Raw genomic sequence first — 116,040 nt, forward strand, 5'->3', positions numbered from 1 at the left:
TGTGAATGGATGAGACAGCAACACAGTTATCAGTCTAAGTGTATGTGAATGGGTGAGACAGCACAACAGTTTTCAATCTATGTGTATGTGGATGGATGAGACAGCAACCCAGTTATCAGTCTAAGTGTATGTGAATGGATGAGACTGCACAACAGTTATCAATCTAAGTGTATGTGGATGGATGAGACAGCAACCCAGTTATCAGTCTAAGTGTATGTGAATCGATGAGACTGCACAACAGTTATCAATCTAAGTGTATGTGGATGGATGAGACAGCACAACAGTTATTAATCTAAGTGTATGTGAATGGACGAGACAGCAACACAGTTATCAGTCTAAGTGTATGTGAATGGATGAGACTGCACAACAGTTACCAGTCTAAGTGTATGTGAATGGATGAGACAGCACAACAGTTATCAATCTGAGTGTATGTGAATGGATGAGACAGCACAACAGTTTTCAGTCTAAGTGTATGTGAATGGATGAGACTGCACAACAGTTATCAATCTAAGTGTATGTGAATGGGTGAGACAGCAACACAGTTATCAGTCTAAGTGTATGTGAATGTTTGAGATAGCACAACATTTATCAATCTAAGTGTATGTGGATGGATGAGACTGCACAACAGTTATCAGTCTAAGTGTATGTGAATGGATGAGACTGCACAACAGTTATCAATCTAAGTGTATGTGAATGGATGAGACAGCAACACAGTTATCAGTCTAAGTGTATGTGGATGGATGAGACAGCACAACATTTATCAATCTAAGTGTATGTGAATGGGTGAGACTGCACAACAGTTATCAGTCTAAGTGTATGTGAATGGATGAGACTGCACAACAGTTATCAATCTAAGTGTATGTGAATGGGTGAGACAGCAACACAGTTATCAGTCTAAGTGTATGTGAATGGGTGAGACAGCACAACATTTATCAATCTTAGTGTATGTGGATGGATGAGACTGCACAACAGTTATCAGTCTAAGTGTATGTGAATGCGTGAGACTGCACTACAGTTATCAATCTAAGTGTATGTGAATGGATGAGACAGCAACACAGTTATCAGTCTAAGTGTATATGAATGGGTGAGACTGCACAACAGTTATCAGTCTAAGTGTATGTGAATGGATGAGACAGCACAACAGTTATCAATCCAAGTGTATGTGAATGGATGAGACAGCAACACAGTTATCAGTCTAAGTGTATGTGAATGGGTGAGACAGCACAACAGTTTTCAATCTATGTGTATGTGGATGGATGAGACAGCAACACAGTTTTCAGTCTAAGTGTATGTGAATGGATGAGACTGCACAACAGTTATCAATCTAAGTGTATGTGGATGGATGAGACAGCAACCCAGTTATCAGTCTAAGTGTATGTGAATCGATGAGACTGCACAACAGTTATCAATCTAAGTGTATGTGGATGGATGAGACAGCACAACAGTTATTAATCTAAGTGTATGTGAATGGACGAGACAGCAACACAGTTATCAGTCTAAGTGTATGTGAATGGATGAGACTGCACAACAGTTTTCAGTCTAAGTGTATGTGAATGGACAAGAGAGCACAACAGTTATCAATCTAAGTGTATGTGAATGGATGAGACAGCACAACAATTTTCAGTCTAAGTGTATGTGAATGGATGAGACTGCACAACAGTTACCAGTCTAAGTGTATGTGAATGGATGAGACAGCACAACAGTTATCAATCTGAGTGTATGTGAATGGATGAGACAGCACAACAGTTTTCAGTCTAAGTGTATGTGAATGGATGAGACTGCACAACAGTTATCAGTCTAAGTGTATGTGAATGGATGAGACAGCACAACATTTATCAATCTAAGTGTATGTGAGTGGATGAGACTGCACAACAGTTATCAATCTATGTGTATGTGAATGGATGAGACAGCACAACAGTTATCAATCTAAGTGTATGTGAATGGATGAGACAGCACAACAGTTATCAATCTGAGTGTATGTAAATGGGTACAACAATTATCCTTCAAAGTGTACATATATGGATGCGACTGTCAAACACCTTTCAATCTAATTATGATAGATGATTCTAACAGCAGAGGATGCACGTATACTAGGAGGGTTGAGTAAAATAAAGTTTATATTGCATCAAAAGGTCCCAATTAAGAGCATGACATATTCTGTCAAATACGTGATTAGGTGAGTATGTTATGATGGTGAAACATTGTAGGGATAATTCTAAGGCTTTGAGTACGCAAAGGTTCGTCAAGAGACTGAGAGAAAAAATGAGTGAGAGAGGGAGGGATGAAGAGATAGAGAGAGAAATTATGATCTCACATAAGTTGCTTGACTTCTTGTTACTCCATAAGATGATTGAATGCTGTGTGGCATAGATCATATGTCAGACCAAATGGAGACTCCGCAGGGCAAGTCTACATTTAACTAGTGCTAATGGGTGATTGGCAGAGGAAGAGGCAAGAGTTAACTCCCCTTATATATACATAAGACTCCGATATATTCTCCAACTTCCTTTGCAGAATTCTAATAATCATGTGCAGTATCTAGATCTATGCATAAAAATCCAGTGTGTCAAAAACTCGCCAGAATGTTGTAAGAGGGATGGAAGTTTTTCCTTCATGACGTGCAATATTCCAAGAGCCAATATTCCAATATTCCTGTCAGAGCATCCGAGTAGAATCAAGCATGCTCTTTTCTCCAAAATTTCATAGAGTGGCACAAGTTGTTCGATGAACTTAAGGCATCCGTAAGGCCTCAAAATGTTGATGGTTGATGCAATGTCCCTAATTTGACTTGTTACATACATGGCGACGTTTTTTGGGTGAACTGAATTTCTTTTGCATGAAATAACTGGTTCCAACGGTGGGACAGGATACGCTCAAATCTGAATACAAGTATCATCACTATTTTCATGGTGACTTATAAACGCTTGTTCACTCTCTAATCTGAGGTGTACAGCACAAATGCTGTACATGGGTGTGAGAAAGGTTGTGCTCTGTTTTGTCATATTTAGTTTTTCTTGTATTTGTAATTGTGCTCCCTAGTACTATCCCTCTGTTTTGTTCTCAGTATTCACTACTCGGATGTATGACTATAATGTTTCACAATGCCAGTGCAGCGTGGAATATAAACTACTCTTCTTACTTTGAAAGTCTTTTACACTACTTTTATTTCAGTTTAGAAAACGTGCATTGATTGTTTACCATGTCTGTATTTCTTTTCCGCTTTATGGCTGACACCGCAAGCACCACGGTGTACAGATCTGGTCCTGTTCACCATGGACTGGAGCCATCCAGCAGGTCTGTTGACTGTATAGAAAGGGACACATCCCTATCTCTGCCTAGCAATCTGTTAAAAAGGCCAATCATATTTCTTTCACGGTTGCGGTTACGGTTACGGTTACGGTTACGGTTACGGCTGCGGTTCCAGTTACGGTTGTACTAGCACTTCTGGACCGTTCTCTTGACCTGTCAGTACTTTCAAGTGGAAAGAGTGTTGCTCCTAAGGAGACATCTCCGGACCGGAACCACAGTGGTCGTCAGACAAGTGAAGTTGTTTTCCCTCTACTATTCTGTGGATCGATTGTTTATCGAAAACATGTTTCGAGTTTGGCGGTTTGGCACATTTTGGGGATAACTTTGTGGCATGATGTGGCTGAATTTGGCTGAAACTGTCCTCTGTGATATATATAAATGTCTGTCAGCTCTGGAAGAAAACCCTAAACAACACTTTGAAACCCATTTCATCTGTGGATTTCGTCTGAGTAATCATCGATTGTGTTGGTCATTTGCCTAAAACTAGGTCATATAATCAGCACTTGGTACTATGTGCTCCCAAAACGTTATTCCTTCATTAGTGAAGTTCTTCGCTATGTTGGGTTTGCCTTGCGTGTTTCAGACAGATCAGGGCTGAAGTTTTGTCATGAGCTTCCTACAAGTCATTCTCTTCCCACAGAGGTTTCTTGTCATATCTTCCTACGAACCTCTGTTCTAATACGGCCATAATTCGCGGTTCTCATAAAATCCCCTAGCGGCAACAAATAGCAGCGGATTTATTTCCATCTTTTCTGCCCAATCAGAACATGTCTTATATCGACCTAGATTCAACTTGACAAATGCAAGCAATGTGGAGAAACAAATGTGACATGACTGAGTTCTGTCTAGAAGAAACATTTGAGTATCGCGCTTGGGGAGAGGTTCTAGTCTTCACGATGCATCCGGAAATTATCGAGATCTTGCGAACGATCACTTTTGAAACATTTTACAGAGGTGTGATTGAGACATCAATCTTAATGGAAGCATTATTGTAGATGCATCCTCACGAATTAGTTAAATGCCACTTCCTTTGATATCTGACATGATCTGCAATTTATCATGGTTTATCACGCTGTTCATGGTTGTCATTTATGATGTTACTCTGTAACTGTACTTTACGTGTGTTGGTCTTCGGGTGGCACAGGAAACTCCAACTATGTTAAAACTGTCTTTCTCTGAATATCTCAGCCATATCGTTCATGGTTGTCATGTATGATGTTACTTTGTAACTGTACTTTACGTGTGTTGGTCTTCGGGTGGCACAGGAAACTCCAACTATGTCTTTCTCTGAATATCTCAGCCATATCGTGACGAGAACAGTTTGACATAGTAAGTAATGGTATATTGTAAAAAACGTGTCAGCGAAGGACAGCAAAACCAACTAGTATATCAGAGTAATAAGAAATATAACTAGCATAAATCTTTAAAATAGAATTGCAAATTGGGGCAATACAATGTCAGAGAAAGCTGAGGATCGCCAGTAACTGATGGTAGATCCTCAGAAAGGTGAGAGCGTTACGTGGCGGTGTAAATAAATGTTAACAGGGCTTAACTTAATAATAGTGTCTCTGTTTGGATTCAGTAGAGTGGTGTACTGTGTCCTTTCCTTTGGCATGGAGAAATGGGTAATCTGGAAGATTCTAAAGCAGGTACAAAAGCTTTTACCTGGTATTATAACTATACAGAGAGAGTGCCGTGCATTTGACATACATCAAGAACAGCTATCTGAAGATTGTTAGTGTACCCGGATTGAAATGAACGTAGTATCCAGCGTTGACTGTGTAACTACAGTGATGTATACCACCCGGTGCATTTCTTTACAGAATCACTGCCAACCTGTCCAGTTCGTCAATATTCACCTGGATCAAATCGAGACATTTCTCTTAGGAGGAAGGAACACTGCACGTATCAGTAAGAGGAACAGATATGACGTTTCTCGTGATTTATTTCAAGCATCCGGAGATCTGGTCCGCAAGGTGCAATCTGAGACTTCTCAAGGTGCATGAGGTTTTCCCTGGAACAGACGTGCCGTGCCTGTTAAAAGGTTGTTTGCAGTTTTATAGCAAGGTGTGTCAGAAAAGAAACTAGCAGATGCTAGACGTCATGATACACCGATGATATATGCATGATGTGATATTTCAGTGCACTGAAGTTGTGCACTGCTGTGAAGCTCAGTCAACAATAAGGATATTATTTGTACACTTGTAGTACAGTGTGAGCTACATGTTACTGTTTTCCTATTTCAGCAGCCTGATTGTTCTGTTAAAACCACCACACATGTCGTACTCCTTCCAAACCCCAAACCCCATTCCATCATATGAAATGATGTAAAAATACTGTTTTAAGTATTAGATACCCACCGCCGTGTATATGACCAGTTCCGGGAAGGTAACTTTACCATCATCTGGAAACACATTATTGAAATTATTGAAGGTTATTCAAGGTAATTCCAGAATTTTAAGCAGATATTAATTTGCACTATGTGTCTGTAAATACACTACCGGACAAAAGAAAGTTATCACCGACTTTAGACATGTGGGGGATTTCTGACAATTATTTAACAAACCGAAATGATTTTCATACATTTTGTCTGAAATTCCTTTGTAGTGTTTGTCTTGCGTTGCAATTCATTAAGAAAGAGTCAATGAGTCAAAATATATTTAAAAAACACAAATCATTTAAAAGGTGGATAAAGAGTCACATAATGAGACAGGAGTAAGAGGCTAGCATCAACAGCGAGTGTCACCATCGCGCTATCACCATCCATGGACACCAACGGCCCAACATTGACGTCGTCAGTCGTTGGATGACGTCATCAGGTATCCTGTTCAAACGAAACTGCCTGTCGCTTCGCTGGAGGTGGAAGACGCTGTCTCAATTGTCGATCAAGACGATACTGTAAATGTTCAAAGGGGTTCATGTCTGGAGAACGCGCTGGCCAAGGCAATACGTTAACGTTGTACTTGTATCCTCGAACAATTCTGGCGTCCCGAGGCCTTGCCTTGCGTTGTCCTGCAGCAAAATGACTTTTTTTGTGTGCAAATGTCTGCTGTAGTAAAAGGGCTCAACACTACATCCTTGTATCGCTTGACATTCAGATTCTCTCTGATGATAACCGGTCTTGTTCTCAGGCTACAAATGACGCCCCTTATCCACGACGACTTCTTGAACGCAATCTGGCGCCAGTCGAAATACTCTACTTCGAAATCCTCTTACACTGCCATCGTCTCTGAAGAGACTGACCGACCCTCTTCTGTAATTGCAGTCCCGGTCACTACGCTGGCACAGAAGATCCGTTCCTATCCATTGCAGTCAACGTTGACGGTGTAGACGGGTCAAGGTCATTCCTTGGAAGGGGCAGTATGTTCGCGTGTAGCCACACCAAGTCGTCGTAGGCCTGCTCGTCTGCGAATGGCGTGTCCTGGTGCTGTAGCCATCACCAGTCTGTTCCTGAGGTGGTTCTGCCATCTTCGCCCGCTCGTGACTCTTGGGAGGTCTTAGGTTTGGCCCGTATGCTGATGGTGGCCCGACTGCAGTTGAAAGTTCTTCCCAGCTGACGTTGTGAAATCCTTAAGTTGGCCGTACCAATCGCTCAGTCTCTTTGCACTTGCGTAAGTCTTGGCATAATCCTGGTGGTTTTTCACTTACCGTAAGCTTACTCAATCTAACATCGTTATTTATGCCAATATAGTGCACGTGCATTTGGACCAATATCCCATAATTAAGTTTTTCACCTTTTGAAACATGCACAATCCGTATGAAATTTTCGCACAGCTGCGTGGCTATAGTAATCTTGACTGTTTTTAGGGAATGGTTTCTGTTTGGGCTCAAACCTGTACCAGTTGTTATATATTACATGTTAATACACGTTATACATTTTAAACGGTAAACTTTCTTTTGTATATTAAGTTCTATATCATATAAGTTGTTCACTGGTCCCTCAGGGCTTATGGGTTGATGTACGCCTGATGCCTGTTTATGTTCCCTTCCTCCTTCGAGCTCAGGAATAATAAACAAACATCGAAGGTATATCACTCCATGCAACCATCGTGATCAGTGAACAGCGTAGTCTTATATGCTATACTCAGGGGTGGCTATTAGAGTTAAAGCAATGCCGAAAAACGTCGCTCTGAAAAGTCAGATCAACATATCTTACCATTCAGATCAAATTTGCCGATGAGCTTCATAAATTCCTTTTGAGATACCATGCCGTTCTGATCTGTATTCATTTTGTCCTGCCACTTGACGAGGGGACTAGCAGCTATTTCCTCGGGTGAGAGCACATGGTCACCATCTGACAGACAGAAGCAATATGCACAAACATCACACGGAAGTTAAGGCACGTGCAAGTAGATGTGATCTCATATACAAAAGCATTTACCAAATGTGAATACAACTGGATCTGATTTCATTGACGGAAACACCTGATTAAGATGCGATTTCATAGACAGGACCAGTACGTGTACGTTTTGTCTGAATCACATGAAAGTAGGCGGAGTGTTATAGGCACATGCAATACGTTTGTCTAAGTGACATGAAAGTAGGCGGAGTGTTATAGGCACATGCAATACGTTTGTCTAAGTGACATGAAAGTAGGCGGAGTGTTATAGGCACATGCAATACGTAAACGTTTGTCTAAGTGACATGAAAGTAGGCGGAGTGTTATAGGCACATGCAATACGTTTGTCTGAGTGACATGAAAGTAAGCGGAGTGTTATAGGCACAATCGAGGTCCGAATGAACATCGACCTTTCATACCACTATACCACAGTAGGAAGATTATCAGACATACTACTGTCAGTTTCACTGAAAACCTGCAGTCCCTCTGGCTGTGCAACAAAGGCTCCATTATGATCTTTATCAAGGAAGGGTCCGAAAACTTTGGCGAGATTCTGGAAAGATTCTGCAGGCACATCACTGAAATGAGTCGTGTAATAACGTTCACCTGTAGAGACGTGGCACACAATGAAGGGCATGCGAACAACCAGGATCCTAAACTACAGAGAAACGCGGATACAAGAACATAAGAATAGCCAAACGTTTATGAAATACGTGCATAATGTAAGGCTTAACACTAAGTGATGGGACGTAGTGGTGTGTGGTCCTGAGCTCAGAGCTCAGGTCACTAGTCAGTTTAGTGAGTGAGTTTAGTTTAATACCGCACTCAGCAATATTCCAGTTATATGGCGGTCTCTAAGCAATCGAGTCTGGCCAGACAATCCGGTGATCAACTGCATGAGCATCGATCTACGCAATTGGGACATGACATGTGCCAAACACATCAACGAGCCTGACCCCTGATCGCGTTGTCGTGTCTTACAACAAGCATGGTTTACTTGGGTCAGTTGTAACCCAAATCTGCTAATTAGTTGAAGATAAGGGACGTTGGTCTCGTAGGCCGACCATGTTGACCGCTTGAACCCTGAGAGTGTCAAGGTCTTCAGTCCTGCCCCACTACGAAGCACAAGGTTTCACCCAAGGTAAGTGAGTTTGTTCACCCAGCAGAGATCCCGGTGGCATAAAACATATGACTGTTTACCTTCCAGCGCCTGTGGATATAGGCGTGAGTCAACCGAGTAAATAATGTGTTAGGATTGCGTGCATACATAAGTAAAGGAGCAATTAGAACCCTAGGATATGAAAAGTGCCCTTAAGCAGATTAAACAAATGGTTTAATTCTGTATTTCAAATACTTCATATGGTTTCCAGACGTATAGAGGATAGAGGGTTTGCCCTGATAGGCCCGTTACAAGAAAACATCAGTTTTTAATTATCAGTTGCATAAATTAATTAGCGATAATAAATGAATGATAATTGAATTAATCAACGCGTAGTGTCAAGTGATTTGCAAGCATTCCTGTTTGCGAAACAACGCCGCGTTCATCAATATTCCACTAATATCAGGGTTGAGGACACCAGGAAATGGGCGTCGCATTGTACCCGTATAAAACATCAAACCTGGGTCTTTACCGTGGCGCTGAACGCTTTAACCACTGGATCACTCTACTGCCACTTTACCCACTAGGCTACTCTACTGTCTCTTTAGCATATCATACCATACCAAACTGTCATAAATGTTTTTCAGCATTTTGGGATCTATGGATCTGCCATGTTAGCATATTTCTAAAATCATGATATAATCTTTGTCGTTTGAAGACATCGTTCAAACAATCCATCATAAGATTAAAGTATGCTGTATATAAATATATACATATATAAATGTATATAATGTGCGCCACTTACTAGAAAACGTTCCCGAATTTGATTTTCATTGTGCCCGTTGGAACCACCTTAGGAGGATTCACAGCTGGCTTAGCGACTTTGGACCTATTGTCTTCAAAGACTCCTCCCACTGAAGGAGGGGGTACGCCTGGAAAAGAAACATCGTTATACAGGTATAGGGGTCAATGATCCTTACGGCATTTAGCAGTGTGCACTGTGATGTACCACATTATTGTTCTAATACCACACTGGGGCGGCGGAGTGGCTCAGTGGTTTAAGTGTTTGCTCGTCACGCCGAAGGTCATTGTTTGATTCTCCACATGAGTACCATGTTGATCATAGACGAGTGAGTTATACGTTGGCTTTATCAATATCCTAGCAACGGCATGACCGGAGTACCAATTAGAGGAGTAGCAAACGTCTAACCGATATACCTCTATATCACCCAATCAGTACGGAGGTCAGGTTTGTAGCATTTTGGTTTTCGGCAACCTTCTTTCAAAAAACCAGTAACCAGAAAATGCTCGAAGCAACGAGTAAATACATGAAATTTCAGGTTTTGGAAAAAAAAATAAAGCAATACTTACAATTTCAGGTTTTAGAAAAATCTTCTGATCACCAAACAATAATCGAACTAGCGAAAATATTATTGAATTAATGACAAAATATTCGAAGTGAATACGCGGAATTTCAAGCTACTGACACAAACAAGAAATAACGAGCAAATACCCGAAGCAACAAGAATATATTCGAAGCAGCGAAAAAAATCGCCGCATTAGGCTTTGTAATTGTGTAACATGTGCCGCTCCTTTATTTCACTAATATTCTTGTGTTTGCGCTGCGATGTAGTAATGTTTCATAAGCATCATTCGCATCTGTTCCAAGGAGAGTGTTGGCGTTGAATCGTCACAAGACTTTGGGTACTCCCTGTATAACGGTATGAAAGTCAAAATAATGTGTTTAAATAAATGAAAGATTCTCTTACAATAGATAAGATGGCTGGAAGTCGTTACCTTGAGAAAGGGTCAGGGCAAAGGTTGCCAGTAGCGCAATCTTCTCAAACATATTGACTGTAGCAACACTACAACAAAAATATTAACATATTTACTCCCAGGATAACATGCATGACATTAGTATTAATACAGGTAAAACATAGTTCCAAGACCAAGAATATTGTTTCACAAAAACTATTACAAAATGTAAGAGTCCGAATTTATCACACATTTGTCTTAAAGAATGAAACATGTCAATATATGGGTAAGTACATACTTCTTATACTTGTGAGTCAAGGTTAGAATTGGGGTTTAGCAACGTATACTTGTCGCAAGAGGAGACTAACGTGATCGACTGGGCAGACTCGTTGACGTACTGATACATGACTGATGCATGTCTTTTATTACCAATTCCGTAAATCGAGGCTCATGATGCAGGCACCAGACCGCCTGGTCCAAACTCAATTTTCTACTCACCGTCGTCATTTATCTTACAATTGTTGACAAGCACAGCATCAAGCAAAGACACTAAGTTTTCGAAACATATTTTGTCCCTATTAGATGGGAAAATGTGTCACACAGAACAATCAGCCTGAACTGGTCACTATGATGCCTCATGCTTACCTGACCAGAGTCTGCGGCTGTTTGGAATGTTAGGTGCAACAACTGTCATTATATAGATTCGTCTTGATAACACAGGTGAAAGCGGATCGTTCTGATGACGCGATAGCGTGCATTGTTTCTATCAGATAATTGAGGCTGGAACTCCCAATCTGTTACCTTTTGTTCCCAATGTATCTTGTTGCAGCAACAAGGACAGACTTTGAAACAGATTCATTGGGGACGTATTGAAAACGAAATTACCCTTGCTGAAACTCATAGAAATTACTGCAGGTTTCTTTTTGTTCAGCAGTGATTTGGAATAAAAGCTTTGTCGTCTCAATCGGACATGTCTAAAGAAGAAGACTTAGAATGAAGGAGGAGGAAAACAAGAAAGAGAAGGATGAGGAAAAGGAAAATGGGGAGATGATTCTTTTTCTGAGAAGAATTTTCTCCGCCGTGTTTAAAGGGGCAATAGACAAACATACTGGCTTTAAAACCGAACTGACGACACCGAACAAATGTTGATTCAACAAGAGTGTTCAAACAACTCAGTTCCAGACAAAGTTCATCATAGGAGAACCTGAAGGACAGTTTTGAGACAGAAACTGGCAGTAGGTGTGATGAAAACGGGGACTGAAATATTCTTTTTTACGTTCAGAATCCCACGAAGATATGTTCCAACGTATCGATAGAGAAATAAGTGAAGAATGCACAAGATCAGCCAGGGACAGGTCCGTGAACATCTGAAAAAATCAGTGGAGGAGCACACTCAAGTCTTAAGAAGAAATATCCGAGTCAAAGAGTCAAAGCAAAATCAGAAGAACTTGCTTGTGCATCAAAAGTAAATCTCAGCGAGGAAAATCCATTCATAAAGGAAAGGGGGCGAAATACATCATATGCTGTTGCTGTGTAAAGGGACTCCGCAACAAACCAACAAAACGGCACGAAATGGAGACCTAATTCAAGTAGGAAATTTGAAGATGTGTCGCTCGCTAATAACAAAAGTAACTTTACACCCAAAGCTGGTAAGCATAAAGCCCTGGATAAAGGTATTGAGCAGTTTAATGAATTTACCTTTCACAGAACACTCTTCTAAAGAGAGATCTCACGTGTCAGCTAAAGAACGGGTAACCTTAAATTCACTGTCCAAAAATGACTCCATTGTGATTAAACAGGCCGATTAAAGGGGAAGCCACAGTTATTATGGACACCGACTATTGTCGACAGCTGTCACTAGACACTCCGACAAATAGTGAATAATACGAAACGTTTCCAGAAAACTCGGAAAACAGTAATTTCAAATCATACCTATTCCAGTAATCTTGCAGAAAAAGAAGATTACCTCATTAATTTCGAATCGAAGAAAAGTAACTTCTATGGACTCCCTAAAATTAATACCGGTCCGGTGATAAGCCCAGGATGAAAAAGTCTATCATCCCCCTCTGTTAAATAATCACCTACAAATGATTCAAATTACGACCTATTATTGCTGATCCACAATATCCAACACATAAGTTAAAGGTTACATGCAACGTAAAACCCAACTTTGCAGATTCTGATACCCTTCAGTATGCACTTACCGAAGCAACCCATCAAAAATGCCAATTCAGTCTATAAAGTTGAAAAACGCGATGAAAAAAAGCCCGCGAAACGAGTTGAAACGATTCACTAAATTTGATACTTGAACACATGACATGTTTTTATGTCTGTGGGTTGCAGACAAACTACATCCATTTTTCTCGGATGACTGGATCTGATGGAAACTGGTGCAAACTCTTGTCAGTTTCAAATCCTGCAAATCCCAAATCCTGCTACGAATGACAGTGTCCAGCCACGCAGTAGTTCACCATCTCTACTGAGATGATTTTGGATTGGATCGAACGCAAAATCTGAGAACATGTTTTTATAAAAACCAACATCTCTATATACATTCTTTATGGATAACAACTTCTTCTAGTGTATTATAATTTTGTTTGACAACGGTATATGAATTCATGCTGAAACGATGCAACAAGTACAATAAAAGAAATTGTTGTCCACAAAGAATCTTACTTTCTTATGACTCGCCATACTTCTAAAATGCCCATCAAACAGATCATCTTTCTGTACACAAAATGAGCCCTCAGCGCATCAGCGAATGAAACAGCCAACCGGAAGAAGTCGTTACACTTGAGTGCACACCCACCCGCTATGACTGGGTTCGGTCTCCCGAGGGCTTCGTTTCGGGGGAAGTAAGCCGAAGTACAAAATATTGCACTTTCGAATCGCGATTGTACGCTTATAATTTTGTTTATTAGTTTTTTAACAAGCAGCAATGTATATTATATGTCACGAATAAGTGATAATTGTGTTTTAATTATGTTTGATTTTTTGGTTGCACGTGACGTTTAAGCAATTTTGTAGGTACGCCACTACAACCTTTCACCCACCACGTCAAAAGCTATTTACCCGATACTACTGATGGTCTCAATAAGTCTCCCCTAATCAGTAGGACGTCAAAATTGTAAGTTTTGGTGTTGTTAATCTCTACTCCAATATCCCGCATGGTGTAGGAATTGAAGTTACCAGCTATTGACAAGAAAAACATCCGTCTGATCGCATACCTAAAGAGTTAAAGTTCATTCTGAGCATTAATACTTTTCATTTTGATGGTTCCCGTCATAAACAAGTTAAAGGTACTGCAATGGGCACAAAAATGGCACCAATGGCTGTAATCCTTGTTCTAGGATATTTAAAGGGAATATCATATTCGAAAATAAAACAAATATTTGGCGAACCATTTAATACAGAATTTAAAAATCAGTTGAAAAGATTTTAGACTGTTCTCTGGAAGCGAAGTGAAAGTGATGCTACAAAATTTACACCCAAGTTTGTCTTTTGGCAAGGAGATAAGCAGGAAACATCGTCCTTTTCTTGCATGTTTCAGTGTCAAACAACATTGTAAAAACAGATACACATAACCAATATCTAGACTACAATTCATGTCACCCATACCACAGAAAAATCAGTGTCCCTTACTCTTTAGTGCGAAGTACATGCACCACAGTTTCAGTTCCAGACTGCGTTCACAATCAGCAAGTTCGGGAACCCTCCTGTCACTGTATTCTACTTAGTGGGCATGTAGAAAGACCTGCTGGAAACAAAACACCAAACTTTGGTATGTTCCAACTTTGCAAAATACTGTCAGACAATGATGAAAAAATGAAAATAGAATAAAATTACTTCATCAAACTGTTCATACATAAACTTAATTGTATAAAGTAGAACCCGACTTTGTCCATCTAGATGCAGTGAAATTAATTATATGTCACTGTTTGTAGATTCATGAACTCAAACTGAACTTAGACACACACTCTATGTATTGCTCCGAGTCTTGTGTATTGTAACTTCATAGCTCAGAGACATCGTTACACACAATCTGTAGTCTCTCAAGTTATTCTCGTACTGAGCACATTAACAGTGTGAAACCGGTCAAAATTGAAGAAATCTTGTTTTCTCGCCAGTGTGTATGTATGTGTAACATATGACAAAGTTGGATTGTTTGCTTAAGGGTGCCCCATAAAATCACTCCAAGGGCGATACCTCTGACGGTAAAGTTACTGTTACGTACCCACGAGGTTTACACATACCACTTCAGGAGCCTGTTGCGTCTACATGCGACGACGACCGGTAGCCAGCCTATGTTTGAAAGCAGATTTGCGTTTATATATTTTCCTCAATTTGACGACATCGATAATAAACAGAATATTATATTCGTGCCAATATCACACAATGTTTACGACACTCGTGCCTAATATCGGTATAGGCGTGTGAGTGATATTGTGTCTTCCATGTGTAATAACACACTGCACGATGATCCATACACCATACATCTACTGGTAGCTTGTTACATTGCTTTGTGTCGATCATGTGAGTGTGAAGTTCACTTCCCTTCTGGTATACTGTTTGAATAATATTATGCTACAAAGGCGGTCTCCCATCACTCCTTTCCTCACTCATGGACTTGTGATATTTGTCAGAGACATAGCAACTGCAAAGCTTAATAAACTCATTACCTTCCAGAAGTCGAACATATCCAACGAACACTGAACGAAAAACTGACGATATTTTTTCCAGGACGAATTTGATTCGCCATCAAAATATGAATGATCGATTCCTAACCAGATACGCCCATGTTGTAAACAGAGACACTTTGTACTTGGTCCACACTGAGATGACAAGTGTCAGTTTACCCCCGTCATCAGCGTCCGTGCACCCAGCTGGCGCAGTCGCGATACCACTGTAACATCTGACTTCTGGTTTTAATCAAGACACATCAGACACTGCTTGTGTTGCATCGATCGGGAATCCAATCTCGACTGCATCAATAGTTTCTTGAAACATGATGCAAAATAGCATACTAATTTGGAAACTGAAGTATGGAAGATAAATATTTTCCTAATTCGCAGAACACAATACATTTGTCACCACGTACATTTAAACAATCCTTAACGTTTCACGAAAACTATAAGCTACCAAAGACTTTCTATATTTGTAATCAACCGTGGTTAAAGAAGAATTGTACGATCCCGACTGCGCCTTGAACTGTTGTTTATGAATTACTGTCAAATAGAACGAAATCATGTGTTCGCAAAATGTTGAGCGGATCCTGCAACACTTGTGGTTTTCAATATTACGATGCAAAAGATCTTAAGAGCAGTACTGGTCATACAATATCATGTATCATTGAGAAATGATTATTGGTGATGTTCCTCGATAGTTGTAATTTACAGTTACCTCCCTTTGTTAACTGACCGGCATGATCGTTTGATTCAGTGTAACGACCCTGGGTCATTCCGTCATTTTCACTGAATGTCGACAGAGTAACATTAAGTACCACAACCATTCTGTTTGTCATTCATATTTCACAGTGGTCGTCCGCAAAGGACGGTTCGTGCATGGCCTTTACCACTCATGCTGTTGATTACTGGATTGTCTGATCCAGACTCGATTTTCCTACAGACCCCCCCCCCCCCCTCCCCCTGCTATATAAATGCGGGATATTGCCAGATGCGGAGTAAAATTAAACTCAATCAATCGATCATTCCTATCTATATACACCAGCTCTCTGCCGCCTTTTATCTATGTTTCTAGATTCAAGATCTAAACCAGTGCTTACTTCTTATTCATTGTGACACAGGTGAACATGTGATTAGCCTTATTCTGTGCGCGTTGATAATGGAGGTGGTTGTTTTGCTTAAAGGTCACATGCAGCCAAAAAATCAAACATAATTAAAACACATTTATCACTTATTCATGACATATAATATACATTGCTGCTTGTAATAAAACAAATAAACAAAATTATAAGCGTACAATCGCGATTCAAAAGTGCAATATTTTGTACTTGGGTTTACTTCCCCAGAAACGAAGCCCTCGGGAGACCGAACCCAGTCATAGCGGGTGGATATGCACTCAAGTGTAACGACGGCCTCTGATTGGCTGTTTCATTTGCTGATATGCTGAGCTTTCATTGTGTGTACAGAAAGATGATCTGTTCGATGGGCATTTTAGAAGTATAGCCAGTCACAAGAAAGTAAGATAATTTATGGATAACAACTTCTTTTTGTGTACTTGATGCGTCGTTTTCAGTATGGATTCATATACTGTTGTCAAACAAAAGCATATACACGAAAAGAAGTTGTTATCCATGATGAATGTATATAGAGATGTTGGGTTTTGAAAATACATGTTCTCCGAATTTGCGCTTGATGCAATAAAAATCCATGTCAGTAGAGATGGTAAACTACTGCGTGGCTGGAATCTGCCATTCGTCCAAGTACAAAGCAGGACTTGAAACTGACAAGAGTTTGCACCTGTTTCCGTCAGATCCAGTCATCCGAAAAAAATGAATGTAGTTTGTTTGCAACCCACAGACATAAAAACATGTCATGTGTATCACACGTGCCTAGTTACATAATGTGGCAGACACGGGACTCGGGTGCACGAGTCATATATCAACTTATTTTCTTTATGTCGTATAGTCTGATAGGTGTTAAGTTCAAATTGCACGTGGTCAATGATTGAAACTGTGTATTGCTTGTTGTCTTTAGCAGACAGGCAGACAGACATATAGGTGTGAATAAATCAGACACTGAGCTTTCTCTGCGACAGAGACTGCTCAACAAGTTATTTTACGTAACGAGTAGATTATTTACTTGTTTGTGTACACAACCAAGATTAGACTACTGCTCACGACCTCAGACTCCGAGCATGCATACTGTTTCAAGCTCTGCGCACCTATTCACTGCGCATGCGTTATGGACGCAGAGCAGCACAGTTGTTGAAACCAGTTTGCCCCCCAGCGCTGGGGGGAATTTAGTGAAACGTTTGAACTCCGATTTCGCGGGCTTTTTTTCATCGCGTTTTTTTCAACTTCATAGGTTGAATTGGCATTTTTAATGATTTGTTTCGGTAAGTGCATACCGAAAGGTACCAGAATTTGCAAAGTTGTGTTTTACGTTGCATGTGACCTTTAACAAAAAAAAGTCGCGACTCAGTCGAGATGTCAGGTACTGTATATAGAGTTGGTTCAAACTAGCATTCTGATGTAAACGTAACTTGGTAGAATATTTATATTATTATGGCATACTTATCTGGCAAACGAGATAAGGCTGACAATTTGGCTGACGCTGATTACCATATACAATTTGCGTTCATTGATTATCATGATGCCAATTACTGGTCCACACCAGCATCGAACAGGAGAATTGCTGAGTGCGGCGGTATACAAACACACAACGATTCAAGGCGCGAAGGTTTTCTTTTGATTTGAAGACAAGTCATGCAGCGACCACGCATATTCCATGTGCCACAGGCCGATTTCATATACCTTCGATTTGACTTTACATTTGCACTATGTGCTAGTCGTAGCATATACAGATGATTATCAAATTTTACTTTGCACATCAGTATCTGGAGATACTTGTATAGAGTAGAAATTAATCTTTGATCTTCCATTCCGACACCACACAAGGATGTTCTCGAGTCGGAGACGCATGACACCCATAATCAGAATTTCTAGACTTTGGACATTGAGTTTTGGCGCAGTGCAACAGTGTATATACCTATATCATCTAAACCGGTTGAAGCTCTAACGTTTATGTACACTTAACTCCACTGGCAAGTTAGAAATTCATACCAAATGTAATTAGGTACATACGAATTCAACAACTGAAGGTTGCTCTGAGAGGAATTCGTTAAAGGATGACAAAGACGTCAACGCTAAAATATGAAATATAATGGGACCATGTTTTCGAGAACAGGGTACTTTTCTGCCGGCAATACAGGAAGATCAAGCCTTTCCACTTGAAAGGTTGCACCCAGATTGTATCACCTATTGCAGCACGGCTCCCTTGGGAGCTGCATTCGCCGCCTTACACGCGCATCCTGCACGTCATTGGATAGCGGGACCCTTGCGCGTCACGTAGAATTTTTCCGTTTCTTTTTTGGCAAATTTATAGCCCAGCAATTAAGGTTTCCGTGATTTTAGGCCTTCTGAATTTCTTCCACAGGAGTCTCGGTGGAAGACTTTTCTTCCACCCAGCCTCCGGTGGAAGTCGCTCGCGCCATTGTATTTTGGAAGCCTTTTACTTTGTGATATCTATGCATGTTATACATGGTTGGAAACCCGATCCAACGCTCTCTCCAAAAATGCAAACGTGATTCTAATGGTGCCCCTGGTAACCAGTCCAGATTGAATCTCCGACATGATGGTTTGTGTAATTTTGTTGAACTTCAATTCTTCTATATCACAGTAGTCATCATGCCACCATAGTCCGGTCATGATCTAATGGCAACCACTCTTACGATTCACCTTAGAAAATGCATTTCTATACTGCGTTTGAAAGCCAGTTAAAGCGTGTGTCAGACAGTGTATAAAACGCACACGTTGCGCATTTAGTGGTGGAGCTACATGGGTATTCATGTGCGAAATGCAACAAATACCGCAGGTGATATAGATTGGCGGAATTTACATAAATCTGTTCACCGGCTATACCGGCGTCGTTAATATTTACAACTACAAAGCATTTGCAAGGGGATTCATGTGGGATTCTGGAAATGTGCAACATGCTGGTGTGCAACATTAGACATTCGCTCTACACAGGAATCAATATACGTGACAGAGCTAAAGTTGCAACGAACTGGAATAAAGCCATAGAAGCAACGCCTGTGGTCTTAATATATAAACGTTTACGGTGGTGGAAAGCCCTTAAAAGTGCGGTTCTGCCAAGGTGTAATGTGCATTCGAGTCGCGTCTGAGAGTCAAGCAATGCGCGCCATTATGTAAATGCATTTGCGCCAATGGCGGGTAAAGTAGTCGGGGATCCGGCGCTCGTCTCCCGTCAGTGTTACGGCAGCTATAATTTCACGATCCACCATCCAAAATTTAATGTTTAACATGCATCTGAAAGCCCTTGAAAGTGCGGCTCTGCCAAATTATAACGGGCGTTCGAGCAACATGAGATAATCAGGCAATGCGCGTCATTACGTAACTGTTCTTGTGCGACTGGTAGGTAAAAACGGAGATCTGGCGCGTACCTTCCGCCAGCTATTATTTCATTATCCTTCATCCAAAATGAAAGATTTAAAATGCATCGGAAAGCCCTTGAAAGTGCGGTTGTGCCAAGGTGTGACGTATATTCGTGTCACCTCAGACAGTCAAGCCATGCGCGTCATTATGCAACTGCTGATGGCGGATAAAGTCGGGGGTCTGGCGCACGTCTCCCGTCAGTGTTACGGCACCTATAATTTCACGATCAATCATCCAACATTTAATGTTTCAAACGCACCTGAAAGCCCTTGAAAGTGCGTCTATGCCAGGTTATAATATGCATTCAAGGAACGTCTTTTAATCAAGGAATGCGCGGCATTATGTAACTGTACTTGTGCGTGTGGCTGGTAGAATTGGGGATCTGGCGCGCATCTTTCCTCAGCTGTTACTTCAGCATCAGAAACCAATGGTGTAAAAGGGGTCGGTAATACCTTGACAATGTGGATGTGCCAAGGTACACTGTGCATTCGAATAAACGTTCCCTTTTGTAACGACGCGCATCAAACAGACAAGATGGCGCCATGCTCTGACAACTGTAACTTATCACAAAGGCCGCCTCTGTCTGGCCACTTAGTTACTGAGTTGCGTTCGCAACTCCTTATCATCATTATTTTCATAACTTCTTTCAGATCTGTCCGCATGGACTGATTGTATATACTACGAGTACACGTTCTTCTCTACCTTCCTGTAAACTTAATTACTACGTGATTAGCTGCATATCACTCGTCTGTGTTCACATCTTCGTACCCTGGAGATGCTATTTATCAGCAATTGTAATTTCGTCACCTGCCTTGCTCTCTTATGGTTATAATCACTCAGCTTGGGTCACTTCCTTTTGACATGCCGCTACTTTGTGATTTTAAACCTCGTCGCCCCACTGACTTCAACTTTGCGTATAAAATTCCTTTGGCATGTGCAATTCACACCTTTTGGCATGCTCTTGCCCCTCCAAATGGACATCACGCATGGAATGGAGATGGACAATTTCCAGTTTCCTCCTCCCCCGTAGAAACATCCGGCTTGGCCACGTGAACTTCATCCAAACCATCCCATTGGTTGTCTGACCGCGACATGGTAATATAAGGGAATGCATGTCACTGCAATTTCATCATCACAGACCAAGTGTCTTAGTGGATCACTACCAGTCAGCGCTGGCAATCACCATTGGCAAGTGAACTTTACTTTTATTTCTTCTCGTTTGTTCTTAATTTCTGCATTTTTCAGTCATTTACGTTGCTCACTTTATCAAACTGATACTCAACATTACTAGGTTTATTCCCTAAATAGACATATCGTATAAGCAGTTTATTTCTTAATTTGTTCAAGACTGTGACATCCAGACCAATCATTCCCAGAAAGTAAGTGTCCCAGCACTATCATCAAGTATGCCTTCCACAAACATTTCGGTCGTTTGTCAAAAGTGTAAAACATATTACAAAGGCATCGCGCATTTAAAGCAATGTTATCCTGGTAGTTCTACTCCTGGTCTACACGCCATACACGCCCAAAATCGCCGCCGTAGCGAGTCCTATACTGCTACACAGCTGGTGTCAATGTCGGCTCTACTGGCATTTTGTGGCACATACAGTGTCAACAAAAATCAAATCCCTGATTACATCAGGGTACTTAAACACTTTGGCCACACAATTCAAGGAGAGGACGCATCTGCAGCCTCTCCTTCAACTAGTAATCCAATGCCGAGTACCAGTGGTGGTTTAACTGGGTCTACCAGAAGTGGTACTCGGTATAATTACAAACAAAACACAGTCAGGGCTAATCTTACAAACACTGGCTTATACGATAGGTTCCCTGAAAGTGAGCCGACACTTTCAGGGTTTTATCAATATTTAACCAATATTCTTAAAAAAGCAGGGCGTAATGCTGGTGACACGTGTCGCCGCGTTTCTAAGTTTTTCTATTATATCCAAAAACATGTTTTCCCAAATAATAATATGGCTTGTATCAACTTTGATATATTTGAGCATGTAGATGAAATTCATTATTTTAACACGGTCCTTTCACAAAATGGGGTATCTGCAGGTGGCATTAAAAATTACATGTCAGCTGTTAAATCCTTTCTCAGCTACTGCCAAACGTACGTTCAAATGTCCCCAAGGGTTTTCGATAATTTGCGTAGGTTTACAAGTGCTACGCATTGTTCATATACAGGTGTCTCTAGCCAGTATAAACGCGAAGAGGTCCGTAAATCTGTTACAGAATTCAGAGATGAAACCAAACAACCGCCGCCCATTTCCGTTGTTCAAAAGGGGTACACCGATCCTGCAACCAGACAAGAGGTGAGGGACATCCTGGACCGGGCCAAGGCAGATCAACTTCCATCTGAGGACGATCAGCGCCTGGTGATGCGGTACTTGTCTTGTGGGATAATTCAACTTGGACATGCCCAAAGACCTTCAGTGCCGTCGTGTATGAAGTTGGCAGATTTCAATAAGGCACGGTGTGTTGCCGGGAGGTACCAACTTTCTTTCATGGACCACAAGACGTCCATGAGCTTCCTGGTCACCCTAAGCTTGTCCAAAGAGGATTACGACATGTTCCGGGATTACCGTCAATATGTACGTGGTGACATGCCTGAAGATGCTCTACCGGACAAATCGCCTTTCTTCAGGAGAGTGGACGGCACTGAAGTGGGGAATATGTGTCTCGAGTTGGCCCGCTATCAGAGGACAAGAGGTTTCCTTAAACCCAACTTCGAAAACGAACGGAGGACATTTACGGCCACGGATGTTCGGAAAGCTTTGGAGACTGAAGTGGCAAGGCAGCATCCCGATGATGCTGCAAAACGTAAGATGGCCAGTGACTATCTTGCACATGGCCAAAAGACTGTCAGTAGGTACTACGCTAAGAAGACTCCCTTACAGGCTGCTAGTGAGTGTGCTTTTGTGCAAGATGTTATCCAACAAGCAGCGGGTACATCAAACGCTGAGGAATCTGCATCGGCGTCAGTTCCAACAGATTCCTCCAGCCAGCTCCAGCCCCAGACCCAACCCCTTGAAGGTAGGGGGAAGGGAAAAGGGAAAAGCAAAGGAAAAGGCAAGCTCATAAAGCCCAAAAGGTGAGAAACAAGTAGATGAAAGTGAAAGTAGACCGGAAAGTTGATAAAGCCAAACCCGTAGGATAGAAGTAGTAGGTTATAGCCTGTAATTCCATAACCTTATGTCAGTTTCGACCCATTAGGTTTATACAGCAGTAGTAAAGGGGTTCGCTGTTCGAACTTGCTGTTGTGGGAATGGTGCAGGAGAAGAAAAATGGCACTCTTAAATGAGCAACCTCCACGTGGTGAGTGCTGGTTAACACAAATAGCTCATAATGTATTTGGTTCAGTTATACAATTCTTTATGTATCTAATGTGTTATGTCTTTTTCAGATATATTTTTCTATATCCATTCTGCGCTACATAAGTCAAATTTCAAATGCAATGCAATGTTTCGTTCATGTGGTTTCGCAAAAGTCTATTTCATGATATATTTGGTTCAAACATACAATTCTTTATATATCTAACATACTATATCTTTTTCAGCTATATTTTCTTTCTACCAAAGATGCTAGGCATGTCCGTAGGTGATGCCGCTTCCCCGTTCCGTCGCAACGGCGCCGGTAGCGGAAGTAGACTTTCGTTCTATTTTCGTTATCCCTCATTGGATTTCTAATATCTATGATTCATTTGAAAGGTCTCTTCATGGGGTTTCTGGCGATGCATAACATGCACGTCTGCAATGCTGTGCACAGCTGCAACCGTCTGCATATAGTGCCGCTTTTCTATCCGGCTTGACTTCCGCCGCCGACTCATGTCGACCCCACCAATAACCCCTTATAATATCTCTCTCCTTTCGAAGATCCCTAACATCTATAGTGCATGTGAAAGCCCATGCAAATGGGCTTCAAGACGATGTACGACAAGCCCATGTGCACTGGCATGGCAAGCTACATACGTCTGCGTGTCATGCCGCGTGTCCCGTGCGTCGCCAACACCATCAGTGCGTTATTTCTTGGTTAATCATGTGTACATGTCTGATGCGACTTTCAGTATCTTATATTCATTAGAAAGAGCATTTCAATTCGCTTCTGGTGGTGTATGGCATGTGCATGTGCGACGTTGAGCAAAGATGCTAGGCATGTCCGTAGGTAATGCCGCTTGTCCGTTCCGTCGCAACGGCGCCGGTAGCGGAAGTAGACTTTCGTTCTATTTTCGTTATCCCTCATTGGATTTCTAATATCTATGATTCATTTGAAAGGTCTCTTCATGGGGTTTCTGGCGATGCATAACATGCACGTCTGCAATGCTGTGCACAGCTGCAACCGTCTGCATATAGTGCCGCTTTTCTATCCGGCTTGACTTCCGCCGCCGACTCATGTCGACCCCACCAATAACCCCTTATAATATCTCTCTCCTTTCGAAGATCCCTAACATCTATAGTGCATGTGAAAGCCCATGCAAATGGGCTTCAAGACGATGTACGACAAGCCCATGTGCACTGGCATGGCAAGCTACATACGTCTGCGTGTCATGCCGCGTGTCCCGTGCGTCGCCAACACCATCAGTGCGTTATTTCTTGGTTAATCATGTGTACATGTCTGATGCGACTTTCAGTATCTTATATTCATTAGAAAGAGCATTTCAATTCGCTTCTGGTGGTGTATGGCATGTGCATGTGCGACGTTGAGCAAAGATGCTAGGCATGTCCGTAGGTAATACCGCTTGTCCGTTCCGTCGCAGCGGCGCCGGTAGCGGAAGTAGACTTTCGTTCTAATTTCGTTATCCCTCATTGGATTTCTTATATCTATGATTCATTTGAAAGGTCTTTCCATGGGGTTTCTAGCGATGTGTAACATGTACGTCTGCAATGTTGTGTATATCTGTCCGTATGTAATGCCGCATGTTAGTTCCGTCCCAACGGCGCCGGTAGCGGAAGTAGGCTTTCGTCCTAATTTCGTTATCCCTCATTGGATTTCTTATATCTATGATTCATTTGAAAGGCCTTTCCATGGGGTTTCTAGCGATATATAACATGCACGTCTGCAATGTTGTGTATAGCTGTCCAGATTTGATGCCGCATGTTAGTTCCGTCCCAACGGCGCCGGTAGCGGAAGTAGGCTTTCGTCCTAATTTCGTTATCCCTCATTGGATTTCTTATATCTATGATTCATTTGAAAGGTCTTTCCATGGGGTTTCTAGCGATGTATAACATGCACGTCTGCAATGTTGTGTATAGCTGTCCGCATGTACTGCCGCATGCTATTTCCGTGTCAACGGATCGGTAATCGGAAGTTAATTTCGTTGATAATTTTTATATCGTTTTCTCGTTCCTAAATGTCCATAATGCGTATGAATGCCCTTTCAAATCTGCTTCTAACGACGTATCACATGTACATATACAATGGTTTTTGGAGAGGCTACACACGTCCGTATATACCGCCGCTTTTCGCGTCTACGGCCTTTCAATGGCGCATTTGCTCTCGTGTTGCCTTATTGCGTCTTTTTTGCTTCTAACTGCAGCACTCTAGTCTGTAGCATACATTTTTTGGTATCCTTAGAAAGCTCTTCTGGTGACGGCAACAATGGTGTAAGCAGATTTCATCTATTCTGAAAATTGTAAAGTATATTGCACAATTTGTTCGAAAAAATAGTCGTTTTTTACTGTACTTTTTAAAAAAATACTATGTAACTTCTTTTCTAAAAGTCAGATGTCAAATTGGATGGTATTGCCAGAAAGCCCATTTAATGGCGGAGGTACATGCAAAATTTCGTTGCTCTATCTTTTCAAATAAAGTAAATCTAAACTTTTTAAAATGTGTACTATCGTCAGGTGAAAGTTTAACTATCCAACGTATTTACGTACTTTTCTACACAAGGGGAACCCGAGCCAGCTTGGCCACTGCTCGGAAAATGCCTACGTTCCCCGGGCACGAACGTAGACGGGACGGGAACGGAACGGCGATGCGGAAATTGCGACGCTGCCCTCTACGTCTGCCCACGGAGGTTGGAAAGTATCAAGGTTGTGCATAGGGGGATAATTCCGACCTCCACCATGATCAAGCACTTGGTTGACGTGGTGGTTAGCGTGAGCAACGGCGCGCGACGTTGTTCATACTATTCATCATTCGTTCTGCCGAAGACGCTCGATCCATAAGCGGCCATGGTGTAGCAAAACGGAAAACTATCGAGTCTTGACAGGGGGCTCAATGGCGAGTTTGCGAGAAGCAGAACGATATGCTGGTGTTGCATAGCAGGCGAGGGGACGATCCCGAGAGGAGAGTCGATGATGGTGAAACGGTAGCTGGCGCAGCGAACCGGTTCGAGTCTTGATTCGCCCGCAAGCAAGTGCATACGCCGGTGATTTTACCTAGAAGCAGGCGATGTCTCAGCCACGAAGCAGGCAAAACACTGGTGTTGCACAGAGGTTGAGGGGGCGACCTCGAGACGAGAGGCGATGATGGTAAAACGGTAGCTGGCGCAGGCAAACCCGTTCGAGTCTTGATTTGCCCGTGAGCAAGTGTAGACTCTGCTGACTTTTGCCTAGAGATGGGTGATAGTGTCGGAAGCAGATCGAAAGGCTGGTGTTGCATAGCAGGCGAGGGGACGATCCCGAAAGGAGAGTCGATGATGGTGAAACGGTAGCTGGCGCAGGCAAACCCGTTCGAGTCTTGATTTGCCCGTGAGCAAGTGTAGACTCTGCTGACTTTTGCCTAGAGATGGGTGATAGTGTCGGAAGCAGATCGACATGCTGGTGTTGCATAGCAGGCGAGGGGACGATCCCGAGAGGAGAGTCGATGATGGTGAAACGGTAGCTGGCGCAGGCAAACCCGTTCGAGTCTTGATTTGCCCGTGAGCAAGTGCATACGCCGGTGATTTTACCTAGAAGCAGGCGATGTCTCAGCCACGAAGCAGGCAAAACACTGGTGTTGCACAGAGGTTGAGGGGGCGACCTCGAGACGAGAGGCGATGATGGTAAAACGGTAGCTGGCGCAGGCAAACCCGTTCGAGTCTTGATTTGCCCGTGAGCAAGTGTAGACTTTGCTGACTTTTGCCTAGAGATAGGTGATAGTGTCGGAAGCAGAGCGACAGGTTGGTGTTGCATAGCAGGCGAGGGGACGATCCCGAGAGGATAGGCGATGATGGTGACAGGGTAGCTGGCGCAGCGAACCGGTTCGAGTCTTGATTCGCCCGTGAGCAAGTGCATACGCCGGTGATTTTACCTAGAAGCAGGCGATGTCTCAGCCACGAAGCAGGCAAAACCCTGGTGTTGCACAGAGGTTGAGGGGGCGACCTCGAGACGAGAGGCGATGATGGTAAAACGGTAGCTGGCGCAGGCAAACCCGTTCGAGTCTTGATTTGCCCGTGAGCAAGTGTAGACTCTGCTGACTTTTGCCTAGAGATGGGTGATAGTGTCGGAAGCAGATCGACATGCTGGTGTTGCATAGCAGGCGAGGGGACGATCCCGAGAGGAGAGTCGATGATGGTGAAACGGTAGCTGGCGCAGGCAAACCCGTTCGAGTCTTGATTTGCCCGTGAGCAAGTGTAGACTCTGCTGACTTTTGCCTAGAGATGGGTGATAGTGTCGGAAGCAGATCGACATGCTGGTGTTGCATAGCAGGCGAGGGGACGATCCCGAGAGGAGAGTCGATGATGGTGAAACGGTAGCTGGCGCAGGCAAACCCGTTCGAGTCTTGATTTGCCCGTGAGCAAGTGTAGACTCTGCTGACTTTTGCCTAGAGATGGGTGATAGTGTCGGAAGCAGATCGACATGCTGGTGTTGCATAGCAGGCGAGGGGACGATCCCGAGAGGAGAGTCGATGATGGTGAAACGGTAGCTGGCGCAGGCAAACCCGTTCGAGTCTTGATTTGCCCGTGAGCAAGTGTAGACTCTGCTGACTTTTGCCTAGAGATGGGTGATAGTGTCGGAAGCAGATCGACATGCTGGTGTTGCATAGCAGGCGAGGGGACGATCCCGAAAGGAGAGTCGATGATGGTGAAACGGTAGCTGGCGCAGGCAAACCCGTTCGAGTCTTGATTTGCCCGTGAGCAAGTGTAGACTCTGCTGACTTTTGCCTAGAGATGGGTGATAGTGTCGGAAGCAGATCGACATGCTGGTGTTGCATAGCAGGCGAGGGGACAATCCCGAGAGGAGAGTCGATGATGGTGAAACGGTAGCTGGCGCAGGCAAACCCGTTCGAGTCTTGATTTGCCCGTGAGCAAGTGTAGACTCTGCTGACTTTTGCCTAGAGATGGGTGATAGTGTCGGAAGCAGATCGACAGGTTGGTGTTGCATAGCAGGCGAGGGGACGATCCCGAGAGGATAGGCGATGATGGTGACAGGGTAGCTGGCGCAGCGAACCGGTTCGAGTCTTGATTCGCCCGTGAGCAAGTGCATACGCCGGTGATTTTACCTAGAAGCAGGCGATGTCTCAGCCACGAAGCAGGCAAAACACTGGTGTTGCACAGAGGTTGAGGGGGCGACCTCGAGACGAGAGGCGATGATGGTAAAACGGTAACTGGCGCAGGCAGACCCGTTCGAGTCTTGACAGGAGACTCTAGGTCGATTTGGTGGTAATTGTTCATGATTTGCCGTGTCAAATCTTTGCGATTCCCTAAGGTGTGGCATATGGGAAATGAGCGGTTTATTGCTGTAGTGTCTACAGCTACGTGAGACATCTACTTGATGGGTAGATGCGACGGCATGACATGCCAGACGGACATTGACGTTTTGTTATGCATGTTGATGTAAAGCGTAGTGTGTGTTGTTCACGTGTAGCAGCTCAACTGCCAACAGTACTTGAAGAACCACGACCTCCTTCCTACGTCGACTCAAGTGTGCCTTCACAGCAATCAGACTTTGGAATGAAAGTTGTATCCTTCCAGGTTTCATGATTTGTATGATACATTTGTGTTAACATATTTGAGGTATCTGTCCATTATGTACGGCAATTGTATGGGTATTCAATAATTCGTGAGCTATGGTTATCATGGTGCATGCTAAATTAAAAGAACAACCTAACGCTGTTCCCTTCTAATCCAAACCATTAACTCCAATCAAAGTAACATAAAATTAAAACGGAAAGTCCACGTCCTTCTCTCTACACCAAATCACTAACCCATTCCGAATTAACCTAAATGACATAACCTTAAAGTTAAAATCATCAATACCGACAATGTTAAAACTAATCCGCTAACCCAAACCTAAATGACATAAATTTAAAGCTAAAACCATGAATACCGCGGTGCGTATAACTGAATAATAAACACTGACAATGACAAAACGTAAAACTGGAGATAAATGCCAAACTAAAAGGACAAAAGTAACACCGCCTAAACCACTTAACCCCAAACCAAAAACATTAAATTAACGTGAAAAAATTACCAAGAGAGAGAGAAGGTGACTACGAAACTCAAACATTACCAACTCAAAACAAAAACACCTAACACCACTAATAAAAAACTAAAAGCGCGAAATAAACAAAGTAGGTGGAAAAGGGTAGATGATGTAACCCTTGACCCAAGTGAAATGGTATACTTGCATCAAGGTCTACAAAGTCAGTCGTTCGGCCGAGGCATTGATAATATGTTACCGGGTGAAGGTGCCATATTTTCAATGCCTACAAACTGGCCCAGAAAAATTGTCTTTAATTCCAGCTGGTGTGATGCTTAGTACCGGGTTTCCATGTTTGCCGATAGTTTGATGTTGCATGGAAATGTAGCCTTGGTATTGTCTTTAGTTCCAGCTGGTGTGATCCGTACTCCCGATAGTTTGATGTTGCATGGAAGTTGTTTGATGTTGTATGGAAATGTAGCCTTGGCATTGTCTTTAATTCCAGCTGGTGTGATGCTTAGTACCGGGTTTCCATGTTTGCCGATAGTTTGATGTTGCATGGAAATGTAGCCTTGGTATTGTCTTTAGTTCCAGCTGGTGTGATCCGTACTCCCGATAGTTTGATGTTGTATGGAAGTTGTTTGATGCTGTATGGAAATGTAGCCTTGGTATTGTCTTTAATTCCAGCTGGAGAGAAAGCGAAGACACTGCCTTTGTGATTCTTAGCGTTACTACAGGTCACCCTCACACAAGACAAACACAATCACATCACATCACTACATTGTCTGGAATTGTGCCGTGACTGGTGTCATGTTTGCAGAAGCACTTGTCGGGGTGGGACACACAAGCTTGGCTCTGATGCTTTGATGGTAATGCCTAATCCGTGAGTTTCTGAGTGAGAAGCCAACCAAAGTGGCGGCAATTACGACTGAAAACACCAATCATTGACTCGTTGTTTTATCCCATAACTGAACGAGATGAGTGAGTCGTGTCAGGCTTAAGCTAACAACAGGTCTTAATCCATGAACGATTGATCCCGTGAGTTCAATGCAGAGCTCAGTACAAACACGTGTCAATGACCCAGGCTATATATACTTAGCAGTCAGATACGAGCATCACGGCACTTGTGCTGATATTATTTGACACAACTCATTGTCAGAAATCGTTTTTGAAGACTAACTTCATTCAAGTCATGGCCTGCGCACTTTTTGAAGCTCCTGTTTCAAAGCCACTGCACTTTGCCATCCTGGGGCATAGTTTCGTGCGGCGACTTGTTCAAGTCTGTCCCCCTCCACATGGCATCCTCACTACCGTGCGTGGGATCGGAGGGGCGACCGTCGCTCGGATGAAAGCTGAGGTGGATGCCCTTGATGCAGCTTTTCAGGGCATTGTGTTCTTTCAAGTGGGAGAGAACGACGTGTCGGCCTCTACTGATCCTCGGGACCTGGTCGAAGACCTGCTGGATCTTCTGGACTACCTTCGGTGGAAACGGCCAGGCTCCAGGGCGGTGATAGGGAGTCTGTTTCCGAGGGTAAAACCAAGGAACATGACGGTCTCTGCCTACAAGCGGAAGGTGGAGGAGGCGAACCGGCGCTTGAAGAAGATGTTGCGACGCCGTCTGGATGCCACCCTTTGGGAACACAGCCAGCACATGAGGATGGGACCTGCGCTGCTAGCCAAGGACGGCGTACACCTGACACCAAAAGCTAATGGGCAGTTCTGGCTTTCAATTCGTAAGTGTATGTGTAGGTATGTTTAATCACTCTCACTCACTCACTCACTCACTCACTCACTCACTCACTCACTCACTCACTCACTCACTCACTCACTCACTCACTCACTCACTCACTCACTCACTCACTCACTCACTCACTCACTCACTCACTCACTCGCGTGATATCAAATAAGCTGTTTTGCATCCCGCCGCACGCACAGGCTTTGGCTTTGGGTGGCTTTAAGGGTGGGAAAACATAACGGCAGCCACACGTGTCGCACATGACGCGAAAGTCAAGACACAGGGCTTCCGACCCATGTCGAAGACAAAACCCTGGGGTCGATGTACGAAACATGACAAGTACCTACAGCGTGAAAAAATTGCCATAAATCGGGCTTAAAAGCGCCCCGGCGTCGAACCCGGTAAAGATTTGTCACTTCTGATGTTACCACCAGATAGCCCTGGGGACCAGCTTCACGTCGATGTGAAACCTGTCAATAGGATGTGAATATTCAACGTTCGAGTGACGTTTAAAAGATGCTCTCCGAGTAAGGCTTTTGTCTTGGTAAAATTACAGGTCTATAACAGATGGGAAAATGGGCGTGGACGCCCAACCAGGCACCCCATGTCGACCCCGTGATAACCCCAGGTGCTTCATGCACGCGGCCGAATTTTCATGTATGATATGTGTGCAGTATGTCTCTTTCTCCCGGGATGGGACAATTAGTGAACGCAGGATGCATAGATCAAACCCTGGTGATATCAAATCTGAGCTGTTTTGGCCTCCGTTACGCGCACGGGGCTTAGCTTTGGGTGGCTTTAAGGGTGGGAAAACATGACTGCACCCGCATGTGTCGCACATGACGTGAAAGCCAAGACACAGGGCTTCCGATCCAGAGTCAAATCAAAACCCTGGGGTCGATGTACGAAACATGACAAGTACCCGCAGCGTGAAAAGCTGCCAAAAATCGAGTTACATCGGACTTTAAAGCGTCCCGACGTCGAACCTGTCGACGGCAGGTCATTTCTGATGACACCGCCAGATAGCCCTGGAAACCAGCTTTACGTCGATGTGCAACATAGGAATGGGCCGTGCATGGTCAGCGCCCAGGCGGCCGTTAAGTGACGGCACCCTACGTCTCTTGCTCCCTGATATAGGCCACACCAAAAGAGATCTTTGAAAGCAGCCTCTAGTAAGGATACCCAATCGTATGACGTAGATAAACACTGGCATCTCCAGTTTAAATGTGGTCTTAAACTGCTCCCATTCCTGGTCGACCTCAAGTAGAGACTACCATTTTGCGAGGTCGTTGTATAACAGTTAGCCTATGATGTCAAGATCAGTGCAGAGTCTGTGATAAAAATCATTCATGACAATTTGCACATGCACCATATCTGATGTCATATATGAAGTCACTTTTCAAGGGAAAACGTTTCTCAGATGATGAAACACTGATTTTGGAAGTCAAGTTATGGTTGGATGCGTAACATACTGACCTTTTCAAGCAAGGTCTTTGTAGTTGCATAAAAGGATGGAAGAAGTGTGTAACCTTCGTGGTTGCTACTGGGGGAAGGGCCAATATCTGTGCCAAGTTTAGTTCAACTACGTCTACTTCTAGTGGATCAGGAGAAATCTTTAATGAACGCCCCCCGTATATATACATGGATGTACAATACCACAGGTAGTAATCAGCTCGCTGACATTATAAACAACAAATAACATGGACATTCACACCCCCTAGCTGCGCACACTGGACAATACTAAGTTCCAATCTAAAATGCAGGATCACGTATGCTGAAACAGAGATTAGAACATAAGCATGGCATACCCCGTGATTTAGAGAACCATTGAAAACTACCGAAGCCTTTTGTAAAATGCAACCTTTGTGTTGTAGCAAATGCAGGTCGCGCACTTGTCAATAACACGGTATCCATGTAGGGTGTTTACTGACCAGCTAACAGTACATAAAGAAACTTGTAGAGTGTTTCTCAGTTGTGAAGACGATAACACAATGTTCGTGGTCCTACTTCTTGTGCTCAGTTGGGTGTTTGCAGAACGTATGTAGATTCGTCAAAAGTATCTTAGTGTCATATAGAAACAGACAGTGTCAGACAGCTGTTAGTCACTATATGTTGAATGAATGTGTGAGTATGGCATTAAGTCGCATTGAAGTTCCAGAAATGTTCCAGCATCTCAGCAGTAGTGAGAGACACTGTTGGACGACATTGTTCTCGCTTCAGCTACAACCATCACCATATAGGGACGCGTTATCCCATTCTGAGTTTTATACAACATTTTTATAATGTACTAAATAATATAAATATTGCAGCGAGACCAGGAATTGACTTTCATCCAGGAGAAGGGCAGGACCCGGACAAGCCCAAGAGTGAGTTGTATAACTTCACATTAATTTCAGGTATTTAGAGTTTTTATGATACTGCCGGTTTTTAATATCACAATCGGAGTTGTCCGTTTCATATGTTCAATATTTTAGCATATTACGTCAATAGCATCGGTACTTCTGTAATTACTGCAGAGCCTCGTATGTCTACATGATGTATATTAAAAACGTAAATAATGTACGGGAGAGACTGGAGCTTTCTTCCGGATATCACCCGATGATATCGCTGATTATAGTAACATCATCACGTAATTTTCAAACGGAACGTACGTATCGCCACGGCACAAAACATCCAGTCTCCGTTAATCTTGGAACAGGTCCCATTCTGTGCAATATGTAGTACCTGTCATTGCCACAAGGTTCGTGTTTTTGCCAGATTCTACACGGTAATACTGCTATTTGGCTATATAGCCTTGAGTATTTGGCTATGCAGCCTTGAGTATTTTATATAGCCTTGAGGTGACTTTGGGAATGTTAAACCCAGGTCATTAGTATATCAGAGAAACATAATATTGTACACTGTTCTTGTAACACAGTGTGTGAGAACCATCATATTGCATACTGTTCTTGTAGTACCGTGTCTGAGAGCCATATCATCATATTGCATAATGGTCTTATAGCACCGAGTCTGAGAACCACCATATCGTGTAATATTCTTACAGCACCGCGTCTGAGAACTATCATATTGTACACTATTCTTGTAGCACCGTGTACAGCCAATGTGCCAGTATCGGACGAGGGTTGTGTGGACAGGGTCTGTGCTGATGGATTTCTGACCAGAATGTTGGTGGAGAGAGTGTCTTACAGCTGTTGTAAACAGGTGGACTATTCAGTGGACTGCTATGATGAATTCCCAGGTAGGTTCCGTCTGACAGCACAAGAGCATGCACTTCCACTGGGTGGACTGGTAGCCTCACTTACTGCACATCCATGACAAATATTAAATTGAGCGCAACATCAAACAAGTGTGAGTGAGTATGGTTTTACACTGTTTTGAACAATATCCTAGCAATATCACGGAGGGACACCAGAAATGGACTATACACATTACACCCACGTGTGCACGTTGTGAAACCCGTCGTCTTCGGCGATAAGAGTTAAGAGTTAACCACAAGGCTACCCCGCAACCCAACATCAAATAACACGGACCATCTCTCTCTCTCTCTCTCTCTCTCTCTCTCTCTCTCTCTCTCTCTCTCTCTCTCTCTCTCTCTCTCTCTCTCTCTCTCTCTCTCTCTCTCTCTCTCTCTCTCTCTCTCTCTCTCTCTCTCTCTCTCTCTCTCTCATCATCTAAACACGTTCTCAAGTTCGCGAGTATGTCATTTTCCACGTTTATTCAGAAGTAAGACCCGACATCAAGTCTATGTTTCAACGTCTATTGAAGAGCTGTTCCCGGATTACTTCGAGGGCGATGGCACTGAGAAGAAGGATAACAGTGTAAGAGGTAAGATATTCTACACAGCAAAGAAAGCAGAAATTTAAGGACATCGTCTGCATTTGAGAGTTATTAATGTTTTCTAAGTTCATAAAAAAACATTGTCAGTGTTAACTTCTGACGTTACCAACAATATCACGAGTGACATAATGCAAAAAGGCGAGTTTCTCTATGTTCAACTGTTTCATATAGAATGTATAAATGTCATTTGTTCATTCTGGTCACTGTTTTATATAACATATCCTCTTGCAAGGAGTCCGTGTGATAGTCCTGTAAGGCGTGCTTACTTTTGTTTGTTGTTTGTTAAAGTTTAACGCCTCGCTCAGCAATAAACCAGCTGTATGGAGACGGCCAATAAGTATCTGGGCATTAACCAGACAATGAAGTGAGCATCGGTCTATTTGAGATCAATTGTCAACCAAGTCAGATGTGATCCCGTCAGCTTCCTTCAACCACCAGCATGGGTTGCTGAATACCAGTTCCAGATCTTCATGGATCTCTGGATACTACTTGTGTCGGGTGTAGCCATCATACACACATGTATGTTGATGAAAGCTATTAGAGACACTAAGACACTACTTGACTGATAATCGTGGGTGTTGTCTTAATACCCAGCTCACTCGAGCTAGCGCTATTGGCTCTCTAGTCTGGTCGTAGGTGTCTGTCCATCACATAAGAAATTTAGTGTTTTGGGGTGACGTCTTGAGAAACAGCTGACCAGGAGAGTACAGCTTTGTTATGCTGCTACAGCACGCACAACTTGGGGACGGGCATTCTCCTGCTTCCACGGTATGTAATGCGCCTGCATTACCTGAGGGTAAAACAAAATTGACTGCATATCAAGGTGGCACTCACAATGACGAGCTGAGTTTTCTCTCGAGTTATGATGCCAGCACTTGTACTTACAATCCCAAACATGTTTCAGGGCCACCTGATAGATAAACCATCATTGTGTGCAGCTCACCTTAAAAACCACGTGTGTGAGTATCATGCACCAGACAAACACGCAAGCATCCAAATTGTTCGCCATATACTCACAGGCGGCCCACAGGACTGCAGTTCCTACAAACCCTACCCTGATGGCATGAGGAGGCGCTGGGACTATCAGTTAGGCAAGGGGGAGGCTGTCGTCCCGGACTTCTTCCTCAGCAAAACCAACAACGTGTGGTACGGTGCAGTCGGCGTGACGCTGTGGACGCAGCCTCCAGGTTTGGACTTCTGTGGTGGCGTCTTCCCTGTCTGGATGAGAGGTGAGGCAACCATAATCTGGAAAAGGGTAAAACATAACTACTTTTGATATTTCAACATTTCCAAATAGTACAATTTATTAAGACATATCCCGACAAGATGAAAAGCGTAATACTATGTTATTGTTCAAGAAGTGGCAGATTCATTTTGAAGGACAGATATTGCTGGAATATTGCTGGGAGCGGAGTAAAGCAATACTCATTCACTGATTCAAATGGGAAAAGAGGAATTAGGGATTATCGTTCTCGGGTGAAGCAGTGTGCAGCTTTGTGGCACCAGACAAAATCTACTGACGTCAAGTTTAGAATTGCGAGAGCTACCTGTAGGTTAGGCCATGTCCGCCCTTTTTTCAAACACCTGGTGTCATCACGTATTTTCAGTGACCCATATATGTACGTTACACAGCTATAATTCCCTTTACACTAAACAGTGTTTTTAGGGGGGATAGCCAAGATTGGGTGTTCTTTTGCACGGCCGTTCTATGTGCAATCTCGAAGACATATCGAGTGACTTTCAACATTCATTTACGGGTCTCATTCCAGGTTCTAGTAGGTTAAGAAATGTGAGCGAAATTCAGTGGACACATTCTGGTGTGAAAGGAAAATACTTACATACTGTAAAATTTGGTATCTTGATCGATGTTCCAGGAATCCCCCCTGCAAATGGAGAGAGTGGGAGTGTAGAGATGTGTGTCCAGACACAAGACTCCGACTGCTCCCAGACCTGGAGTGTCATGGCTACCAACTGCATCAGTCATACCATCTACAGACTGGTCAAACCTCCTGTCCAGGACTCGGTCTATTGTACAGGTAAATCTACCTGTGTCACTCAAACCTTGTATAGACTGGTCAAATCCCCTGTCCAAGTCTTAGTGTATTGTCCAGGTAAATATATACCATATACAGACTGGTCACCATATCCCTTTCAGCATCATTCCATGGGTCAGAACACGTTGGAAACCTCCAGACCTCTGCCGAAAGTCTAACTACATTTATAACAGACCACTGCCTCTTATTGAATCTACTGTATGACAGCTGAAACATTGTTTCAGGTCTCCCTCACTACGTGGTCATGGTGTTAGGTCTTGTTTCTGTTTCAGGTCCTGATAAGCCAGGAGTCCTCAGCAGTAAGTGTTCACAAACTGATCTTCATAGGTTTGTTGCTGAAGCTTATATCTCACCTATAACAACACTTTTCAGATAGATCAGTGTGACAAAATGACGTCTCATCCAAGACTCGATTTAATTATGTCACTTCTTTAGTGATCACTAAACCAAGCTCATATCTAATATTTTCTCATCACAATCAGGCACTTAACATCTTTTCGTTGATATTTTACGATAACCCTCCAGGTCTCCAACGCGCAACGTAGAGTGTGGCCAGTAGAAGCAAGCGGCATATAAAGTCCCTTAGATTCTTAAACTAATCATCCGTTTTTATGGTGATTCGACTTTGTGCAACCTCAATTGCAATAACAAGCCAAACATTTATTCCATGGCACTCGCCTTGGTGTTGATGCCACGGTGCCCATGAACAATACATACGTACTTTTCCACATTATCTTATTCTCTACTTTCATAACAAGTAGTTTCAGTTCGTTGTCGAAATGGAGAACTGTGATATATTAGTTTGAGTTCGTCTCTCAACAAGTAACTGATGTGTCGCTTCAGAGTAGAGTGTCGATATGCTTTCAGTAATAGACACAAGTCTATAGTGATATAGTTTGTGTGCGACGTCAAACAATATTCACGCACTCCCTGTATTTTCAGATGTAACTTCGCAGCAACCGACTATCACCATCGACGTGGTACGACTTCAACAGGTCAGCCACGTCATACTCTACTGCAGCTTGGACAACTTCAACGCCTCCTACTTCTACCAGACGTTGTGGTACGTGAACAACAGTCGCCTCCACAAATCCGATACTCTTCCGCCAACGCCTAGCTACAGACACATCACCGCCCTCACCGAGAACATGCTGGAGGAGAACGGGATCACACGCATGGGATTCACTGTATGTTATGATTCTGAATCAGAATGTTCTTACTCACGATCCCTGTTTGACTTTACACAAGGACACCATTCATTTAGCTGTAGGAGCGTTGAAGTGGTTCGTCCATGACAAGTGTGAGTCCTACGTGAATGGGTCAGTTTAGTTCATATTAAGCCGCTTTAAGCAATATTCCAGCAACAGCACGCCAGGGGGACACCGGAAATGGTCCTGACACATTGTACTCACGTGTTGAATCTAAACCGGGTCTTAATCGTGACGAAACAACGCTGTAACCACTAGGCGACCACCCGACGAGTTGGTAAGATAGGTAATGGAGAAGGTAGCTAGGTTTGTTGGCTTTGTTGATTGCATGTTAGGTTATGCGGACGATATAGACAGTGTAAGTCTCTCTATGTTATTTTCCTGAATCCAGGCATCAATCACTGGAAAGATCAAGTGGGTTGGGCCAGTAGTAATTTAATGTACACGGACTTGACCAATCGGATTTGAATTTGCTATTGGTATTGGAGCGGTTAAAGCGTCCGTTCGTCACGCTACAAACTGGATCTATCCTTCGCATAGGCACGGTGTGTGAAGGCCATTCCTGGGGTTCCCTCACTTACTAGTGGTATTAAGGCATCTTTGACACAGTGAACAATATGTGTCTATAGCTTACACCATACTAACGGTTGTCTGTTGTTTCATAGGTGAAATGCGACATCAGGGTGAAGACATCCCAGCAGGGACCAACGATTACGACTGTAAGAAGTGACTGGAAACTTGCAGGGATAGAGGTTAGTTCTTTATTGAGAATTGCAATTTGCATCTGACATTGGCACAAGTATCGTTGCTTCAAGGCTCAACACATACAAGAGAGTCGAGAATGAAACTTGAAAGCACAATGATTGTTTGGTAATTCTGGTAGCTATTTGGATTTACACCGAGTGTTTGGGGCTGGCGAACGTAGAGGATGAAATTTATTGTATGTTAGGTGTACACATACAAATTTCAAAGTAAACAATACATACATCAACTTACAAACATTAAGGTTTACATCCGTTTGGAAATACAATTATTACATATTTCAAGACGGTATTTCCCAAGACTAGTCCATGCTTCAATATAGTGACAGGTGTAAAACATCGCTACCATGTCTACAGATCACGAAAGAAGAAAATGCTAAGTTAATGATGTAGTATACTGAATTCTCAAATTATTAAAGAATGGATATACATGTATGACATTTTAACTGGCTGTTCTTTTCTGTACCTCTTTCCAGAAATGCAAGTTCTCATATATTTTTTATCATTCTCTATTTTTCTGTGTACATTAATTATTCTTTGTGACAAACCCAATCACAATGTGAGATGTAAACGACGCTACATTCCAGGCATTGATAACAAAAGTTATTTGTCGGGTTCAAGATTATTTGTAAACACTCTGTAAGATTTATTTCGTGTACTATCGTTTACATTTCAATGCCAATTTGTGAAAATATGTGTTTTTATGGAGAGTTCCCTGAATATAAGTGCACAGGAGACATTATTGGAAAAAACAATAGGAATTATTGAGAGATTAACGTCAAACAGCTGTCTTTGACAGGCGTCTTGAAGGTTGACACGTGAAACCTATTGATATAACTTCGAATTTGTGTTATGGAATTTCTGGAACCTTCTGCTGGAGACATAGATAATGCCTTCATTGTTCTTAATGTGTTTCAATCCCCCTTTATCAGCACTCACCTGATCTGGGTATTTATTTCCTCGACCAGTCGGCAGCACGGAACGTATCCCTATCGGAGGCAGAGACAAGGGTCCTTCATCTTGACGTCACAGCTCCTGTACATTGTGGGGATTCAAGTCACTGTGGACTGCACGTCCTGGTGGAGACTAATGAAACACCTACTTGTGGACCCCCGGCCTTTGTGGAAGGGGGATGCCACGTATGGTTGACTGCAAAAGGTGGCGGGGATCTCAGAATCTGGGGTGGTCAGCTACACGGAGTTGGTATAACACACGGACTCACCAGGATCACACTGAGAACCGCTGCCAATCATCACATGCCATTCTGGAGATCCGTCTCTGTAGGAGAAATAATCGTATGTATATCTTCAATAAGAGCAGCATATATACTCCTCAAGAAAGGAGGGAACTTCGTCGTCATTGCACACTGACATGGACTGGAAATTATCAGGAATTATAGTCAACGACACCTGAGACACAATCCCGAAATATCAGGATGGTTGATTTACAAAGACTGGTGCATGTGGTCTAAAAGAAAGTGGAAATAAGACACTCACCCTATATGGAATAATACTAAGCTAAATGAAAAGGTGAAATGTTCTCAGGTTTCGGCGTGTCACTTTTTGTGCACGTAACAATTTTATTGCCATTTAAAAAAGATAATTTTGACTTGGCTGCGCCCCGATCATCCATTTGTCTACTGTAAGAATGAGTGTTTGTAAGAACGAGTGTGACTGAAACTCATTAATACGTGCTAAAGTGCCCAAACTGTATTTCTAAGAGAAAAAAAATGTGTTCCTCCTCGTTACTTTTCTATCAAAAATGTTTCAAAATGTCCTGCCGCCCTTGTCACTTCTGAAAGAAGATCCCCTTTAATTTAATAAACATTTAATTATTTGTATGCAGTTTAACACTGATGACATGAACTGCTTAGTGGTTTTCAAGAAATATCGGCTTTACTGGCCATAAGCATCGTTATTTATTTCATATTTGAACACATAGAACTTCTTCGTTAATGAATCCTCGCTGTAGTTCGTATTTCTGTGGCAGTTGGTGAGGACAATATAATTACGCCAATTGCAGGTAACGGTGTAAGGGTTCCTAGTGATATCCTATACCCTCTGTTGTAGGTGATGGTGACAAAGAATCAGACAATCACTGACAGAAAGGTGTGCATGGTCACTGCACACCCACACATTGTCACATTCAACGGAAGGTAAATAGTACTAGTGGTATATAAAGCAAAATGAATTAGTCGTATAACACATCGGTTGGCTTAACAAGTTTGTTATTTTCAACAGTGACGACACGCCAAATAAAAAGTCCAGGTTTTTTGGAGTAGAAATGACCATATTATATGTGTCAATTGTTCGTTTGTTATTGTGTAATTAAAAAGGGACTCTTTATTGTCATTATCTTGCATCAGGTGTAGCAGTGCGTTGCATCTTGATCTTGATACCGCATCCTGACTGATAGACATGATCTCAACAGACTTTTATATGTTCACGTCAAATCGACACCAAACGTATAACTCAAAGCCTTAAACACCAAGTGTTAAGTCAAGCTGGTGGCGCCTATTGACACTATATATCAAACTACAGAGACAGATATATTGCACACGATATATACACACTACGAGTATTGCAAACGTGTGTTGTGGTTCGTGTTGGGTATGATACTGGAATAATATCCTTGGTATTTGCAGACACGTCGAGCTTCAATCTACAGGCGTGTTCACATTGTACTGCAACTGGAAAGTCAACACCGAGGTTAGATACTGGAGGAAGTTATGTCATTTGTATCAGATCTTCAAATATAAAGTTTGCTTTTTGCTCGCCGTCAAATGAACAAATTAATGAATTTAAGTATAACGACCCTATGTAATCTACTCTGACAATTAAATCCAATAACTTCGACAGCAGGCAAGTTAACGACAGCGACTATTGTCCATGAGTTTTCGTATGACGTTGTTACAAGAAATTCTGTAAATTCGATAGGTACAAGCGCAGTTCTGGAAGTGCAGAGACAATGACGCGATCTACTGCACATGCGCACTTGCCGTCCGTGTTGGAAAGACCGTGTTCCGTCTTGATGGCTGCAGGGAAGGCCCTTGGGAGATCAGACATGTGTCATGTGACACCCACAGGGAGTTACTCATTGTGAAGAGGAAGGGTAGCATGTATACAGTATGTTGTCCAATATTTACAACTACATGGATACAAGAGAATTGCATTTGCATTAGATTGAAACCTCGCATTCTCAAACAGTGATGGTGAAGCAGCCAACAGACTGCAGCAGGCCTCGTCAGGCCTAAGGTTTGAGATTGATTCTCTACTGGGGTATATTGCATGAAGTCCGATTTAGCTATACTGTGTATTCGTATCTTCTTATAAGTTATTATTCTGAAGTATACTGGACAAAAAAAGTTAGGGATATTGGTATTTTCATGACTGATATTTTATCAGTATGTCAATGAATAAATACATCATTATTCAAACATCATTATTCATTCATTATTCATATTACAAACATCCCTAACTAAATTTGTTCAGTATTTTTCCGCTGCTTTATTTGCTGACCGCCCATAGCAAAGCGATACCTTTTCCCGTCAAACTCCGCAGATCCAATAACGAGTATAATATTTCGAGACAATTTCGACAACTCTTGTTTCATATTCAGTCATTTCTCACTTTTTTCAGTTTTGAATGTTGTCCTAATACAAGAGTTCATATGGAAAGTTTATTATCATGATTGTTTTAATGCTATTGAATCAGGTTAACGTAAAGTAACGTAAAGTTTATTATCATGATTGTTTTAATGCTATTGAATCAGGTTAACGTAAAGTATGAAATGGTTGTCGCTGTCATACTTGCACCTCTTAAAAATACGAACTCATAAGAAACCAGCTTCACACTGTGGCACATCCGACTTAGAATTGTTCTCTAGCAACCCACACTTTTCATAAGAGGGGATCAATGCTCATGTCAATCACTGGATTGTCTGGTCCAGCCTCAATTTTGGCACAGTCGCCATATAGTTGGAATATTGCTGCGGACGGCGTTAACAAAAAAAACCGACAAGCACTGTGGTAATTTACACAGGTGACAGCGCTTACTGTTCAAACTCCATCAAGCTAGGGAATACAAAATTTGTTCCACTTGGCGAAACCTTTGCTAATATTTACTTATATATTTAAATGACAGATCCGTCTACCAACTGGCACCTACCTGCACGTGAGCGTGGTCCGTCATCTTCTGTCGGTGTGGATATTCCCGGTAGCAAGTGACATCCTCAACAACGGGGGATTGTGCGGAGTGCTGTCCGGCAACTGTACGGATGACCTTCAGCTGAGAGACGGTAGCTATGACCCTTCACCAGAGGCGAGAGTAGGCTGTAAAGAAAGTACCAAACGGACCAGTTTTCCGGCGTTCACAGATTCATGGAGGTGTGATTTTTCACTCGGTATTTGGGATAGTAGAATAAATAGGTTCTAACTTTCTTTTTCCTGAAAGAAAATTTACCTTAAACATCACCTGAACACACAACGTCGTACGAGAATCAAATGGTCAGTTCAGCAATACATAAATATCAGAATAACTGGCTCAGTGTATATGTTTCTTGTTTTCTTGACATGGACTGCATACAAAAGAATCAAAATAGTTAATAGTAGATAGGCTCCACAAATCACTTTTTCCATCTCAGATCAGATGGAGTTTCATGTAAAGGCATTATAACGCGTGGCCTTAGATATGATGTAAACACAACTGAACTACAGAAAATATATTCTTTATTTGTAGGGTTTCGAAAACTAACAATCTGTTCTTGGACAACAACCTTCGGCATCTACAACCATGGGGAAACATGAGTCACCCACTGTGTCATTGCACAAGCACCGGAACCTCTCGCTTCCCAACATGCCTTGGCATCCCCACATCCAGCTTCTGTGGAAACGGTCGCCTCTGGGCAGAACAGTTTACCCCTGTGACGGAACCTGGACAGTGTTCGGCGTTTGAAAGAAAACAGGACAGCACTGTAACACTGATCAGCGAAGGGCAACAGATAGCCGACGGTCAAGCACAGATTCAGGCAAGAATATGAGCTAGGAAAACGTGCGAGTATGTCCTACTACAAAGAGGAACGATATATTTTTAAAGTGCTATACAAAATGGTGTTATGAAATGGTATGCAGGTTGGGGACATGAATAAACAGAGCGTCCTCATTGCGATACACTCTGTTATTTACACTTTACTATTTGTTACTCGTCTCAAAAATGTTCCCAATACAAACTTTTAAATTGAAATACTGATCATGACATGCGTGAATCTATTCGGGACTATATATGCCATCTGATGTCATTTCAGACATTACCACTGAATAAAAGTGAAGCCATTGAGTTGTGCCAGACTGTCTTCAAAAGATCGCTGAAGGGTGTGTGTAGCGGTTTACCTGGCTCGGGTATTGAAACTAGCATGGGCAACTGCATATTGGATCTGCAGGTGAGATTAGTTTCGTTGGTTGGTTTGTTGTTTCATGTAGCACTCAGTAATATTCCAGCAGTATGGCGGCTGTCTGTAAATGATGTTATATGGACCAGACAAATCAGTGATCAGCATATAGGGTAACTGGTATGCGATGACATGTGTCAACCAAGGCGGCGAGTCTGACTCTCAGGGCAAGCATGCCATAGCCACTGGGAAGACAAAATCTTACCCGGATCTTCACGAGTAATGGAAGAATCACAAGTAACATAACTCGTGGCCATACAGATAACCGTCCAGAGTAGTCAGAACGACCCTAATACTGATGTATGATTTCGCACCACAAATCTTGAACACTGGCCAAACATAATCTGTATTCACTATATTACTTTGATCCAGTACAGTACTGGTGTCTTGGGTCTTTAAGAACATTGCATCGTTCTTACACTCTTGCAGATCGATAAATCGGTCATCCAAAATATTATCAGTTACATCTCTATAGGAATCAATAAATCTATTACAAATCAATGTAATTTGTTGGCAACAGTATGTTATATCTTGTATGTAGTTGTAAGAATACAGAAATTGAATAACGGTACGGTAGCTCTGTCTAATCGGTGAGTACTCAACCACCAGTGTCCCAAGCAACATGGTGATATGGGCTTCATGTCTTCACAGCACACGAACACAACTGATATTGCCGTACTTTCCGTGGAGGCAGCGAAGATCACATGTATATACGCCTTCGTCATGAACTCTGTGGATGGGGAACGTCTTGGCGAGGAGAGGAAACTATATGATGACATCATGGCTGTATCGTGTCCTTTTGACTGCAGCGGGCGAGGTGTATGCAGGAATGGTATGTGCTTCACGATAGCATCTTTCTGGCACTACATCTACAAACGTGGTTACAATATGTCTGGTTTACATGAACTCTATGTTACAGACAGTGACAGTATTGTACATTAGGTTAATTATGTACACACAACATTCACAGGGTTCTCAACGTTGTACTCTCAAAAAAGTGACTTTGAGCTTTAGGTCGCAGTCAGCAATATTCCATTCCAGCCGGTCTGTAAATAACTGAGTCTTGATAAGCCAAACCAGTGATCAACGGCATGAGCATCGACCTGTGCAATAGGGAATCGATGGCATGTGTCAACCAAGTTAGCGAGGCCGACCAGCCGATTCCGTTACTCTCCTCTTACGACAAGCATGGGTTACTGAAAATCAGTTCGAACCCAGATCTACTCGGGTCTACAAGAAATGAGGTCTTTGAACGATACTTACAAGTGATAGGAGAATATACAGAAGTTGACATCCATAAATGCTGATCTCTTAGAACAATGCACGTGCAGTTTCACAATCAAACATTGCCGGGCTCCGAGAAAATGAAGCTTGGTTGTCCTCCTTGAATAAGTTGTACATAGACATGGGCACTTCAGATAAGCGTGGGTCAGGTCTTTGCATGTTGCAGAGCAATAGAATCTAGAAGGGAACATTCCTGGATACGTAATAATTTGTGTAACAGACCTTTATGTAACATTACTATTTCTATGTTTCTCATGATGACTGTATCGTAAATATTCAACACACCCACATACCTTTCTACACCGATGATAGTTGTAAAACAGGAGGAACCAGCTTTATGACTTGGACCGTCCCTTACAAAAGGTTGTAATGTTGTTAGTTTATAATTTGGTTCACTGGCAAGGAAAGTTTACGAGAAGGGTACATCTTTTTTTCCTTTCCATAGGTTCATGTGCTTGTAACGGCGACTATGGCAGCAACGACTGCTCCGTACGGAAGACATCCCCTCCAACGACATTTGGCCTTGGAAACGGTGGTCTCTGTGATGTCAGAAAGATCACGTGTGATGAGGTGTCGGTATTGGCGGAGAACGTCATCGATTCAGATGACATGATGTGCCGGATACAACAGTTCACAGTCAGTGGTACACCGAGACTTGTACTTGTTTGCATGTTCATTTACACCGCTCTCAGAAATAGCACATCTTTATCATTTCTGCCACTCTGGAATCCGACAATCAAGTGATTGATGTTATGTCTTGCTTGTTTGGTCTTCAATGCCGCACCCAGCTTTATTCCAACAATAATTCATAATCGGATCTGGATCAGACAATCCGACAATTGTCACAATGCGTATTAAACAGCTTAACTGGGATGTGATGGCATGTTAATCCTGACTAACCAACACCTGGAGCTTAAATATAACGGGATATTTACGTATGAGCAGAAGTTTGTATTCATGAATGCACATAGAAACATAACAGAAAGAAAAGCGAATTAGTTCCCTATTTCGGGTGTTTAGGAAGTCTGGTATAATCTCTGTATGTACATGTCAAAAGAAAATGTCTCTGTAACCAGGTTGACAGGCAGGGGGCGGAGGTCAGGGTGATTACTGACCTTGTGAAAGGTCGAGTTGCTAGTGTCAGTGAAGTGGTGTGCCATCTGTCAACCCGGAGTCGAACTCCGCCCACGTCATCTACGTCAGACATTGTGACCGGGTACCGTGTTGCTATATCTAACGACGGCGTCACGTACAGCGGGGACAACATGTTGATCATTTACAATTCAGAATGTCAAGCATGCAACATTTACTCCGACAGCGTCAGATGCAATTTTACAGTAAGTTTTGTTTTGCTTGTGTGTCGCTAAACGTCTCAGTTAGCAAAAGTCCAGTTATATGGCGGCGTCTATATATTATTCAGATCTTGACCAGACAGTCTAGTGATCAAGATCATGAGCCTCGATCTACTTTATAGGGCTTTCGATCTACCTTGTAGGGTTTCTTGCTTTTTCAGAGACTGTCTTGTGTAGCTAACGGCGTTTGTGTAGCACAAGGTCAGCTGCGTCCAGGTGACAGCTGCCACATTTGTGATGTCACACATCCGGGATCCTGGACACGACTCACTAGTAAGTTGTTCTGTACGTTACCACCGTATTGTATAATTTGTCCACAATACCACAATAATGTAGATGGGATCTATACCGTATACAAAGCAACTGTGTTTAATGTATTAATAAGAACATAATATTTAGTTTCTCGTCCGATCATAGTTTCAACACAGCGAATATACAAAACAGGAGACAGAGCCACACGTAAGTGAAGAGTGTTCTTGCAATACTTCAACGAGATATCTGCCCATCAATCGCGTTTATGCAGACGAGGCAGCGGATGCGCATTTAAGACACGAGACGACCATAAAAAAACTTGGTAACGTTGTCAAGATTGATTGACCTGATCAAAACTCGTAGGTGTTCTTATCCCATTTCATCTCATTTTCTCTTGATGAGAGGTCTGAAGGAACAGCCTGCCAAGGCTGTACAATAAGTGTATGCTACATCAGCTAGTCCGTTACAACACGTGCGACACGTTGGCAGACATTGCACTGCTTGCACGTTGTGTTAACATAGGGTAGACAATCACTTGAACGATGGCGTCACGGTAGTGTATACCTTTTATGCTGTCATTAACATTGTACTGATATGAAGTGCACACCTGAGTGCGATTATTATAGCAAATCCAAATGACGTAGGGATGGCTGTACATCGTACACAAGTCCTGAATTGGTTACTTCCTTGTTTAATATAGCATAGATTATCCCCAGAGACTAACTCCTTTCTGTGTTGAGAGATAAATGTCTGTGAAAATTATATGAAAATAAGTAACACAAGGAGCTCCCGAATAACCTGAAACACCCGCCTTTCTCAAGAATTGCTTAGACATGGCAGTACATTGTACTTCTGGCATGCGACGGTGGTCTATAAACAAACCAAATAGTCATGTGATTGGAAGAAATACAGAGATTCCGCTTGTTATGAGCAAAGAAAAAAAACACCAGATAGTTAAACTTCCCTGACAAATATTATGCAATGTAGAAAGTCGAGACCGATATACACTACTCCAGAACAGGCAGCCTCAGCTGCTGTATTAAGGCTATTTGTACTGTTTGGGTACTTCACTGCTGGTTGTTACTGGATACGCTGATAAAGGCAGGCATTGTCGAAAATCACATACGACTTGATACGTTGTGTCATCTCTGATACGTCCGAATTACGCGGTACCTCCTAGACAAATCTAAACAGGATCAACATGCGACGCACTGAAGTTATAAACTCAGCAAAAATAAAAAGTTGACACTTGTTTCCAAGTCACTAAGTTGAACATTTTGGAAAATGGGTTTGAAATAACGATTGTATTCAATTTGCTTGTCTTTAAAGATCTGATGCTATAGCATACCGATCATGTTTGACATGGAATCGGTTCCTTCGGAAATGCGACTACAATGTCCATGATCAAAACCTGTGAGTCACAACTTAACAAAATCATGTCAGTATCGGGTGTGTCCTCCTTGGGCCTTCACAACTGATACAACGTCTCCTCATGGATTGTATGATGCGTCTGAACACAGTTTGGGGAATGCGTTGCCATATTTGTACCAACATGGCACCAAGGTCCTGCAAGTTCTGTGGAGGGTTCGTTTCTTGACGCATTACACATTACACACATTACACACATACTTTATGGGGGTTGAGGTCGGGAGATCTTGAGGGCCACTCCATGATATTGATGCCAGCGTTCCTCGGGAAATTCGTTCTTAAAATGGCCTTATGAGGTCTGGCGTTATCCTGTTGGAAAGTCAGACCTGGGCCATGAGCTGCCATGAATGGCAAAAGCTCTGGAACGAGCACCTGATCTCTGTATGCTGCCGCATTAAGGTTTCCCTGGTTGACAATGAGTCGGGATCGAGCATGACCGTCGATAACACCCCAAACCATAACGCTACCACCCCCCAAATCGATCCACTTCCTATACACAAGACTGGGCATTGCGTTCTCCTCGTCTTCTCCGAACTCTAACCCTTCCATCCGCAAAGGTTAATGTGAACCTTGATTCATCACTAAACACAACCCTATTCCAATCTGGCTGGGTCCATCTCAGGTGTCCTCGTGCCCAGAGAAGACGTTGGCGTCGATGGAAACGAGTTAGAACTGGTCCACGATATGTCGCCTTGCATGAAGACGAGCAGAGTGCAGGCGATTTCGAATGGTTTGGGCAGTCACTCGACCTTCAAACAATACATTCCCAGTGGATGTGGCAGTGACAAACCGATTACTCTAATGACGTCAGACAATCTGTCGGTCTTCTGCGTGTGACGTCACACGTGGTCGACCAGGATGGGGGCGGCCAGCTGTGGTGCTGGTTTGATGGACACGTGTCTGGAGATAATGGATGGTCTGTAGACTGCATCCCATAACCATTGCAACATCAGTGACGGACGTTCCCGTATTCAGCATGCCAATGGCACGTTCACGCTGAATGTTTGACAGTCGTGGCACTGCAAATTAACGAATAACTAACCGTAAAACCGTGTTTTTCTCAGATGACACTCTACTCTGCTACCGTGAGATCACTTGCACGTGTATCAATAGGTCACTTGAAATGTGGCACGTGGAGACGTGATTTTAGCGTGCAGTGCTCTCCCCCTTGCTACTTAGGCCCGACCAGTAGAATGAATGTGTGACGTAATGCCCTTGACAATGCATTTAACCATAATCACAACAAGAACTCTTTCAAGAAAAGTTTCAAAACACTATCTGAAAAATAATGAGTGAAGTGTTTTTTTTATTTTTGCTGAGTTTAAAACAACATCACTGATTGATGCTATCTGGTTGGGTTTGGCAAGATAAGACAGGTTTACGTTATTAGTATGTGTTTTCACAACCCTATGAAATCATACGGTGATTTTAAATGCAGTACTTTTTTATCTTTCAAAACCGATTGTGGTTCAATCCAAGGGACAGAAATGTTTCTTGGCGTTAGTTAGTAGACCTGGCATGTTCATCACACTCCAAGGTAAACCGCAACATTGTTTCCAAACTTCCTACAACTAATAACATGCAAAAACTGACTGCTATAATTATTGCTGTACAAATGTGACATGTATATCAATTCGGTTTGGTGTTCTGCAGGGAATAACAAGAGGTGGCAGCATGGGTATGTGTGTAGGTCGTTGGACCTGCTTATGCTGGATATGCTAGGAAAGTACGTGCTCACAGGAACGTGTGGTTCAAGTGAGTGAGTTGGGGTTTTCGCCGCATTCAGCAATATTCCGGCTATATGGCGGCGGTCTGTAAACAATCGAGTCTGGACCAGACAATACAGTGATCAACAGCATGAACGTCGATCTGCGCAACTGGTAACCGATGACATGTGTCAACCAAGCCAGCGAGCCTCTCCACTAGATCCCATTACGACGTGTAACTGAAGATCAATTCTTCACGGGTTGTGGTACAAGTCAATGTAGGGAATTGCATTGGAAATCATTCTCGTCACTGATGTGTCAAATTGTGATATTCTCCCACAAAACTTTAAAACCCTTTACTGAGGTCCCAAATGTAGTGTCACTAGACCAAAGTAACTCACTCACTCAGAACTCGATCTCTCTAAGTTAGCTGTTGAAACACTTCAGATGGAACGTGCGGTGGATCCAGCGAGGACAAATTGGCTGAATGGATCACTGCCGGATCTGTCACCATGATGACTGTAGTTTTTGCTGCGACGGGCATTGTGCTGTGTTTCAAATTAGGGAAGAAACGGTAAATTTGTGACAGTTTTTCTGACGTTTGCACTTCTAGAAAGTAGAAATGATAAGCGAGTGGTTATCAAACTGATCTTTGCTGGCCATTTGTCTCAAATATGTCACGTGTCTTGTAAATTCCTTGAAGTTCGATGGATGAATGGGCAGTAAAAGATTCATTGACCAAAGTCACAATAAATACACGATGTGGTCAATCATCAATGGCCCAATCGCGTACCATAGAGGTGTTGTTGTAGTAAGGTTTGTGATCATGGTGTAATTGTTGGTGACGACTTTGCCATGTCTGGACTGTGAATTTCAAATATACTGTCCAGTGACTTTCCGACAACATCAGAATGGGATCTGCTGTTCAGTACTGACATTTTCTGATATGCCGTCACTTTGGTAGTTAGCTTTTCCTGGTTGTGATTTACATGGTATGACGACTCTATACCAGAGGAGGGCGTTCGGATAGCCATCATCACCGGGAACTCACAGTAGAGGTTAGCCAGCACTGTAACCGTGCTCCTAAAACATACCCCGCATTGACTTGACATAATATGCATCACACAGTGCCACGCGACACCCAACCAAACTCGTCCATTCACTGGCAATGCATTTGACAGTTTTCCCTGTGAGAATTTAACTGACAGCTTGGACATTCTAACAGTCACACATCTGATATTGCTGGAACGGACAACTTACAATACATGGCACTGCGAGGCAGCACCTCTGACACAACTGCATTCAACTTTCTATGATGTATTTCAGTGGCATTTGATGTTATTACAGATCACAAGAGTCCGTGTATTTAAAGAATATAATTATTTATTTATTTAAAGAATATAGGAACTTAAATCCATATCATATCTTGGTAAGGTCAGTTAGTTAAAACATCCATATTTCATTACATAGCGTTAAGTCTAAAGGCGAGAAGACATCCTCCAAAAACTTTTTCCTCTCCAGACTTTCTGTAATCATTACGTTTTTAGAGAATATCACGCTTCTGCCTTTACATCATAACAGAAAGGTGGCCATTACGGTTTGGGTATTTTGGACCAACTTTTGACCATTCCATATTCAAAACCTACCGATTTAGCCCGACGGTCTTGTCACATGTGAAAACAGAGCGTCAATAATCAAATGCAACGTTCAGTTTACCATACTGTAGTTAGGTCCAGTGGAGGACATGTTTGATTACTGTTTCCAAATGTTTTCCGGTCATTGTATTGCCTGTTTTTCGTTGTCTTGTAGTGTTGCGGTGTGTTGGGAGGGGTTGGATGTGGGTTTTGGGTTTTGTTGTCTTCTAGTGTGTTAACCTTTTAGGCTGTTGTGTCATAAGTTTAATCTTTCCTACCTTAACTGTATGTTACCAACCTTTGGTTTGTGTAGAATGAGGTATTCTTTCATATAATTCTTATAGACTCTGCATTTCTGTTAGGGATTTTATAATTTAATACTGATTGACGCCACATGCACGCTCTGAATATTGTAGAATGAATGTGATTATATGTAGGGTATTGACCTATTGCACTACGTTGTGAACATTAGAATGTGTATCGTGATTATTGTCGTATATCTTGTGTTTGACGGTTCTATATGTTATTTTATCAACGTTTACTTTGATACCTGATTGCATTGTTAATTTGCTCCAATGATTAATTGTAAACCATATTTCTATTATTCGCTGATATGAATGTTGGTTAATCAACTGCAATACTCTGACTTTGTCTAGCCTGGCGTGTGTTTGGGCCATCACCATAGGCGGATCCAGAGGGGCTGGGGGTCAAGGGGTGCGCAGCCATCCCACTTATGTCCTGAAAGTTTAGCAAATGAAACTCGGGTGAAAATGAAGTGTGCACCGTGCCACCACCCCTTCCCCCTTTCTCGAAAACCTCTATCCGTCCATACTCACCTTACAAAGATGTAGACAAAAAGATCATTTTTCATGCCGGAACCTGTTTTTGGAATTATGACTATGTTACACCTAGCTCAAAATATTATCAGCATTTCTATTGTTATACACTCGGTTTTACATCATTTTGCTATTGTCTTTGTACTGCCATTATACTTGTTATGCGACTTATGTTTTTACTGACATTGTATCTATACAACCGTGTAATTGTGTACTGTCCTTGTCATTCCCTTGGCGTAAGTTGTACTGATTTGGAAAAATCGTTTAATACAGCGGTAGAAATTTCATTCTATCCGTCTGGTTTCACAACGAAGCGTTTCACAGACATATTTCGTATCACCATATTCTGTTGTTTCAACCTGGAATCGACACAGTCCACAGAAAATATCTGTGATTCATCCAGTCAGTAATGATTATTCTGATTTTATAACACAGTGTCACACAGTGTCACACAGTGTCATGATCACGCCGCCGAAATGGCTCGTTGCATGTAATGTTGAACACATAAAATGCGTATAAAGTCTATTTGAACACATGTACAAGTTACACTTTCTTACCCAATGGATTGATATTTAATAATATTATACATTTCGACAATGCATAGAAACTTTGTCCGTTTCTCATGAAGAAAAGTTACCAAATCTCATGTTGTTTGTTGTTTGTTTGTTTGTTTAACAGCAATATTCCAGCTATAATGCAAGCTTGCAAAGGGGTAGAATTAAAAAGTAACAAGATCTTGAACTATGCCTTTTTTATTAATACACACAAATGCAGAAGTAATGTACACAACCTGTCGTGCTCTGTTTGCAGTTATTTCTGAATGTTGTTGAAAAAAAACCAAAAGAAACTTTTTGCAAAGTTGACTGTATATCGTTACAACCATGCTTACGAACTAATATTTCTTCACAAGCTTACCTGTAAACGTTTTAAACATCTTAACATAAACGGACGTTGTATCTGACATTACTGAAGACAGTTAAAGCACCTTAGTGATCAGGTCATGTCAGTGCTTATTGTGAGAATATTGCTAAAAGCGGTGTAAAACTAAATTCACACTCAGTCATTTCAGTGTTTTAAACAGGATTGCCTCGCTTAGCAAGTACAAATACTTGAATCCAGTTAAGTATAAAACCGAGAGCGACGTCATTGGGGAACTGGTAGAAAAGTAACGCATTACTCCTACTGCCCATGGATCATACATTTTGGCTTATCACCCCTTAGATGTATTGATTGGTGACCCTCGGTCGCACGTTTTGACCTGTCTCTCCGCAGGTCCTGTAGTCGCCGTGTGTGTATGTCTCTGTTGCCCTCACTCGACCTTGAAGCAGGTCATCCTGGAGGCGATGTGGGTGTTGGGGCTGGGGTTGGTGGTGACGACAACAAGGCTGAACCTGTCCGTGGCGTAGTAGGCGGAGTTGTGATACTCCTTCTCGTCCCCAGGCTGGACAAGGGTCAGATACCTGGGAACACATGTCAGAATGTCACTCCCGCCTTTACCACACCGCAGGCTTCACAGAGACTTCAAGGAAACATTTAACATCAACGCCAGAAATTAACCAGACTCGATTATTGCAAAACAGGCAGGGAATGAAGGCAATGATGAAATTTATTTGAATGGATCAATGGAACCCACTGATGACGACCAGTGTTTGTGAAAAGGATCTACACACAGTAAAATAGTGAGTGGTATAGCCTGGGTTGCAGTATTACCTTTCATCCTCCAGGAGAGTCTTGTTCAAAAGGGAATCCAACAAGTCCTTCTCGACATCATTGAGCTTCTCCACCTCCCCCATGTCACGTGATCCCATATCCAGCACCAGTGGCTTGCCGAACCTGCACGATTGACGAGTTGAACAGTAATGCTACGTTTGATTATACCCTTGAAGATCCGGGTTGAAATTGGTCTTCAGTAACCCGTGTTCGTGTTTTCAGGCTCGCTGACTAGGCTGACACAATCAGGTCATTGTGACCCAGTTGCTCAGGTCATGGTCAGTCTCATAATCACTGGATTGCCTGGTCCCAGTACGCCATGAGGCGTCAAACAACCAAACCAAACCAACGCGAAATAAATATGGACCCAGGAAAAACAAGATCCGTGGATAAACAACTTTCTTATTGCCATGAGGGTGACGTTTTGGTGTTATCAAGCACCAAGATAAAGAAGTTGACTATACATAGAGCTTGGTTTTCATCCATCTTTACACACTCTAAAATGCCTCTCACAGAAGTTTAGGCTTGTTCGCCTGTGGCTGAGGGAATGAGTTAGCGTTTCTGGCTGTGTTACTGTGTGACCCACCTGAGTGCACCTAAAAGCGCCACCCTCAGTTTCTCCACGCTCAGGTCACCAGGAAGCTCAGCCTGCAGGACGTTGGCATCGCGGTATTTGAAGAATGTGGACACGTTTCCCTGGAGATCAATCACGAGGGGCCATCTGAAACATGGGTCAACATTCCATCTCAGAAACACAGAAGAAGAAACAAACAAAAAACCCAGAGACGTTTTTGTTAGCTGTTTGAAAGCGCAAGAAATAGAATACACACCATTTATACAGCAAAACAGCCATCTCCCAAATTATGGAATACATATACACATTTCTAATGGAAATATTCATATACACAGCAAAGACCGTCCCCATAACGTTTGAATGATAATAAGAACAGGGCACATTTTCAGTGGGGTGTGGCACAGTATATCTCGTAAACCAAATATACTTCCTTTCAAAAGTTGAAGCTCACTAGAATACATATAGCTGGTTACATCATGCAACTGTTCTCAACACAATTTTGCAAAATATTCCATAATGTCTAAAGCTACTGTTTACACATAAGCTGATGTAATGTAAGCTTATTGTCAAGAGTTCAGTAGCCTATCAGTGAAAACTGGAGCATTCTTAACAAAAGTTGACACCCAAACTCAGCTGTTCACATGCACGGTATTTCTACATGTTTTAGCGATTTGAAGCATGATTCCCTTTAAATTCATTTGCATACTGTTTGCAGTCTGTTTCTCGAAGAGGAGAAATCAATTTTCGATTTAATCATAATTATATATAGTGTTTTAAATGAGTCTAAACTGTTGAAAGGAGGTATACATGGTTGGTTACCCATTGGGAGAGTTCGTAAGTCACGTCCCGGTAAATAAGCACTGATTCTTCAGTCAGTCACGTGTGGGAGATAACATGACCTGTGGGCATTATTAAAAAGTAAGCCCGTTTAACCGCGGGAAATGCGCAAGGGCCGACGGTATTTCCAAACGGATGGGGGCTTACTTTTCAGTAATGCCTATGGATCATGTTTATCCACCTTATAAACCGACCAAAGATATATACTTTAGATATAATTTCAACATGTTGGTATTCACTGATGAAATCAACTGGGATGAGACTAAAAGTCGACGCCTCGCCTTGCACGCGCAATGCACGTGCTTCGTGCCCTGCCCGCACTACCCGTCTTGCGAGAAACATACGGTTCATATCGAGAAACAGTTTTGTTTTTTTTTTGTACTGGAAGCGGGATTGTATCAGATCTGAGGGATATTTAAAAAAAGTGTCCACAGAGAACAATAGCGAGACGTCACTGGAGGTTTATAATTGAAACTATTTCCTAACCCACCATAAGAAGCAAATGATATTTAGTGTTGTAATCTTTCTCACGTGCAGTGTGTCCACTGTTACTAATGTTTCTTTTCACAAATATAAATTCTTCAATACAAGTCGGACCCGTGAAGATACGAGGTGGAATCGAGGTTGATGCAGTTGTGTACTGGCTTGCCTGGTCTGGACGATTATTTAAATATCGCCGCGATACACCTGGAATATTGCTGATTGCGGCGTAAAATAACAAACTCGACAGGACTACAATCCCGTTGTATCTTACTTCTTGGGATCCTGCTTGTTCGCCTCCTCCGTCAGTGTACTGAGTCCCTTAAGGCTAATTGCCGTCACTGGGGGCATCTGAGGAGGGTCGGCTGCTGCCTCACCTGAAGACAAAGCGAAAGTAGCTTTTGATAGACCAAATAGAAGAAACCAAATGTCCCCGAGTACAACGTAAGTAAACGGGTTAGGAATAATCGTATGATCTGTTTGATTTGTATTTTAGAAGAGAGGAAGGATATTTGACTGTACGAGGATATTTACTCAAACGTCGAATCATAAAATTATGCAAGGCTTTTTATCCATGAAGTATTATACCTTTCTTGTTAAAAATGAATAAAATGTGCAGCAACAGCAAGTGAGTTGGAAATTTTAACTATAAATTGTATATTTATATACTTATCCTATCTCACGATTTGCACTTCTCTCTCTTGCTTCGACGCTGAGTGGAACGAATTAGAACTTTCCTGTAGGCCTCTCTTGTCCATATGCCCGTGTTCCCCAGGCTGCTCTCCTTACAGAACTGGTCCCTTAGCCCATGCAGAGCATGCAGCATGCTCCCCTATCTACCCACGTGACTACCTCAGAGAGATCATTCTTTCTTGGAGCCCACGTCTAAATCTGTGTAGTGGGGAGGCTGGGTGGGCATACATCGCGTGAGATAGGATAAGTATATAAATATACAATTTATAGTTAAAATTTCCAAATTTTTAAACTTATCCTATCTCACGATTTGCACTTATCCCACGGTTGGACGGCGGGTAGCAGATTACCCTATGTCTCAAAGCACTGACAGTATTACTGTATAGGCTAATGACAACCGTAGGTAGCAATGAACAAGAGAGGTCGCATCCAACTAGCATAGAACCTATACTAGTGGTGGGTTCTCCTGAACCCCTTGGCTTACTAGACGCCATCGCTCCCAAGGAGTGGGTACTCCTGAGCAATGTGGTGTTCGGCCGCAACCCTCGCATAAGCAAGGAGACGCAACTAGGCGAGTCATGTCACTTCGTTGCGATTTATCAGAGTACCCCCGTAATTAAAGTCTTGTGACTAGTAATCGGGCCCGTACCTGCTTCGAGACAGCCCCCCAGACCCCATCACAAAGAGGGGAAAAGGAAACTGAATCGGAAAGCTCACAAGTTTAACGTTCAGTACCAAAGCAACACCACATGGCTTCCACTACTTACCACAGTAAGACCACAAAGGTGTGCTAAGGAACGTAGGAGCTATGAACGCTACGAAATCCGTAAAGGAAATCGGGAAGGACTCACTACACTGACGTGATTGCTCCGAGGAGTAGAGGTCAGCAAGCGAGATTGTTGAACTCTTCTACATCGAAAAAACAGGATCTAGCTACTGTAGATCCGTATAGACACTAATAGCAATCACCCAATAAATTGAGTAAAGAGTTCAATTCCCAGAGGAATTCAGAACAAAACTCAGAAACAAAGTTCAAAATTTTATTCAGTATGTACACGAGAAAGAAAGCATAAACGCACTCTTCCTCATCTGCGTTGACGGGCCAATGACAGCAGCTGGGTCAAGACAAGGGGTCCGAACTGGTGAAGACCTTGGACATCAGTGACCGACAAATCCCTCAGATAATGCGAGGAAAACACTGTATCAGAGCGCCAAAAGCAACCCTCCATGATGGACGTCAAGGAACAGTTGCTGTGTAGAGCCATCGTAGAGGCTGCTGGGGGTGGCAGTGCAGCAAAAGCATACACCCTCAGTATAGTAGCACGCATCCAAGATAAGGTTGTCCGTGAAACCTCAGCCTTGGATGTAGATGACAGCGGGATGAATAGCCTCTTACGAAGACCGTAGAGCTCTGACAGGGCAGAGAGATGAATCTTCCACATCATCAGGCCCAAGAATCGTTGACAAAGGAGGGATAGTAAAACGTCTATCTGGTTGTCTTGGTAACTGGTTTGTTGCGACAAAGTCCCAACGCAATCCCAGAAATACTCTGCCATGCCGTTTTCGTTCAAACTGCACACGATTCACATCAAGTGCATGCAACTCTGAAATACGAGCCGCAGTAGCCAATGCTACTAAAAAGAAAGTTTTGAACGTTATCTGTTCAAACGCCTTATCATGTAATGGTTCATAGTCAGTGGACACTAAATGACGGAGGACAACTGACAAATCCCATGCAGGAGGTCTGAACTTCCTGGACTGGTCAGCAAGCCTGAACGAGCGAAGCAGAGACTGGAGCTCGGGAGTAGTAGACACCTTTGTTCCAGTAGTTGTAGCAAGAACCGAATTAATGGCAGCGAAACAGGTTGACAATGTAGTACCTTTAAGCTTCCTCGTAGTTCGTAAATGCTGTAGAAATTCTGCAACGACTTGAGGTGATGCAGTGGTGGGAGAAATTATTCCCCTAATACCACAATAATGTTCACATTTCTTCCATTTATTGTCATACAATGATCGAGTTGAAGTCCTGTGTGCAGAAGTTATAGCTGCAGCTACTCTGTGAGAGTAACCCTTGGCTCTCAGAGATTTCTGTAAATGCGCCATACGTGCAGATCCAGGGTCTGAGGTGACCCGTGGTACACGTCTGAATGAGGATGACGAAGTAAGTCGTTGCGGGCGGGTAGCGGTACTGGATTCGGTTCTGCTAATTGCTTTAGATCGACGAACCAACTTCTTGCTGGCCAAAAGGGTGCAACCAAGACCAGACGAATCTTGCTGGTTGTAAGTAACTTCTGAACAACTTTGGGAAGTAGAGGAGGAAACGCGTAGGCGTTCAGTCCCTCCCAAGATATTGCTATTGCTTCGTCGTCCCACGCCTGAGAATCCGGAATAGGTGATACGAACCTTGGAAGCTGATGGTTGTACCGAGTGGCGAATAGATCTACTTCTGGTTGAGATATGGGGTAGATCATTGACTGAAACATCAGAGGTAGTAACATCCACTCTGTTGGTGACGGCCGTTTGGGACGAGACAAGGCGTCGGCTATGACATTCCTCACTCCGGGAATGTGTCGGGCTCTTGCCACAATGTGAAGAGAATCGATTAGGTGGTAAAACTGACCCTGTCGAGCCTTGATGGTTGATGTACCATACCACTGTTGATTTGTCAGATTGAATCAGTAGATGGGACGACTGGAGTTCTGCTGCCCAATGTTGAATGGCTAGAATGACCGCACTGAATTCCAACTCGTTGATGTGAAGGGTCGTTTCTGCGGATGACCACTGCCCGGCCACTCAATGATGGAGAAAGTGGGCACCCCAACCCTCGAGGGATGCGTCGACGAACAGGTGAAGAGTCGGTGTGAATGGCACCATAGAGACTCCAGCGCAAACATTCTGTTCGTTGAACCACCAACGAAGGACTGGCCGTAGCTGCTCTCGAAGACGAATCATCTCCCTGGGGTTGTCGTTCCAGATGAATGGGCACAAAAACATTTGGAGAGGGCGAAGTTGTAGTTGGCCCCTGTAAGTCAGTGCTTGTGCCGACGTTAACAACCCTAGTAACTCTTGCCATTGGCGTAGGGTTCTGGGTGAATTCAGTGCTAGGGGTAGACTGCGCCGAATCTTGTCCCATCTGTCCTGAGGTACAAATAACATGCCCTGAATGTTGCGTGTCCAATATCGCCCCTAAGAATTGTAATCTCCGAGTCGGTATTAATTCCGACTTCTCGTAATTCAGGAGCCACCCTAATTGCGTTAGCAACTTGATGGTGAACTGCCTGTGGAGATGAAGGACAACTGGATCCTGCTGGGCTTAAACACAGTCGTCGATGTAGATCTCGAAAGTGATTCCCCGACAATGCAGGTAGCTTGTTATCGGTTTGGTTACCCGAGTAAAAAGCCATGGGGCCGTAGATATTCCAAATGGTAGTACCATCCACTGGTAATGACGTCCTTGGAACGTGAACCGAAGATACTTCCGGTGATCTGGATGTATTGGTATGTGAAAATAGGCATCTTGCAGGTCAGATAGTCCCCTTTCTTCAAAATGGTTCGTAGCAGGTTGACTGACACCATCCGAAAGTGGGGTGGTGGTGACAGAAACCGGGCATTGAACTGTTTCATGTTGAATATCAAACGAAGTTTGTTTGAATTCTTTTTGGGGACCAGAAATATTGGGGAGTGGAACCCTGGAGTAACAATGAGTGGGTGGAGCTGTTGGTCAGTATATCCGTGATCAACAGCTACAGCAACGGCATCCACTGCCGAAATAGCACAATTGATAAAGGGTAGTGGGCGACGAATAGTCATATCCATATGTGCCAATTCCCTATCTTCCACAAAGAAAGGTGAAGCAGCGCGTTTGCCACATAGGGTAGAAATATCCTCGTCAACTGATGGAGACGAAGCCAATCCAGAAAACCCATGGCCGTGAGCAATGGATGGCATAAACTTGGGTGAAGACAAACCATCCTTCACGCGTTTCAATTTCTTAAACGCATCATCTAATGAACTTTTCATTTGCAGAATGCACGGTCGTGGTGCCAAGGTAATGGTCGATAGGTCATAAGACACATTAAGGACATCCGGAGATCTGCTCACCGACAGCTGAAGCTTTTCAACAATCCAGGCAAGTACATGCGAAGGTTCTACAAAATCAAAACTACCCTCTGGGGTAGAAATATCCGAATTATTTGGAGAGCGGGAAGAGGGTTGATGAGATACACCAGTGGAAGACAGGTTACCAGTTGATGCAACTGGAACTGAACTTGACGTAGTTGAAGGTTGACATTGATTCCAAGCTACTGTAATAGCCCGAAGCATTGTATTTAAATTTGGCCCTTGAGAGGAATCCTGATTAGGATTCCATGATTCAGGCAGAATTGTCGCCCCCGTCATATGATCCGAATCAGTTTGACGTGAAGGAGAGCGACGGTCCCTGGAACTATACCGGCGTCTGGATGGGGAGCAAACTGGTGAAATCAAACGAACCATAGCATGTTGACTAGTCGGGGAGACAGAAGGATGGGATGACCTAACTCCATCTGGCGATCTGGATCGATTAGTAGAGCCTGGCCTACCATCCCGATGGGATGATCTTGAGCTAGCAGGTGAACCTGAACGCTGAAGTGATCTAGTCCGGGAAACAACCCCAGAACGCTGATGCGAATCACATAAGTGGCATGAATCGGGATGAGCTGACGAATCAAATTGATGAGGCAAACCAGTTCGTGTACTTGAAATCAATTCGATTCCATCACTCACTTTGTCTAGAAGCCGTGGTTCGAGAAACTGCCTCAGTATGATTAAGTGAAGCCGAACGGTGCACTGAACTGGTGAACCCGTTCACGCAAACCTGTACATGGTGAAGTGAAACGGCCATGTGAATTGATTCTATCTGGTGAACTGATTCGACCATGTGAACTGATTCGATCTGGTGAATTGATTCGGCCTGGTGAATTGATTCCATCTGGTGAATTGATTCGGCCTGGTGAATTGATTCCATCTGGTGAATTGATTCGGCCTGGTGAATCAGTTTGGCGACGTGAATCCAAACGGGAGGAAGTTCCGATGCCACCATTTGAATCACTACGTGGTTTAGTATGATCAATAGAAACAGACTGACGACCAACGCCACTCTGCTATGGTGAACATGACCGCTCAGTCGATCTACGAGATGGATTCGCCTTGAATGACTTGGAGAAAAGGAATTATTTGGTAATGCAGGTGATGCAGATCGGTGAACCGAAGCGACTGTTCTCACGTTTTCAGATGAACCAGAGGCCCTAGAAACCAAGAGAGTAGACCGCAGATCAGGGGAGACAGTAGATACTAAAGGTTTATCCATAACAACTACCCTAGAGCTGGCCTGAGACGTTGAGCCAGGTGAAGAATGCGTCCCCAAAAGCTTCCGAACATCTTCCGAAAGGTAAGAATCTCGGAGAGCGGGGATTTCAAACGACGAGGGGTGAGGGTAGGACGATCCTGGCGTGGTTTCTTGGTAGGAGTGGGGCCTTGGTCAGCAGATGCATTCCTAGCTCTATCTGCAATCCTACGAGCACAAACCCGCTTATAAGCCTTGAAATCTTCTGTTGATAAACCTGCACACTTCTCACAACGTTTCTCCCAAGAACATTGACCCACACAATCAACACACGATATGTGTGGGTCCAAAGTCGAAAACATAGTTTTACACTGAGCGCAAAACTTACTCTTCTTGTTTGGAGGATCTGTTTTCCTCATAATACAAAACAACTCAAACTCTATACAAGAACTAAGATACGTCCACTCTGTCGTGCGACAAGAAGAAGAATGATCTCTCTGAGGTAGTCACGTGGGTAGATAGGGGAGCATGCTGCATGCTCTGCATGGGCTAAGGGACCAGTTCTGTAAGGAGAGCAGCCTGGGGAACACGGGCATATGGACAAGAGAGGCCTACAGGAAAGTTCTAATTCGTTCCACTCAGCGTCGAAGCAAGAGAGAGAAGTGCAAATCGTGAGATAGGATAAGTTTAAAAATTTGTGTTTTTCTCCGCTTTTACCAATTTTCCAGTAACATCACGGCGGGGAACACCAAAACCGGGTGTCACACATACTGTATTCGTGTGGGGAATCGAACCCGTACAATTCCACTGCTCCAACGGGAATGGACCGAAACAAGTGCGGTACATCCGTCAGTTCGGCACAAGCGTGTTCGATACAAATGAAGTTTACTTATCTGAGCAAACCGTGTTAGTTTTTTCTTACACACCTTAACATATTTCACCGCCTCCGTGGTGTAGTGGTTAGAGCGACCGCCCGGAGAGCGAAAGGTCGAGGATTCGATCCCAGACCGTGTCATACCAAAAGGCGTCATAACATGGTACTTGCTGGTCCCTGCCTGGCACTCGGCATTAATGGTACGAGAAGGACTGGTCTGGTTGGAGTCAGTTTAACTGCGACATGGTATCTCCGAGAGCTAGTACTATAAAACCAGCATAATATATGTCTGGCCTCGCACATGCTTGCACGTCTTCATATGCGCGAAATACCACGTTAAACACTATATCACCTTACCTCACACATTTCAGCTGTATGGCGACAAACCCTACATACATTGAGGCCACATGATAGTATATTTACAATACATACTCATCGAAACAGATAAGGGAACATATGAAAGTTGAAGTGTTCCGTTTTTTCCAGAATTTCACACAAAGTGCAACACATACCTTGAGAAAAATCCTGGAAAAGAATAAAACAAAACACAGTACTTTCACGCTTTCCCTTATTAGAATATTTAATCTCACCTTTTGGGTTACCTCCTTTCTTCGCCTCTCTTTTAACAGTGGTACCTTTTGAGGCTGTAGGCTTTGATGACGTTTTCGAGGTGGGGACCTTCTTAGGCGGCATGTTTACAGTATGACACGGCGTGCTGCTGTGAACCAGCTGACAAGTAAATGTCGTACAGGGATCGTAACCATAGCTGCCAGCAAACAATAGTATCGGATTTAACATGCTACAGTGCACAAAGCCGAACCCCGAGGTCAAACAGAGGGCCAAGCATGTGTTAATAATGGTATGTACAGATGTGTTACAATGGGATATGAAATCTCACTTTAACATGTATATACTTTCGACAATCAGTCGTTCATGGTACAGTGTAAGCTTGTGGTTGTGTACATGTGTCTGATACTGACGCATAATTATTCACATTTATTCAAACTACACTTGACAACGACATACAAGTATATGTTGCCTGTACAGAATGGAGAAGTATGTCAATACTGCTGTTGGTGTGTGTGAGTGGTGAGTGCGTGTGGGGGTGGGGGGATAGGTGTGTGTGAGTGGTGAGTGTGTGTAGGGTGGGGGGAATAGGTGTGTGTGAGTGGTGAGTGCGTGTAGGGTGGGGGATAGGTGTGTGTGAGTGGTGAGTGTGTGTACGGTGGGGGAATAGGTGTGTGTGAGTGGTGAGTGCGTGTAGGGTGGGGGAATAGGTGTGTGTGAGTGGTGAGTGCGTGTGGGGGTGGGGGGATAGGTGTGTGTGAGTGGTGAGTGTGTGTAGGGTGGGGGGAATAGGTGTGTGTGAGTGGTGAGTGCGTGTAGGGTGGGGGATAGGTGTGTGTGAGTGGTGAGTGTGTGTAGGGTGGGGGATAGGTGTGTGTGAGTGGTGAGTGTGTGTAGGGTGGGGGAATAGGTGTGTGTGATTGGTGAGTGTGTGTAGGGTGGGGGAATAGGTGTGTGTGAGTGGTGAGTGTGTGTAGGGTGGGGGAATAGGTGTGTGTGAGTGGTGAGTGTGTGTAGGGTGGGGGAGAGGTGTGTGTGAGTGGTGAGTGCGTGTGGGGGTGGGGGGATAGGTGTGTGTGAGTGGTGAATGTGTGTAGGGTGGGGGAATAGGTGTGTGTGAGTGGTGAGTGCGTGTAGGGTGGGGAAATAGGTGTGTGTGAGTGGTGAGTGCGTGTGGGGGTGGGGGGATAGGTGTGTGTCAGTGGTGAGTGTGTGTAGGGTGGGGGGAATAGGTGTGTGTGAGTGGTGAGTGTGTGTAGGGTGGGGGATAGGTGTGTGTGAGTGGTGAGTGTGTGTAGGGTGGGGGATAGGTGTGTGTGAGTGGTGAGTGTGTGTAGGGTGGGGGATAGGTGTGTGTGAGTGGTGAGTGTGTGTAGGGTGGGGGAATAGGTGTGTGTGTGTGTGTGGTGAATGTGTGTAGGGTGGGGGAATAGGTGTGTGTGAGTGGTGAGTGCGTGTAGGGTGGGGGAATAGGTGTGTGTGAATGGTGAGTGTGTGTAGGGTGGGGGAGAGGTGTGTGTGAGTGGTGAGTGTGTGTAGGGTGGGGGAATAGGTGTGTGTGAGTGGTGAGTGTGTGTAGGGTGGGGGAATAGGTGTGTGTGAGTGGTGAGTGCGTGTAGGGTGGGGGAATAGGTGTGTGTGAGTGGTGAGTGCGTGTAGGGTGGGGGATAGGTGTGTGTGAGTGGTGAGTGTGTGTAGGGTGGGGGATAGGTGTGTGTGAGTGGTGAGTGTGTGTAGGGTGGGGGAATAGGTGTGTGTGATTGGTGAGTGTGTGTAGGGTGGGGGAATAGGTGTGTGTGAGTGGTGAGTGTGTGTAGGGTGGGGGAATAGGTGTGTGTGAGTGGTGAGTGTGTGTAGGGTGGGGGAGAGGTGTGTGTGAGTGGTGAGTGTGTGTAGGGTGGGGGAATAGGTGTGTGTGAGTGGTGAGTGCGTGTGGGGGTGGGGGGATAGGTGTGTGTGAGTGGTGAGTGTGTGTAGGGTAGGGGGAATATGTGTGTGTGAGTGGTGAGTGTGTGTAGGGTGGGGGATAGGTGTGTGTGAGTGGTGAGTGTGTGTAGGGTGCGGGATAGGTGTGTGTGATTGGTGAGTGTGTGTAGGGTGGGGGAATAGGTGTGTGTGTGTGTGGTGAGTGTGTGTAGGGTGGGGGAATAGGTGTGTGTGAGTGGTGAGTGCGTGTAGGGTGGGGGAATAGGTGTGTGTGAGTGGTGAGTGTGTGTAGGGTGGGGGAGAGGTGTATGTGAGTGGTGAGTGTGTGTAGGGTGGGGGAATAGGTGTGTGTGAGTGGTGAGTGTGTGTAGGGTGGGGGAATAGGTGTGTGTGAGTGGTGAGTGCGTGTAGGGTGGGGGAATAGGTGTGTGTGAGTGGTGAGTGTGTGTAGGGTGGGGGATAGGTGTCTGTGAGTGGTGAGTGTGTGTAGGGTGGGGGAATAGGTGTGTGTGAGTGGTGAGTGTGTGTAGGGTGGGGGAATAGGTGTGTGTGAGTGGTGAGTGCGTGTGGGGGTGGGGGAATAGGTGTGTGTGAGTGGTGAGTGTGTGTAGGGTGGGGGATAGGTGTGTGTGAGTGGTGAGTGTGTGTAGGGTGGGGGAATAGGTTTGTGTGATTGGTGAGTGTGTGTAGGGTGGGGGAATAGGTGTGTGTGAGTGGTGAGTGCGTCTAGGGTGGGGGAATAGGTGTGTGTGAGTGATGAGTGTGTGTAGGGTGGGGGAGAGGTGTGTGTGAGTGGTGAGTGTGTGTAGGGCGGGGGAATAGGTGTGTGTGAGTGGTGAGTGCGTGTGGGGGTGGGGGGATAGGTGTGTGTGAGTGGTGAGTGTGTGTAGGGTAGGGGAATAGGTGTGTGTGAGTGGTGAGTGTGTGTAGGGTGGGGGATAGGTGTGTGTGAGTGGTGAGTGTGTGTAGGGTGCGGGATAGGTATGTGGGAGTGGTGAGTGTGTGTAGGGTGGGGGAATAGGTGTGTGTGAGTGGTGAGTGCGTGTAGGGTGGGGGAAGAGGTGTGTGTGAGTGGTGAGTGCGTGTAGGGTGGGGGATAGGTGTGTGTGAGTGGTGAGTGTGTGTAGGGTGGGGGATAGGTGTGTGTGAGTGGTGAGTGTGTGTAGGGTGGGGGAATAGGTGTGTGTGAGTGGTGAGTGTGTGTAGGGTGGGGGAATAGGTGTGTGTGAGTGGTGAGTGCGTGTAGGGTGGGGGAATAGGTGTGTGTGAGTGGTGAGTGTGTGTAGGGTGGGGGATAGGTGTGTGTGAGTGGTGAGTGTGTGTAGGGTGGGGGAATAGGTGTGTGTGAGTGGTGAGTGCGTGTAGGGTGGGGGAATAGGTGTGTGTGAGTGGTGAGTGCGTGTAGGGTGGGGGAATAGGTGTGTGTGAGTGGTGAGTGCGTGTAGGGTGGGGGATAGGTGTGTGTGAGTGGTGAGTGTGTGTAGGGTGGGGGATAGGTGTGTGTGAGTGGTGAGTGTGTGTAGGGTGGGGGAATAGGTGTGTGTGATTGGTGAGTGTGTGTAGGGTTGGGGAATAGGTGTGTGTGAGTGGTGAGTGCGTGTAGGGTGGGGGAATAGGTGTGTGTGAGTGATGAGTGTGTGTAGGGTGGGGGAGAGGTGTGTGTGAGTGGTGAGTGTGTGTAGGGCGGGGGAATAGGTGTGTGTGAGTGGTGAGTGCGTGTGGGGGTGGGGGGATAGGTGTGTGTGAGTGGTGAGTGTGTGTAGGGTAGGGGGAATAGGTGTGTGTGAGTGGTGAGTGTGTGTAGGGTGGGGGATAGGTGTGTGTGAGTGGTGAGTGTGTGTAGGATGGGGGATAGGTGTGTGGGAGTGGTGAGTGTGTGTAGGGTGGGGGAATAGGTGTGTGTGTGAGTGGTGAGTGCGTGTAGGGTGGGGGAATAGGTGTGTGTGAGTGGTGAGTGCGTGTAGGGTGGGGGAATAGGTGTTTGTGAGTGGTGAGTGTGTGTAGGGTGGGGGATAGGTGTGTGTGAGTTGTGAGTGTGTTTAGGGTGGGGGAATAGGTGTGTGTGAGTGGTGAGTGTGTGTAGGGTGGGGGAATAGGTGTGTGTGAGTGGTGAGTGCGTGTAGGGTGGGGGAATAGGTGTGTGTGAGTGGCGAGTGTGTGTAGGGTGGGGGATAGGTGTGTGTGAGTGGTGAGTGCGTCTAGGGTGGGGGAATAGGTGTGTGTGAGTGATGAGTGTGTGTAGGGTGGGGGAGAGGTGTGTGTGAGTGGTGAGTGTGTGTAGGGCGGGGGAATAGGTGTATGTGAGTGGTGAGTGCGTGTGGGGGTGGGGGGATAGGTGTGTGTGAGTGGTGAGTGTGTGTAGGGTAGGGGAATAGGTGTGTGTGAGTGGTGAGTGTGTGTAGGGTGGGGGATAGGTGTGTGTGAGTGGTGAGTGTGTGTAGGGTGCGGGATAGGTATGTGGGAGTGGTGAGTGTGTGTAGGGTGGGGGAATAGGTGTGTGTGAGTGGTGAGTGCGTGTAGGGTGGGGGAAGAGGTGTGTGTGAGTGGTGAGTGCGTGTAGGGTGGGGGATAGGTGTGTGTGAGTGGTGAGTGTGTGTAGGGTGGGGGATAGGTGTGTGTGAGTGGTGAGTGTGTGTAGGGTGGGGGAATAGGTGTGTGTGAGTGGTGAGTGTGTGTAGGGTGGGGGAATAGGTGTGTGTGAGTGGTGAGTGCGTGTAGGGTGGGGGAATAGGTGTGTGTGAGTGGTGAGTGTGTGTAGGGTGGGGGATAGGTGTGTGTGAGTGGTGAGTGTGTGTAGGGTGGGGGAATAGGTGTGTGTGAGTGGTGAGTGCGTGTAGGGTGGGGGAATAGGTGTGTGTGAGTGGTGAGTGCGTGTAGGGTGGGGGAATAGGTGTGTGTGAGTGGTGAGTGCGTGTAGGGTGGGGGATAGGTGTGTGTGAGTGGTGAGTGTGTGTAGGGTGGGGGATAGGTGTGTGTGAGTGGTGAGTGTGTGTAGGGTGGGGGAATAGGTGTGTGTGATTGGTGAGTGTGTGTAGGGTGGGGGAATAGGTGTGTGTGAGTGGTGAGTGCGTGTAGGGTGGGGGAATAGGTGTGTGTGAGTGATGAGTGTGTGTAGGGTGGGGGAGAGGTGTGTGTGAGTGGTGAGTGTGTGTAGGGCGGGGGAATAGGTGTGTGTGAGTGGTGTGTGCGTGTGGGGGTGGGGGGATAGGTGTGTGTGAGTGGTGAGTGTGTGTAGGGTAGGGGGAATAGGTGTGTGTGAGTGGTGAGTGTGTGTAGGGTGGGGGATAGGTGTGTGTGAGTGGTGAGTGTGTGTAGGATGGGGGATAGGTGTGTGGGAGTGGTGAGTGTGTGTAGGGTGGGGGAATAGGTGTGTGTGTGAGTGGTGAGTGCGTGTAGGGTGGGGGAATAGGTGTGTGTGAGTGGTGAGTGCGTGTAGGGTGGGGGAATAGGTGTTTGTGAGTGGTGAGTGTGTGTAGGGTGGGGGATAGGTGTGTGTGAGTTGTGAGTGTGTGTAGGGTGGGGGAATAGGTGTGTGTGAGTGGTGAGTGTGTGTAGGGTGGGGGAATAGGTGTGTGTGAGTGGTGAGTGCGTGTAGGGTGGGGGAATAGGTGTGTGTGAGTGGCGAGTGTGTGTAGGGTGGGGGATAGGTGTGTGTGAGTGGTGAGTGTGTGTAGGGTGGGGGAATAGGTGTGTGTGAGTGGTGAGTGTGTGTAGGGTGGGGAAATAGGTGTGTGTGAGTGGTGAGTGTGTGTAGGGTGGGGGAATAGGTGTGTGTGAGTGGTGAGTGCGTGTGGGGGTGGGGGAATAGGTGTGTGTGAGTGGTGAGTGCGTGTAGGGTGGGGGAATAGGTGTGTGTGAGTGGTGAGTGCGTGTAGGGTGGGGGAATAGGTGTGTGTGAGTGGTGAGTGCGTGTAGGGTGGGGGAATAGGTGTGTGTGAGTGGTGAGTGCGTGTAGGGTGGGGGAATAGGTGTGTGTGAGTGGTGAGTGCGTGTAGGGTGGGGGAATAGGTGAGTGTGAGTGGTGAGTGTGTGTAGGGTGGGGGAATGGGTGTGTGTGAGTGGTGAGTGCGTGTAGGGTGGGGGAATAGGTGTGTGTGAGTGGTGAGTGCGTGTAGGGTGGGGAAATCGGTGTGTGTGAGTGGTGAGTGCGTGTAGGGTGGGGGAATAGGTGTGTGTGAGTGGTGAGTGCGTGTGGGGGTGGGGGGATAGGTGTGTGTGAGTGGTGAGTGCGTGTAGGGTGGGGGAGTAGGTGTGTGTGAGTGGTGAGTGCGTGTAGGGTGGGGGAATAGGGGGATGGGGAGAGTGGAGATCGTGATTTTAGGGTATTGTAGTATTTTAGAGTGTTTTCCTTTTCGTGTGTACTTGTAGATGCAAGCATGTTGCACCGGCAATGAAACTGCACGTACCGTTCGTGCTTCAGAGAAACTATATTTACTTCTTTTGGCAAGCGTTTTTCCCTGAAGCGGCGAAGAATGTAGTAATCCATATTCGTTTAAGGGTTACAGACAGGTAATTCTAGTTAAACGCTGTATTGCATTAAAGGGGTATTGTTCATGATGCACCTTTGCTACCAGTGTCGTTGGAAAACACCATTCGTTCCAGCTGTCGTGAACCTTTGCGGAATGCGGAGCTTTACAGGACAGTTTCATATGTTTGTGTCAGTGATGCAGTTCATATTGAGCTTTTGTTTCCATGTTTGTAAATAATCGTATTGATGTATTCATTTTGCATCATAATACACATTATTATATATTGAATATATATGAATTTTGTGTTCAGTTTTTTTTTAAATCCTTACGAATGATTAACGTTCACGCAGTAACTCATTGTGTTTGCAGAGTGTGCAAAGAGTTTTATATTTTAAGAGACTAACTTAGGTATTGTGATACCTTGATACCATCATGACGATAGCATGTCATGTGACACATACACTGATATCATCATGACGATACCATGACATGGGACACATACACTGATATCATCATGACGATACCATGTCATGGGACACATACCCTGATATCATCATGACGATACCATGACATGGGACACATACCCTGATATCATCATGACGATACCATGACATGGGACACATACCCTGATACCATCATGACGATACCATGACACCATGAAGATGGCACCTTGTCATGTAATGTCACCGTCTCTACATTTGCAAACATTTTAGTTAAAATCGAGAATGTCGCAATTTTTGACATTTCAGAGACTTTCATGCGTCACTTGCTGATATGTTGTTTGATCAAAGTCGTAACATTCAGTTTAGTGTACCCGACACTTACTTCCACCACCACACAGTCCCCAGCTGTGTAGGTAGCAACAGAAACGCTCATGGCGCCATCGCTACGTCAGGACTTCTCCATCGCTAATCGCTATACAGAACGTCGTTAGTATAGAAGTATTTCCTCTGCTTCCAACGTATTGATTTACAATTTAATGACACGTTATTTGAAATAGCAAGTTAGTGAAATGAAACCAGAAAACATATACGTTATACAAGTATGTTTTTATTTCAAATCAGTAGGCTCTCGTCCCTATAAACACTTATAATCAGTTGATAGGCGGGTATTTCTTGTTACTTGTGACTTGATATATTTGCTGTTTTAGAGTGGTAACCACACCAACGTTAAATATGTATCCTTCCAGTCGTTAGTGATAATCGTCTTTAACGGAATAAAGAACACATTCACTATTCAAGGAACTACAAAATGTTAACATGTAAATACAAGTTGAATTCATGTATATACATTTTATGTTCTGGTACACATCGTTTGATGAAGTAATATCGGTGGAGTAGTCGAATGGTTAAAGTGTTTGTTCATCACGCTGAACATGGGTAGAGCCCACTTCTGGTGTTCCGCGCCATGATATTGCTGGAATATTGCTTAAGGCGGTGTTAAACCAAACTGGTTCACTCACTATGGAACCCGTGAAGGTCCGGGGTAGAACAGGCCTTCAGCAACGGTGAAAAGCGTCTTTGCTTGTCGTAACAGGGCGACAAGCGAGATCGGGTGGTCAAGCTCGCTGACTCGGTTGACACCGGTTCCAAAATTGCGCGGTTCGATGCTCATGTTGATCCAGACTAGATTATCTAAAGACCGCCGCTATATAGCTGGAATATTGCTAAGAGCGACGTAAAACTAAACTCACTTACTATAATGGTGATCTGAGGTACGATACCAATCATATTCTTCACAAAAAGAAGCTCCAGTTCCATACCCTCCATGCATTTTCCAACCACCCAGGTCGCCCACTTGGAGTTGGGTAACTGAACAACGATACAAGGTTGGGAACGTAACGGTACAGCCACCTGACAGGCCCAAGAAATGTGTGAGCCCATCCAGGGTTGAATGCGTCTGTATAACATGACACCAAGACATCATCGATAATCATATTCCCACCCAGGGTCACGGGAGCAAACAACCCTTTCTCAAGGACTGATGCAGTGTGGATGACCCTCTGTCTAAATATGGACCCATTTCCTCCGAGAACGACTATCGAGTCACCTATTTGGACTGAGTTTGCAGGAACTGTTGTAAGTAAGTCAGTAAATACATGATGGCCTGGCGATATTAATATTGTATGCATGGATGTAGATAGTTTCACAAATTCAGTAACGGTGAGGTTATCCTGATGACTGAGCAGATAGATGCTATCAAAGAACATCTTCCCGTCCACTGATGATGCCAAGATAGCCTCTCCTACAACAACGATGGATACAGGAATACGACCTCTTCGTCGAGACTGGACTAACGCAGATGATGGGAAACATAATCCATGTTTCATATTTTCTTCTTTGAACCAGTCGTGGTAATGAACGAAGTTTCCATATAGTGTTCCGGACGCTAAAGCTGTGTTTACATATGTCTTTGCCTTTTCGAACATAAAGTTGGAGTATAATTTTCCATTCTGTTTTTGCATCATATTATCTATTAACTTATTCAGCTGTCTTGTCAGTTCTTTCTTACGGTGAGTGTTCCCATTGACTTTGAAAATGAGATATCTTTGGTCTGCTTTAGCAATGTACTCACCCACTGATCCTTTCATCCTACTTAAATATATTTTAACACTTTCATCACTAACATCATGAGTGAAAATGAAAATCATATATTTGTAAACATCTTCACCAAACACTCTTCCAAAAGCCGCAAGGGCCTTTTGTTCTACAAACGAGGGCCGTTCAGTTAAACTGAATACCAGTAAAAACGCATGGTATCCTTCGGGATGAACCAATATGGCATCAGCAAAACTGTTTCTTGTAGCGTCTACGTCTAACATGTCTATTTTGGGCATGTTAACAATGGACATAATTCGATCTTCTACCTCGACAAAGGCCTCTTTCACTCCTTCTAAATACTGACCGAATTCCTCTCTATCAAGAATCGTATTGGCTACAAGCTGTTTTGTCCGTTCCGTTTGTCCAAGCAGCATTACATTTAGCTTCTGTTTTGGAGATCTGCACTTGTGATGCCTGTTAAGTTCTACGTGTAACAGGTTTATTTGTTTTTCAAACATCACCCGCTCTTCCTCAAATGCCGATTGTACCTGCCGCAACCTTATCTCTTGTTCAGAACTGTCTTTTTCCAACATGGCCTGCTTTTCTCTATAGGCTTCAGTTTTATCTTGGAATATTTTTATCTCCCTTTGGTATTCATGTGATTGGCTCAACAGAATCGCCTTCATTTCCTTTATTTTAAGCAACAGGTCACTCTTTTCGGTAGCACATTCAGCTTCCCTTTGGCTAAAGCTAAAATGCTGGTTTTTGGATTCTGATGTGCATTGGTCAAGTCGTCGGTGCAATATGTTGATTTCCTTATCTTGCGCTGCTAATTTTGTCACTTGAATCTCGCTGTCTCTTATATTTTCAGAACGCGTCTCTTTTAATTCTTTTTCACACTTCGTAACGGTCTTGTTCATGTCTGTCAGCTGTTCCATCGTTTCATCTTTATTCTTCAATGTTTTGTCAAGTTCTTCTCTGCAGTCAGTTAAGGTTGCAAGTAAGTCCTTAACTTGTAAATCTTCTTGAGGAATTAGTATCTGAAAGAATGCAGACATTAGCTTGTTCACGACCAAGGGCGTTGGGGCAGCCTTGCGGTTAAAGTATTTGCTAGCCACACAAAAGGTGTCGATCTCACCACGTGAAAACATATAAACATGTCTATGTATGAATTCACGCATATAATTCTCATAATCACCCTTGTTGGTGATCAAGCCGAAGCGAAGAATGAAAAGCCGTTTAAGACCTATAGTACTATCGGGAGTAGGAAAAAACTGTTTTTGGGTTTTTTTCACATTTATCTCTAAGTTCGATCTGACTGCAGTTCCAGTGGTGGGAGATTGGAAACGTAATAAAATGACTTTACTAAAGAGAGATTAGTGCATAATGAGCAACGCACAGGCTTATTCAAAGCCCGAAGCGACTAATTTGAACAGACCATGGCTTTATGCAAGTTAGTGTGCGATGATAATGCATGACAAAGAACGTTCTTTTTAAATGCCCAGTTTGAAATTAGACTAATTATAAACCATAACTAACGCAAAAATTGTAAGTTTCATGCTGAAACTATAAATGATGTAGTTACCATTGGAGTCTCACTATTACTATGAAAAGAAACAGTTATACAAGTCATCTCAAAAGCAAAACCAGTAGCAGACGATGGTTGGGGTCGGGCTCGGGGATAGAGATATCAGCTAACATATGATAGGGGAATTAAAGTAGGGTAGTGCACGTCATGTCATAACGTTAACAATATCCAGTCCTGTCGATCTTCTGGTAGCCATGACACCTGTATATTTTGGGACATTTAATACGATGCTTTTCTTTCAGGTATCGACCCACGAAGGTCCGGGTTGTGTTAGTCCTTCAGCAAACCATGATTGCCATGAAAGGTGACTATGCTTGTGGTAAGAGGCGACTAACGGGATCGGGTGGTCAGGCAGGCTGACTTGGTGGACACATGTCATCGGTTCCCAGTTGCGCAGATCGATGCTCATGCTGTTGATCACTTTATTGTCTGGTCCAGATTCGATTATTTACAGACCGCCGCCATATAGCCGGAATATTGCTGAATGCGGAGTAGAACTCAACTCACCCGTTCTATCAAATATCAGACTGCTTTACATATCTCAACACAAACTTTATGAAAGAAAGACACGTAAGGTGTTTATCAATAGATGAGACATATTCAACGCACATGAAAACGCACACAATATCTTTGAGATGGCCCCCTTGTGTCAGTAGGCAGCGCATGCACTTCATACCAGGTGAGACAACGTTCCCTCGTCATACCTGGCTGAGCGACCTAATTGCCATCCATAGTCTGATCTACTGTTTTCAGTAGCTAGTATTTTTTCCCGACTTTACGAGTAAACATGCTTTTCTGCATATCCTCTTATTTATCACACTGAATGCCCATTTAAGCCAAAGTGAGTTATTTCGACATGTCCTATTTGCACTTGTGTAAATTGTAGGGATACAGGGTAAAAGCCTAACACACTTTTTCCGACATCACTTTAGAAATATTTCCAAACAGTTTCAAGACACACGTTTAACCGAATCACGACTAACCCATGTATAATTACAACGGTTACCATAATCTGACCTGAGGTCATCACAATTGTGTAACCAATCACTGACCTGGGATTCTGAGGTTCTCACTCTCAAATGTGTAAGAAGAGTTCCGTTATACATTTATGCGTTTATTACAGCATTTCCTTCTACTGATATTCAAATGAATAAGGTGACACAGAATAACCCTGAAATGACAGCCGTGTATAGTTAAGAAGTTTAGTAATAATAATGAGCATTCATACGGCGCCTTTTTCACACACTTGTGCACGCTCAAAGTGCTAATACGTAAAAGAGAAGCAGTAGTACAGGTCATACGCTCAGACTGAGGCACACTATTGCCAGCACAGAAATTGAGCGATCTTCTTGGGCTTTTCAAAAGGGACGGGAGAAGTGCCAATGCACACGTCATAGGGGCGACAAAGAGTGCTCAATCTTTATAACTGATTGTCGACTTTCCCATTTTGGGAGGTCTAAGTGGCTACATTTCATAGCTGAGCTTCTCTGACGCATCTACACCCGAATTCGGAATGCTGGCAGTGTCTCACAGAATTATTGTTTCGATATAAATAGTACTAACTATAATAATCATGGATATATGTTTAACAAGTCAGTATGGCTGATACGGAATACTTACTTCAAACAAGAAGCAAAAGTAGATTGGAGAAACTAGAACAGATAACAACAGTGTTTGAAGACACATCTGTCGAAAATCCATGACTTGTGATGTATTCCTCAACGCTGCTCCGTAACATTTGTTATCCTGGGCCATATGAGACTGTCTTAGTCCGACTGGCCCACGTGACCATGAACACATTACTGCGTATGCCCGGTGCATGGTCGTACACCGCCAGTGCGGGATACAAAATCTTTGCGAGGCAGATTTTATCATTTATGACCTACTCCATTGACAGATCCCGTTTGTTTGAGTTCTGTCGTAAGGGCACCATTTATTTGTTCAGGTCAAATGGTATACAAAGCTGCATAATATTCGTCGATCTGGTATAGGAGAGACGCCTAATGCTGTTTTTCAGCCTTACATATGACGTCTTTTCATGACCACTTGTGGGATGTCCCCTCAATGTTGTTCTGCTCGGGGCGTATTGATGTCGATCGTTATCAGTTATTTTATAAGATATCTTACGCAAAAAGCAGTTGACAAGTCGGAGACACCATCCTACTGGGAGTCGGGAACATTACGGTCCCGACCAACTCAGTCATTCAGAGACCAGTTCAGTCCTTCAGTGACCAACTCAGTCATTCAGAGACCAGTTCAGTCCTTCAGTGACCAGCTCAGTCATTCAGTTACCACTTCAGTCCTTCAGTGACCAGCTCAGTCATTCAGAGACCAGTTCAGTCCTTCAGTGACCAGCTCAGTCCTTCAGTTACCACTTCAGTCCTTCAGAGACCAGCTCAGTCCTACAGTAATCAGTTCTGTCCTTCAGTAATCAGTACAATCCTACAGTAACCAGTTCTGTCCTTCAGTGACCAGTACAATCCTTCAGTAATCAGTTCAGCCCTTCAGTGACCAGTACAATGGTACAGTAATCAGTTCTGTCATTCAGTGACCAGTACAATCCTACAGTAATCAGTTCTGTCCTTCTGTGACAGTACAATCCTACAGTAGCCAGTTCAGCCCTTCAGTGACCAGTACAATCCTACAGTAGACAGTTCAGCCCTCCAGTGACCAGTACAATCCTACAGTAACCAGTTCTGTCCTTCAGTGACCAGTACAATCCTACAGTAACCAGTTCAGCCCTACAGTGACCAGTACAATCCTACAGTAACCAGTTCAGCCCTTCAGTGACCAGTACAATCCTACAGTAATCAGTTGTCCTTCAGTGACCAGTACAATCCTACAGTAATCAGCTCTGTCCTTCAGTGACCAGTACAATCCTACAGAGACCAGCTCAGTCCTACAGTAATCAGTTCTGTCCTTCAGTAATCAGTACAATCCTACAGTAGCCAGTTCAGCCCTTCAGTGACCAGTACAATCCTATAGTAGCCAGTTCAGCCCTTCAGTGACCAGTACAATCCTACAGTAGCCAGTTCAGCCCTTCAGTGACCAGTACAATCCTACAGTAACTAGTTCTCTCCTTCAGTGACCAGTGCAATCCTACAGTAGCCAGTTCAGCCCTTCAGTGACCAGTACAATCCTACAGTAACCAGTTCAGCCCTTCAGTGACCAGTACAATCCTTCAGTAACCAGTTCAGCCCTTCAGTGACCAGTACAATCCTACAGTAACCAGTTCAGCCCTTCAGTGACCAGTGCAATCCTACAGTAACCAGTTCTGTCCTTCAGTGACCAGTACAATCCTTCAGTAATCAGTTCAGCCCTTCAGTGACCAGTACAATGGTACAGTAATCAGTTCTGTCATTCAGTGACCAGTACAATCCTACAGTAATCAGTTCTGTCCTTCTGTGACCAGTACAATCCTACAGTAGCCAGTTCAGCCCTTCAGTGACCAGTACAATCCTACAGTAGACAGTTCAGCCCTCCAGTGACCAGTACAATCCTACAGTAACCAGTTCTGTCCTTCAGTGACCAGTACAATCCTACAGTAACCAGTTCAGCCCTTCAGTGACCAGTACAATCCTACAGTAGCCAGTTCAGCCCTTCAGTGACCAGTACAATCCTACAGTAACCAGTTCAGTCCTTCAGTGACCAGTACAATCCTACAGTAGTCAGTTCTGTCCTTCAGTGAACAGTACAATCCTACAGTAACCAGTGCAGCCCTTCAGTGACCAGTTCAATCCTACAGTAGCCAGTTCAGCCCTTCAGTGACCAGTACAATCCTACAGTAACCAGTTCTGTCCTTCAGTGACCAGTACAATCCTACAGTAACCAGTTCTGTCCTTCAGTGACCAGTAGAATCCTTCAGTAACCAGGTCAGTGCTTTATTAACCACCCTAGTCATTCAGTATCTAGTTCAGCCCTTCAGTGACCAGTACAATCCTACAGTAGCCAACTCAGCCCTTCAGTGACCAGTACAATCCTACTGTAGCCAACTCAGCCCTTCAGTGACCAGTACAATCCTACAGTAACTAGTTCAGCCTTTCAGTGACCAGTACAATCATACAATAACCAGTTCAGCCCTTCAGTGACCAGTACAATCCTACAGTAACTAGTTCTGTCCTTCAGTGACCAGTACAATCCTACAGTAGCCAGTTCAGCCCTTCAGTGACCAGTACAATCCTACAGTAGCCAGTTCAGCCCTTCAGTGACCAGTACAATCCTATAGTAGCCAGTTCAGCCCTTCAGTGACCAGTACAATCCTACAGTAGCCAGTTCAGCCCTTCAGTGACCAGTACAATCCTACAGTAACTAGTTCTCTCCTTCAGTGACCAGTGCAATCCTACAGTAGCCAGTTCAGCCCTTCAGTGACCAGTACAATCCTACAGTAACCAGTTCAGCCCTTCAGTGACCAGTACAATCCTACAGTAGCCAGTTCAGCCCTTCAGTGACCAGTACAATCCTACAGTAATCAGTTCAGCCTTTCAGTGACCAGTGCAATCCTACAGTAGCCAGTTCAGCCCTTCAGTGACCAGTACAATCCTACAGTAACCAGTTCAGTCCTTCAGTGACCAGTACAATCCTACAGTAGCCAGTTCAGCCCTTCAGTGACCGGTACAATCCTACAGTAACCAGTTCAGCCCTTCAGTGACCAGTACAATCCTTCAGTAACCAGTTCAGCCCTTCAGTGACCTGTACAATCCTACAGTAACCAGTTCAGCCCTTCAGTGACCAGTACAATCCTTCAGTAACCAGTGCTGTCCTTCAGTGTGCTATACTGTCTATTAACGTTTACCAGTTCAGTGTGCTATATTGTGTACATACGTTTAGGTGTGTGCGTGCTACATTGTATGTCGCAGTCGGCTACAGCGAGTACAAATGCAATGCATACAGTAGCTGTATTAGGGTGTGTCCAAAATATCATATACATTTGTCCTCGAGTACAAAGTAATATGCAGAACAGACTCAACGCATATATTGGAGAAATATAGCTGATTGTGGCGATAAACAAGAAACAAACCAAAAAATATATATCACTAATACACTGAAAAAACAAACAAACAATCAGTGTCAGATAACCATCTTGACTATCACTGTTAAGAGTTACAACTTCAAAACGGAATCGCCTGATTTGCTGCGCGTACCAACAGTGGAACTAGTTTATCTAGCGCGTCTGTCATACCACTGTGTGACACACTAACTAACACCTATCTCAAAAGTCACTCCCGACGCATGTGCAGCAATCTGCGTGTCGCTGTGGCAGGGGTATATTCATAGGTATGGGAAAACCCCAGTTACTTTTCGTTTCTTTCCACGGAATTAAGAATATTTCGTCGAGTTGCAATGCGTTTCGCTGTGTCCCAGACAAATGGTGCTCAAGGTTGGTGTCCCATGTTTAGTACAATCACATGATGTTATATTGTATCTAGCAGAAGGCTTGTAAGATCTTCCCGCAGGGTGGTATAACAGGTTTGTTTGACTGAACAGGATCGTCTGAAAGACATACAAACTTTCTGATTTCAAGGGAAAATATCAGGATCCTGTATGACTCAATAAATACTATTACAAGTAGTTCAATAAAAAATTAAATGAATAGAAAAAAAATGTACATATTTCTAAATACAATTTCTGGATCATGTTTGAACATGCAATGGCCCATTCGTGACCAAGCCGATCTCGGACAATTTCATATTAACAACTTCAAACATGAACGATAACTCTATTCCAGTTTGATTCCAATATAGTACTTAATATCACCGAAATACTCAAACATTGTATTGCTGTTTTTGTTCTTGGTTTTATATTTCAGTGAACTAAACCTCGTTGATACATCTAAAAGAAGGAGAAAAACATGTTTGTTTAAGACATATGTATGATGTATTGGTATTACCCTTATATTTCCACTTACATTTCTGAAAGGGATGTGATAAATTGCAAATGAGATTTGTTTTATCGAATATGTAAACAACATTTGTTTAAAAAAAGCAAGCTACATTAAATTCCAAAGCAGAAACTCTAAAATAATTTATCAAACTGAATATTAGTGTAACCTTGCTGTCTTACCCTAAGGTCGATTTTGACTGAATTCGCTGAAATATATATGAATGACCAAAAGAGCGTCAGACTAAAATATTCCTAGAGATGTGAATTATATGCCCAGTGTTAAAGGTTAATGCTTATTTGTTATACAAATACAATATTATCATTTTAAATCTCTTTACGATTTGTAATTTCCTTTCCTAGAACTGTTGGGAGCGCACGTACAATCACCACAACAAACCCAGAAAATCGTCAGAAAAACACTCAGTTGGACAAGTGAGAGGCGTTAGGTCAAAAACCACACGAGCGTATATTTGAATTTCTCACCGTCAATAGCATATTGTTGGGTTTTTTCAAAAACTTCACATTAGACAGCACAATTCGCTTAGCTACGTTCTCTGTCCTTTCAATATGACGATATATATTTTTGTGATTTTTCATACACTGACACAAACTACAATGGATTTAAGTAGTCGGGGTTATTATTATCAAAGCACCTCATCCATTCCGCTCTGTCTGGTTGGTTTGTCCACGGAGACTATATAGAGTTGTAGATTATCCCTGGTTTGTCCACGGAGACTATATAGAGTTGTAGATTAGCCCTGCTTTGTCCAGGGAGACTATATAGAGTTGTAGATTATTCCAGGTTTGTCCAGGGAGACCATATAGAGTAGTAGATTATCCCTGGTTTGTCCAGGGAGACTATATAGAGTTGTAGATTATCCCCGGTTTGTCCACGGAGACTATATGGAGTTGTAGATTATCCCCGGTTTGTCCACGGAGACTATATGGAGTTGTATATTGTCCCTGGTTTGTCCAGGGAGACTATATAGCGTTGTAGATTAGCCCTGTTTTGTCCAGGGAGACTATATAGAGTTGTAGATTAGCCCTGGTTTGTCCAGGGAGACTATATAGAGTTGTAGATTATCCCTGGTTTGCCCAGGGAGACCATATAGAGTAGTAGATTATCCCTGGTTTGTCCAGGGAGACTTGATCCAGATACCCAGAGGTAGCCAAACTTGCTAACTTTTTTCATTATAAATACTAACATACATTTTTCACTTACAAATTCTTCACTTACAACGGAAATATAAGCCATTTCATGCTAGCATACTCTCATAGGGTTGTTATACGGGTTCGCATGTGTGGGCATTGGGGCTTAGCTTCACACAGATGTTTTCCATGTCCATATATGTGGACAGATACAATGAACACACAGCTCATTGATTATGCATTAATATATCATCTATGTGTTAAACAATGATACAAAATTGATAGCAAGACCCGATTGTGTTGGAAATAATGCTGATTGCATTCAATCAGCAATCAATACACAGTATTCAGCAAACTACATTAAAATGTCGCATCCAAATTCAGTCCATTATATTAAGTAAAATAGGTACTACCGCAAACAGTGTTACACGGGGGCCATCGTTAACATCAATTCTAAACTGCGAAGTAAAATATGAACAGTAACCTTCGACTAAAACGCTGACATGAACAAATATGATTTCACAGACCTTCCTAAAATGTCAATAAGGTATCAAGTTTAAAAACGATGAATGGTTGATAAAATCACGAAAAGCCACAATAATATCAGATTTTTAGTGAGGTTTTAAATAGGTTTTAAACTAGAATAGAAAGCAATCTAATCACAAAGGCGTAAGGTTTTGAAAAAAAATCAAACGTTTATTGTCAACATTTAAGACCTCTTGTCCACACCCATGGACAAGCCATATCAGCAGTGAAACCTAATGTCCACATCGAGGGACATGTTTACTTACTTGTAATTAAAAATCTCCACAAAATTCACAGTATTTTCAAACGTTGCCAAAAGAAAAAAAACTATTTGAAATTTAGTTTTTAGTATTGATAGAGCTGAGAAAAATCTGAAAATGACATAATTCGAGAAATTATTCAATGAGCTGGGTCTTGCGTCACCACTGCCAAGGTCAGCCATCTTCTTTCAAGCCTCAACAACGAAGACTTCCAGAGTGACCTTTCCTGAATGTCCCAGGGGACACCACTAGACTGTCCTCGTGTGGGGACTTCGGGTTTTTGACATTGTAAGCGTAGTTCTACACTTACTGGACTTTTTTCTAATTATGTTTGTTTGTCCCCATATGTGGACGCAGGTTCTCACGAGGATATAGAGTTGTATAGATTATCTCCGTTCTTGTGTGGGGCAGAATGTTGAATGTTTATACTGCACTTCTAGCTGAGTAAATGGAGATTACTAAACGAGTTTCTGTCAGATACCATTTATCTTACAACTTGCTGTTTCCAAACGTATTAACTCGTTAAATTAACTCGTTCAAACAACGAGTTATACGATAAATGGCAGACACGAGTACAGTAATCGGTTTCTCACACACCATACAATCGCTCCATTTTATGGTACAATAGATTCATATTTCATGTTTTCTCATCGTAGCTGCGCAAATAATACACACCACAATGTTTATGAATGAGTGACGTCACTTGGCTTCCTAATTACTACTCATTCCCAACGTGACTATCCACTATAATTTAGGCGTCCTATTTGATCCTGGATTATCAATGGAACAACAAGTGAACAACATAAGTAGAAGTTGTTACTTTCACCCGAGAAACCTTTGGAAAATCCGTCGTCTCGTCGCTAAGGATTTAATTGAAACCTGCTTGGTTCTGAAACGAACAGACTACTGCAATTGTCTGCTTGTGATCATACCGACAATACGGTAAACTTCAAAAAGTGCAAAATCAAACGGTAAAGATAGACACTAGATCTCCCTCAAGAATGTACAAAATACGTGTGCTTAAGGGGTTGCTTTGGCTCCCATTCCAGTAGCGGTAGGTGTGGACTTAAACATCCTCACCCTGGCACATTAATGTGTTCACAATCTGCCCCCTCATACCCGCGTGACCTCGTATGTATATATGTGTATTCCGTCACCTTCTGTCAGGTCTGAGAATCAAACAGAGACTCACTGAGCCACCATGGAAGAAAAAGTCATTTGGTTGCAAATCCTTTAGTGTAGCAGCTGCCACTAAATGGCTCTCACTGCAGACTCTCACAAACTTGTTGGAACAGTTTAAGTGTCTCTTAAAGACTCACAGTCTCCGTCTATGCTTTTAAAGTGACCTTTTAATGCCATCAATTTTTCCTTGACTCTTGTATGCGTTATGAGCACGCTCCAGCGGAGTTTAGCGCAATGTAAGTTTCTGCAACATCTCTGCGTCATCAAGGCATTGAAAATGCAACCTAGATAATATCACTGAAATTTAATTAAACGCTCTGAAACGATGATGTTGCCAAGACAATGTGGGTCATTTTAATTCTTGCAAGCATAAAATATTTGACGTAATCGTTATCATTTGGTGGTTGTCGTCATCGGAAGGTTGTTTTGGATGTCTCTGCACGCTGGAGATCTATACTTGTGCTCCAGTTTATGTTCAATGTTCTCCCATCGACTGGAGTCAAATGTTTAGAGTGTGTGTGTGTGTAGTAAGATGTAACCCGTGTGCTGTAATGTATCACTGCTAACATGACGTTCACTATCAATGGGGGATTACTTCGCCACAGCCAGAAGCCGCCACTTGGAATGTTACGGAATTGACGGAGTTGCCAGTGTGAAATGTGATTTGATTACACCCTGTGTGTTATGAAGACATGAACTTTGTATTATCATGCGTCGGAGAAATATCTTAAGCAATGGCTTATGTGTAGATCAACCGTTCCTGTAAAGACGTGTGTTGCACTCAAGAACCATCGCAAAAGTTCCATGTTGTACATTGCTTCAACAAGTGTGTCTTGGTTCTGATTGTCATGAGGGAATCTGATAACACTGGAATCACATAGTGCCGCGGAGGTGGAAGTGGGCCTGTATCGAAAGCATCACCAGTCTTATCACTGAAAAATGTCATCTCCATCAATTTCTCAAAGAAACCACGAGGCAAATCGACGTCACAATGCACAGGCACTGACGTTATCGTGTCAGGTATGTTTGGTAAGATGATACATGACACTTGAGCATTTCTCCAGTACAAATACCAATGTTTTAAGTTTCGAAGATTCGAAGGGAATCCCGGCCTTTATGTCTAATACCGATTTTCACATAGTTGTTTACAGAGGTACCGCCGATTTTTCGAGCCATTTTAATTCATAAGCAAAAGTTTTAATAAACGGAATTAGAAAATTAGTTGATTATTTATTTATTTATTCTAACTGGTTTTCATTGTATACATACGCTTATGTTTCAATCGCGAAAATAACAGGTCGGTGTAATGGTTGTTGTTTTTGACACGAGTAACAGGATCCTGTTCGACTCAAAGTAACTTGTCAATGAATTTTAATCAGGAAAGTAGTCCATCATAACTTGACCTTAGGTCATCACCATGGAGTAATCACACATATGTGTGATACCAGTTTTCTCACATGTCACCCACGGGTGTGTAAGAGGGTCTATGCAAATAATATCCAATTCCATTCAAGTCCTTTACCGTAATGGTATAATTAACTAAAAGCAGGGTTTAAATACTAGTTATAAAAACTCAGTCTCTGTTCACGCAGCAGTGTATGGGTGCCCTGTGGGGTACGTATATCATATGACTGTTAACCTTCTAGCCTCGCAAAAGCATTCTGGGTTTTCCAGGGTAATATTACGTCAGCCCTTTGAGCCTGTGCAAGTGCGTGGAAACAGGCGCTTTATAATTTTTTTGTTATTTTTAAAAATACAGTATACAAGTGTTGGTATATCGACGTTGTTATGTTTGTTCCAGGCAGGAGTACCTCGTTCCTCCTACAGCTGATGGCCAATGTCCTTCTTGCCGCGCCTATATATCTTACAGGACTGGTACGTATGACGGTGGCTTCTTCGTCCAGTGTCCGTAGTGAACAAAACCAGTGGACCAATAAAGCAGGATCCGACCCGCAAAGCGTTCGTAGCACTGCACCATTCGTGCGCCTCAGATGAACTATATAGTAGGAACATGAAGTTAGAAACGAATCTGAATATTTTGTTCACATTCGGGATTCGAATCCCGAATCTGAATTTTTTGTTCACATTCGGGATTCAAATCCTTAATTTAGATTTCTTTATGTATGTATGTATGTACGTATGTATGTATGTATGTATGTATGTATGTCTGTCTGTAGCTCTGTATCTATGTATGTATCTATGTATCTATGTATCTATGTATCTCTGTATCTCTGTATCTCTGTATCTCTGTATCTATGTTCCTATGTACCTATGTATCTATGTATCTGTGTATCATGTATGTATATATCATGTATCATGTATGTGTCTATGTATCCATCTATTTATGTATCTATGTATCTATGCATCTATGTATGTATATATGTATGTATCTATGTTTGCATCTCTGTATGTATCTATTTATCTATATATCTGTCTATGGATCAATGCATTTCTGTATGTATGTACGTATGTATGTATGTGTGTGTGCGTGCACACGAAGGCGATACAAAGAAGTGAGATAAATACATAGTCCTTGCATATACTGACAGTCCATCTATCACTGTATCGTTGACTAAAGCTTGGTCAGTATCGCGACATACCATAATACATGCGCAAGGCACAAAACCATCAATGGCTTTCTACCACACGTATTCAATCTATGATATTTTCTTTCTTCTTCCAGACGCCTTGAGCAATGGGACTGATAGAACATTTAGGAAATATAGTGAAGATGGAGTTAACAAAATAGAGCAAACACAGTTCAAAAAGTATGTCAGTGTTTTGATAGTCATCACAAATCATTGTTAACTGTCTACAAATGTGTATGAATTTAGAGTTATTTCATTAACGTTTCTAGTTTCATTTCATCACAGTTTTCACATGCAACATTAAGAAATCATATATGTTCTTGTGTTCTTGTGAGGACACAAGTCGTCTCAGCTTACTAACGTTATGTGTGTATATGGGCGTATGGTATGTAGTTTATGTTGTTAGTAATTACAATCACGATTTCACGATTTTGATATTACTATGATTTGAAAATGTCTCCCCTTAACCGCGTCGTTTTTGTTTTAAAATTATCTTTCACGAAACTGATGACGAAATTTGTAAGAAACGTTTTATTCTAATTATGGGAATGCCAAGTTGCGAACAACGACGTATCACTGAAATGCGCAAATACATTAATGAAAGCAACCGATTTGGGGAAGGTCAGTCATGTTTAAGGGGCGTAAATATTGTGAACATCTAGCTAAAATCTGTAATATTTCTTGTTGTTACCAATTCATTGACTTCTTACACAATAACATATAATTTCTTAAATACTTGTAGAACATTTGAGAAGAGAAGAATGTAAATACAGATGCACTTACACTGTCTTAGAAACATGAAAGAGGACATATAAAAAATATTATTTGTTCATTATACCCACAAAAACATCTATAACGTGGGTTGAGACAACTGATGCATTGTTCCTTATGAATGGTGCCACAGTATCCATTCTCGTTGTGTCTAATCACTCTTTGGATAGCGTACAAAATTATTCGAATCTCGATTCTGGCTGAAATATGGAAAAATGTAGGTTTGGGTGTTCATTTTTTTTACGATACCCAGGTTTACTAACGGCCCCTAGTACCTTAGAAGGGGTGAGATAATGTACATTGACACTGTTGTTCATAACTCCGAAATGCCGAAACCCGAATATGAAGAAAAACCAAAGTCGAGGCTGAAATATGGTAAAATGTAGGTCTGGGTGTTCATGTTTTTTACGAAACCCAGGTTTACTAACGGCCCCCAATACCTTAGAAGGGGTGAGATAATGTATATTGACACTGTTGGTCATAACTCCAAATCTGAACAAAATATTCAGATTCGGGATTCGAATGCCGAAACCCGAATATGAAGAAAAACCAAAGTTGAGGCTAAAATATGGAAAAATGAAGGTTTGGGTGTTCATGTTTGTAAGAGTATAATCCCGAATCTGAAAATAAAATATTGATTGATACATAGATAGATACACAGATACATAAATACATAGATACACAGATAAATAGATAGATACACAGATAAATAGACAGATACATAGATACATATTACACAGATGCATAGATAGATACACAGATACATAGATACATAGAGACATACACAGATACACAGATACATTTATGATACATAGACACATTCATAGATACCTACATAGATACATTCATAGATACCTACATAGATACATTCAAAGATACCTACATAGATACATTCATAGATACCTACATAGATACCTACATAGATACATTCATAGATACCTACATAGATACATAGACAGATACGTAGATACAGAGATGCATGCATAGACAGATATGTAAATACAGAGATGCATACATACACAGATACGTAGATACAGAGATGCATACATAGACAGATACTTAGATACAGAGATGCATACATAGACAGATACGTAGATACAGAGATGCATACATAGATACGAGATGCATAGCTACGTAGATACGAGATGCATACGTAGATACGTAGATACATGATACATACATAGATACATAGATACATGATACATACATAGATACGTAGATACATGATACATACATAGATATATAGATACATGATACATACATAGATACATAGACACATGGTGCATACATGATACATACATGATACATGATATGTACATGCTATATGATACATACATGATACATACGATACATACATAGATACATACATGCTACATGATACATACATGGTACATACATACATGCTACATGATACATGATACATACATGATACATACATACATGATACTTCAAGATTTAAATCTCGAATCCGAACAAAATATTCAGATTCGGGATTCGAATCCCGAATCCCGAATCCGTTTCTAACTTCATGTTCCTGGAATTACGATAGCTCGTAACGTTACGAACAGTACGTAGATCGGAACCCTGGCGCGTATCAGTCGTGGTCCTAGTGACGGCACCCATATCTGTTGGCCTCGGAACCCTTTATAATTGGTCTTCCGAAACCCATGCTTCTCGTAAAAGGTTACTTATGGTGGTCATGCTCCCTGACATTGTTTACACACGCCATCGTGTTCCAATGGCGTTGATCGATGCGCATGGTATCAGTAACTGGATTGTCTGCTTCGATTGTTTACAGACTGCCCTCAAAATGTGAGTGACTGATTATGGCTATACGCATATAGTGATAAAAAGATATCAAACAGCAATACAAGCCCCAAAAAGATGTTTTTAAATGTTTTTAAATCAGGTAAAAGCTGCAAGAAATATTTCGTTTATATAATTTAAATTATTTGATGTTAAAATGAATGCTATTGGAATATTGATATACGCGGCGTTATCGGCAAACAAACAAACCGCATTATAAAGGTATTCATTGTCGTCACATTCTTATTTCAGTACATGAGCAGCGTCCTCCCTACGTACAACCAGGACAACTTCAGGGAGAACTGCGACTTGGTAAGAGAGCTTTGTGTATCAGTGATATCTGTTCGTGTGTTGTTTTACATCACACTCAGTACCATTCCAGCTGTATGGTGGCGGTCTGTTAATAATGAGACCAGACAATCCTGTGATAAACAGCGTGTGCATGAGGAGCGTGATCACAACTGTGATATGATGACATTGGTCATGTGTCTACCGCGTCATCGAGCCTAAATACAACAAGCATGGGTTGCTGAAGACTAATTCTGTCCCGGATCTTCATGATCTTAAAGGAAAATACGAGAGAATTGCAATAATTTGCTGGCTGAAAGCTGAAATCACCAGAAATATATACCCAAATGTTCAATTACAAACTATGCATCTTTACGTTTTTATCGCGAAAACAGTTTTCGTTATCTGAGCTTCGGCCATTATGCATATTCCGTTGAAAGTCACGCGACCTCTCCGCTCGTGACGTCGAATGTGACGCTACAGTAATGCAATTTTGCGCTGTTTCTGTCGTTTCTGTAAATGGTACGATGATGTATTTTGTTGTCTGGGGATACCTGGAATCAAGGAACAATGAACAGAGCCACCATTTTATCTGATTTCCAAATAATATGACACATTTAGGCAAGAGAAATGTTCCGACCATTCCGACTCAGGCGCGCTTACTTTCATGACCAGTTGACATCGGAATGCAGTCACCATATTCACACTTGTAATAAAGTGCAATGAAAACATATGTGTTTGCGCGAGGGTGCGTATGTGTGTATGTGAACTGTAGTACCATTGTCTGACTGTTTTTGTATGAGAGCATGAATGGGGCGAGACTGACGTGAAAGGGTCAGGGAGTGGATGGGGTCAATGCGCGTGAGTGTGAGTGTGTCCGTGCGTGCGTGCGTGCGTGCATGCATGCGTGGTTTACTACCTTACCTTAATTCTAATCAAGATATTTTGGCCATATAAGTATTTTCCGAAAGAACACTGGGCAAGAGTATAGTCCCCTTACCACATATAATTTGGGTATATTTGTTACATTGGAGATAGTGTTTATATCCTCTGGTAACACTCATTTTTAATTTTTGAATATTAATCTAGTGTGAATTTGTTATATAAATATTCGTTTTATGGAAAAAAATCTTGTTTATAAAAAAAGCTTTGTTTTTTCATTGATGAATCAATATTATTTAGAAGTTAATTAAATCCTACATACTGGCTTGAAAATTGATTTTCCTGCTTTAATTCATATCAAATCTGAAATATCTTTACAAAAATAATTATCGAATAATAAGAGTAAACAATTTACTTTTCTTGACATATTACTTTTTACAAACGGTGCCCCAAGACGGCAACACTTGTCAAATAAATGTCATGGTGACTTGCCATTGTTATTACACAATTAGATTTGTGACATATATTACTACAGTGTGAAATATTAGCGATTTCATCGCATTTTCATGTTTTGTATCCAGCCTCCTTAAGACATGAGGTCTAGATGAGGAACATCTAGTTTTTTTTTTGTTTTTTATCGCCGGAATAAAGTTATATCCTCGGAAGAGAACAGTATAAAACATCGACATAAAGGTCATTGTCTAGATGGGAAGTTGAGTATGTAAGGTGTCTATTGTCATCACCAACATCAATATATGTCATACTTTGGCTTCTATGCCATCAACACTTGACTTATCACACATCAACTTATCTTCAAGTGGAATGACATGACTGGTCTCAATTCCCCTGACATAACTGGTTACAGTTCCCCTGATACAACTGTTCTCAAGTCCCCTCTCATTACTGATCTTAAGTCCCCTGATGTCGGGTGTCTATTCCCCTGATATAAATGGTCTCAATTCCCATGACATCGTCTCAATTCCCATGACACTATGACATAACTGGTCTCAGTGACCCTGACATAATGACTTAACTGGTTTCAATTCCCCTGACATAATCACATAACTGGTTTCAATTGCCCTGACAGAGTGACATAGTTGCTTTCCATTCCCATGACATAATGACATAACAGGTCTCAATTCCCGTGACATATTGACAAATGGTCTCAACCTCCTGACATAATGACATAACTGATCTAATTTCCCCTGACATAACTGGTCTCAATTCCCCTGACATAACTGGTCTCAGTTCCCCTAAGTGTCTAGTAGAGTTGCACGAGGTACGATGACAAGCCAGGTGACTATGAAACTAGGTGATTATTAGCGGGTAGTTTACAATTAAAAGACGGAAATACGTTGTCAGGTGAAGTAGTTATTCGTGTCATCCTTATCTTTATAAACCTGTAACTCTGTCCGTATAATCTGTTACAACAGGCCTGTAATACAATCAGTGAATGAAGCAATAACTTCACCACCGTGTTATTATAACAAATAGCAACATGTTTATGGCGACCCACGGGAGGGATCATGGCGACGCTACACGAACTGTTAAAATTGCAACTAATAACGCCAATCATCCTAATTTCAGGGCTGCAAAGAATACCTGCCAGTCCTTCCCGAAGGCTATCACCTGAACTTGCTCCTCATAGGACAAACTGGTCATGGTAAAAGTGCCTTTGGAAACTACTTGATGGGTCAGGACCTGCTTCACGCACGGGCTGGTGGATTGGTAAGAAGTGCAGTTGGTACGGCATCTGCCACAGTGGGTAGACGACGTCTATTGCTTGTGGAAGCGACAGGAGTTGGCCTTCCATCAGGATTTGGTATGGATGAAGATGACTCACTGGGGAAGGCTGTCTCTGTATCTCCCGGGGGATACAATGCTATAATCATTGTTATCAGTTCCGTTGTAAAGATCACTGGGCAGGATAAAGCAGCATTTCTATACCTTCCCGCACTCTTTGGTGAACGCATTTTGCAGTTTGCAATTTTTGTGTTCACGCATTGCGATGTATATGCGAGTAGGAATTTCCTGGCCGAATCAACCAGCGCCAAAGATGTCTCAGCACATATTTTGTCTACACTTGATCCACAAGTGAAACATCTTATGGAAATGGCTGGAAACAGATATTTTTTCGTGAACAGTTTGGACAGTAATTTGTTTAACCAACGTCGTTTACAGTTCAATGTGGTAGAAACCGTAGACAGACTTGTTAACATGAATCAGGGCAGTTATACGAATGCTGACTTTGAAGCTGCATGGGAACTTGTTTATCGCAGTCGACAACCTGAGACTACTAGTACCCAAGTCAGTGAGCCTCTCATTCCTTGGCTTGTCGGGTCCATACGCGAATATTTTCAAGCGCTCGTCAGATATGTCCGGTCGAAATTTTCAATTTAATCAGATATGTATTTTTGTTATATGTGTATTCAGATCTTCTTTCTATCTTCTCTCTAAAGTTTGGAACCAATAGTATGTCATCGCACTGTCACAGTCTGGGATAAAATAGAGGCTCTCTTAGTTTGAACTAAACAACAACTTAGAAAGTCGTCTGTAAAATTCATTGCTGTTTTGTATCTCCAAACGTACACCATCACAATCAGTAAAGAATATGGGCAAACTTTTTAATCCCAGTCTTCCACGGAAACATAGATAAACAACATGTGGAAAACACAGAGTGTGATTGACAGTATCCGTTTTCTTATCACCAAAGAATCTACTTAGGAGATAAACATCATGTGTTGGCCAATTTCCGGGTGTTATTGAGTATTTGAAGCACAGGAATGCATTTGGAACCGACGGCGTCAGCCGGAGGTTTCAAATGAAATATTCCCGTGCTTCAAATACTCAATAACACCCGGAAATTGGCCAACACATGGTGTTTATCGACATTGTAAACACAAAAGTAAACCAGAGGGGTTTTAGTGTCTGCACTCGTTTACGTCGAATACGGACACAGCAGTGAAGTGTCATCAGCTGGCCGTTTCAGCTGGTTCTCATGGTAGCATCTGGAGTAGCTCATTTGTGACGTCATTCTAACTTTACGTCACAATATGATTTGAATGACGTCACCACTGTTGATGACACAACAAAACAATTGTTTACGTGTCAATACGCGGTGAATAGTCTTTCAGCTTCCGGGAATCTAATACCATTTAATCATGTTTTTCAACCAATCAGATTACAGAACACAGTAACTTTTGGTTTACAATGACTCTCATTCCCTTGTCCGGGCTCTCATTCTCTACAGATTAGATTTGTGTAAGAGTCTTCATATCCCTAACGGTACTCCACTGGTTACTCATTAGGGTCAGGATTCAAGACACTGTGCTTCACGTACAAGTCCCTTCACGACTCCACCCTACATTGCAGATTTAACCAAACCCTACTGTCCACATCGCGAACTTCGCACACAGCAGCAAAACCTTCTCACAGTGTCTAACTACTAACCTGAAGTCTTTGGTTACATAACTTTCTCCTACACTTCCGCTGTCTTGTGAAACTCTCTCCCCCTTGATCTGAGATACTCTGAATCTCTGGACTCTTTACATCAAATCTCAAAACATACCTTTTTGATCAATATTATCATCAACAGCCTTTCCTGCATTTTATATAGTATGCATCTATTCTATTGCAGCATTCGTTAACTCTGCATCTGTTATGCATGTATTTTAATGTAGCGCCAAGGGCATGCTTACGAGCGCATTATAAATATGCACTGGCATATGTTTTACAGATTAAAGATAATAAGCATCAGAGAGGGTTCGGGTGATATCCTGGCACAGTCAGACTGGGAAGGCTCATCATCAGCTCAGATACCCTGCCCCCTTTCCTTTTACCCACCAAGAACCTTTCGGAGAATTTGTAGGCTCCCCAACGCTGCAGCCCTCTGCATTATCCAGAGTGTCAGAAGTGCAGTACTCCCGGTGGGGAACCCGGGCACTCTCCTGATCTGCGCCAAGAATTCAGGAGGTATAACACATAGGGCACATAGATATTTCAAAGTCGAGGTGTGCATACTTAGCATGCTTTTCCTTAATCTTGCCAATCACTTTCCTATCAGGGGCAGAAAATTCAATGACATAAATTCATTAGCTTTATCTAAAAGGACAAGATCCGTTTTATTGGCTCGAACTCTTCAGAGGCTGTATGTGGGCCTTTTCCAGAGAAGTTTAAAAGCATCATTTTCCATGACGCCTTAGACATGTTCAGGGTCGTACCATGGATGGAGCCAAAGCCACAGGCATGGCGAAGACAGTAGTGAAAGCAACCATGCTATCATGTCGTTTAAGATATGCAGTTTGTGTCAGGGAAGTGTATCCACTAACAAGGTGTTGGACAGTCTCTGGAAATTCATTCAATATTTTGTTTAAGAATCACATTTTGGCGATTGCGAGTGGAAAGTGACTGGTCCTGAGCAGCAAAAGGGAAGCCCTTAGTTTCACATTTGAGACCAGCCGACTTTATCCAGTCGAAAGAGTCGGTTGGATTGCTATTTTGTTCCACATGCTCCATGTTCACATGATGCAGTGGCTTCTCAGAAAGCTTTTCCACAAACGTCCGACTCTGGGCAGGCTTGGTGAATAACTTCATCCGGTTTACTGACATTTCTGTACCGTCTAGCAGTACATTGCCATTAAGAAAATCAGCCGCAGATTTCAGATTCTGTCCAACAACCTTGGCACGCTTAAAATAGCTACGAAATTCCTTGCTTTCATCGTAAGTCTTGACATGCATCATCAGAGAATCATCCGATGAATAAGTATAAGAATAAAATTCTATCATAAACGATTAAGAAAAGAAGGAGGAGGAAGTGCCCTGTTATTAGACATAGTCCTTTTGGTCAGGCGGTCAAGACTCTGGATGTCTCGTTTTGTGCAATCAACTACCCCAAATGAATAAGAAAGGACAGGCACAACAAACGTATTGGTAGCTTTGACATAGTTTCGAGCATTTAGCTCTGGGCTCCAGATTTGCTTTAAGCAAGACATACACTCGACCCGAAGTTTATCTTGAATCTGGGCATAGGTGTAGATCTTCCACAAGATGCTCCAAAATATCTCTTCCCCCTTTTAGCTTGACCGATCATCATTAGTTACCTTGCCATGTTTCAAATGAAGAGTATTACATTTGTCGAGTCATGCCAACATCATTGGAAAAGGACTCGACAATGAAAACCTGTTCTTTCAAATTGGTACTTCCATTGGCAAGGGGCTCGATGTCATCCATGTAGAGGAAATGAGTAAGTGGTGCTTGGGATCTGTGCTGAGGAGGTCCGGTATGGTAACTCTTCTCTTATTGTGCAGAAAACCCGAAGGATTTACCTGCAAACAGAAAAGAAAAGGAGTGAAGGAGTGCCCCTGAAATATTCCCCTTCACACTGGAATAAATTCCAAAGTCTGAACCTGCCCTTGCTTGTACATCTCAAGCTTAGTCAACCAGCAATGTTGATATGGTATGGTATGGTATGGTATGGTATGGTATGGTATGGTATGCCTATTGTGACGTCCTTTGTGTCAGGTGGTTTACCGAATTTCATGAGATTGATTGTAATGTTTTTGATAAAATTAAATTAGTCATTTCTCATATTTATAAGCAATTGGGTATTTACTCCCATATCTGTTTATGTATGAGTAATTGCATTATTTTAGGGATAACAAGCATTTTGTTAATTCCTATATGGTATAAGCTCTTATTCTGTGCCGAGAGTATCGATGGACATCAATCATGGCAAATTATTACAAATATCAAAACAGATAATTACTTACATTGTCAAGACATATTCCAATCCAAACACATGAGTCAAAACAGAGCAACATGAAGTCAGAAAGTCAAAGAGACTTTATAAATGCTTCATGAAGTTTTGAAAAGAGTCTGACAGAAATTCTTACATACCTTACCTTACATAATAGATTATGTGCATTAAATAGTGCTGCAAAACATCACTCTATTATTTCCATTTTCAATGAAGTATGCAATTTCCAAATCAGAATATTTTTGTTACCATGGTGCAACAATATTTTCAGTAAGTATTTCAAATCAAAAACAGTTTGTATATATTAATATTTGTTAGGAACGAATTTAATAAATGTAATCAATGGTGACAATTTGCTTTATGTAATGTAGAATGCATGTGCATAAATTCTTGAATTATTAACACAAATAGTTTGTAAATATCCACTTTGGGTAGGTTGAAAATATGATTTTACTCTATTCTAAGTCTAAAAGATGTCTGTGTGCAAGTTCAGGTGACAGAATGAGTCAAAGATACACGAAATAAACTGTTTTTTGCATAAACACATCACAGAAAATGTGTTATTAACTCTACTTTGGATAGAAGACGGGGATTTGTGTATGTCAAATTGTTTTTCTTTGTCGTGCTGTAAATAAATACATTGACCCCCAAAACTGTTCTATCCTGAATAAATAGCAGTTCTTACTACATAATAAAATGATAAGCATAAATGGAACTCCCCTGGTGACTTTTGTTCTTCACACAATACGCCATAATGTCACAAATCAATCAACACTCAGGTATTCAAAACTCAGGTATTCTGAACACCGGAAGTATACGGGGGCATGACTTTTGACGCTCTTTTACTCAGTAATGTGAACCTAACGGCCTATAATACAATTGACAGATACAATAGTTTACAATGCCACGTGGTAGTTTCAAGAATAATGGTTAAGCGGGTGTTTCAAAAACGGAGCAACTGATTTAATAACATGTGAATCTGTAGATCTGTAGTACATTAATCATGCTTTGTTCACATTGAGATATGGCATTCAGCTGCGGCAAGTACTTTGGGCGAATTTCGTTATATATTGTTCATTGCATAAAACATGGTATTCATCTTCAATCGCTCCAAAATTACAATCCATACAGATACAAGTAGCTATACAATTGCCGTTATTTATCCTGAAAGAAACAATTGTAAGATTATGTAGGGATATTCTAAATTCACAAACTACTCTTAGAAGAGACTTTCAGTTTACAACAGTACGTTAAATAATGCGAGTTACAAATAGAATCATGCCAAGTTTGTTTGTACATATCAGTTAATCTTTCTCTAAACTGCCGTATAAACATGTCTGCATCACCAATAGTGTGTGTTTTCCACACAAATGAAAAACGTGTTCTAAACAATATAGTTCTAATGTTGGACGCCCAATTACAGTTTCCGTGTTCGTCTAAATGTTTTAGTATGTAGTACATAACATTGATATGGATACCGACTTACGTTCATTTGCAACACATTAATCCAATACTTAATGCATCGTACTTGAGTTAGTATTGTCGTAACTGGGATTTGGGGGTTAGTAAACCCTCTTACCAGTTACCTGTTACGACGACCGTTCTGCCTTATTGGGGGTGCTGCCAGCTCGGGTGGCATACTCGCATTGGTGCTATGCCGAACTAACAGCAAATCTCAATGAAAGATATATAAATCGTTTCTTGTATACGATTGCAATTTTCACCTTATAACAGTATGAACATATCACATCTACCAGTCTTACCAAGTTTAGCCTTGTTAGATGCAAACTTTCCCACCCTTAAGTAGCGTTTAAAATATGTTGTTTCCACTTGCTCTGTTACATGATGGTGAGTACTGCCCCAAATTTCACGAGCGTATAATAAAACAGGAGCAATGTTCTTATCCAATATTTCACACGCTGTAGTGAATGAGATATATCTGTTCTTACTAAATAAATGAAATGTAGAAACCATTGCTTTAGGTGTCCGTACAGCAAGAGTTTTACAAGCGTTTGACCAAGAGAGCCTTGGGAAGAATATGAACCCTAGGTACTTATAATCTGTAACACCTTTTAGTTGTTTATCCCCAAAGTACCATTTCTGCTTTCTCCGTAATGTACCACCGTTTCTAAATACTATAATTATATTTGTTTGTTTGTTTGTTTTTTCTGTATTCACTTCAAGACTCCATTTTTTACAAAAATCATCTGATACATTCAGTTGTCTTTGTAAAAATATGAATAACTCAGGGCTTAAAACACAACCTTGGCGAACACTACACGAAGTTTCAAACTGGTGCTTGATGCCCTCTTCATATTTTATACAAGCTTTAACTGATCAGTACATACTCTTCAATATGTCAAACATTTTGCCATGGCAACCTTTTGTAACCAACGTATAGAACAGTTCTTTCTTGTTAAAGTAATCAAAGGTTTTTCGAAAATCGACGAATGCCACGTAAAATCTGCCACCTTTTTAACAAAGATATTTGCTGCGCAACGACTGTAGGATAAAAATATCGCCTACCGTAGAGTAATCCGGACGGATACGGATACATCCAATCAAATTCTTGTCTAAAACAACGCAAACACTTTACCTATAACAATTACCAACGAGATCCCTCTATAATTATTCGGATTTGACCTGCTTCCACACTTACACAGAAGGACAATCATTCCAGTATTCCACACTTCGGGAAAGTGACCTGTATCTAATATCTAATTAAACAGTAATTGTAGGTATTTAGTAACAGTTGTAGTGTCAGCTAACTTCAGAAATTATCTTCGCCCGGAGCCTTGTTTCGTTTCAGCATACCAATACTATCTTCAATTTCGTTTTCTGTGATTTTACCCGAAAATAGTTCATCAGTAAGGGTCAGGTTATTGCAATGGTCACAGGAATGAGAATGTAAGAAATCAGACAAAGTTTCATCAAAAACATTGTTTTCACTGCCTGGCTCAGGACAAAGTAACGATGTGAAGCACGATAACCAGATATCTGGAGAAATGCCACTTTGTATTCTCTTACCACGTATCAGGGTTTTCAAAGACTTCCAAAACGATTTACAGTCTCCATACTTTGCTGCAATGTATATATCATCCGCATTTTTCTTATCGTAATAATTTTTTATGATGACAACACTTCTTAAATTCACGCTTTGCTGACAAGTATTTCTTTAAATTTAACTGACACTTAAATTTACGGAAGATAGATAATGCTTTCTGCTTAGCAGCTTTTTTAATACGACAGTCTTGATCAAACCAAGGCGGCTGTTCTCCTTGTTTATTTGGGCTTGTAGTAAACAATGACCTAGTTGGGGAACAATATATCAAAATATCACACATTTTCTTAGCAGCCAGGTTAATATCGACATCTAGAAATGTAACAAAATCTTCAAATATGCTTGACTCGGTGGTATGCAGGAGACAGTTATATTCTCTGACAAAGGCGTCAGGGAGTCTGTATGTCGGTACATGGGGTAGAACAGGAGCATCTGTACACGCAGAAACATCAGAATCTAGACCCGAAAATAGGCTGGATAAGACGACAACAACCGGCGTATGGTCCGACTCAGTGCACTCAGGAATTTGGAAATCTTGCACAACACTTGTACCCATATTGAAAATGTATGTATACAAACGAGAAGCAGTTGGGTTACAACGCCCATTTGCAATGTGTATACCAAACAGTCTGCACAATTCGAGCAAATATCTGCCATATTTATCATCTTCTGAGTTTCGAGGGTTTTTTTCAAAATTGTCCGTGTTATATGTGTCACCAACTGGAAGGTATTCACTGCTATCGTCAGTAACAAAGTCAGGATCTGACCCAGTTCTCGCATTTAGGTCACCCATAAAACAAATTTACTGGAATCCCCATAATCACGCTTAATATGCAACAGTTTGTTTTGCAGACGGTCAATACCATTGTCTTCAGATTTTTCATACTCAGGAGACTTTTCAGGATGTATGTATGTGAATACAAGAAATATATTTTCATTAGTCCGGGGAAACCGGTTATTAACTACCTTCAGTTCAATGATGTTATCCCAGTGTGCACGTACTCTTTCTAAAGTATTTTCAATGCCTTGGCGGATCATCACACATATGCCACCAGGCGGTCTACCTCTATCGTACTGTCGTTTTGCGTTACAGCAGTGAAGTGCAAACCCGGTAAATGCGCCCTCTATTTCAATTGACCTTTCAGTGCACATTGTTTCAAGAAAACAGAAAATATCGTACATTGAACAAAATCTTACAAATTCAGGCCGTTGTATTTTAGGCAACAAACCACACACATTCCAAGCTAATGTAGAAATGTTATCAGCATCATGAACTCGTTTTGATTTTTGTGAGTTCACAACTGGGCCGTGGCTACTGTCCCGTGTGGTAAGGGTGTGTACATCTTGGTCAGCAGGGGACCTTGCAGCTGCTGCATCGCCTTACCCGTCCCTGCTGTAGGTGTCTTGAGATCTTTTGTTGGGTTTCCAGTTTCGGCGTTGACCTGTTTGGAGCAGCGACTCGCTCTCTTCATCAAAAATGAACACTTTCCCCTCAATTATAAGTTTCCCGTAGCTCACGAAATAAATCTTGTTTTCTTCTCAGGCTCTCTGGCCACCGCGACTTCGGGCTATGCTGTGCGGGCTAGGCGGTTGACGTTGTGTGCTGGCGATTAGATGCCTGACTCTTAGAGTGCGGGTTCGAATCCCGGATGGGACTCAACCAAAAACGTACTAGAATTTGCACTTTACTAAGAAAGAGAAATCCCAAATATGACATACGTAAAGTTGCATTTGACCACTTTCTAAATTGTGGCATTGTGTAATGAAAGAATGTTATGTTTCAACCAAGACCTCATTTCATGTCGAAATACATGCCAATGTCAACGATTATTTGTATTTTTCATTGGTAAGCAAGTCATTTCATGAAAACTGGCACAGTAGGGTATCTCAGTATTTAAACCATTGACTTGTTACACTGAATGACCAGGTTCGATTCTCCATGTCGGCACAAAGTGTGAAGCCCATGTCTGCTGTCCGCAACATGATATTGCTGGAATATTACTAAAAACGATGCAAAACCAAACTCACTCACTTTTTGGAGACCTTTTTCATACACTGAAAATCTGTTTTCATACATTCGTTGTTATATATTTTGTTAAATCAGCATCATAGCTAAATCTGAAATCTTCCAAACCATTTAATTTGTGCTTTCTTTATCCACACTTAAAACGCAATAGTTTTAGAACTATTCAGTAATTTTATTCAAATGACAAAACTACTCATAAAATATGAAACTTTCTTTGCCAGATGCCAAGCTTGAAAACATACTGAAATATTGAACTGGAATATTTTCATGGTCACTCTGAGACTCACAATATGTCACAAGAAGTTCCACAACACCGGATGATCAGTATTTCCTGTTCATGTACGATGTACTCCTAAATCCCACACAATGCTGACATCAGCATAAAGAAACTAATTGATGAATGAAAACACTATTTTTGTGATGTTGAATAACGAAAGGGATAATAAATGCAATAACTGAGAAATCCCACTACAAAATAACAAATGCACTCAAACGATTCACCGATCACCACACATGGCAACTCCTTATTGTATGTGTCATTATAACACCTTTTAATACATTCGTAACTACTCGTGTCATTCCGGTGAGCCGGGTGGCCTTCTTACAGATCACGGATAGAGGCGAATAGTTACGAATGCGTTTAATAAAAACAAGCAAGTAAATGTAATAAGAAAACTTGCGTCGACTGTTGAATGGACTAGCCTGAAGACGACGCCTAAACAACTCTGAAGTTCATTTGACAGATGCACGCGTGCTATTCATGCAACCTAGTCCAAGTGGATTTGTAGTCTGTTACATGACACAGTGGCGAGTGGCGAGTGTATATTGTTAAGGGCATGTCCCTTGTAGCAGCACTATCGCCATATTGCCGTAAAACGCTTTCGTAACTACAGTCCTGTTTTCATGAGCTGCGAAAAGGCGTCCGGATTCCATGAATGACACGTGTAATTACGAATGCCATTAAACGTTCTTTGTCACCGGAAGTACTAAACAACATAAGGTCTCGAGAATGTCTTCTTTCTTGAGGACGGTGGGGTCTCCTCCTGCGACTGTTCCGGGTTCGAATCCGTACAAGAGTGCCAGATGTGAAGCCCATTTTGACGTCCTTCGCAGTGACTTTGAAAGAAAAAGCGGCATTAAACTATAGTCATGCGTTTTTGTCCATATTGCAAACACAACGGGACAATTTGTCTCAAACACTGAGACGTTCAGCACGCAGTGTGTTCTGCAGTGAACTAACTTTCCCGATGATTGACGATTTCCATATGAGGCGAAAATGGTAATGTAATGGCGGGTGAACTCGGGTGAACTTTTGCTTCCGGGTCAATAGCTCCATTAATAATAAACCCACCTCACTATTCGCTGTATATATATAAATGAGAAAATTAGCTATATACAACCGTGGAACGAGCTGTGTGAGGCTATCGTTGATCTGCATGTAATATACAGGCACAGCATAGAGCGTGGATTTTACCATGCCATGTTTCCATAATGAATTATGAGTAATATTGCAGGTATTCACCATTAATTAGAAAGCACAAGAACTGTGTGTGTACTGTGCTTCCCTCATTTAAAACATATTTTGATCCATATGCACTGAGAGAGGTTTGGAGTAAGTGGCGTTCAGCTAGGTATGGAGTGAAGCAAGGAGGGAGTAAGTGAAGGTGGAAGGGCGTTGATGGAGGGAGGGAGTGAAGGAAGGAGTGAGTGAGTGAAGGGGGGTATGTTTGAGTGAGTATGGTTTTACGCCGCTTTTAGCAATATTCCAGCAACAATTCGACGAGGACTCCAGAAATATGCTTCACACCTTGTATCCATATGCAGAATCGAACCCTTATCTTCGAGGTGACGAACGGAGGCTTTACCCACGAGGCTTACATACAACCCCATTTTAATAATTTATATTGCACTGATGTTTTATTCGACACCCTTTATCCAAAACTAAAGTACAACGTTCGAAATCGGAAACGAACACGAACTCAGAGAATTTTTCGATTGTAATGCACTGTTCCTCGACACAGCCAGTTTCCAAGTTTAGACCCTGCAGCGAGATATAGCCTTCGTCACCGCGCCACCGCCTAGCGGGATATTGATTGAAATGAGCACGATTACCTGTGTTTGTATGGCAGCATGTAGATGGCATCAGCTGTATATATAGCCGAACTGACGAGGAAGTGTGATGCAATGTACATGCCATGGATTACGCATCAGACTCTGTGTAAGGTAAAGATTTTAGAAGTCAACCGAATGCGGAATTCGTTTCAACGAATATTTTCATGCTCTTTCAAAAAGAAAGTCTTTAATACCAACGTTTTTCAAATAATGCCGTGTATAAACGCATTTTTAGTGTATTCTGTGAGGTAGTTCAGAAGTAGGTGTATTCGTACGACACATTTTCAGAGTTCGATTCCCCACATAGCTCCATGTTACTCTCAATTTCTACTCAAGAGTCAGTGGGTAATCCATATTATAAAATGAATGTTTCTTTCTTTGTTGCTTAACACGACTCTCGACACTTAGCAGTAATTAAAATATATGGTATGTATATAATTGAATCGGGACCAAACAACCCAGTGATCAACATCATGAGCATCGATCTACGCAACTGGGATGCTATGATATATGTCAACCACGCTATCTGACTGATCGCCCCTTACGACAAACATGGATTGCTGGGGATCAATCCTAACCCGGGTCTTCACGGGTCTGTAGGGAGTGTTTAACAGGCTGAGTGAAAATAGACCTTTATCAGCGCGCTATGAAGTACGGAGGCTTGAGATTCATATCACTTGACAGTTCTCTCAATCGTGAGAATTGTTCCCGACGACAGATCAACTATCATAACAGGGTAGAATCTGGGGTTCAATCATAAAACCTAAAGGATCCTAACACTGAAAGGGAGGCAACCCTGCAGAACTTTGTGAAGTGAATAAGTACAGAGCTTAATTTGAGTAAATTGGTATATATAATTTCGCGCTATATTGTTGGCATATTAAACATCGAATCGGGTCTTCAGTGCACTCACACTCTGGTCTATTTTTAACACAAAGCCCTTAGGTCAACGTGACCCATGACATCATGACATTGTAACCCCATGACAATGTTTTCATGTGATGTACGTTGTATTCAGTATTTTCCGGGTGTGGCTGGAACACATTTGTATCGATTTACACATATGCAATTTTCTTCTGTGAACGGATGGACCGAACATTTGTTTTTGGAGGCATCCAACACGTCAAATTAATGGGAATAGATTTCGAGAACAAGTAACTTCTTTCATGGTTCGTCTTCATGTCTCCACCTAATTTCTCAGTTCAAACTACTTTGTTATAAGACAAAAACATAGCAGAGTAGTGTCAAAGTCAATATTTGGATAAATTCAACTTTTTCTAGGAGTCATTTAACCGGCAAAAAGTTTTGCAGCGCAAAGCATACAGTGCAACCAGTCTTGTGCCAGACCATGTTGTTACTAACATCATTACGCACAACGCAGTCGATAACTTCACACATAAAACAAAAACTGTTTTTCATTACAGATTTAATGTCTGTTGACAAAATAGTTCTATGAATGGTAGCACAAAATGACGACTAAAGCTTTCATTTTCCATGATATCAAAAGGCGATATCACGCTTTGATGAGACAGAACACATGAAATACACATTATGACAATGCGGCACAGACCATGAAATACCCGTAGTTTCCAAAAACAACCTTTGGACGGACTGATTAACTGATCACGACACGAACTGGGATATTATTTGTAAAGCACAACATATTACGTATACATAAATAAATATATAAATCAGTCACGAACGTTTTCCAAACAGTAAGTAAAATGGCATCAGTTATAGCTTTCGTTCAGTGCTACGTTCAATCTCCCATCCATCACATACAGCGATATACAGGCATAAATTACAGAAATTACAAAAAGTACAGCGTTAATCATCGGCGTATCTATGAGCATAAAAAATAAACGTAATTAGACAACGTTTGGTAACAGAAAGTGGCCGTGATCCTCTCGCAAATAATAAATAATGTATCTGAATATCCCATCAGGTATGTTTTAGCACATTTATGGTGTGTACTTTTGAATTCCTCATAGTGTAGAGTCCGGATTTCTAGCTCAAGCCCGGGTTTGGTGTGAACATCTCGCTCAAGCTTCACGGCTGTGAGTTCGGCGTGTCTTCAGACACAATCCATGTTAGTTCGTTCATCCATTAGCAGATTAAAATCTCACATACGATGTGACAACGAGATGTACTCAATACACATGTTTTTGGAGTTGAGGCATATTGAGTCCTATTGGCGTCATCTGGATCAACTGTTTGGGTTGAGACGGACTTCTTTCACCAATCAGTTATCTGAAAGAGGCGAGAAGACGATTGAGGAACTGGCACTTTGCAACGTTGTGGTACCCTTCACACACACACACACAGAGAGAGAGAGAGAGAGGGGGGGGGGGGGGTCGTAAACTAATTAAATGTACACATGCTTCATCACGAGGTGCTGCTTTCTGTATCAAAAGTATCAAAACCTGTACCCGGCATAAATCATACTGTCAATGGTCCTTTTCTACAATAAATACACCACAAACTACCATATGACTAAAAATAAACCAAAACAGTAAAATACACCGAGAAAAAGAGAAAAGCCAAATTTTCTGATACGCGTATAAACTATTTGTTTGAAACTAAAACCAACATATATTTACATGTGAGAACGAGTCAGTTGTGTTACATCCTTTTCGGCAAACAACGAGCCCTTCTATGACACACAAACCAGAAAGAAGCTTCCGATCTTATGTCCTGTTGGGGATCGAGTGAGTGAGTATGATTTTACGCTGCTTAGCAATATTCCAACAATATCACGCCGGTGGCACCAAAAATGGGTTTTAAACTTTGTACCCATGTGTAGAATCGAACCCGGGTCGTCGGTGTGACGAGCGAACGCTTTAACCACAAGACTTCCTTATATACACTTTATTACATGAATGAACACAAATGTGTGTATACGTCCTTTACTTACCAGAGATCACCTGAAGGCCGGTATCCTAGCTATTAGTTGTACCACTTGATTCCTCCACCCAAAGCGATTCAACACGTGTTCAAATATCCTCTCTATCAACTGATCGAACGGCATATATCGGACATACAGTTCATCCCCAATGTGGCGGAGTTTAAGTCCTAGATCTCGCGTTTCCTCGTCGGCAGACCCAACAAAACCCGCCAGACCGTTCCAGTCCACAGCCATGCTGCAATAACCACACTCGAACACACAATCTGCAGAAAAGTCACCAATTCAAATCAAATGCTAAAACTTTCCCAGTTACCGACAGTTATTCACGCTGTGCGTCGTCTGCTTGGCGCGTGCTATCTGTTTGTCGTTTGCTCACACACTGAAACGGTGAAAATCAATTCTCAACTTTTATTGGCTGATTTGAGATACAGCGCCCCTTTTTAGTCATCGATGTTGGAATGTTTGTAACGGATTGGTTAAAAATAGGCAAATTAGGTCAGTGTTCAAAGGATTATATCTTTGACCCAGATACCGAATAGGTATGATGTAAGCCTAATAATATATGTCTAATTATGTACCGTTACCTGTCCACCCGATTTCAAACAGCAGAATTATGTAAGTCCTTGCTGTAGGTCAAACCACACGATCAACAGGTATGGCAGAACGAATGAAGCGGAAAAACTAGATATTTTCGCGAAGGTGTATATATAGGTCAACTGTGTTTAGCATTATGTCACAGGCTGATTTCATCTCACGCCCTCCCTGTGCGAGAAGCGTAAACAATGACGGCTCGTCTCTCGTTGAGTTAAGACTGAGGTCATATTAGTGGCTGATTGACGTGCGGCAGATGAAGCTGATATAGACATGCGTGTTTTTGATTGACGTGTCGCTATTCACAACGGAGAAATATATATGTCTTTCATCATTGATAGTGTTCTCGCGAGATATTTACGCAAATAATTACAACACTTACGCCTGGATATTCTTTTTACTGTTCATGAATTGAAAGGACACATAACTGCTTATTCTATGTAAACAATAAGCTTCAAAATCTGAACACCAAATAAGGCCTTAAAAGTAATCTGAAACGAAGTGTTCCATCCATATTTACACTTACATCATCTCTTGGGTGTGACAACCTGATCTCATGATTTCATTACTAGTTTCTTACCATTGTTTTTTTACATTATCAGTGGAAACGTTGCTATTTATATGCTTATTTTTGTGTTTATTTGCAAGGGTGTAATATAAATATTTGTATCTTTATCAACAATATAATTACTGTAATGTTTCATTTTCAATTTCTCGATCTGATTCAAATTTTATGATTATACCTCAGTTCACGAAGTTTAAAACTGGTCTAGTTTTGGGGCTAAGACTTGAAGAGAAATACACTGCAAACACAGGGTTTTAAGGCTGCAGGAAAGATACCTGCATCCAACACATATACATCGGAAACTGTTACAAATATTGTGATGAATTTTTATATGACGCTCTTGAGTTCCGAAAATCCTAACTGGAAATGAATCGGTAGATCACTCCTATATTCTTGTCAGGACTCCCATTCGTCGTATCATCTCTGAAAAAAACTATTGACTGTCAAAACAACGTATTCAAGAAAATTCAGAACCACATACAAATATTGAAAAACGATGCGTCTTTTTCAGCTTCATTACATCACATCTCAGGTCTTGACTGCAGCGTTTCTTTGACTGAAGACCGTAGACATTTGGCTGATGAACTTATTTCTGCGATTCCAATTAAACATCAAAAGCAATTTCCTGCAAATATTTAATGATATTCTATATCTATATCGTGAACGTCCACGTCTTAATTAGACCAGAGAAGATCGGGGTCAGTATCAGTCATTAGCAGTTCTGGCCACTAAACGGAATGGGGTGCTCAGGCTCGCTGATTTGGTCGATACATCGTATCGTATTCCAGCTGCTCTTCAATGGTCATGTTGTTGATCACTGGATTGTATGGTCCTGTCTTGATAATTTAAAGACAGCGGCTACATAGAATACGGCGTATAACCGGAATAGTGATGAATGCCTTTAAGAGAAAGCTATTGGGCAAATATATGCATTTAAAGAGAAATACTCTACTCTCACATATGTCCATGTCGATATATGTGTACATTGTATCAAACTAGTATGTATTTTGGTTGAAAGAAACATGCATGTTATAAATGGTTTATTAAAAATAGTACCGATGTCATCATGAACTGTCAATGAAGACACAAGAGCGGGTGAGTGAGTGTTTTGGATTCAAGACCTCATTGAACATGTACAGTATTAAAGTTACTTTATCGCCTGTCAACGTTGTGGAAAGAAAGCACGAATTCATGCATGTGTAAAGACAAGGTATAGGCATACCTTGACAACATTTTGTCATGGGGATTCTGATAGCCCTAAGGGATGCAACTCCGTAGAGCAAACGGCGATGCCGTAATGTTTTGATAATTAATAGCCATTTTAGAATCAAATTTACTTTAGACCTTTTCCGCAAATACAATGCATGAATATTTTGCAGCCGTATGATCAAACTACCGCATTGAAAACAAATAACAACGTCTGGTATTTTTCCCACTATCAATACAAACTGACCGATCGAAACGTAACGTCCGTGAACAGCTGAGTCGTCTCGAGAAGTAACTGTTCCGTTTGTTCAGTATCTTCACATGTCAACTGAACGTCACACTGTTCAGGTATATTTGGTTTATGTCCAACATGACATTAATGATGTCAAGTCTTGATCTCATTACGTTGCCACACCTGTGTTTTCCCGTTTTAAACTGCCTGGGTCGATGAAGCGCAATTGTGGACAGTTTGGCCAAGCGATTCTACCAAGGTGTGACATCCGTGGGTAAAGAAATGGGATTCTTGCATGAGTCCACTGTGCCGGTGTCACTTTCAACGGCGTTAGCTCTTCCTTTGTCCTGATTATGTAGACGGTAAGTGAGTGAGAGTGATTTTACCTTTATTACGTTGTTTTCAGTAATATTCCAACAAAATCAAGGTTTGATACACATGGAATTCACATGCGACATGGGTACCAATACGCTCAAGCCAATCAATGAAGCGCTTACGTTTTTAACTAAATGCATGGCAAAGTGTACCCCATTTGTCTGTATTGAAAATGGCACAACACAGGTCGCGAACTAGTCAAGATTTCTGGGGTATAATCCGGGTATTTACTGGAAGAAGACAACAAAGACAGCGCGCAGTCCTGGAGTATTGACAGAGATATAATATACTCCTTTAAGCTGATAACATGACACAGGAGAACCTCACCCACACTGAACAGCTGATATAACGAACTGGGTGCTCTTTTTGTCGTGACACATGACGTATAATTTAGACGAAATGCGTACTTTCATTTTATTACAAACCGTGAACACAGCTTTAGAATTGATCTTCAGCAATTCTTGCCTCTCGCAAAAACGACTAACGGGGTCGGGCGTCAGACTCGCTGATTTCGTTGCCCTTGTACCCCATTTATTGATCACTAGATTGTCTGATTGTATGACCACTGTCATATAGTTGGAATATATATAATATGTTAATATGTTAGTGCGGCGCGCATAACAAGCAAGCGTTATAGCCTTTGTTTCTGAAAATACCCATACAATAGTTCGAATATGTACCCTTATGTGAGACCGCATTGTCTTTCGTCAAGATCAGTACAATAATATTAGCGTCCAATGAGATATAACTAACTATTACATACTGAATTATGTATCAAAGTCTCTTGAGATGCACAACAATATTTACGGGGAATCGATAAACACAAAGAGACACAATACGATATTACTTGTGCACGATCAGGGGCTTTTTGTCCGAAGATCTAATCAATGATACTCCGAACTGCGTGATGACCGAGAGAACATGTTCACCTTATTTAATGACCCAAATCTTGGACGAGCTGAGGTCAGAGTCAGAGATCTCCTGAGGTCACCACTGGGGTGTCACTGAGAGGTGACAATGAATGCTGACAGGCCAGGCGAATAGTAACGGGAAACAGTTAGACTAGAGCGATCTCCATTGTATTCTTGTAACACACTTATCATCTAAAAAATATTAAACAAATGAACAACGCCACAACATAATTTCAAATATGATATTAAACAGAGATCGCTGAGAGAGTATGATTCAATGGGGACGCACCCGAGATGGCGGAAACAACAGAGGTTTATCCTATCTTGGTTTGACAGAGACGGAAATGTTCTTATTCAGGGTCGATGGGCTAGTGCAGTGGTTAAAGCGTTCGCTCGTCATTCTGAGGACCTGGGTCCGAACGTGTGAAGCAGATTTCTAGTGACCCCCGTCTTGATAGTGCTGGAACATTGCTAACAGCGGCTGAAAAAAATTAACTCACTCGGTGACTTTTCATATCCCGATGCTAACACGACAGGTTAAAGGGAGAAGGTCTAAAACAGTTCCACACGCTGTCAGATTCAAAGATCTGTTAGATATGAATTTCGATTCCCAGGTGCAGTTAATGTCGATGAACATGTGTACTACGGGTTAATTACAGATTATATATTTTGGATGCTGATGCTGTCAATGTTATGAATGCACACGCTATTTATAGATGCACTAGATCCTCGAGTTGTCATGCCTTGCTATCACATTTCAAAGTGGGGAATCCCCCTTCTTCCCGACCATGATATCGTATTACTATTTACATAATCGTGACCATTGCGTCTCATTACGTCGTTACTGGTAAGGACGTATCGCGAAGGAGCATTCGAGGAACCGACTGGAAACACGGATGTATACAATTCCAGACACAGCTATATGTACTGCATTTTCTACTGCGTGTTGTTTCTTGTCCATCGTCTATTTTAGTTCGCTGTAATCTATATATATCAAAACATATTTTATCTACAGACTATCAGATATTGCTTCGTGACAAGTTGAGACTCGGGAGTTTCCAGGCTCTGGGAGTTTTCAGGACCTCGGCCTTTCGCCAGCCACACGAAAACACGTTAGATGTCATGGTTAAACTTAGCGCCCGATAATGCAGCTTCCTTTAAAACTCCCCAGGACGCTGAGTATATTAATGTGAGCACTTTGAAGCATGCTTCAGTGGATATACTTGACATAAGCACAGTGGATATACTTGACATAAGCATTCATTATAGCACAGAGACTCTATACAGATATCCCTGGTAACAGTAACGCGAGGTAATCTAGGGCACACATCGATGAGAAATCTAAAACTAAAACAAACACGATACCGTTGATCATAAAATATTGCATGCTGATATTTTGCACCGATGCTTGGCAATTGTTGCTATCTAGTAACGGTTTGACGTTTGTAACATTTCGTTCAAATCCATTTTAAAATGTAAACTTTCTTTTGCTTTGTAATCGAAAACATATGGGATTCCAGCGTAGTATCGACTCCTTTTTTACTAAACGAAAATTAATTCCTTCATTTGACGGGCTTGTACAACTGGACATTTCTCCTATACTGGTATCATCACTTAAATATAAATGTTTACGTTTGTCATGTAAAGAGTACGTCTAACGTAACACGTGTCGAGATATATGGTTTCTTTTGCCACGCGCGTTAATGTTTAACTCTATTTTCACCTGTCCGCCACACCTGTAGTTAGCTATTTATACCATGTGATCATAGCACGCAGGTTTATTGTTCGAACGTTTACCTTGCTACACCCCACGTAGTAAATATTTGATCTTGACCGCTCGGACAAACAGTCCCTGCCCCGAGTGGGGACACTCTCAAAAGTAAACAAATTACTAGTTAATGGTCATTTCATCTGAAACTCTACCCTTTCAGGTTTCAAGTAAATGGAAAATTAGTACAAGGAACAGCAACTCATTCTTTGTATTCAAAATTCAAAAAAATATTTAAAATGATTTAATGTACATAAACACATTTTGATACGACCCCTTTTCGAGAAAATCGCTAACAGCGTGATCAACACATACAATTAGCCGATATATTACAGTAACCATACTTAGCTCTATTGCTTTCTCTCGACGCCCCCTGCAACGAATTGTAATGGTGACTAGTCACAAGGTAATCAGTATTATGTAAATGAAATAGCTGGTGGATAGTAATTAACTCATGACCCAGTTAAAACATACACGTTAAGACTCTACTGGGTTACGGGGACACCCACTGACCTTATACGGAGCCGAGATATGTGTTAGATTCTTGGGTTGGTCGGTTGCTGCTTAACATCCCAGTCAGTAATATTATAACATTACAGCCATATTGTAAATAATCGAGTATGGACCAGACAATCCAGTGATCAACAGCATGGACATCTAGCATGGGTTGCTGAAGAAAAATTTCATCCATATCTTCGCGGGTGTAGCCTGTTGGGTATCGGTGGTGTGCAAATCCTGATATTTTTTAATTTATAAAATGTTCTAGAAAATGTTATACCAAACGATGTGTGAAGTCCATTTCTGGTGTTAAACTCACTGAAATATTCACTGGAATATTGGTATTATTTTAAAAGCGGCATAAAAGTAATCTCACTAACTCTCTCGCCCACTCAGATGGGTGATACGTTACTAACTGTGGATTCATCTAACAAGTCATTGTACATTGCTGTACATTTCCAGTGACTCATGTGTAAATTAGTTACAGTAACACCTTTTACCGTAGTCAATTGCAGTGATATAACACTTTCGCCATGACTACACAGTTATTGACGACTGACCGACATATCAACACACGCTTGTTCTCTGCTTTCTGGCTTGAGGATTCACGCTGATTCGCGCATTTGGGTTTGTCAGTATCTTTGTATTCATAAAATATTATTCAAAGGGTGGAAACAAGAAGCTAATCATATGACAGTTTCTTCTCGTCCGTTCAATAGCGGTAAGAGAATCAATTCCCTTCCACAGGTTTACCAACCTGAGTGAGTGATTTCAATTTTATGCCGCTTTTAGCAGTATTACTGAACTCACGAGGGGAATCGAATCCGTGACTTTGACTTGACGGACGAAGACTTTAACAACTGTGCTACCAAACAGAACAGGAAACATAAGAGTCCAGCGATACTGCCACAGTCAGTAACTGAAGATCACCGAATACAGCAAGTCTAGATTTGCCTCTGGTTCACAATATTATATTTCGTATCTTTTTGTGTGTAGGGAGAGGAGGAGTATTGGTTCGTATTGTGTATTTCTAGGTTTCTTCACTCATCTTGTCCTTTGAGATGCGCAATGTACGGGCCTTTGAATATGTTTGTGTCGGATAGGTCAAGATACGCAATCCGTAATCAGCCATACGTCATACAACATCGTGCTCATGATACGAATGGAATGGTGTTACAGATTCAGCTTATCGCCGAAATGGTTAACTTTCTTCATAGAACTGTTGGTGTCGCTCTATCCACCATATGTTTGTAACGAGACGAAAGAAATGTAAATTTGACTGATCAAACTCACCCATCTAGATATCAGGGCCCCCATTTACAAAACGTTCAAAGCGCTACGACATCCACAAGCCTGTGATAAACTGTAGAGTTACGACAGTCTAAGTAGTGGTGGAGCGTAACGATATACACTGAGACTAAGTTTACTTAGACTGAGAGTTACGACATTCACAAGCCTGTGATAAACTGTAGAGTTAGGACATCCACAAGCCTATGATAAACTGTAGAGTTACGACAGTCTAAGTAGTGGTGGAGCGTAACGATATACACTGAGACAAAGTTTACTTAGACTGAGAGTTACGACATCCACAAGCCTGTGATAAACTGTAGAGTTAGGACATCCACAAGCCTATGATAAACTGTAGAGTTACGACAGTCTAAGTAGTGGTGGAGCGTAACGATATACACTGAGACTAAGTTTACTTAGACTGAGAGTTACGACATCCACAAGCCTGTGATAAACTGTAGAGTTAGGACATCCACAAGCCTATGATAAACTGTAGAGTTACGACAGTCTAAGTAGTGGTGGAGCGTAACGATATACACTGAGACAAAGTTTACTTAGACTGAGAGTTACGACATCCACAAGCCTGTGATAAACTGTAGAGTTAGGACATCCACAAGCCTATGATAAACTGTAGAGTTACGACAGTCTAAGTAGTGGTGGAGCGTAACGATATACACTGAGACTAAGTTTACTTAGACTGAGAGTTACGACATCCACAAGCCTGTGATAAACTGTAGAGTTAGGACATCCACAAGCCTATGATAAACTGTAGAGTTACGACAGTCTAAGTAATGGTGGAGCGTAACGATATACACTGAGACAAAGTTTACTTAGACTGAGAGTTACGACATCCACAAGCCTGTGATAAACTGTAGAGTTAGGACATCCACAAGCCTATGATAAACTGTAGAGTTACGACAGTCTAAGTAGTGGTGGAGCGTAACGATATACACTGAGACTAAGTTTACTTAGACTGAGAGTTACGACATCCACAAGCCTGTGATAAACTGTAGAGTTAGGACATCCACAAGCCTATGATAAACTGTAGAGTTACGACAGTCTAAGGAGTGGTGGATCGTAACGATATACACTGAGACAAAGTTTACTTAGACTGAGAGTTACGACATTCACAAGCCTGTGATAAACTGTAGAGTTAGGACATCCACAAGCCTATGATAAACTGTAGAGTTACGACAGTCTAAGGAGTGGTGGAGCGTAACGATATACACTGAGACTAAGTTTACTTAGACTGAGAGTTACGACATCCACAAGCCTGTGATAAACTGTAGAGTTAGGACATCCACAAGCCTATGATAAACTGTAGAGTTACGACAGTCTAAGGAGTGGTGGAGCGTAACGATGTACACTGAGACAAAGTTTACTTAGACTGAGAGTTACGACATCCACAAGCCTGTGATAAACTGTAAAGTTACGACAGTTCGTAACGTTAAGAGCTCTTCGTTAACTGGGACCCAGAACCCATAGACGCATGGTCAGACAGACATGAATGTCTTCTCTCCGTGCAATATAGGCCAACGGACATAAGGGTTCCACCCACGTATGTGTAAAGATATTACGCCGGGTATGTGGAATGTGCCACAAATTCCTCACGAGGAATGGTATTGACTTAATCCACAAGAACCAGTTGTTGACTAGGTCCGGTCTACCAACGCACAGACTGGTATTGTAATGTAGAAATAATACACCTACTTAAGTATTTACAGTCATGAGGTTGCGCAACATAATCAAATATCGGTGGGTACCGAAAACTTTGTTTCATTCTTTTAGACTTGACAGTTTTCCAATATAATACGAATATTAGCTGAAAACATTGCTGGTTTACCTCGGCCTATGACTGAATTGCTACTTGATCCCTCTTGGCAATGTGATTTTTGAGCGATGTATGTTGCCAATAGCATATCCACATCGAGAATGGAAGACCATTTTGACTTTATGGGATTCAGAAATCTTTCGGAGGGTGCTCGGTACTCAACAGTTTGGTATGGGGGACGCACATGGAATAATGCATGGATGACGTAATTGTTTTCCGACTGGAATAGGTCATAGAGTGAATTCTGACATGTTCTTTTGTGATTTGAGTTAAATTGTATTCGCCAGTGGGACGTTGGTGAGCAAATGAGGCGCGAGGTAGAACGCTTGCGGGCATTTGAGAGGGGGGTTGGGGATTGGGGGAGGAGGGGTTTGCACCTTCCTTCCAGCAAATGGAGTCTTCTTCTTTATAAAATACAATAAGCAGACCGAAGAATTAAAATAACTATGACAACAGCAAATACGTTTGTGCACGTGAGTGTGTGAGCATCTGCGATTTTCGTTGGTGTTTGTTAGAAGAAAAACGAAAATATATTTTTTGATTTGGGTTGCACTTGGTTACAATTAGCCAATGAACATAGACATATGTGAAATGATAGATGTCCGAAGCACTTTGATGAGTGACTGTCCGTGACGAGGACGGAGTCCCGAGGGGTACTCGTTCTGCTCTCAGTCGCTCTTCAATGTGCTTCGACGGATGGCCCTCGAGGACCAATGACTTTATAACTGCTCTGAACTCAAGTTTTTACATTTCTGCCGTTTCAGTATGGGTACATGTGATTAGATAGCACATGACCAGAAACTAACGACACGTTCGTGTCAATATTACGTTTATTTGAGTGATATAAACCATTCTTCAGTATCAAACACATATTTTTATCATGTACATATCAGAGGTGTTTTAGGCTCAAATCTTTTGATAGCCCCTCGTACCATCCATAGACATTTATGGACCGCGATAGATATGTACCACCGTTGGTGTACCCTTGTGACGCCCAAGAGTACACTTGCCCTACTTTAATAGTAGATCCATGGGGCACATATTTGACCAACCTCATCTTTTCCTCCCGCCCTCATTTCTAAACTTTATTGACATGTGCTTATATGGTAGAAATGTTCAGATCAGCATCTATTAAAAAATCGGTTAATTGAACAGGCGTTGTTTTCAGCACGTTGAAAACTGTGAAATCTCTGGATATTAGGATAAGATGTTCTTTGAATATTTAAGCAAAGTCACTAACCTGCAAACTTTATAATTTCATAATTCATCCTGTAATTTGAATTGTCTAATTGACATATATGTAGATGCTTCCATTTTAGTTTTAAAATGTTGTTAGTATGTGTAGAGGATCGTCACCATGACAACATGGCTTGTTGAGCATATTGTTGACACTCACTTATAAATCTGTGATTTGCATGTGTGTAC

General features: G+C 42.3%; 4 protein-coding genes across 4 annotated transcripts; 2 read left to right on the top strand and 2 right to left on the bottom strand.

Moving 5' to 3' along the window:
* Positions 1-5,244: 5,244 nt before the first annotated feature.
* On the bottom strand, positions 5,245-10,608 carry LOC137285093 (uncharacterized). Its single transcript, XM_067817304.1, has 6 exons — positions 10,545-10,608; positions 9,553-9,679; positions 8,102-8,226; positions 7,466-7,603; positions 5,670-5,713; positions 5,245-5,323 (listed from the first exon to the last, which is right to left on the bottom strand). The coding sequence occupies exons 1-6, from the start codon at positions 10,594-10,596 to the stop codon at positions 5,303-5,305; spliced, it is 507 nt and encodes a 168-aa protein (XP_067673405.1). The 5' UTR covers positions 10,597-10,608; the 3' UTR covers positions 5,245-5,302.
* Positions 10,609-33,945: 23,337 nt separating this feature from the next.
* On the top strand, positions 33,946-50,688 carry LOC137277544 (uncharacterized). The gene is made up of 17 exons (XM_067809330.1): positions 33,946-34,021; positions 34,549-34,608; positions 35,640-35,849; positions 36,495-36,656; positions 36,947-36,973; positions 37,617-37,861; positions 38,548-38,634; positions 39,576-39,782; positions 40,713-40,798; positions 41,288-41,351; positions 42,786-42,968; positions 43,945-44,079; positions 44,740-44,920; positions 45,818-46,008; positions 46,449-46,709; positions 50,058-50,082; positions 50,558-50,688. Exons 1-17 carry the CDS (start codon positions 33,946-33,948, stop codon positions 50,686-50,688), a joined length of 2,331 nt encoding a protein of 776 aa, XP_067665431.1.
* Positions 50,689-53,316: 2,628 nt separating this feature from the next.
* LOC137285103 (IQ motif and ankyrin repeat domain-containing protein 1-like) lies at positions 53,317-63,787 on the bottom strand. The gene is made up of 5 exons (XM_067817314.1): positions 63,662-63,787; positions 56,456-56,558; positions 54,877-55,011; positions 54,291-54,413; positions 53,317-54,040 (listed from the first exon to the last, which is right to left on the bottom strand). Exons 1-5 carry the CDS (start codon positions 63,762-63,764, stop codon positions 53,890-53,892), a joined length of 615 nt encoding a protein of 204 aa, XP_067673415.1. The 5' UTR covers positions 63,765-63,787; the 3' UTR covers positions 53,317-53,889.
* Positions 63,788-79,393: 15,606 nt separating this feature from the next.
* Positions 79,394-93,248, top strand: LOC137285111 (GTPase IMAP family member 5-like). Its single transcript, XM_067817326.1, has 4 exons — positions 79,394-79,538; positions 84,959-85,032; positions 88,575-88,634; positions 91,080-93,248. Exons 1-4 carry the CDS (start codon positions 79,502-79,504, stop codon positions 91,890-91,892), a joined length of 984 nt encoding a protein of 327 aa, XP_067673427.1. The 5' UTR covers positions 79,394-79,501; the 3' UTR covers positions 91,893-93,248.
* The last annotated feature ends 22,792 nt before the right edge of the window (positions 93,249-116,040 follow it).

This window comes from Haliotis asinina, chromosome 1 (assembly GCF_037392515.1).
Source record: "Haliotis asinina isolate JCU_RB_2024 chromosome 1, JCU_Hal_asi_v2, whole genome shotgun sequence".
Classification (NCBI taxonomy): Eukaryota; Metazoa; Mollusca; class Gastropoda; order Lepetellida; family Haliotidae; genus Haliotis; species Haliotis asinina.

Excerpts from the sequence above, each read along its gene's own strand:
- LOC137277544 (XM_067809330.1), top strand. The coding sequence starts at position 33,946 with ATGTTGGTGGAGAGAGTGTCTTACAGCTGTTGTAAACAGGTGGACTAT. Across the intron at positions 37,862-38,547 it reads TCACACGCATGGGATTCACT|GTGAAATGCGACATCAGGGT; the intron begins GTATGTTATGAT and ends GTTGTTTCATAG. Across the intron at positions 39,783-40,712 it reads TTGTGGAAGGGGGATGCCAC|GTGATGGTGACAAAGAATCA; the intron begins GTATGGTTGACT and ends CCTCTGTTGTAG.
- LOC137285111 (XM_067817326.1), top strand. The coding sequence starts at position 79,502 with ATGCGTTTCGCTGTGTCCCAGACAAATGGTGCTCAAG. Across the intron at positions 85,033-88,574 it reads CTATATATCTTACAGGACTG|TACATGAGCAGCGTCCTCCC; the intron begins GTACGTATGACG and ends TTCTTATTTCAG. Across the intron at positions 88,635-91,079 it reads TCAGGGAGAACTGCGACTTG|GGCTGCAAAGAATACCTGCC; the intron begins GTAAGAGAGCTT and ends TCCTAATTTCAG.
- LOC137285103 (XM_067817314.1), bottom strand. The coding sequence starts at position 63,764 with ATGCCGCCTAAGAAGGTCCCCACCTCGAAAACGTCATCAAAGCCTACA. Across the intron at positions 55,012-56,455 it reads AACAAGCAGGATCCCAAGAA|ATGGCCCCTCGTGATTGATC; the intron begins GTAAGATACAAC and ends CCCATGTTTCAG. Across the intron at positions 54,041-54,290 it reads ACTCTCCTGGAGGATGAAAG|GTATCTGACCCTTGTCCAGC; the intron begins GTAATACTGCAA and ends ATGTGTTCCCAG.
- LOC137285093 (XM_067817304.1), bottom strand. The coding sequence starts at position 10,596 with ATGTTTGAGAAGATTGCGCTACTGGCAACCTTTGCCCTGACCCTTTCT. Across the intron at positions 5,714-7,465 it reads CGGCAAATTTGATCTGAATG|ATGATGGTAAAGTTACCTTC; the intron begins GTAAGATATGTT and ends ATGTGTTTCCAG. Across the intron at positions 5,324-5,669 it reads AACTGGTCATATACACGGCG|GGAAAACCTCATGCACCTTG; the intron begins GTGGGTATCTAA and ends CGTCTGTTCCAG.